General features: G+C 45.4%; 1 pseudogene across 1 annotated transcript; it reads left to right on the forward strand.

Moving 5' to 3' along the window:
• The first annotated feature begins 29,479 nt into the window (after positions 1–29,479).
• LOC308467794 (cathepsin L2-like) lies at positions 29,480–92,134 on the forward strand (annotated as a pseudogene). Its single transcript, XR_013991567.1, has 7 exons — positions 29,480–29,608; positions 57,292–57,402; positions 57,661–57,819; positions 76,762–76,986; positions 82,279–82,446; positions 87,317–87,431; positions 91,990–92,134. The product of XR_013991567.1 is annotated as a cathepsin L2-like (transcript).
• The last annotated feature ends 35,496 nt before the right edge of the window (positions 92,135–127,630 follow it).

Below are 127,630 nucleotides of genomic sequence, written 5' to 3' on the forward strand. Positions count from 1 at the left end.
TCATCCCCCGCAACCACGTTCTAGAAATGGCCCAGGAAGAAGGAGCGGAACCATTGTATAAGAGTGCCCCCAGCTCCCAGCTCCTCTAGACGGCGCAGAAGGATGTTATGGTCGATGGTATCAAAGGCCACTGAGAGATCCAGCAGAACTACGAAACAGCTTTCACTTTTGTCCCTAGCCCGCCGGAGATCATCAACCAACACGACCAAGGCAATTTCAGTCCCATGGTGAGGCCTGAATCCTGATTGGAAGGGATCCAAACGCTCCGCATCCTCCAGGCGTGCTTGGAGTTGTTCAGCAACCACCTGCTCAATCACCTTGCCCAAGAATGGAAGATTTGAGACTGGGCAATAGTTACAAAGTGCTCCTGTTGCTTCCATAGGTCTGGCACCTTGGCAAATGCCCAAACACTTTCCCTTCAGCCAGGCATTTGATAAATGATAATCTTCACACACTTGAACTCAGTAGGTCTGACATCTGAGGAGATGCACAGAGAAACATTCCTGGCTGAGTTTTGCTTTTACTGGTATAATTTTATTTGTTTATTCATTCATTTCATAAAATTTATATACCGTATGATTGTAAGAAATACTCCAAAGGGGTTTAATATGAAGTTTCTGGATGGGGTAACTGTGAGGTGGATTTGTAGATGGCTTACTGAATGAGCCCAAAGAGGGCTTATAAATGGTTCCTCATCATCCTGGAAAAAAGTGACAAGTGGGCTGATGTAGCATTCTCTCCTGGGTCCGTTGTTGTTCAACGTCTTTATAAATGACTTGGATGGAGGAATTGATGGGATGCTCGTCAAATTTGCAGGTGGCACCAAATTGGGAAGGGTAGCAGAAAACAGAATCGGGATTCAATATGACCTTAAGGCAGGCATAGGCAAACTCGGCCCTCCAGATGTTTTGAGACTACAATTCCCATCATCCCTGACAACTGGTCCTGTTAGCTAGGGATGATGGGAGTGGTAGTCCCAAAACAGCTGGAGGGCCGAGTTTGCCTATGCCTGCCTTAAAGGATCAGAGAACTGGGCCCAAATTAGCAAAGTGACTTTCAATAGGGACAAACGTCAGATTCTATGCTTAGGCAGGAATAACCAGCTGCAAAAATATAGCATGGGGACACCAGGCTTGCCGGTAGGACATGTGAAAAGGATCTAGGGGTCTTAGTAGACCACACATTTAACATGAGTCAACAGTGAGATGCAGCAGCATGAAAACCCTAATGCTATTCTAGGCTGCATCCACAGAAGTCTAGTGTTCAGGTCGAGGGAAATAATAGTCTATTCTGCATTGGTGAGACCACACCTGGAGTCCTGTGTCCAGTTCTGGGCACCACAATTTAAGAAGGATGTTGGCAAGCTGAAAGGTGTGCAGAGGAGGGAGACCAAGATGAAGAAGAAGAAGAAGAGTTTGGATTTGATATCCCGCCTTTCACTCCCTTTAAGGAGTCTCAAAGCGGCTAACATTCTCCTTTCCCTTCCTCCTCCACAACAAACACTCTGTGAGGTGAGTGGGGCTGAGAGACTTCAAAGAAGTGTGACTGGCCCAAGGTTACCCAGCAGCTGCATGTGGAGGAGTGGAGACGCGAACTCGGTTCCCCGGATTACGAGACTACCGCTCTTAACCACTACACCACACTGGCTCTCAATGATCAAGGATCTGGAAACCAAGTCTTATGAGGAACGGTTGAAGGAGCTGCATCTGTTTAGCCTGGAAAAGAGGAGACTGAGAGAAGATATGATAGACATATTCCTATAATAAATTAAACTTCTGCAACTCAGGCCCTTAATGAGGTTGTGAGGTGGTTTTTTTTTGGGGGGGGGGGGAGTCAGTCTGGATGATGCCTTGGTCTCTTCCAATTCATTATTATAGATAGTCTATAGATAATTTTTTACGGCCGGAGACCAGCTTGGGGGTACAATCCCAGAAGGAAAGCAAACATTTAAACAATGTACAACAATAAATTTAACATTTATAAATGCAATAAGCGTATAGACACTTAAAACTTTAAGATAAGCTACCACAAAGAGATTTACCCAGAGTCACCCATGGAACCGAGTTTGGGGATTTTCTTAACGAACTAGTTTGGGTTGGGGGATGGTCTGCGCCTACAGATCTGTACACAGAATCTGGCGATCATCCAGGTCGTCTTATGATCTTTGCCTAACAGGAGAAGGTCAAATTTTTGCTTTTCTGGGAGGTCAGCGAGCCTCACCAGCAGGGGATCAATGGTCTCACTATGTGCCTCTTCATAAAAGGGACATCTAAAGAACAGGTGCTCTGGGCTTCCTATCTCCCCCAATGAACAGTCGCAAAGTCTCTGAGCATATGGGACTTTTAAAAAGGATTCTTCCAGGACCGGTGAGGGCAGAGCCGAGCTTCTGGTGATTCATTATTATTTACCACCCTAGATGACCTTCCTGGTCTCTTCCAACTCTGATTCTCTGATTCTGTGAAAGGAGATTCTAAATGGAAGAACTATCTGATGGCAAGAGCTGTTCGAGAGTGGAACAGACTCTCTCAGAAGGTGCTGGACTCTCTGTCCTTGGAGGTTTCTAAGCAGTGGTTGGGTGGCCATCTGCAAAGGATTCCTTAGCGGTGGAGACTTCCGGGTTAGCGCCATCGGTGAATGGCGGAGTTCCTCCAACCGGAGGAACTGGCTCCGTGGAAACTGGGTCTTCCCGCCACGGCGAAGGTGGGGACCTGCCAGAAATCCCAGGTGGAGGAAGCCTGGGAACGTGGGGTTCGACAGGGCACCAGGAGCGCCCCCCTACGCACCGGGAACCCCATTTTGGGGCTCAGGAGTGAAGTGGGGTGAGCGGCGCGGTGCTGCGAACCGACTGCTACTTTCACGGAGTGAAGCCGCACAGCCATTGCCGGAGAGCTCTGACTTTTTCCTGTGGACAATTCGATTTAAAACAAGTACCCGTGAGTAGAAACGGAAAATTGGATCAAGAAATATTTTAATTTGGCACCGAAGCGGGAAGGTTCAAAACAGGAAGTCCGCCTTCCGTTTTTTGTACATAGACTGAAGCAAAAACCCTGTAAGCTAAAGCCTGGAAAGTCGTTAAAAAAGTTTAAATTTCCTTCATTTATAATTACTGAAACCCCCTTGGAAGCAGGAGAAAAGGGGGGGGGGACTTTGTTTAACGCCTGCAGGAGAGGGAGTGAAGAAAGATAAGTTTCCACCGTCTCTAACCTGGGAACGGGGTGTCAGAGACAGAAATTCTTGGAGAGGTTCATTAACTGTGAATGGAATACTTTGACAGATAGCTAAAGAAGAGAAATAAATTGATTCCAATGTTGCCTTCTGCATTCTAAAGAAACAAAATATCCGAAAAACGAAAGTAATTTTCCTTTGTTGGACTTGCCTTAAAAAAATGGATACAAATAGAAATTGTCTCCTCTAGAGGGAGCTTGCTAAATTGTTGCTGCAGTCTACTTGAGGACTCCACAGCTGTCAGATTAAGATCGTGGGACCAGGCCTTTTTGACCTTGACTAAATATGAGCTGGGAGGAAGTTTTGGTGCTTGCTTTATGCAAGACAAGTGCCTTGCTGGAACAGATGCATGAGAAGATGGATTTGATGAATGAGAAAATGGATTTGATGACTGATGTGGCTAATAACTGTGGACAAACAGGGAATATTGATACAGAAACTATTCAGGGACCAACTCAGGAACCTGTACTGATTGGGCAAGTGCAGAAGATAATGGAGGAGGTTGCGGTTGCACCTCAAATAATACAAATGGAGAGATCCGAGGCCCTACAGGAGCATAAGCCGCTGTCTTTGAAGATTGAAGTTGGAGTCGGCCAGGGGGAGTCTGGAGCTGAGGAGATTCTTAACTTTGGAGAGACCTCGAAATATGTTTTAAAATATTTTTTGGACTACATTGATGACTGTGGGGAGTGGGACTGTGGGGAATGGGCTGGTTGGATGAAGTGAGACGAAGATAATTTTGGGTTGGAATCCCCCAGAGACCTACTTCCCAACGAGAAAGGAAAGAAACTAAGAAAGAGACCAACAAAAGACAAGGAAAAGTGCAAGTATAAACAAGAAGAAGAAGATCTGCAGAAGGGACATGGAAGAGACTTAAGGGCCTCGGACATTAGATTACCAGGTTGATGGACTAGATGGAATGGACAGCAAGGACTGACACGACCCGAGACCAGGAAGAAGAGACGTTGGATGAAGATTGGAAGAAAATTTATAAAGAAATTTTTTTCCCCTAGGGAATTAGCCTAAAATTAATGAACATTAGGGAAAATGTTGGAATGAAACTATATGACTCTAGTAGAAAAGATATCAGGAGTTATGTATAATCGAGTATTAAGTGTTAAACTCTAAAGTATTTTTTGGTAAGATAAGGTTAAATAACTTAAGGTAATTTGAATAATAGAATATGGGGAAAGGATGGAAAGGATTTGTTGAGTTAATTAATAGGTAAATTGTTAAGATAAATTATTTAGTAAAAATTGAGAAAGATGGAAAGAATTTGCTGAAATAATCAATTAAACTAGAATACAAAAAGGGAGGTGTGAGGAGGTCAATGAAACAAGCAAATGGAAGTTAAAGATATGTAATATGGGATTTGTGTCCTCCCCCCCCCCTTTTTTTAATCCTTTTGCTGTATTGTTGCATTGGTTTTTATATCTTTTTGTTGTATTGTTGCATTGGTTTTTATGTCTTGCTTTTTTCTTTTGTTTTTTTTCCATGTATTGTAGTGTTGTTGTTAATTTTTTTTCTTTTCTGCAATTTTGAAATTATTAATAAATATTATTATTATTTTAAAAAAAGGATTCCTTAGCTGTGATTCCTACATTGCAGAGGGTTGACCTTCAGGATCGCTTCTACCTCTGTAAGTCTATGATTCCAGGAAGTGGTGCAATTTTTGTAGCTTGGTATAAAGTTTGGTCATTTATCAACAAGTCATGCATCCACAGTTCTAAGCAGGTGTTGTCCACAGACTTCCATTAAGGTGAGAAACTTTTAAGTCTGAATTTCTTAGGAAGCCGCAAAATTGACCTGCAACATGGCCCTTCTAGCAGAGGAAATTTGCAGAAATAAGCTATATTACAGGTCAACATGTGGAATGGACCCCAAGTTTATGATTGTTAACTATTTTTAAAGAAGGGCAATCTGACCTATGTTATAAAGAACTAATTACTTTTCTTTTAGTAGTGACATGCCAACTAGTGACACAGAATTGAAAGATTGGAAAAGGTGTGTATCTCTCGTTGGAAGCAGAATGTATGGTCTGTTGCTGTATCAGAAAAATTAACAAAGATATTGCATACATTTTGCTGAATTATGGCATCCTTTTATAAAATACTTCACTGATAATCTTGAAAACCACAGATTTGACTTCTGCAAACTTAACTAGATTGATCCGTCCTGGAGGGGGAAAGAGTTGGGATTTTGTTTTTGTATTTTTTCTCTTTTTTTGTAATTGTTATATATTGGAAATTAATAACACTATATTAAAAAATGAAAACATGTATTTTTGTTTCCGGCCTGTTCTTCCAGCAACCTAAATTGGATCTGGTTTGCCTATATGGTCAGAGGTGTAGTATGGGGGGGCTGGGGGGCTGTGGCTCTGGGTGCATTTTTTATGGGGTGCTTAGGTTCACAGCATCAACACCCCAAATAGGTCTTGTTTCTCCCATAGCCGCAGCCTTGGACCCCAGCAGAAATCAGCTATGGCTCTCTCTCTCTCTCTCTGCCTTCCCAGCCTGCTGCTTCTGCTTCCAGCTTCTAGTACAAATAACTCTTCCCAAATTCTGGCTTTTGTCCTTCTCACTATTTGCAAGTTTAGTTGCGATTCCTGCATTGCAGGTTAGACTAGGTGACTCTTGGGGTCCCTTCATAGAGTTGGAAGGGACCCCAAGAGTCACCAACTCTATGATCTGCCATATTGCACAGAAGCCTCTTTCCTTTGATCTCTTAATGGCCCACCAGGGAGGTAAAGGTAAAGGTAAAGGTAAAGGTAAAGGTAGCCCTGACTGTTAAGTCCAGTCACGGACAACTCTGGGGTTGCGGCACTCGCTTTACTGGCCGAGGGAGCCGGCATTTGTCCGCAGACAGCTTCCGGGTCATGTGGTCAGCATGACTAAGCCGCTTCTGGCGACCCAGAGCAGCGCACAGAAACGCCGTTTACCTTCCTGCTGGAGCGGTACCTATTTATCTACTTGCACTTTGACGTGCTTTTGAACTGCTAGGTTGGCAGGAGCAGAGACCGAGCAACAGGAGCTCACCCCGTCGTGGGGATTTGAACTGCCGACCTTCCAATCAGCAAGCCCAGAGGCTCAGTGGTTTACACCACAGCACCACCCACGTCCCTATCAGTGATGTTTGTATTTTAACACATGCTGGATCCAGGAATTAAAGAGGTCTGTCACCTACAAACTCATAACAATAGATAGATAGATAGATAGATAGATAGATAGATAGATAGATAGATGACAGACAGACAGACAGACAGATGCATGTCACCCCAATCTCTGAGCAGTGAGATATTTCAGGGGTCCCTGGTGCTTACCCAGTTTTGGTTTCCTTGGAATGAGGGACAGTGGAGAGCCAGATGCTGCATCAGTTTCACAGCAGTGGGACAGTCCCTCTTCATCTAGTCAGCCTCCGCTGTCACTCAGATCATGAAGAGTCTTGCACGTTGCTGAGCAGCAGGCCAGAGAAGCCCAGAGGGGGTTCCCTCCATCTCACCATAGTTTACATCTGCTTGGGAGGAGTCCAGAGGCAGGGGGCTGGGGGGGCAGATGCCAGTCCCAGCAACGTCTTCAACTAGGGCCGTTGAGCCTAGGTGAACTCTGCAGTGTTTTCCCTTTTCTGAATAAAAAGCTGACTTCACATTGAGTCTTGTGTCTTCCTTCTGACCTGTGGAGGAACCAGCCTTCCTGACAGCCCCCTGACACAGCCTTGGAATCTAGCAGAAGTCAAGCTTGGCTCTGTCTCTCTAGCTTCTGCCTGCAGCCTGCTTCCAGTTCAGCTCTCACACAACTGCCCCAGCTTTTGTCCTTCTAAGTACCAGTTTCGGGGAGGGGGGGGCAAGGCCCATCTATTTGCCCAGAGGGCACCATCAAAGTGGTCCTTAGCTGGCAACTATGACCGTTAACAAGAACCTTGCCTGGCTAGTTCAACGATGGAAATCTGTTAGATTTTCACTTTGCTGAGGGGACTCGGGCATCATGCCGACTAAATCCTCTCACCAAATTAATATATATATACAGTGGTACCTCGGTTTACAAACTTACTGTAATCCGTTCCGGAAGTCCGTTCTTAAACCGCAACCGTTCTTAAACTGAGGCGCACTTTCCTTAATGAGGCCTCCCGCTGCCGGTGCCCTTCCACCGTTTGGATTCCGTTCTTAGACAAAGGTAAAATTCTCAAACCGGGACACTATTTCCAGTTTTGCGGAGTTCGTAAACCGAATTGTTCGTAAACAGGACTGTTCTTAAACCGAGGTAACACTGTACACATGACTATTCATGCTGCTGGCATGCAAATCAGCCTGGCAGGTACTGGCTGCAAATTATTGCAAAGATGCTCTGGGGGCCTGACCTGCTCTGCTCCCCTCTCCCCAAGGTCTCTGGTCTGGGCCCTGAAATCCCTGCACCATTGCAGGGCTGGGTGGGGGTACCTCCTGGGCAAGATGGGCTTTCCAAATGCAGATCACCACTCGCCAGTTCTCAATTATTGTCCAGAGGCTTTGGCTTCAAACCTCATCCCTTCAAATACCTGACGATGGGACTTCCGGTCGGATCGCAAAGTGGAAGCAAGCGGGTTTACCCACCGGAGAGGGAGACCAGCTTCTAGGAGGCAAATGGGGGTGCTACAAGGGCGCCGTAGCCCCCCAACAATCCCCTGAAAGGAGATTCAGGGGCCAGGATCCCGGCGCTGCCGACGAGCGGTTCCCCCGGTCGCCAGGTATCCTCTTTTTTAGAGGAGAGAAGAGCGACGGGGTAGAAAGGCTGGCAACGGGACGCCATTGCTAGCCTCCAGAAGCGAAGCCCCGAGCTTGTGCACCGGAGCGATCGGCTCTCCAAAAAAAAGAAATCGAATTGGAAACTTTTAAACGGACTAAAATATTATTAATTTGGACCTAATTCGATATAGATAAGGTGAAAATAGGAGGTCAGCCTTGTTTGGATTCCCAAGACTACACAGGGACTATTCTCAGAACGGAACGGAACAGTGAGTAAAGACAAACGGGGGTTGTTTTGGCTATAGGATTTCTCTCTCTCGTGGATTTTTATTTCTAACTTTGAACAGGCTCCAAGTAAGGAGTAAAACAGACGGAGGGGAGAGATGAGATAAATGTTTTTTGTTTGTGTGGATGGATTAAACGTCAGGAAAGGATCTTTGGATGGTTATTTACTTTCGATTTTAAAAGGAACTACGCAACAAGTAAGACTGATTAAAACTCTTGGAACTGTATTCACCCTCTCCACCTTGTATTACCAGAGAGAAGAAGATATAATTTGTTATTTTTCTTTCCTTTCTTTTGTGTTGGAGTCTAAGTATTTAAGGGACATAGTCAAAGTGCTTTTTAAGCGGATTGGATTTACTGGAGACTGCACCCCCACTCTTTTGTTGGGAATTGCCATTTTGATTTCCGGAATAGATGAAGCGCTGTCTCTCCCCTTTATAAGACTGTGGACTGTGGATTTAACTTTCTCCCCTTTATAAGACTGCAGATTGTGGACTTAATTTTTTTCCTCTCTCAATTGAACTCTGCTCTTCTTATTTGGTGTATACGGATTATATTTTTGTCTTTCTTCTGCTTTCTCTGAGGGATTTGGTTGAAGTTTTTTAAAGGACTTGGCTTTGGAAAGTTTTACATTTATTTTACATCGGTGGCTTTTTGGAATACAATCATAAATATTGGATGTGGCCATTCAAGTGGCATGAAGGAAGTGAAATAATTTTTGGAAATTTTTGGGACTTTTATTGAACTCAATTTTTGATCTTGTGGCCGGGAACTATTGTTTTAATTTGGCTCCCCCTGGTGGATATCTTTATTGGAGTTATTTTGGAACAGCTTATTAGAATGTCTCACACACAGAAGAAAGGGGAAGGAGGGACACCTGCAGAAGGAAAGGGTTCTAGGCAAGAATCTGAAATTAAAGGAGACTTAATAAAGATGTTTACAGAACTTAAATCAGATTTGAAAGCGGAAATAAGGAAAAGTGAGAAAAATATTGGAACAAAATTGGAACAAATGGATAAAAAAATAGATGTTACTGTAAAAAAAAAAGATGAATCAGTTAATGAGATAAAACGACAGATGAAGGAAATGACAAAAAGGACACAAAATTTGGAAGAAGGGATGAAGAAGACTAAATTAGATCTTAGGGAAAGTAAGAAGGAGGAAGAAAAAATTAAAGCAGAGGTGTCATAGGTGAATAGAGCTCAAGAAGAAATGTGGGACGCTATTGCTATGAATGAACTGAGACAAAGAGAAAATAATTTGAGATTTAGATTGGTACCAGAGGTTCAAGGAGAAGAAATAAAGGAGAAACTCATTAAAGAGATTGCCCAATGGTTAGAGATGCAGGAAGAAGATGTTGCAAAGACAATACAAAACGCGTTCAGAATTAAAGTCAGGACAACCAAAGCAAAGAAATTTCCTGGAGATTGCTTAGTTATTTTCAAAGATAGAGAAATAAGAAATATAATCTTGCAAAAGAATAGAGAAAAAAGATTAAATATTGATGGAAATTATATAATTATTTTTAAAGACGTCCCACTTCGCTTATTGAAGAAACACGACCATTACCAACAGCTGGTGCAAATACTGAGGAAAAACAAAATTGAATTCAGGTGGGAATTCCAGAGGGGCTATCATTTACTTCTAAAGGAAAAAGACACAGGTTTACAAGACCAGATGAAATGGATAAATTCCTGAGAAGATATAGAGAGTTAGAAAGAGAAGACGAAAAGCAGAGGCAATGGGAGCAGGGGCGGAAGGTGGAAGGTGGAGGATCACAAGAATCTGAAGAAGATAAAGAAGAGAAAGAAGAGGAAGAGGAGAAATAGAATCAAAATTTATTATTCAAATTAATTCGGAATCATCATGGCGTTGAAATTATGGACTTGGAATGTCAATGGGATGAACGATAGAAAAAAAAAAATAAAATTCAACAATATTTTTTTAAAAAGAATTTGGACATTATTTGTTTACAGGAGACACGTGATGAGAAGACACCGAAAAATTTTAATGAACAAAAAATTAGGAAATGAATTCATTTCATCTGACAAAAGCAAAAAGAGAGGGGTAGTATTATATACTAAAAATAAATTAGAGGCTCAACAGATTTTTAAAGATGAAGAAAGTAGAATAGTGGCAGTACAAGTCAAATGGCAAGGTGAAAAATTAATAATAGTCGGAGTATATGCACCCAATGAAAACAAAATGGACTTTTTCAAAGAATTGGAAGATAAATTATTTGAATATTTGGATCAAAAGATAATAATAATGGGAGATATGAATGCAGTAGTGTCAATGGAAATGGACAGATTAAGAGTAACAGGAAAAACAAAGGAAGGGAAGTTACCAAAAACATTTTTCTCAATGGTAGAGAACTGCAATTTAATTGACATTTGGAGACTAAAGCACCCATTAGAAAAACAATTCACCTTCCATTCAGAGGCAAATAAATCAATGTCCAGAATTGATCAGATATGGTTATCTAATGAATTAACACCAAGAATATCAAAGATTGAAATCCAACCTAAGGTACTTTCGGACCATAATGCGAATAAATGTATATTAAAAGGATTTGAGGAAAAATCTTTCCGGTGGAGAATAAATGAAAATCTTTTTGATGACCAGAAAATGGTAGAAAATGCACAAAAGTGTTTGAAGGATTATTTTATTAACAACATGAACCAAGGAACAAAAATGAGTACAGTCTGGGATGCTGGAAAGGCAGTAATGAGAGGTTTCTTTATCCAACAAAATACAATTAAAAATAAATTTAGAGAAAAAGGGAAAAAAGAAATCTTAAAACAAATAATGGAGAATGAGAAAAAGCTAATTACCAGACCCCAGGATAAGAAATTGAAAGTGAACATCAAAACATTACAATCGCAATTTTCTATGATAATAAGTAAGGAAGTAGAATGGAACATCAAAAAAATGGGGGACTTAAGGAAGAAGTAAATTACTTTAAGAACTTTATGACTGTTACAGTGTCCCCCTAGTGGAATTTGGAACTTGTTACAACTAGTTACAACTGCAGCTGGCCTGAGGAATTTCTCACGCTGTTTTCCTGGAACTTTCCATTTCAAAATAACTTTGAATCTAACCGTGTGACTGACCTTGAGTTTTATCTAGAGGGGTATGGCAGATGGAAAAGAGAAGCTAGACTCGTTACAAGCAACAAGGTCTGGCAGATTATTTCGTACAGACGGTGGATTGCAAAGGAGAGCCTCGACATCTGGCCCCTCTGGGGTTCCAATAACAACCTCATTGGCACAACCTAAAACTAAAGGTATGGCAAGTGACGATGCCTTTGCTCAGGTACTGGCAAAATTAATGAATCTTTGGATAGAATAAGTAAACAAGTTGCAGAGGCATCGGATAAGATTGATCAAAATACAACAAGTATTAATCAAAATACAGTAAGTATTAATAATTTGGGACAGAAAGTAAATACTAATACAGAGACTATTCAGAAACTATTACAGGAATCTGCCTCAACACGTCAGATTGCCGAAGAGGCTAAAGAAATTGCTACAGCTACAGTTGCAGAGGTTCAAGAGAAGATACCACCGCTACATAAACAACTTGAAGACCATAAGTTAACCCTGTCTATGATTGAGTTGAAGGAGAAACAAGTGAACTTAAGGGTCAGAGCCGTACCTGAAGTGGAGAAAGACAATTTAGTTGATTTTCTTACACAGGAATTCTTAGATTTTTGGAATCCAGAATTGGTAAAAGACAGCTTTAAAATAGTGAATGCTTTTAGACTTGGAAAAGGAGGAGGAAAGAAGGTGAGAGATTGTTTGATCACTCTCCAAACAAAAGAAGAGAGGGACAAGATCTTGAGTTTGCATTTCCAGAACACACTGGAAATACAACAGTCAAAAGTGGAGATATTTAAGGACATTCCGAAACACCTTCTGGATCTCAGATCTAACTACAAAGACCTGGTTACCTTGTTGAGAAGTAATAGAATTAACTTTAGGTGGGAATTTCCTCAAGGCCTATCCTTTAGTTACAAAGGAAAGAAGAGGAAAATAAGATCGGAAGACGACAAAGACAAATTCTGGAGAGACCACGGAGAAGACCTACAAAAGAAAGCTACAGGAGATTTAAGAGCAATTGTAAGAGAAACTTTAGACACACCAGGACTATCTCTGGAACTAAAAGACCGCCTGAAAAACGTGATACCACCGACGGAACAGGAACAGGCACTAGGTGCTGTTGGAGGAGAACTAAAATAATTACATCATGGCCCTGCAACTATTAAGCTGGAATTGTAATGGCCTCAATTCCCCTCAGAAAAGGAAATCTGTGTTTCATTTATTAAAAAAGGAACAATTGGACTTGATTTGTCTACAAGAAACACATATAACAAGATTACACAGGAAACTATTGATAAATAAAAGACTTGGTCAGGAGTTTATTTCATCGGACAAAGTTAAAAAAAGAGGGGTTGTGATTTATGCAAAGGACAGACTATCACCAAAATTTATTTTTAAAGATGACCAAGGAAGATTTGTGGCAATTGAAATTCAAACACAAGGAGAAAAATTTTTGATAGTAGGAATTTACGCACCAAATGAAGGGAAATCTGATTTTTTTAAGAAGTTGCATGAGACTTTGATGGATTATTTGGATTACAACATGATTTTGATGGGAGACATGAATGGAGTGGTATCTACACATATGGACAAGGCACAAAGACAGGTAGTCACTAAGGATGGTAGACTACCGAAAACCTTTTTTGAGATGACAGACAACTTGGACTTAGTTGATATCTGGAGAACAAGAAACCCCATGGCTAAAGAGGGAACCTTCTTTTCTGAAGCCAAAATGACATGGACAAGAATTGACCAAATATGGATAACTAGAGGAATGGCACCAAAGACAAGAAAGGTGGAAATCTGCCCGAAAACTTGCTCTGACCATAATGCTGTCAAGATGGAAATGAAACTAACACCAACTGGCTCCTTTAGATGGAGGATGAATGACACCTTATTTAGAGATGAAGAAGTGTTTAAGAAGGCCCCAAAAACCTTGAGAGACTATTTTGAGATAAATTTGAGCACCAATGTGGAAAAAAGAGTAATCTGGGATGCAAGTAAAGCGGTTATGAGAGGGTTCTTGATACAACAGAATGCAGTAAAGAAGAGAATTCAAAATGAGAAGAAGGATAAGATATTGGAGAAAATAAAGGAAAGTGAAAAAAGATTGAGAACAAATCCAAAATCTCAAGAGATTTTGAGAGAATTAAAGTTATATCAAGTACAATATATGAAAATGATGAATCAGGAAATAGAATGGAAAATTAAACAAATGAGACAAAAGACATTTGAGTCGGCTAACAAATGTGGTAAACTGTTGGCTTGGCAAATGAAAAAAAGACAAAAATTAAATACAGTCACGAACTTAGAAGTGGAAGGAAGGAATATACAGAACCCAGCAGAGATTAGAAATTGCTTCCAGAGGTACTTTAAACAACTATATACACAAGGGCCATTGAAAGAAACTGATCTAGATCAATTTTTGAAAACAAATGGATTACAAAAAATCTCTCAAGAAAATAAACTAATGTTGAACTATAAAATAACTGAACAGGAGATAGAAGGTGCCATCCAAAATATGCAATTGTGTAAGTCTCCAGGACCGGATGGATTGACTTCTAGATATTACAGATCCTTGAAAGAATGGTTAATACAACCTTTGAAAGAGGTCTGCAATGAAATAATGGAGGGGAAAAGAGCACCAGAGTCGTGGAAAGAAGCATATATTACACTTGTACCGAAAACAGAGACTGAAAAGACACAGCTTAAGAACTACCGCCCCATATCATTACTCAATGTGGATTACAAAATTTTTGCAGATATCTTGGCTAAGAGATTTAAAAAAGTGTTGATGGAAGAGATTCATAAAGATCAAGCGGGCTTTCTCCCAGGAAGACATTTGTCTGACAATTTGAGGAATATAATTGATATTCTGGAAAAACTAGAAGTGAATATAAATACTAAAGCAGTTTTGATATTTGTGGACGCTGAGAAAGCTTTTGACAATATTTCTTGGAGCTTTATGAAGAAGAATCTTCAGGGTATGGGGGTAGGCCAAGGCTCTGAGAATGGTATAAGTGCAATTTATTCAGAACAAAAGGCTAAATTAATTGTAAATAATGTGGTGACGGAAGAATTTAAAATAGAAAAAGGGACACGACAAGGTTGCCCAATTTCCCCACTACTTTTTATTTTGGTCCTGGAGGTTTTGCTGAATATGATAAGAAGGGACCAGTTGGTTAAAGGTATACAGGTCGGAGCTAAACAGTACAAATTGAGAGCATTTGCAGAAGATTTAGTACTGACGTTACAGGAGCCAGAATCTAGTACTAAAAGGGTTTTAGAACTGATTCAAGAATTTGGTCAAGTTGCAGGATTTAAATTGAACAAGTTAAAAACTAAGGTTTTAGAGAAAAATCTAACACCAATGGAGAGAGAGAGGTTTCAGAATGTGATAGGTTTAACAGTGGTTAAGAAAGTCAAATATCTGGGGATCAACATGACAGCAAAAAATGGGAATTTATTTAAAGATAACTATGAAAAATGTTGGGCTGAAGTGAAAAAAGATTTAGAAATTTGGTCAAATTTGAAGCTTTCACTGCTGGGCCATATTGCTGCGATAAAAATGAATGTATTGCCTAGAATGTTGTTTTTGTTCCAAACTTTGCAAATTGTGGACAAAATGGATTGTTTCAAGAGGTGGCAGAAAGATATTTCTAGATTTGTCTGGCAGGGCAAGAAGCCCAGAATAAAATTTAAAATACTAACGGATGCAAAGGAAAGAGGTGGATTTGCCCTGCCAGACCTCAAACTTTATTATGAATCAGCAGCTTTTTGCTGGTTGAAAGAATGGCTGCTTCTTGAAAACACTGACATTTTGGACCTAGAAGGGTTTAACAATGTATTTGGATGGCATGCATATCTGTGGTATGATAAGGTCAAAGCACATAAAGCATTTAAAAATCACATTGTCAGGAAAGCACTGTTTAATGTTTGGATAAGATATAAGGATTTATTGGAAAACAAAACTCCAAGGTGGCTGTCACCAATGGAAGCGAAAGCCTTGAAAAAGCTCAATATGGAGGTCAAATGGCCGAAATATTGGGAAATTTTGGAACAAGATGGAGATAGACTGAAATTGCAGAGTTTTGAAAAATTAAAAAACAAAGTGCGAGACTGGCTTCATTATTTTCAGATAATGGAGGCATTCAATTTGGACAAGAAAATTGGCTTCCAGGTGGAAAAATCAAAATTAGAAACTGAACTGTTAGAACCCAAAACTAAGAATTTGTCAAGAATGTATAACTTGCTGCTGAAATGGAACACTCTGTGAGGAGAACCTGAGCTTACAGGGTTAAACAGCTCAGAGTGTACGCTCTGCGTACTGTGGAAAGGAGGGGGGGAAATGCTGCGTCATTTCCGAGAGGCTAAAGCCTTTGTTCTTTCTCTCTACTTTCGCTTTTGAGGAGAGAGGGCGTGTTTTTGCGATGCTGTTCGCTGTGATAGATAATGGATAGTCTGCTGTAAATAAAACTGCTTTTAGCTGCTAAGATCCTGTGTGGACTTTATTTAAGCACACTGAAGAATGCACTGGAGTGTTTTGCAGCTTCCTCTTGCCGCTGTTGAAACTCTGCTATGCTCAGATGAGTCGGACTCTTGGAATGCAGAGGCCTGCGATGGGGGAAGCGTGCCGGACCTCACGCTTATCTGAGCAATAAATCAATTTATCTAACAGGTTATGGAGGCAGTAAATGCAATTAGAGGAAGCCTGCTTTGATGTGCTGTGTGCTTAAGAAGGCTGAGAAACTGAGAAGCTGTTGTTTTGCTGCCGGAAGGCAAAAGTCCTGCTTCGCCTGGGAGAAAGCAGGGAAGCTGGCTGCAAGCTGTGTGCTGCAAAGCTGGCTGCAATGCTGTGTGCTGCAAGGAGCCACTGGAGGCCTCTCCGTTGAAGCTGGCTGGTACGCGTGAGTACTTCAAAGCCCCAATGGGAGCACTGGGGGAGGAGATGGCTGAGCTCCAGGACTTTTATGATGTCCCGTTTGAAAAGCTCACAACCCAGTCCTGGGATATCTGGGTTAGAAGAGTCAGGGGGTGGTTTTTGGCCACAGGGTTCTGGGATATAGCCCAGAAGGAGCCGGCCCCACCCATGCCAGTTGCTGCTGAAGAAGGAGGAGCAGAACTGGAGGCTGCATTGCTGGAAGATAGAGAGCTGAGAATGCAAAGGGAGCTCTGCATGTTGAGAGCAAGCGTGGACGCTATGCTGTTGCCCCACCTGGAGGGCATTGAGTCGGCTCAGGCCGCCTGGCAGGTGCTGAGGAGTCTGTGTGAGAACTCAGCAGGAGCCCAGGGCCGGGAGGAAGCCGAGAGCAGGCAGGAAGCTGAGAGCCCAGAGGGGGCTGCTGGCCATGTTCCTGAAGTTACAGCTGGGAGTAGCTGCTTTGTCTCCGAGGGGCCGTGTGATGTTGAGGCCTACAACCAGAGTGCTGGGGAGCGTGCAGGCCCAGGCTGTGCACCCAAAGGTGGGGGTGCTGGGAACAAAGGAATGGCTGAAGAGAGAGCTGTTGCTACGCGTCGCCGCTGTTATCGCTGTGGCTCCCCCTCCCATCTGGTGAGAGAATGTCCAGTGGAGGAACAGCCGAAGGCCGTCTCCCGTAGCAACCAGATAAAGAGCTCTTCTTCAAAGCGTGGGAAAGGCAAGCCGAAGGCAGCTGGCAGAGACACTGAACGTAAACATTTGGCTGCCTCTATGGCTGTAGTCAAGAGTTGTCAACAGGATGCTGTGCTAGCTTTCGTAATAGACAGTGGAGCGTCTCATCATCTCGTGCCATCTGGTGGATTCCTGGAGAACTGCACCTCTGTAAAATCTGGGAAGACTGTCTGTTTAGCAGATGGGACTCGACACCCACTCACGCAGAGTGGCTCACTGTTTTGTTCTTTCTTGCAGGACTCAATCCAGGCTTTTGTTGTTCCAGGACTGTCCTGCGCGTTGCTGTCTGTCAGTGCACTTCTTGCTGAGAACTACAGAGTGTGTTTTGAGAACAATAAGTGTTCTATTTCCAAGAATGGACAGCACCTAGTCAGTGTTGAATGTAAAGACAGGTTGTTTGTGATAAATGCTTCTGTTGCAGGTCCAGATGACACGGATGACACGGAGGAGGCTCAAGCGCAGTGTGCCAATGTTCCAGTTCATGATGCGTGTGCCCATCTCTGGCACCGACGCATGTCACACGTGTCGTGGGGGTCGGTGAAAAGGATCCCAGAGTATACGCAAGGGTGCAAAATGAAATCATGTGCTAAGTTTCTAGATTGCAGAGCGTGCAAGTCCGCAAAGGTGAAAACGTGCACATACCCTAGGTCTGAGAGGGTGACCACCAAGGCTTTTCAATTAATTCATGCAGATTTGTGTGGACCGTTTTCTGTGAGCAGTTTGGGCGGAGCCAAATTTTCGCTGGTTCTGATTGATGACCATACAAGGAATTCTTGGTGTTTCACGATTCGGCGCAAAGATGAAGCTGCACCGCTAATCAAAGACTGGATTGCGGCTGTGGAACTGCAGTTTTCCACACGGGTGCAAAACTTTCAGAGCGATCGCGGTGGGGAGTTCACCGGGTCTGCACTGCAAAGTTTCTTCCGCAAAAAGGGGATTCAACGCAGGTTGACTTCTCCACACAGTCCCCAACAGAATGGGATCGCGGAACGCAGAAACAGGACTCTAGGGGAGATGTCCTCAGCTCTTTTGTTTGATGCCGGGCTCCCACAGCGCTTTTGGGGGGAGGCTTGGCGAACGGCCAACTTTATTCTGAACAAGTCGTTCAATTCAGTGGTAGGTGACACCCCGTATTTCTTGCTTCATGGCAAGAAACCGAAGGTGCACTACTTCCGCGTTTTTGGCTGTGAGGCTTGGGTCCTCATACCAAAGGCCAAACGCAAGAAAGGTGAACCCAGGTCCCAAAAGATGATTTTTTGTGGGTATGAGCCAGGGACCAAGGGGTGGAGATTTGCGTATCCGTCAGGGAATCAGTCCAGGATTCTGCTCAGCAACAGTGCTGAATTCTGTGAGCAGAGTGGCTGGGCAAGGATACATGGGAACCCTGACATCCTGTCAGAGAGTCTGCTAGACTCTGCTGATGAAGGAGAGGAAGAGGTTGAACCTGCTACTGAGGCTCAGAGTCCAGACCCAGTGCAGGCAGAGGGGAGAACTTCTCCCAAGGCTGTGAAGAGTGAGCAACGCAGTGCTCCATCTTCCCCCACAGGTTCGGCTGAGAAGTCCAGAAGGCGCAATAAGTCAGAGGGGGAGCTCTCTGATGCCAAAGACGTTCTGACTGGCCCTAGTGGGTCAGAGGGGGTTCCTGAAGTAGTGCTGCGCCGTTCAACTCGGACAACCAAGGGGAAACCTCCTGAAAGGTTTGCCGTCACTAGTGTGTGGGTCGGAATGGCACAGTGTGAACCCGAGAGTTTTGAGGATGTTCAGAAACTGCCTCAGGAAGAAGCCAGGAAATGGCATGAGGCGATGCAGAAGGAGATGAACTCAGTGGAGTCTCTAGGTGTGTTCTCCCTCACGAAGTTGCCGGTGGGTGAAAAGGCAGTGGGTAGCCGCTGGGTTTACCGTCTTAAGCCCACAGAGGCAGGAGAACCGCAGTATAAGGCCAGATTAGTGGCAAGAGGATTCACGCAGCGCAGGGGGTTGCATTATATGGAGATTTATGCGCCCACGTGTAGGAGTGAGTCTCTCCGCTTGGTCTTGGCCATCGCTGCACAAAGAGGTTTGCTGGTGCATCACTTTGATGTGGATGTTGCTTACTTGAACTCAGACCTCCAGGAGGATCTGTACATGCTTCCTCCTCCAGGGTTTGAGGGCAATGAGCAAGGTACTGTGTGGAAACTTCACAAGTCAATTTACGGCCTGAAGCAGTCGGCCAGGAATTGGAACTTGTGCCTGAACGAAGCTTTGGAGAAGCTAGGTTTCAGGAAGAGTCTTGCTGATAGTTGCTTATTCCTTAGTGGATCAGGAGACTCTCAGGAACTGGTGTTGTTTTACGTTGATGACATCATCCATGTTGGAAAGGCAGACAAACAGGTGCAGAAGTTTGCCAAAGAGCTTGGGAAACGGTTTCAGCTCAAGGACCTGGGTGCAGTAAAGATCTACCTAGGCGTCCAGATAGCGAGAACTGAGGATGGTAGCTTCTTGCTCAGTCAGAAAGGCAAGATTGAGCAGTTGCTTGAGAAGTTCAGAATGTCCGATTGTGCAGGAGTTCGGACACCCATGGAGACGAACTTCGTGAAAGATAGCCAGCAAGCAGAAAGTGCTGAGTTCGAGAATGCTGAGCTCTTTCAGTCAGCTCTAGGTAGTCTGTTGTATCTGTCCCAATGGAGCAGACCAGACATTGCCTTTGCTACCAACCTGCTAAGTAGGGAAGCGTCAAAGCCCAGTGTGAGTGCTTGGCACGGTATCAAGCGGGTACTGCGCTACCTGCAGCATACCAAAGACTTCTGTCTTAAGCTGCCAGCTGAAGGTGAGGCGAAGCTCACATGCTATGCGGACAGTGACTGGGCGAATTCGCAGGACCGCAAGTCTGTGTCTGGGTTGGTGATAAAGTTTGGGAAGTCACTAGTTGGGTGGAAGTCCCAGAAGCAAAGTCTCATTGCGCTGTCTTCTACTGAGGCTGAATTCAGTGCACTGTCAGATTTGTACCGGGAACTAGAGTTCTATAGATGCTTGGTGCAAGAGATCTATGGGGATTGTAGCTTGCCCATCACGGTTTGGGGAGACAATCAGCCTTGTTTGAAATTGGCTGAATCTGCGCAATTTAAGGCGAGAACCAAGCATCTGGACATACGTTTCCAAAATGTGTGTCAGAGTGTTCAGTCAGGTGTGATACGACTGAAGTACTGTGCCAGTCACAGTAACCTGGCCGATGGATTTACCAAACCTTTAAGCTTCCAGCGTCATGGGGAGTTTTGTGGTGGTTTGGAGTTGGGGGTAAGTTCTGTACTTACTTTCCCCACAGTCCCCACAGTAGCGCAGAGCGAGAGGGGGTGTGAGGAGAACCTGAGCTTACAGGGTTAAACAGCTCAGAGTGTACGCTCTGCGTACTGTGGAAAGGAGGGGGGGAAATGCTGCGTCATTTCCGAGAGGCTAAAGCCTTTGTTCTTTCTCTCTACTTTCGCTTTTGAGGAGAGAGGACGTGTTTTCGCGATGCTGTTCGCTGTGATAGATAATGGATAGTCTGCTGTAAATAAAACTGCTTTTAGCTGCTAAGATCCTGTGTGGACTTTATTTAAGCACACTGAAGAATGCACTGGAGTGTTTTGCAGCTTCCTCTTGCCGCTGTTGAAACTCTGCTATGCTCAGATGAGTCGGACTCTTGGAATGCAGAGGCCTGCGATGGGGGAAGCGTGCCGGACCTCACGCTTATCTGAGCAATAAATCAATTTATCTAACACACTCAGGATGATACGGTGAAATCTGCTATGATTAAATGGGCACAAGACGTTGGACACAACATTATGTTCGCTGACTGGGAACAGTTATGGACCACAGGTATGAAATTTACGGCATGTAATGCCTTAAGAGAGAATATTATGAAAATGATATACAGGTGGTACATAACCCCAGTCAAGCTTGCGAAAATTTACCATTTGCCTGATAATAAATGTTGGAAATGTAAGGAAATTGAAGGTACATTTTTTCACCTTTGGTGGACGTGCCCAAAGATTAAGGCTTTCTGGGAAATGATATATAATGAATTAAAAAAGGTATTTAAATATACCTTCTTGAAGAAACCAGAGGCCTTCCTCCTGGGCATAGTCGGCCAATCGGTGTTAAAAAAGGATAGAACTTTCTTTATGTATGCAACAACAGCAGCAAGAATACTTATCGCAAAGTATTGGAAGACACAAGAGCTACCCACTCTGGAGGAATGGCAGATGAAATTGATGGACTATATGGAATTGGCGGAAATGACTGGCAGAATCCGTGACCAGGGAGAAGAGTCGGTGGAAGAAGATTGGAAGAAATTTAAAGATTACCTACAGAAATACTGCAAAATTAAAGAATGTTAGAGTGATGATGGATTGAAATTAAGCAGTTTCTAGCTGTACAGGCTTTAAAGTTATATACAGATTAATATTAATGATTAGGATTAAAAAGGTAAAAAGAAAAGGAATTGCTGGACAAACAAATGAATTGGAATACAAAAGAGGGAGGTATGAGGAGGTCCAGAAAATAAGTAAATTTAAAAGTAGTGATCAAAAGATGGAATTGTTTTTAACTGTTTTTTAACTGTTTCTTTTTTCATTTTTTCCTCTTTGTATTTTGTACTTTGTATTCTTCGTTTTATTTTTAAATTCTTTTTTTATTGATGTCTCTTTTTCTATGTGAAACTTTAATAAATATCATTTAAAAAAAAAATGAAGCAGAGGAACTTTGAGTATGCAAATAAATCAGGAAAACCTCTGGCCTGGCAGATTAAAAAGAGGAAAGAGTAAAATACTATACAAAAAATTATAGTAGAAGATCAAGAGTTTGAAGATCCGAAAGGAATTAGAAAAGGATTTGTGGATTTCTATAGACAACTGTATAAAAGAAAAGAAAAAGTAAATAAGAAAAAAATTGAAGATTTTTTAAAAGAAAAAGGAGTGCAGAAAATTCCGACGGAAAAAAAGAATAAATTAAACGAGATGATTGAGATAGAGGAAATAAATTGTGCAATTAAAGAATTGAAAAGTGGAAAAACACCAGGACCGGATGGCTTTAGCACGAGATTTTATAAAGAAATGTGAAGGGAAGCTTTGCTTCTGCACATGACTGTGGCATGATGGGAAGTTTTGCTTCTAAGCTTTTCTTCTGCACATGCTGCACAAACCGTATGCTGCACAAACCGTACTAATACTAAGACATTCCCTCACCACCCTAGAATGTTCAGTTCATATTGAGTTCATGAAAACATTATACTCTGACCTGTTCTTAATGCATAGTTGACCACATTTACGGAACGCGATTGTTATGTTCTTTCATGTCATGATCAATCATTAGTAATTGTTTAAGTCTTGCTATATCAATCATTATAATTTAATTAGGAGGTTTCATGCCTGTCTAGTTCTGTGCTCCCTTTCCCAACCTTTAATCTATTGGTGATTAATGTAACCTTTGCTTTGTACTTGTGTTAACCAATCAGCAATAAGCACATATGTGGCAAATGCTGTAATATTCAATAAAAGGGACTCTCCGAGACTTGCTCGAGAGATGCCTCCCATATGACACCTTGCCATTTGTCTGTCGTTTATTTCAACCCAACATCTGGTGACCCTCGACGTGCCAGATCCCTTTACGCAGCCTCGATACTTCACTCGACTGGAAAAGTCTCAGCGCGCTACTTCGTGAGTATGAGGGGGGGGAGCTTACAAGGTTCCAAAAAGAGCATGCCAAGGAGCTGCTTCATTTAGTCAGACAGAGAGTGGCAGGTGTGCATATTTCTTTAAAAGAAATTGAACGATTGTTATGTCAGATTGCTTGCAAATGCCCCTGGTACCCGGAAACGGGGTCTTTGGGGATAGAGACTTGGCAAAAGATCGGAAAAACCCTCTTCGCAGAACCGAGGGCTCCGATTCATTGTCTGCTTACTTGGCAGAAATGTGCAGATGCCGTCGCTAAATTAGGACCTCAGATATCTCAGGCATCTCCGTCGGCCCCTGCCCTTCTAGCCGCTGCAGACAATCCCCCACCTTACCCAAAGCTTTTGCCTCCATCGCAACCTTCCCTACCCCCCTACGCCTCAGCCCACATCCACCCCCCATCCCCCCTTCCCTCCCTCCTTCACCTGCCTCAGCCCCTGCGTGCTCTCCTACAGGAGCTGTGCGTGCTGCACTTTTTCAAGCTAGACAGAAAGGAATTCTCTCCTTGGAGGAGGAGGCTGGGTGGGCGGGGGAAATGCCGTCTGCCTTCCCTATCTCCTATACTAACCCTGGCACTGCGGAACAACAAATTATGTATGAGATGCTTCCTTATTCTATTCTGAGAGAATTAAGGAAAGCCATTACTGATTCTGGCCTGAAATCCTCTTATGTGGTAGGGATGCTGGAGGGAATAGCAACTGGTTATACAATGCTACCTCAAGATTGGAAAGATCTGATGCGCATGCTTTTATCCCCGGCTCAGTATGTGGTTTTTGAAAGTGAATTTAAGCATTGCGCAGTAGCCCTGGCTGATCCACAGCATTCAGCCAACCAACTCTTTGGTGCTGGTCCGTATGATAATATACCAGCCCAGGCGCAATTGACACCTTTACATTTTAGTCGCACCGCGACCTGTGTGCAACGCACCTTTCGCAAAGTCCCTGTCTCAGGGCAACTGCTTAGCTCCTTTGTTAATATTAAGCAACAACATTCGGAGCCCTACCATCAATTTATAGATAGATTGAAAGAATCAGTGACTAGGCAGATTGATAACACTACAGCTCAGAATGAATTGATGAAAAAATTGGCTTTTGAAAATGCAAACACTGATTGCAAGAAGGTGTTGCAGTCGATCATACATCGCCCTAAATATGACCTGGCCGATATGATTCAAGCCTGTGCAGATGTTGGCAGCCAGAGTCATGCGATGTCTTTGCTTGCCGGTGCCATCCAGGCTGGCAATAAGCCCACGGGCAATTGCTTCAATTGCAAACACCCAGGTCATTTTGCTAAACAATGCAGAGCCCCTGGCGGGGGTGCAAACAGGAATGGTGAAGCCCATAAGGCTAAGCCTTCCAAGAAATGCCCGAAATGTGGTAAAGGCTATCATTGGGCAAATCAGTGCAGGAGTTCGGGAAACTCCATGGTGGCCCAGCTCTTGGGCCAGGACAAATAGAGAGCCCTCCGCCGTTAGTCTCCACTATTAAAACCTTCTCAAAGGATACACGCTCTGATTTTACCATCGACTTAATCAATCAAGAAACCAAAGACACTGTTTTACCTGGTGAAATTGTGCTTATGCCCACCCAATTGGCGGGCCCACTACCACCTAAAGTCTCAGGTTTAATTATACCCAAATTTTCTGCGGCCAAAGAAGGAATCCAGGTTATTCCAGGAGTCCTGGATCCTGACTATGTGGGCACAATAATGGTTCAACTTTGGAGCCATATGCCCATGCAGTTAAAGAAGGGTGAGTCCTGGGCGCATTTGGTGGTGCTCCCTTCTCACCCTACTGTTTCTATTATGGATAGTAATTTGCACGAGCTCTCTCCTTTTCCCCCACAGCTGTTAGCTGTAATCCAGCGGACTGGTGAACAGAAGCTTCTTCGTAAGTATAAAATCAATGGTACAGTTCTGGAAGGCTTGATTGACACGGGCGCAGACATTTCTGTAATTTCCAGTAGTTGCTAGGACCCCACGTGGCCCCTTGAGTCTGCCTCTGCAGTTTGGGGTGTAGGTGGACCTCAAACCTCTTTCAAAAGCGTACAGTGGCTGCCTGTTTCTCTGCCTGATAGCTCTGAAACCATTGCATATATCCAGCCCTGTGTGCTGAAAATCCACCTCAATCTGTGGGGCAGAGACTTACTACAACAATTACAAGCTACCATTCAATTTAATGAGTAAGCTTGCACTTCCCCTCAATTGGAAGTCAACCACCCCGGTATGGGTAGAACAATGGCCCATGACGGGGGAAAAGCTACTTGCTTTAAAAGAATTGGTGAATCAACAATTATCGGCAGACCATATAGAGTCTTCAGTTAGCCCCTATAATATCCCATCTTCGTCATAAAAAAGAAGAGTGGGAAATGGAGATTTCTCCAGGATTTAAGGAAAATTAATGAAATCCTTGAACCCATGGGGCCTTTGCAGTGTGGTCTGCCTAATCCAAATGTAATCCCACATTCTTATCAATTGGCTATCATAGATTTGCAAGATTGTTTCTTCTCCATCCCCCTACAGGAGAAGGATCGTAAATTCTTTGCTTTCACTGTTCCTGTGTTAAATAACAGCCAGCCCACGGAACGGTATCAATGGAAAGTCCTACCGCAAGGAATGCTGAATTCCCCTACCATGTGCCAACAATACATCAGCCATGGCACACCCTGTTGCTTAAGCCGTTTGTCCATCATATTACCCAAAAAGCATCATCTGTCCCGCTCTCGATATCGCCGCTCTATTGAATTGACTAATGATTGTGATGCTTTTGTCTCTCTTCCCAGTAGGTCTGAATATATTTCTTTAGCTGTTTCTCTCTTAGGAGTCCCTGGATTGGCTGTACGGAATCGTATGAACATTAATTCTTTAGCTTGTTCTGCAGCAAAAGCCCTGAATTTTACCTCTCAAGCTCTTCACCTTTTAAATAAAGAACAGAGTGAACTCCAGCATGGTCTTCTGCAAAACCGCGCTGCTATCGATTATTTATTGATGCTTCATCATTATGGCTGTGAACAAGTGGATGACATGTGTTGTTTCAATATTACTGATAATTCTAAAGCCATTCAAAGCCAAATCTCTCATTTGCAAAATCTTACACACCACATTAAACAGGACGTTGGATTTTCTGGCCTCTGGGATTCATTCACCCAGTGGCTCACCGGTTGGTTGCCAAACCTGAACTGGCTTTGTAATCTCTTTCAATATGCCATTGTCATAATATGTATATTAATTTTGCTATGTTGCTTCCTCCAATGCATTCCTGGACTCATAAGTCTTTTGTCTCGGCTTCTCTCTCCCCCTCAGCCACCCAATAAAATCATTGCTGCCTACTTTGCGAAGTGGCAGCACCAGCAGTAAACATTAGGGGAGATGTGGGCAGACTTATTTCGGGCATGCGCTGGCATACCACGTATCCCGAAGTATTTCTGTCCCGTCAACCCTGGCGAACTTATTTCGGGCATGCGCTGGCATACCACGTATCCCGAAGTATTTTTGTCTTATTCACCCAGAACACCTCGCAAATAAGAAAAGAAAGGGGGAGATGAAGGGAAGCTTTGCTTCTGCACATGACTGTGGCATGATGGGAAGTTTTGCTTCTAAGCTTTTCTTCTGCACATGCTGCACAAACCGTATGCTGCACAAACCATACTAATACTAAGACATTCCCTCACCACCCTAGAATGTTCAGTTCATATTGAGTTCATGAAAACATTATACTCTGACCTGTTCTTAATGCATAGTTGACCACATTTACGGAACGCGATTGTTATGTTCTTTCATGTCATGATCAATCATTAGTAATTGTTTAAGTCTTGCTATATCAATCATTATAATTTAATTAGGAGGTTTCATGCCTGTCTAGTTCTGTGCTCCCTTTCCCAACCTTTAATCTATTGGTGATTAATGTAACCTTTGCTTTGTACTTGTGTTAACCAATCAGCAATAAGCACATATGTGGCAAATGCTGTAATATTCAATAAAAGGGACTCTCCGAGACTTGCTCGAGAGATGCCTCCCATATGACACCTTGCCATTCGTCTGTCGTTTATTTCAACCCAACAGAAATGAAGGACACCCTACTTGCACCATTGAAAGAAGTAATGAACAACATACTAATAAGAAAGGAAATACGTGGAAGGAAGCTTATATAACTTTTATTCCTAAACAAGATTCCGATTTGTCCCAAGTTAAAAATTATAGGCCTATTTCGCTTTTAAACAATGATTATAAATTATTTGCAAGTATACTAGCAAATAGAATGAAAAAGGTTTTACAAGAATTAATACATATGGATCAAGCAGGGTTTCTTCCAGGCAGACAGATGAAAGATAACATAAGAAACATAATCAATATAATTGAATGTCTGACTGCCAGGAGTGATAAACAAGCAATGTTAATATTTGTGGATGCGGAAAAGGCTTTTGATAATATTTCATGGGAATTTATGTTAAAGAATCTAGAAATGATGGACATGGGACAAACGTTTTTAAATGGTATTAAGGCAATATATACGGAGCAAAGAGCAAAATTAATAGTTAACAATGTGACAACTGAAAATATTGCAATAACGAAAGGTACAAGACAGGGGTGTCCTCTTTCACCATTGTTATTCATCGTAGTGCTGGAGGTTTTACTTAAGACGATAAGAAATAATGAACAAATAAAAGGTGTGTCAGTGGGATGTAAGGAATATAAAGTCAAGGCTTTTGCCGATGACTTGGTTATTACTGTGGAGGATACCATAAATTCAGTAATAGAAGTGTTGAAAGAGATACCATATTTTTTGCACCATAACACTCACTTTTTTCCTCCTAGAAAGTAAGGGGAAATGTCTGTGCGTGTTATGGAGGGAATGCCTATGGGTGGCATGCCTACGGATTTTCCTCCTCTAAAAACTACGTGCGTGTTATGGTTGGGTGCGTGTTATAGAGCGAAAAATACGGTAGATCAGTTTGGTCAAGTGGCAGGATTCAAACTGAATAAGAAAAATAATTGTCAAAAATATGGACCAAGAAATAATGGATAAAATGCAGCAACAAGTAGAGATGGAAGTAGTTTAAAAAGTGAAATATTTAGGAGTGTGGTTGACCCCCAAGAGTACTGATTTATTTCAGAATAATTATACGCTAATTTGGAACAAGATTAAAAGAGACGTTGAGGTGTGGGGAAGAATGAAACTGTCATTTTGGGGAAGAATTGCAAAAATTAAGATGAATGTGCTACCGAAATTACTATTTCTGTTTCAAACAATTCCAATAATCAAAGGGGCAGCAATTTTTAAAGAATGGCAAAGAGTAATTTCAAGGTATATCTGGCAGGGTAAGAAGCAGAGAATAAAGTTTAAGTTATTGACAGATGCAAAAGAAAGAGGAGGCTGTGCCCTGCCAGACTTGAAATTATATTATGAAGCGCCATGCCTCTGTTGGTTGAAGGAATGGATGAAATTAGAAAATACAGAATTGTTAGATTTGGAAGGTTTTGATAATAGATTTGGGTGGCATGCATATTTGTGGTATGACAAGAAACGTGTACATAAAGGTTTTGAAAACCATGTAATACAAAGGTCTCTTATAGAAGTCTGGGAGAGGTATAAAAATTTATTGGAGTCAAAAATTCCATATTGGTTATCGCCATTGGAGGCAATGAGTGTAAAGAAAATTAATATGAGGGGGGGGATGGGCAACATATGAGAAGTTAATTGAAAGAGAAGGAAGTAAATGGAAAATAAGACCATATGAAGAGTTTAAAGAATATGTTAATGATTGGCTGCATTATTTTCAAATTAATGAAATGTTTAAGAAAGATATGCTACAAAGAGGTTTTGCTGATAAAGAGTCTAAATTTCAGAAAGAAATATTGAATAATGAATTCAAAAGTTTAGCAAGAATGTATAAATTATTGTTGGAATGGTATACAAAGGATGAAGAGGTGAAATCGGTTATGATTGACTGGGCCAAAGATTTTGGATATAATATACAAATATACAAATAGACGATTGGTTAAAATTGTGGAAAGATGGAATAAGATTTACGGCGTGCACTGCTATAAAAGAAAATGTAATGAAGATGATGTATCGATGGTATATGACACCTGTAAAACCGGTAAAGATGTATAAGATAAGTAATAAATGTTGGAAATGTAGAGAAAAGGAAGGAACGTTTTACCATATGTGGTGGGACTGTAAAAAAGTTAAAAACTTTTGGGAAATGATTTATAATGAATTGAAGAAAGTATTGAAATATACATTTGTAAAGAAACCAGAAGCGTTCTTACTAGGAATAATAGGTAATGAGATAGATAAGAAAGATAGGAAGATATTTTTATATGCAGTGTCAGCAGCAAGAACTTTGATGGCCCAGAAGTGGAAACAAGAAGAGTTACCTACGACTGAAGAATGGAGAATGAAAATGATGGATTATGCGGAACTCGATAGACTAACAGGAAGGATCCAGAACCAACGTGATCAAAGATTTACAGAAGATTGGATGAAATTTACTGAATATATGCAAAAATTAAGTGATAATCAGATAACGTTTGTAAGTTTTAAGGAAGCTCTGTGAAGAGAAAAGGTAGGAATATTGTTAGATTGTAAAAAATTAATTAATAATATGGTGAATTAAATTTAAGAAATGTGGAGAAAGTAAGTACTAGGAAGGTTTTTCAGGCGGGAGGAGGGAAGTCAATAAGGAGGAATTTGGATGTAAAAAAAGATGTTTTGGATGTATAATTTGTTATGGAAAAAGAATAAAAAAATATATTAAAAAAAACACAAATACCTGACGATGGTGCTGTTTGCCCATCTCTTCCAGACAAAGACATGTCTGCAGTTTCAACAGTCCCTCTGTTTTTGCTGGTGCTCCTGGGAACATCTGCCAGTGCACTGGATTGGTCCCTGGAAGGAGAATGAAAAGGATGGAAGGAAGTTCACGCCAAGCAATACCTCAAGGTGCGTTTGCCGTGACAAGATGTCAATTTCCCCAAAGTAATAGCACTGTTGATTATTGCAGAGAGAAATTTCCCTTGGGAAATTCAACTTTTCTTCAAGGGACCTAAAGGCAAAGACACTCTGTGCACATGCAAAGTGCCTGGTTCCTTATAAAAACGTATTTGCTTTGTTGGATTAGACAAAGGTTCCCTCAAATTCAGCATTGCGTTCTAGTGAGGGAAGTTTTCTTGGACATATGGGCCACAGCCATTCTGTGCCCCCAGCAGCTGGTATTCAGAGGTAGACTGTTCCTGGGCATGGAGATTCTTATAATGACCAGCTGGAAAAGGAACATTTCAGAGGCAGGCAGCACCAAATGGGCTCCTTTGGAGGAAGGTGAGAGGTATAAATAAATATAATGGTGGTGGCCTTTTAGTAGAATAAAAATAATAGCATTATTTTTTTCCCCTTGCTTTTTATTTTTGTCCTAAATTTATTTGCCTTCTCACACGAGATAAAGAAGAAAATACAGTTATAAAAGGGGGAACCAGTGAAATTTATAAAATATTAGTAGAAATGGAGGATCAAGAAGATCAATTAAGGAGTTCGTTTTACATAAATGTTTACTAGATAAATGAACTGGAATTCCTCTCAAAATGTAGATCATTCTGGGAATAATGTCCTGAGAGTGCGTTCTATGTTACAAATCAAGCATTGCTAGGAGGTTTTTCTTTTTGTTTTCTAATGTATTTCTTGTCGGGAGCTCCGTTTGAACGAGCCTTTGAAACCGCCTCTGACAAACAATTAATGACCTCAAGCCTTTGATAAGGCTCCAAGCACATTCTTCAATCAGCAGAGTTCCCGGCAGGGAAGGATGAGATCGTATGAACTACATTTTTAAAGAGTTTTATTTCTAAACTACGCAGAACAGAAAAGACATCCTCTCTCTATGAAAGCAGAGAGCAACTGAACAAAGGAACAAAGGAAGCAGGAAACCACTAACGTCACATCCCGTCTCCCTTCCCGTGAGACTGCCAACAGTCTGGAAGCCCTGGAATGTAAACACAGTCCTGTGACTCCAAGCAGCTGCACAGTGAGAAACAGAAACTAACATCCTCCCCCTTTCTGTGAACACCACTGGGCAGCGTGTCAGTACAATCTCAGTACAAACCCAATTTCTGTACATAGGTACAGTGTTGATCCTTCGGAACAACCTTGGACAATAAATCAGCAGGAATTTCATTACCTGGCATGTAGGACACCGTTACGAGTCCTTTCTGCACACATTCTCTAGCATGTTGCAGCTTCAATTGCAAGTGCTTCGTGCTTTGCTTACAACCTTCAGATGTCAGCAAAGCCAAACATGCTTTGTTGTCCTGATAAACCTGGATTGGACATTTGACAGGAATTCTCATGTCTTTGCACAACTGTAACAACCATTCACAATCCACAAGTGAATAGGACAGTGCATTCAGTTCAGCTTCACAAGTACTTAAGCTAACTGTTGTTTGCTTCTTGCACGACCAATCAAATAGACCCTGATTGCACATGTAGCAAACTCCAGACGTGCTTTTCCTGTCTGTAGTGTCACTTCCAAAACTCGCATCAGCAAATATCTCAAGACCTCCAGACTTCTGATTGTTAAATCTCAGTCTGTAATGCATAGTGCCTTTCAAATAGCACGCTATGCATTTCAGAGCTTTCCAATCCTTAACCGTAGGATTTTTTTTTTTTTTTTAAAGCAATTTATTAGGTTTTACAATAGAAATAAACATAATAAGCAGTATAACATTGATCTTAACATATTTTCACATTTTCTTTGGACTTCCTCACATCTCCCGCTCCCACTTTCATCGTTGTAACGTTTTGTCAGCAATTTATCATCTTATTTAAATTCTTATATCCCTTCTATATTTCATAATCTTATACTTCTCAGAAGGAGCTAAATTTCACAGTCTTACTTATTTTCTTAAAAACTTCTAAATTTAGTGGTGCTCAATTATTTTGATCTAGCATCTTATTTAGCATTCACTCAAATTACAATACTTTTGTAAATAGTTCTTGAATTTCTTCCAGTCCTCCTCAATCCTCTCTTCTCCCAGGTCACGGATTCTGCCGGTCATTTCGGCCAGTTCCATGTAGTCTATCAGTTGTATCTGCCATTCTTCCAGTGTGGGTAGATCTTGAGTTTTCCAATGTTTTGCGAGAAGTATCCTTGCTGCTGTTGTTGCATACATAAAAAATGTCTGGTCCTTCTTTGCCACCCCTTGGCCGACAATACCCAAAAGGAAAGCCTCTGGTTTCTTAGTAAAGGTATATTTAAATACCTTTTTCAGTTCATTATAAATCATTTCCCAGAACGCCTTCACTTTAGGGCAAGTCCACCAGAGGTGGAAGAACGTTCCCTCACACTCTTTACATTTCCAACACTTATTATCAGACAGGTGGTAAATTTTGGCAAGTTTGACTGGGGTCATATACCATCTATAAATCATTTTCATTACATTTTCTTTCAGAGCGTTACATGCAGTAAATTTCAATCCATTACTCCACAACCTCTCCCAGTCCTCAAACATGATATTATGCCCAATGTCCTGTGCCCACCTTATCATAGCCGATTTAACCGTTTCGTCTTGTGTATTCCATTTCAACAGCAAGTTATACATCCTTGAAAGTACCTTAATCTTTGGTTCTAACAATTCTGTTTCTAATTTCGATTTCTCCACCTGGAACCCTAGTTTCTTATCATTTTTAAAAACTTCTTTAATCTGAGCGTAATGTAACCAATCTCGCACTTTGTCTTTCATTTTCTCCAAACTCTGCAATTTCCAATTGTCTCCATCCTTTTCTAGTATTTCCCAATATTTTGGCCATTTAGCCTCCATATTGGGTCTTTTTCGGGCCTTGGCTTCCAAAGGTGAAAGCCACCTTGGTGTTTTATTTTCCAGCAAGTCTTTATATTTTGTCCAGACATTAAACAATGATTTTCTGACAATATGGTTCTTAAAGGCCTTGTTTGCTTTAACCTTGTCGTACCATAAATATGCATGCCATCCAAAGGCGTTGTTAAACCCTTCCAAATCTAACACATCAGTGTCTTCAAGAAGTAGCCAGTCTTTTAGCCAGCAGAACGCTGCGGCTTCATAATACAACTTTAAGTCTGGCAGGGCAAAGCCCCCTCTTTGTTTTGCATCGGTTAATATCTTAAACTTAATTCTGGGCTTTTTGCCCTGCCAGACAAACTTAGAAATGTCTCTCTGCCACTTCTGGAAGCACTCCGTTTTGTCCAAAACCTGAAGTGTTTGAAATAAGAACAACATCCTTGGCAATACATTCATCTTGATAGCAGCAATTCGGCCTAACAAAGAAAGTTTCAATTTTGACCAACTATCTAAGTCTCTCTTAATTTCTGTCCAGCATTTTTCATAATTGTCCTTAAATAGACTTAGATTTTTTGCTGTTATGTTTACCCCTAGGTATTTTACTTTTTTAACCACATTTAGTTCCGTCTCATTCTGAAACCGTTCTGACTCTGTATCAGTCAAATTTTTCCCCAAAACCTTAGTTTTCTGTTTATTTAGTTTAAATCCAGCCACCCGACCAAAGTCATTAATCAGTTGTAATACTCTTTTCGTACTGGGCTCTGGCTTCTGCAAGGTCAAAACCAGGTCATCTGCGAAAGCTTTTAATTTATATTGTTTCTGACCGACCTGAATTCCTTCCACCAACCGATCCCCTCTAATCATGTTCAATAGCACTTCCAGAACCGAAATAAATAACAAAGGGGAAATAGGGCAACCTTGTCGTGTCCCTTTTTCAATTTTAAACTCTTCTGTAACCACATTATTAACTATCAGTTTAGCTTTCTGTTCTGAATATATCGCCTCAATCCCATTCTCAAAACCCCGTCCCACTCCCATCTCTTTTAAATTTCCCATCATAAATTTCCAGGAGATATTGTCAAAGGCCTTCTCCGCGTCTATAAAAATTAAAACTGCTTTTGTATTTATGTCTGTTTGCAAAAGTTCCAAAATGTCAATAATGTTCCTTGTATTAGCAAACAGATGTCTTCCTGGGAGAAAGCCGGCCTGGTCCTTATGAATTACTTCATTTAAAACTTTTTTAAATCTATTTGCCAAAATGTCTGCAAATATTTTGTAATCCACATTTAAAAGAGAGATGGGACGGTAGTTCTTAAGTTGTGTCTTTTCAGCTTCCGACTTTGGTATTAATGTGATGAACGCTTCCTTCCACGACTCCGGTGCCCTCTTCCCCTCCATAATTTCATTGCTGACCTCCATCAAAGGTTGTATCAAATAGTCTTTTAATGTCTTGTAGTACTTGGAGGTCAGCCCATCTGGTCCTGGAGATTTGCCAAGTTGCATGTTCTGGATGGCTTGTTCGATCTCCTGTCGTGTTATTTTAGAATTCAGGATTGTCCTATTTTCTTGTGACAATTTAGATAGTCCGTTTTTTGCCAAAAATTGTTTAATCTCAACATCATCTTGCGGCCCTTGGGTGTATAATTTTTTGAAGTATCTCTGGAAACACTTTCTGATGTCCACTGGATTCTGGATGTTTTTTCCATCAACCTCTAAGTTTGTAACAGTATTTAATCTTTGTCTTCTCTTCAACTGCCAAGCTAGCAGTTTTCCACATTTATTCGCCGACTCAAACGTTTTTTGTTTCATTAATTTAACCTTCCATTCAATTTCCTGATTTATCAATTTAGAATATTGTGTTTGATAAAGTTTAATTTCTCTCAGAGTTGGCTGTGACTTCGGATTCACTCTTAATTTCTTCTCTAATTCTTTTATTTTATCCAAGATCTTATCTTTTTTCTCATTTTGTGTTCTTTTCTTTACTGCATTCTGTTGTATCAAGAATCCCCTCATTACAGCTTTGCTTGCGTCCCAGATTGTTCTTTTTTCCACCATATTATTCATGTTTATCTCAAAATAGTCCTTCAAAACTTTTTGGGCCTTCTTGGTAATTTCCTGATCTCTAAACAAATTGTCATTCATCTTCCATCTAAAGGATCCAGTTGGTAATAGTGTCATATCCATCTTTACTGCATTATGGTCGGAGCAGGTCTTTGGGCAGATTTCCACTTTTCTGACCTTAGGTGCCAGGCCTCTAGAAATCCATATTTGGTCGATTCTTGTCCAGGTCAGTTGGGCTTCAGAAAAGAATGTTCCCTCTCTTCCTAGTGGGTTCTTTGTCCTCCAAATGTCAATCAAATCCATATTGTCAGTCATTTCAAAAAAGGTTTTAGGTAGTCTGCTGTCTTTTGTAACATTTTGACTTTGTGACTTGTCCATGTTAGTTGATACGACCCCATTCATATCTCCCATCATTATGATGTTGTTATAGTCTAGATAGTCCAGCATTGTCTCCTGCAACTTCTTGTAAAATTCCGATTTCCCTTCATTAGGTGCATAGATTCCTAATATCAGCAGTTTCTCTCCTTGATATTGTATCTCAATAGCCAAAATTCTTCCATGTTCATCTTTAAATAGGAATTTAGGTGACAGGTTCTCTTTTGCATATATCACCACGCCTCTCTTCTTAACTTTGTCCGACGATACAAATTCCTGGCCCAATCTTTTATTTATTAACACTTTTCTGTGGAGCCTCGTCACATGTGTTTCTTGTAAACAAATAATGTCCAATTGTTCTTTTTTTAATATATGAAATATTTTCTTCCTTTTTTCCGGAATGTTACAACCATTAATATTCCAGCTCAACAGTTGCAGAGACATCCTGAATTATCTGGTTATTTTTCAAGGGGTGGTATCTTGTTCTCAGGATCTTCAGGTTCCACAGGTGCTGATGTTGGTACTGGCGTTGCCTCAGGCCCAGAAGGTAGTTCAATTCCTTTTTGAAGGTCCTCTCCGTATGTAGACAGAAATTTGTCTCTCTCTTCCAGTGTTCTTACTTTAACCTTTCTCCCTCTAAAGGTAAAAGATATTCCTTGGGGAAATTCCCACCTGAATGGAATTGCGTTGCTCCTTAGTAGTTTAACAAGTTCAGAATAGGCGGCTCTAAGATCCAGCAGTAGTCTTGGGATATCTTTATAGATTTCAATTCTTCTATCCAAAACCTCCAGTGATTTTACAAAATGTAGTCCCAAGATCTTATCCCTTTCCTCCTTTGATCTCAATGTTATCAAACAGTCTCTGGGCCTCTCCTTCTTTATGAATCTTCCAAGTCTGAAAGCTGACACGATTTTAAAGTTCTTTTCTTCCAAGTTCCAGAACTTGGAGAATTCTTTGGTCAAAAACTCAGTTAGATGTCCTTCTTCTGCCTCTTGTAGTGATCTAATCCTTAAGTTGTTCTCACGATTTCGCAGTTCTATCATGGAGAGATAAATCTGATGTTCCCCAACTTGTTTAGTGAGTGGTCTTACCTCTTGCTCTAAGTTCTCTAATTTTTGTCTGGTGTCCTCAGCCAATTTCCGATTTTCTGCTGAGGCCTCCGTTAACTGTCCAATTGCTTGTGCATTCTGTACCACTTGTGTAGTTAATTTATTTAGACATTCTGTGTTTTTGTCAATCTTTGCTGATTGCGCATCTACTTTCTTGTCCAAAGCTTCCAATTTTTCAAAAATTTTGTCTAGAACAGAAACAGATGCTCCTGAGGCCATATCTTCCAATTGTAACTGCTCTGCTTCGCCCTCTCCCTCCACTTCTGAGGGCAAAGTAGGTACAGATGATCTACGTGTCTGTGAGGCTGAGGTTAGAGTTGTTAAAGTTGTTTGTTTAGCTCTCCCTCTTTTTCTTGTGCCACTCATTCCAACGTTATCTGTCAGTCAAGGTCACACTGAGTTGTTCCCATGGGAATGGAAAGGTCCAGAGCAAGCAAACAACAAGGGAATCGAAAGTAAAATGTGCATGTAAAGTCACTGTTTTAATCCAATCCTCTAGAGGGAGCTTAAAATGTCTTTCAGAGTCTAATTTAATGTCCAAGAACCTTCAAATACAAATGTTTAGCAGAGTTTATAAATGGTCACTTTGTTACAGACAGTGCTTATTTATCTCCAAAAAGAATGTTTCAAATTTAAAAGGTCTCAATACCCTCAGATTGTTTCAAGTTCCAATATACAGTATCCAAATCTGCAGTACTGACAGCTCCCTTAGTGCTCAGGCAGCTCCTGACTCTGGGTTTCACCTTCTAATTTGTAATCCAATAAAAGGAGGAAAGTCAAGTGCAAGTAAAAATCCCAAATCTTTAGCTTAAAGTCTTTACTTTAAGATGCAAGTTCAATAGATGCTTAGATCTGTAAAACTTAGGATCTCTTTCTTTCAGCCTCCACTCCTCCAGCTGATTGCTTTTTTCAAGTTCAATGGCTGCGGAAGACGGACTTCCTGCTTCCACGTCTCTCCGCTTTCAGCCAAGTTCAAGCCAATTTAAATTTTCCCTTTAAAGTCTCTAAATTCAAGTGACTCAGTCTTTTACTCACAAGTTAGTTGCTTTTCGTCCGAATCCGTAATTTAGCAGGAAAAGGGATCAGCGCTCACCGACAGTAGCAGCGCGGCTTCGCTCCTCAGGCTGTGAAGCAGCTCTCAGCGCCGCAACCCCCCTCCGCGCTCCGGAGCCCCTTACGGGGTTCCTTCTGCGCTTGGAGGGTCGCTCAAGGCGCCCACCGAGCCTCAAGACCCCAGGCTCTTGCCGCCTGGGGTTTTCCAGAATGGGTCTCCGCTTCGCCGTAGCGGACGACCCGTTGCCTGCGGAGCCTCCTCTCCCGTTCAGAAGAGGACCGCCATTGCCGTTCGCGCCGCCCCCGGAAGTCCCCAATCCTTAACCGTAGGATTGTTGACTTGTCTGCTTAGCAAATTACAGCTAACTGCAATGTCAGGTCTTGAACATCTGGCAATGAAGTTTAGTTTGCCTAGCACACTTCTGTACAGTGTAGTGTCAGAAAATGCTCCTTCAGTGTCATCTAGCTGATAACCTGTTGTCATCGGTGTGTCTACAGGGTTAGCATCCATCAGGTTTAGTTTGCTTAACACATCAGCAATTTTCTGTAACTGGTGTACTAGAATATTACCATCTTGGTCTTTCTTTATTTCCAGAGATAGGTAGTTGGTTACCTCACCAAGATCTTTCATGTCAAAGTACTCCTTCAGTTGAGCTAGGGCACTATTGTACATTTTGACATCCTTCCAAAAGAAAAGAATATCATCAACATAAAACAAGCAATACAGCTTATTTTGCCCTTCCTCTTTGACAACTACATAAGGATCAGCTTTACCTTGCTGAAAACCTAGAGAAAATAACACTTCAGTGAGTTTAGACTGCCAGCATCGTGCACTTTGTTTGAGACCATATAGGGACTTCTTCAGAGAACAAACAAATCCCTGTTTTACCTGTATGCCATCAGGTGGAAGCATATAAAGTAATTCACCTAAGGTTCCATACAAAAATGCTGTATTCACATCGTGATGAGAAACGTGTAGATTCTCTTTTGCAGCAAATTTGAACATATGCCTAATGCTCTCATACCTCACGGTGGGTGAGTAGGTCTCGTGATAGTCTTCTGGTACCTGTAAAAAACCTCTGGCTACCAATCTGGCTTTGTGTCTGACTATCTTGCCATTTTGATCTGTCTTTGCTTTGAATACCCATTTGCTGCTAACCAGCCTCATTCCTGGGACTACTGGAACTAGCTCCCGTGTTTTGTTCCTCTCTAAGGAATCAAGCTCAGCCTTCATGGCATTTAACCATGGCTCAGCATCCTTCGAGTCCAAAGCCTGGATCTCTTGGAAACTTGAAGGTTCAAATACCTTCTTGGGGCTATTAACAGCAGTTACAGCTTTTGCTGCTTTAGCAAATTCATTAGCAAATCTCTTTGGAGGTCTGCCTTTTGTGGCTCTTTCAGACCTGCGAATCAGACGTAGGTCTTCAACACTCTCCTCTTCTTTCTTAGGAGAAAAGTGGCCTATAATGAACAGTGGTTCCTCCAATTCTCGATCAGAGCCTTCAGAGGGTCACATAGAGGCCTTGGCACTCTTGAAATCCTCTGAACCATCTGTTTCAATTTCAGATTCAGAATCAGAACCTTCATCAGTGGGTGTGGAGTTTTGCTGCTGTTTATCCTCAGATTCTTCAGGATAACATTGGAAAATTCCCACATTCTCCCCCCACTTGGCATTATACTCAACACTTCTAGTGAGCCTAATTGTCTTAGAGTCAGTCATAATTACTCTGTAATAACCTTTCTGATATCCTAGAAAGATAGCATGCAAACCACGTTTGCCTAACTTGGAGCTTTGTGGTGTGTGAACCCACATGACAGAACCAAAAATTCTCATGTGCTTGATGAATGGTTTCTTGCCAAACATCTTTTCATAGGGGGTACAACCAATCGGTGATGATAATCTGCAATTATAAGTGTAAACAAAACAGCTGAGCGATTCTGCCCAATAACTCTCTGGAAGATTGGCATCATGCAGCAAGGTTTTCAAGCCTTGAAGCAATGTTTGGCTTGCCCTTTCACAAAGTCCATTCTGCCATGGCGAAAGAGGACTAGACAGATCATGTTGAATTTCTTTCCCAGTCAGAAAAGCTTCAAACTGCTGAGAAGTGAATTCTCCCCCTCGATCTGTAAACAAACATTTCACCTGTTTGTCATGCACATTTTTCAACCAAGCACAAAATTTCTTGAACCTAGGAAACACTTCTGATTTCTGCTTGAGATTGAACACATGAATATACCTGGAAAATAAATCAATGAGGACCATGAAGTACCTGGCTCCACCCAAAGAGGGTGTTAGAGGACCAACGAGATCAGCATGCACTACCTGGTATGGTTCTGTAGCTTGTCTACTAGACACCTTACCTTTTGCAGCCATTTTGACCTTGTTTGCTGCGCATGCCTTACACTTCATGTGGTACCTGCAGGGTTCAACTAAAGCAGGCATTTTGGAAACTGCCTCGAAGTTTAAATGACCAAATTTCCTGTGATAATCATGAATACATCCGGCATGCAAAACCTTGTTAGTATCTGCAATACAAGAAGTTTCATCCTGCACAACATCAACAGAATCATCATAATGCAATACAAACAAACGATCAACATAATCAGCATGCAATACAAAGTCATCTTTCTTGGTGATGGTGCACTTCCTCTTCTTGAAGGAAACGTCTATGTCCTGTTCAGTCAGCTGCGAGACACTCAGTAGGTTATGTGCAGCATCTGGAACAAAAAGAACGTTGCGTATCTGTAGAGTTTGGTGATTATAGGGTTAACTTATAGAGTTTGGTGCTTCGTGTCTGAGGGAGGGTTTTTTCTATAAGAAGTCAGCCAGGATGTCACGTCCCAGTTTCTTTGTTCTGTGATTCTAGTTTCGTTTTCAGTCAGAGCTGAGTCGGAGTGTGTTTGAACTATGAGAAGAAAGATGTGTGAAAGCTCGGACGGAACAATTTACTGCTTGTAAATAATAAAGCTTCTAGATTAGAAGATTCTGTCTCTGGACTGTTTCACTCCCTATTCTCCCACAACAGCAACGCCGCTGCATCTCTGCTACTACTTCTGCCTCAGCTGAAGTGTTTTCCCAGAAGATTGCACTGAGAGGGAAAGCAGTGTTTTTTGGCGCAGGGAAGCGTACTGGACAGGCAGAAGTCCAAAAGGTTATGGAAAGTTGACGTTTTGGTTGCTAAGCGATGAGAAGGGAGTGCAGAGAGACGTCTGCCAGCTGGATCTCCTGCCGGGAAGCAAAGACAGTTTCTGAGGTCGCTGGTGAAGAGAGGGGAGCAGAGCCTTCTTCGGAAACCCAGTTGGCAGACTGAGTAAGTACTCAAGTCACAGAAGGCAGGGAAGATATGGCTCAGCCCCAGATGTGTCATGTTCCCTTTGAGAGCCTAAGTGGGACTAATTGGAGTGAGTGGTCTGTTCGCATGAAGTTCTTCTTGCTGGGGGAACAGCTGTGGCAGTGTGTGCACCCCCCAACGCCTGAAGCTGGTGGGAAGGCTGAGGCAAAGATGGCTGCAGCTCAAGAGGAGGAGCAGCGTGTGCTGGGCATTTTCAAAGCAAGTGTTGAGGCTTGTCTTTTGCCACTTGTGGAGCGTGTCAAAGAGCCAAGAGCTGCTTGGGAATCCCTCCGAAAGGCATGTGAGGCCGGAGTGAAAGGCAAGGGCCAAGAGAGGGCTGAAGTGACACCAGAGGGGGCAAACTCGTGCCCTGAGAGTCCAGTGAGTTCAGTGAGCCTAGTGGGGGCTGGAAAGAGCCCACAGAGGGCAGTGAGCCTGGAGAGCCCATTGAGCCCAGTGAGGGCAGAAGGGACTGTGTCTGTGCTTGTTCCTGATGGAAGCTGTGGCAATACTTCAATGCATCTGTGTGATGTACTGGGAGAGAGGCCGAGAGTTGTGAGGAAAGCAGTGGCAGGCTGTTTCTCTGGAAGCCCTGCACTCAGCAGAGAGGGTGCAGGCAGAAGTTCTGCTCCCAGCAGTGGGGGGGGGGGGGGCAGTCAGCAGTGAAAGCTCTGGAAAGCCTTTGTCTCCAAAAGTCTCCGAGAGTTGTTTTTGCAAAGAGTCGAAGGCAGACCGTGGGAAGCCTTGTTCTGCAAAAAGCTCCAAGGTCGCACAGCTGCAGAAAGAGCTGATAAGAGACGGTTCTCAGCAGCAGAGACGTGGGAAAGCTTCAAAAGGCACAGGAGGTGCAGAGAACAAAGACAAGTCATCGTTCTTTCATCTTGCTGCAGCTACGGTAGCTGTGAAGGACATTGGCAGAGCCCCCAGTCGGGGGGAGAGTGTTGCTGTGGCAACCGTGCAGGACACCTGCAAAGGCCCCAGCCAGGGGGACAATTGAGGGGAGAGCGTTGCTATGGCAATTCTTGAGGAAGCTCAGCGATAAGACACTCTCTCCATTGTGATTGACAGTGGAGTGACGCATTGCCTCGTTCCCTTTTCTGGCCTTCTTTGAAACTGCAAGGAAGTAAAAACTGGTCGCTATGTCTCCCTAGCAGATGGGAGTAAACGGCCACTCACACAGACTGGGATGCTTTATTGTTCTTTTCTTGATCATGAAGTTCAGGCCTATGTTGTTCCTGAGATAGCAAATTGCCTGTTAAGTGTATCTGCTTTAGTAGCAGATGGCTTCTGTATATCTTTTGTAAATAACGTGTGTTCTTTTTCCAGGGATGGCAAGGAGCTGTATACTGTGGAATGCAGGGACAGATTATTTACTGTACAGATGCCAGTTGTTACTGATGATGCCACTGAGGAAGCAAGGGTGCAATGTGTGAATGTAGCGCCACATAGTGGTTGTGCTCATCTCTGGCACAGAAGATTTGGGCATCTGGGTTGGAGTTATGTTAAAAAAGCCCCTGAATTAACAGAAGGGTGTAAATTTAAGGCTTGTGATAAATTCCTGGATTGTAGAGCCTGCAAACAATCGAAGGTTGTCACATGCTCTTATCCCAAGTCAGAAAGGAAGACCACTAGTCCTTTTGAATTGGTTCATGCAGATTTGTGTGGTCCAATGTCTGTAGAGTCCCTGGGGGGTTCAAAGTTTGTTCTTCTTCTGGTCGATGACTTCTCGAGATCGGCTTGGGTTTTTTCTTTAAAAAACAAGGGAGAGGCTGCTGGGTTGATCAAAGATTGGATCACAGCAGTAGAGGTAACCTTCTCCACCAAGGTGAAAAGTTTTCAAAGTGACAGGGGGGCGGAGTTCACTGGGTCTGCGTTGCAGAATTTCTTCCGACAGAAGGGAATCAGCCATAGGTTGACCGCGCCCCATAGTCCACACAGAATGGAATTGCGGAAAGGAAAAATAGGACTTTGCAGGAAGCAGTGTCCACCATTATTTTTGATGCAGGGCTACCGCAGCGTTTTTGGGCCAAAGCCTGGCGTTTTTCTGTTTTTACACAGAACAGAGTGTACAATTCAAGTGTAGGGAACACACCCTATTTCCTGCTGCACGGTAGGAAGCCCAAGGTGCATTACCTCCGTGTGTTTGGTTGTGAGGCCTGGGTCCTCATTCCAAAGGCTCTGCACAGGAAGGGTGAGCCTGTTGGTTTCCATTTCCTCACTGAGCAGCAAATGCTTGTCACAAGACAAATGTTTACATTCCACAGTCAGAGTTACTGTTGGGTTCCCACGGGAATAGGAGACTGGATATGACGTACACTGGTTTCCTGTATTTCCGTGTTTCTTTTCTTTTTTTTAAAAAAAAGATATTTATTGAGAATTTAAAATTACAGAAAGAGAAAGGAAAAAACAAGAAAAAAGAAAAGGAAAAAAGGTAGACAAAAAGAAAGATTAAACAATATAAGTCAATAAAAACAAAAGTCAAAAAAACAAAAACAAAACACACAATACATCAGAATCAAAAAACAAAAATAAACAAAAAATTTAAAAGCAAATCCAATATTCCCAAATCTTTATCTTTCATTTGCTTGTTTCATTGACCTCCTCACACCTCCCTTTTTTGTATTCTAGTTATTAATTATCTCAGCAAATCCTTTTCATCTTTCACAATATTCTGTCATTAAATTACCTTAATCTATTTTAACCTTATCTTACCATAAAAAACCCTAAAGCTTAAAACTTAAATCTTATTTATACCTAATTCTTTTTAACAAAACATATTTATACATAATTCTTTTTAACATTTCTACTAAAGCCAAATAGTTTCATTCCAACATTTTTCTAATGCTCATTAATTTTACAATGATTTTCTAGGTGAATATTTAAAATTTTCTTCCAATCTTCATCCGTCGTCTCTTCTTCCTGGTCTCGGGTTTTGTCAGTCCTTTCTGTCCCATCCATCTAGTCCATCAACCTGGTGACCTTCTATCCGAGGCTCTTAAGTCTTTTCCATGTCCCTTCTGCAGGTCTTCTTCCTGTTTATACCTGCACTTTACTTTATCTTCTGCTGATCTTATTCTTAATTTCCTTCCTTTCTCTCGGGGAGACTCCAACTTGACAATATCTTTATCCCTTCTCAACAAGTCAGCCCATTCTCCATAGTCGACACTGGAATCCAAAAGATATTTGAAGGCATGTTTCAAAGTCCCTCCAAGGTTAAGGGCCCCCACAACTCCAAACTCCCCCTGGCCCAAAGCCAGATCCGAAAAGTCAAAACATCCCTGCATAGGGGGATCTATCCAACTTCCCATCTCCAGACCAAACAGTACTCCATCTCTCCAAATCTGACTTTCTCCAGATTCAGTCGTCAAAAACAGCAACTTATGTTCCTGCAAGGCCGCAGCTCTCTCCATTTCTGGTACTTGAGGTTCAGCAACTACCTCCTCCTTTATCTTCTTCACCACTTGCTCTGTCAAAGCACATTCCTGGGTTAATTCCTGAGTGGTTTCTATATAAGTATTCACTGTTTGTCCAAAATTTCCAACTGCAACAGTCATCAAATCCATCTTCTCATGTAGCTGTTCCAGTAAAGCACTTGTCTTGCAAAAAGCAAGCACTAAAGCTTCTTCTGGGCACATTCTTGTTCAAGGTCGGTGTCTAATTCCCACGATCTTTTATCTCTACAGCTGTAGAATTCCCCAGATCGACTCCAGCAACAGTTTCACAAGCTCCCTCTAGAGGAAACAATTTCTATTTGTATCCATCTTTTTAAAAGCAGATCTAGCAACAAAGTTCCTTTCGTTTTCCAGATATTTTGTTTCTTTTAAGTGCAAAAGGGAACATTGGAATCAATATGTTTCTCTTTTTTAACTATCTGTCAAAAACGTTTTATCCACAGTCAATGAACTTCCCCAAAGTGTCTGTCTCTGACACCCCGCTCCCAGGATCAAGACGGTGGAAATTTATCTTTCTTTACTCTCTCTTCTGCAGGTTTAAACAGTCTAAAAAGATTCCCCCCTCTTCTCCTGCTTCCAAGGGGGGTTTAGTGATTTTAGCTGATGGAAATTTAGTCCTTTACAAACGACTTTCCAGACTCTAGCTTGTAATGTCTTTGCTTCAATCTATTTACAAAAGCGGAAGGTGGACTTCCTGTTTAGACCTTCCCGCTTCAGTGCCAAATTAAAAAGTTTCATAATCCAATTTTCCATTCTACTCACGGGCAGTTGTTTAAAATCCAATTGTCCACAGGAAAAAGTCAGCGCTCTCCGGCAACAGCAATGCGGCTTCACTCCGTGAAAAGAGCAGTCGATTCGAAGCACCGCGCCATTCACCCCACGTCGCTCTGGATCCCCGAAACCGGGTTTCCCCGCGAGTAGGGGAGGCGCAAAAGGTGCCAGCCGAATCCCACGTGCACAGGCTTCTCCCGCCTGTGGTTTTTAGTGGGTCTCCGCCTTGCCGCGGCGGTCCAAACCCTGGTTCTCACGAAGCGGATTCCTCCTGGCCAGAGGAAATCCGCCATTGCCAGAGGCGCTAACCCGGAAGTCCCCTGTTTTTCAGTGTTTCTCTCGGCTTTCTTTGTGTCGAGAGGGAGTTGCTTCTCTGCTCTCACAGAGGCAGGATGCATGTTTGTATTCTCTCAGCATAGAGTAGTCCTCTGGACACGTTCCAGTTTGTCAGTGTCCTTCTTGAACTGTGGTGCCCAGAACTGGACACAGTACTCCAGGTGAGGTCTGACCAGAGCAGAATACAGTGGCACTATTACTTCCCTTGATCTAGATGCTATACTCCTATTGATGCAGCCCAGAATTGCATTGGCATTTTTAGCTGCCGCATCACACTGTTGGCTCATGTCAAGTTTGTGGTCAACCAAGACTCCTAGATCCTTTTCACATGTACTGCTCTCAAGCCAGGTGTCCCCCATCTTGTATTTGTGCCTCTCATTTTTTTTGCCCAAGTGCAATACTTTACATTTCTCCCTGTTAAAAATCATCTTGTTTGTTTTGGCCCAGTTCTCTAATCTGTCAAGGTTGTTTTGAAGTGTGATCCTGTCCTCTGGGGTGTTAGCCACCCCTCCCAGTTTGGTGTCATCTGCAAATTTGACCAGGATGCCCTTGAGTCCATCATCCAAGTCGTTGATAAAGATGTTGAATAAGACCGGGCCCAAGACAGAACCCTGTGGCACCCCACTAGTCACTCTTCTCCAGGATGAAGAGGAACCATTGATGAGCACCCTTTGGGTTCGGTCAGTCAGCCAGTTACAAATCCACTGAGTGGTAGCATAGTCAAGACCGCATTTTACCAGCTTCTTTACAAGAATATCATGGGGCACCTTGTCAAATGCCTTGCTGAAATCAAGGTAGGCTACATCCACTGTGTTCCCTTCATCTACCAGGCTTGTAATTCTGTCAAAAAACAAGATCAGGTTAGTCTGACATGACTTATTTTTCAGAAATCCATGCTGACTATTGGTGATCACAGCATTCCTTTCTAGGTGCTCACAGACTGTTTGCTTAATGATCTGCTCCAGAATCTTCCCTGGTATTGATGTCAGACTGACTGGGCGGTAATTATTTGGGTCCTCAAATAAAGACACAATAAAGACACAAAGCCAGATTGGTAGCCAGAGGTTTTTCACAGGTACCAGGTGAAGACTATCACGAGACCTACTCACCCACCGTGAGGTATGAGAGCATTAGGCTTATGCTCAAGCTTGCTGCAGAAGAGAATCTACATGTTAGTCACCACGACGTGAATACAGTGTTTTTGTACGGCTCTCTAGGTGAATCTCTTTATATGCTTCCACCTGATGGCGTACAGGTAAAACAGGGATTTGTTTGTGCTCTGAAGAAGTCCCTTTATGGTCTCAAACAAAGTGCACGGTGCTGGCACACTAAACTTACTGAAGTATTGTTTTCTCTAGGTTTTCAGCAAGGGAAAGCTGATCCATGTGTATTTGTCAAAGGGGAGGGGCAAAAGAAGCTGTATTGCTTGTTTTATGTTAATGATATTTTGTTCTTTTTGGAAGGATGTCACAATGTACAATAACACCCTAGCTCAACTGAAAGAGCACTTTTACATGAAAGATCTTGGTGAGGTAAACAACTACCTATCTCTGGAAATAGAGAGAGATCAAGATGGTAACATTCTAGTACACCAGTCACGGAAAATTGCTGATGTGTTAAGCAAACTAAACCTGATGCATGCTAACCCTGTAGAAACACCGATGACAACAGGTTATCAGGTACATGACACTGAAGAAGCATTTTCTGACACTACACTGTACAGAAGTGTGCTAGGCAAACTGAACTTCATTACCAGATGTTCAAGACCTGACATTGCTGTCAGCTGTAATTTGCTAAGCAGACAAGTCAACAATCCTACTGTTAAGGATTGGAAAGCTCTGAAACACATAGCTCGCTATTTGAAAGGCACTATGCATTACAGACTGAGATTTAACAATCAGAAGTCTCGTGGTCTTGAAATATTTGCAGATGGAAGTTTTGGAAGTGACACTACAGACAGGAAAAGTACGTCTGGAGTTTGCTACATGTACAATCAGGGTCTATTTGATTGGTCATGCAAGAAGCAAACAACAGTTAGCTTAAGTACTTGTGAAGCTGAACTGAATGCACTGTCTTATTCACTTAAGGATTGTGAATGGTTGTTACAATTGTGCAAAGACATGAAAATTCCTGTCAAATGTCCAATCCAGGTTTATCAAGACAACAAAGCATGTTTGGCTTTGCTGAATTCTGAAGGTTGTAAGCAAAACACGAAACACTTACAATTGAAGTTGCAACATGCTAGGGAATGTGTTCAGAAGGGACTCGTAACGGTGTCCTATATGCCAGGTAATGAAATTCCTGCTGATGTATTGTCCAAGGTTGTATCAAGGGATCAACACTGTACCTATGTGCAGAAGTTGGGTTTGTACTGAGATTGTACGAACATGCTGCCCAGTGATGTTCACAGAAAGGGGGAGGATGTTGGTTTCTATTTCCTCACTGAGCAGCAAATGCTTGTCATAAGACAAATGTTTACATTCCACAGTCAGAGTTACTGTTGGGTTCCCACGGGAATGGGAGACTGAATATGACGTACACTGGTTTCCTGTTTTTCAGTGTTTCTCTCAGCTTTCTTTGTGTCGAGAGGAAGTTGCTTCTCTGCTCTCACAGAGGAAGGATGCATGTTTGTATCCTCTCAGCACAGAGTGTAAATAAACTTTAGCAATGTAGCACATTTACCTGCTTATCCTTTTGCTGCTGGACTACTCTGCTTGGGCTCAAGATAAGACGAGCCTGTACCAGTTCCAGATGGGCCGGAGCTGGTCAAACTGACAGAGCCAAGGTCTAAGAAAATGATCTTTGTGGGGTATGAGCTGTCGGTTTGTAAGCCCCCTCCACAGAGGCTGGCCCCTCTCACAGATTTCGGAGCTTGCTTACCGGTAACCTCCTCTGGCTGATATCCAGACAGACCAGGGAGATTTTGATAGGCGACATTTTCCCAAGCGTGGGTAAAATGCACACCCCTCCTCCTGCTTCCGCAGGGGAAAGAAAAGTAGTCAGAAATCTATTTACATGATGTTTATTTCTGACATTACAGCACTACAGAAAAACATGTCCTTTCAGTTCAGTTCTTCCAGCACGTCTGACAAACTTCCTGTACACAAGCAAACGGAAGGTTTCAAATTACACTCTTCACAGAGACTTTTCCAGCCTGTGAACTTCCTGGGAAATTCTTCTTTCCCACAGATAGGCACATCATGTGATGTCAACAATCTGGCTGTTTGCAGCTGCGATGTTTCCATATACTGACATCCTCCCCCATATGAATCATCGTTAGCTGCGGACAAAGCTTGATCCAGAGAAGAAAACAAACAGTTGTTATACATATAACAATCCCCTATTGTTTCAGTTCCACCCTTGGAACTACCCGCCACTGGTTTCACCAATGAAACTCTCTGGTTGTCTGTTTTCCAAGGAATGAGTGCATCTGCATTACGTTAGCTAGGAAATGTAGTGTTACGCTTAGCAACTCCCTGTTGTGTCTTTGTCTCTGACTTAGACATACCCTTAACCGGACCACAGGTATGAAGTTTACGGCATGTAATGCCTTAAGAGAGAATATTATGAAAATGATATACAGGTGGTACATGACACCAGTCAAGCTTGCAAAAATCTATCATTTGCCCGATAACAAATGTTGGAAATGTAAAGAAACTGAAGGTACATTCTTTCACCTTTGGTGGACGTGCCCAAGGATTAAGGCTTTCTGGGAGATGATTTATAATGAATTGAAAAAGGTATTTAAATATACCTTCTTGAAGAAACCAGAGGCCTTCCTTCTGGGCATAGTCGGCCAATTGGTGCCAAAGAAGGACAGAACTTTCTTTATGTATGCCACAACAGCAGCAAGAATACTTATTGCAAAATATTGGAAGACACAAGATTTACCCACTCTGGAAGAATGGCAGATGAAGGTGATGGACTATATGGAATTGGCGGAAATGACTGGCAGAATCCGAGACCAGGGAGAAGAGTCGGTGGAAGAAGATTGGAAGAAATTTAAAGACTATTTACAGAAATACTGCAAAATTAATGAATGTTAGAATGATGTCAGAATGAAGTTAAGTGGTTTTAGCAGCAATGTTATAAAGGTGTATGTAAAAATAGATTGTTAATAGGTGAGAATCCAAAGCTATAATATATTAAGTTAAAGGATTAAGACAAAAACAAAGAGGGAAAGAAATTGCTGAATTAACCAATTGAACTAAAATAAAAAAAAGAGAGGTGAGAGGAGGTCAGGGAAACAAGGAAATGAAATGTAAGGTATGGAAAGATTGATTTGTTTTTAAGTTTTTTTATCTTTTTTCTGTATTTTGTATTTTTTCTTTTTTTCTTTTTTCTTTTGTTTCTTTTCTTTTTATCTATGTAATCTTCTGTTTTTGAAACCTTAATAAATATTATTTCCAAAAAAAAAATAGACATACCCTTAACCTGGCTTGAGTTGTCAAGAATAGCAATACATGCAACAGCTGAACTAGCAAACTCTTGAGAATACCTCTTGGGTGGTACGCCCTTTGTGATTCTCTCAGACCTGCGTATGAGGTGCTGATCCTCCTTGCTGACTGGTTCAGTCTCAGGACTCTTTGGAGAACCAGTTCCAATAGTAAACAGTGGTTCATCCTTCACTTGTGAAGGTCTAGCTTCTGTGTGTGAACCTTTCTCAATGACTGTGTCAACAGAACTCTCTGAGCTTTCTGTGTCACTTTCAGTACCACTATAATCAGAAAAATCAAAATCATCATCTGAATTGTCATCAGTGGGAAATGTGTGAAAAATTACTCTCTCCTGTCCAGGAGCACTTTCTAGAAATTTTGTGAGAATCACCTGACCAGATTCAGTCAAAATTACTCTGTAGAGACCCTTTTCATAACCCACAAAAATGCCTCTGGCATTCGCCACCCCATCTGGAGTTTCAGTTCTGATTTGAGACCCAAAAACCTTAAAATGTGTGACAGAAGGTTTTCTTTGGAACAGCCTCTCAAAAGGAGAACATTCCATACCCTTTGAAACCTTTCTCACCCAAGTGTAACAAAAACAAGGTAAAGACTCAGCCCAAAACTCATGTGGCAAGTGTGAACTCAGCAATTGTGCCTTCATGCCATTCTGCAACTGTTTGTTCACTTTTACACAAACAGTTTTGTTCCCTGCAGCTTCAGAAACAGCAACCTTGTGCTCTATCCCTTGCTTCTCAAGGAAATCCTGAAAATCCTGTGAAAGAAAAATTGGCTTCTCATCTGGGAAAAGAAAATCAATATTAGCATTATGAACACTCTTAACCTTATCACAAAACTCCTTAAACCTTTCTAAGGTTTCTCTGGGATTCTGCAAAATGTATATCCATACATATTGAGAAAAATGATCAACAAATACAAGATAGTATTTTGCATTACCTCTAGATGGTGCTAAAGGACCAATTACATCAGCATACACTCGCTGAAAAACTCTGTTAATCTTTGTTGCCTTTCCTCTCGAGTCTTCTTTCGAGATACCTGCAAGAGAAAGCATTTTAGATTCACATGCTGTGCACATTTTATAATCATTTTTATCAAAAGTTAACAGATACAGTCCATCTTTCTCTCTTGCAGAAAGCTACAGCTCTCCATCTTTGTAGATTTTGCAACTTTCCTCATCATAGGATAGCACCAGTTTCTTCTTAGAGATTTGAGAAACACTCAGCAAATTGTACTTTAAATGAGGAACAAAATAAACATTGTTTATAGTCAAGTTCAGGCTTTCTAGATACACAGTTCCGATCCCGGTTGCTTCCATTTCCTGACCGTTGGCCAGTTTCACAGTGAAGCGTTGCTTCTCAAACGTAGAAAACAGGTCTCGGCGTGATGCCATGTGTTGCGTGCATCCTGTGTCGATAACAAAAGCGTTTTCCACTGATGATGTGGCTTTTAGTGACATCAAAGCCATATCTGGTTTTGCCTGGGACTGGGTATGACCTTTGTTTGACGCCTCAGGCTTTACAGAGCTCCCTCTAGCTCCTTTCTCCTGACATGGTGTCTCCTGACGAACAGCGTTCTGAGCTACAGCTTTCTCCTCTGTAGCAATTGTAGTGGGGGTGCTTGATTTCTGAGCTTCACTCCCCCCATCAGCAACAGCCATTGCAGCAAAAACAGGATCATCAACAGCATCAGTAGCAACAGTCCCTTCTCTTCCCTTTTGTGGCTCAAAGCTCCTCCCAGCTTTCGATGAGCTCTCAAGAATTTGGCTAGCTTCATCTTGGCTCTCCCCCTTTGGTGCAACCAATTCTCGGTCCTTGCTTCCCACCCCAGCTTCACAAGCTTTCCGGAGTGACTCCCAAGCGACCCTTGGTTCTTCTGCACCCTTTAGGACTGGCTCAAGATAAGCGTCCACATTTTCTGCCAAAATTCTGATCACACGCTGCTTCAAATCACTTTGAATTGCCGCCTTCTTCCCCTGTGATTGTACAGCAACAGGCTCTGGGGTCTGGACTAAGTCCCATAATTGCTCTCCCACCAGCAAGAATTCCATTTCAAATGACCATTCTAGCCAGTTTTGGCTATTCAGTTTCTGAGAGAACAGAGCCATCTTTAATCCCAAGCTGCAGCTTCAGCTACAAGAAGAAGAAGAAGAAGAGTTTGGATTTGATATCCCGCCTTTCACTCCCTTTAAGGAGTCTCAAAGCGGCTAACATTCTCCTTTCCCTTCCTCCCCCACAACAAACACTCTGTGAGGTGAGTGGGGCTGAGAGACTTCAAGGAAGTGTGACTGGCCCAAGGTCACCCAGCAGCTGCATGTGGAGGAGCGGAGACGCGAACCCGGTTCCCCAGATTACAAGACTACCGCTCTCAACCACTACACCACACTGGCTGGAAAATCCAAAAGTCTATATCCTGTTTACTAGCTGCTTTGCACCTGGCAGTCAGCCCAGCTGCCTGGAATTTTCCCTTCCAAGAATCTGTAAACAATAAGCCTTCCGCTGCAATCCAACAGCAATCAGCAAGCTGCGCTCTACTTGGAAAGTCCCTTTCCAACAGTTTGTTTACAACAAGCGTCGCTGAAAAACCCAGCCTTGCTTTCGCTTTTGAAGCTTCTTTTCTCTCTTTGCTCTTTAAGGTAACCAGCTCATAAATTTTAGCTCAAAAAGTACTCACGATTCCGTCTCCAAGCAACGGCAGCTCTTATCAGCTCTGGAATGTGAAGTATGTCGCTGCTTCTCCGCTCTGTTTTATCCAAAACAGGAGCCTTTTTCTCAGTGAACCGAAGACTTTTAAATTCGCGTTCACCATCCAGCCATAAATCAGCATTGCAGAGATACGTGGATCGGTGCTTATCAGCAAAAAAAAGTCTCCCACCTGGTGCTTCAGCTTGTTGTGGCAACCATCGGGCTCTGCTACCATTTGTCGGTTTGCAAGCCCCCTCCACAGAGGATGGCCCCTCTCACAGATTTCGGAGCTTGCTTACCGGTAACCTCCTCTGGCTGATATCCAGACAGACCAGGGAGATTTTGATAGGCGACATTTTCCCAAGCGTGGGTAAAATGCACACCCCTCCTCCTGCTTCCGCAGGGGAAAGAAAAGTAGTCAGAAATCTATTTACTTGATGTTTAGTTCTGACATTACAGCACTACAGAAAAACATGTCCTTTCAGTTTAGTTCTTCCAGCACGTCTGACAAACTTCCTGTACACAAGCAAACGGAAGGTTTCAAATTACACTCTTCACAGAGACTTTTCCAGCCTGTGAACTTCCTGGGAAATTCTTCTTTCCCACAGATAGGCGCATCATGTGATGTCAACAATCTGGCTGTTTGCAGCTGCAATGTTTCCATATACTGACATGAGCCTGGCTCAAAGGCTTGGAGGTTTGCATACCCGAGTGGGAACCAGTCCAGACTGGTAATCAGCAACAGTGCTGATGTGATGGCCTGGGAGTCTGATTCAGAAGCTGAACCTGAGGAGTCCCAGCCTGCACAGGAGTCCCTGCCTCCAGGGCCGGCTGAGCCGGGGCAGGGGCTTGAATCTGAAGGGCCTGCACCTGTGCCGGATCCTCAGGAGCAGACACCAGATGTATCCACTCTGGCTCCGGAGGTGATTGAGGGCCCATTGCCTGCAGGTGTGCCTCTCCCAGCCCAGTCAGTGAAGCTGCTCCTGGGTCCAATAACCCTCCAGCCTCTCCTGAGCTGCAGAGGCTCAGGGCAGAGAGGTGGAGGGAACTAAGTTCTCTGAGGAGGAGTGCTCGCCTTAAGGCCAGGAGAGGCGGGTCACCTGTGGGCCGGGACCGCCCCTGGCCTCAGAGGAAATAAAGGCCAATCAGCCCAGTCCCAGGTTGCAGGAGCAACGTCGTTGGAAACCTGTTTCTGCCAGCACCCAGCCCTGTTCTTCCAGAGTTCCCGACCACGCCCGGCTTCACGCTTTGGACCCCGCTTCACCCTTGGTGGACATTCTCCAGATCCTTGACCCAGGACCAAACTCTGACCACGCCACATGGTAACCTCCCCCCGGGACCAGCACAGCTGAGTTCTGTGAACAGGCTGGATGGACACGTCTGCATGCCAATCCAGACGTGCTTTCACAGCAGTTCTTTGACTCAGATGGTGAGGAGGAGGAAGAGGAACTTGCTGTTGAGGACCAAAGTCCAGAGCAGCAGAATCCGCCACAGGGACGGAGTCCACAACAGGGGCAGTTCAGGATCCCTCAGAGGGGGAGTCCCAAGACACCTCCTCAAACCACTGTCAAGTCTGAGCCAAAGAGTGAGCCCTCCTCACCTGCTGGACCGGCTGTCAGGTTCAAAAGGCGCAGCAGGTCAGAGGGGGAAGTCTCTGACACTGAGGATAGTCTTGCTAGCCCTAGTGGGTCAGAGGAGGCACCAGGGTTCATGCTGAGGAGGTCAGCAAGGCCAACCAAGGGCAAGCCACCTGATAGGTTCGAGGTCACAAGTGTGTGGGTAGGTGTGGCTAGATGTGAACCTGAATCCTTCAAGGATGTTCAAAAGTTGCCTCAGGAAGAAGCCAGCAAATGGCATGAGGCAATGCAGAAAGAGATGAGATCAATGGAGTTGCTTGGTGTATTCTCGCTCACAAAATTGCCGGCTGGCAAGCAAGCAGTGAGTTGCAGATGGGTTTATCGCCTTAAACCCACAGAAGCTGGAGAACCACAATACAAAGTGAGACTTGTTGCCAGAGGTTTCACACAGAGAAAAGGGATTCATTTCACGGAAGTGTATTCACCTACTTCTCGGAGTGTAACACAGCACAGAGAGGCTGGGAGGTAAACCACTTTGATGTGGATGTTGCCTACCTGAACTCAGATCTTCAGGAGGAGTTGTACATGCTCCCTCCTCCAGGTTTTGAGATCAATGGGCAAGGTATTGTGTGGCGGTTACACAAACCCATCTATGGGTTGTGTCAATCTGCCAGAAATTGCAATATGTGTCTAAATGAAGCCTTGGAAGAGCTAGGTTTCAGGAGAAGTGTTGCTGATAGTTGTCTTTACCTGAAGGGGTCAGGTGCGACACAGGAGGCTCTGCAGGTCTTTGTTGACGATCTTTTGTATCTAGGACAGACAGGTGCACAGGTAGAGAAGTTTGCTAAGGAGCTTGGCAAAAGGTTCAAGCTCAAGCAGCTTGGTGCTGTTCGGACTTATCTCGGTGCGGATGTTTTTAGAACACAAGATGGAAGTTTTTTGCTCAGCCAGAGAGGTAAAATTGAGCAACTGCTTCAAAAGTTCAGCTTGAGTGATTTTGCAGGTGTCAGGACCCCTATGGAGGCTGGTTACATGAAAGACAGCCAGCAAGTAGAACGCTCTGCGTTCGAAAACGCTGAAATCTTTCAATCAGCTCTAGGAAGTTTGCTTTATTTGTCCCAGTGGAGCAGACCAGATATAGCCTTTACTATTAATCTGCTCAGCAGAGAAGCTTCAAGTCCTAGTGTGCAAGCCTGGAATGGCATCAAGAGGGTGCTACGGTATCTCCAGGATACCAAAGATTTTTGCCTTAAGTTGTCAGCTCAGGGTGAGGTAAAGCTGACCTGTTGGGTAGATTCGGATTGGGCTTACTTGGATGATCGCAAGTCCATGTCCGGCCTGGTGGTGAAGTTTGGGAACTCAGTAGTTGGGTGGAGGTCCAGAATGCAAAGCCTTATAGCGCTTTCATCCACTGAGGCTGAGTTCAGTGCTCTTTCTGAAGCGTGCAGAGAGCGAGAGTTCTGTGCTTGTTTGGTACAAGAGCTCTGTGGAGTGAATAGTTTGCCCGTCACGGTTTTCAAAGACAACCAACCGTGCCTAAAATTGGCCGAGACGGGGCAATTCAAGGCCAGGACCAAACACCTAGACATTTGCTTTCAGAACGTGTGTCAGAGTGTTCACGAGGGATTGGTTGTGCTGAAGTACTGTCCCTCAGCTAAGAACCTCGCTGATGGTTTCACAAAACCACTGACCTTCCAGAGGCATGGAGAGTTCTGCAAAGGTCTGGGTTTGGGTTAACATTGGGTATGTGTTTCCCCTCAGACACAAAGCAAGAGGGGGTGTAGAGTTTGGTGTTTATAGGGTTAACTTATAGAGTTTGGTGCTTCGTGTCTGAGGGAGGTTTTTTTTTTACTGGACAGGCAGAAGTCCAAAAGTATCGATGCATCCAAGCTGTGAAGAACAACCGTTCCGTAGCCTTGACTGGAGATCGTGTGGTCATCCGCTTAGTGAATCGCACCTTCCTGCGGAGTAAAGGACACAAACATTTGTTTGTCTTTGTAGACGTGTCTGGTCGCTCCCGAGTCGACGATGAAGAAAGATCTAGACGTCTTCTGGACCTTTGGAGTGAAGCGTGAGACCATTGCCTTGTGTTGCATTGTCCTAGACTTTGGACCTTTGCCTTTGCCTTTTCCACGCGTTGAGCTTTCGCTGCGCTGCTCTGTTGCCTTGGCCTTGGGATGTTTGCACTCCCTTTTCACGTGGCCTAGACGTCCACACGAGTAGCATTTCACTGCCTTCAAAGCTTTGGCGCCATCTAGTGGTTCCACTGCATTCTGGGATGACGTCTGTGAGGACTCCCCCTTAGTGATGCAGCTAGCACTACGCCGATCCGCTTCATTTAACACCACAGCAGTAACATGCGCTACCGTTAGCTGAGCAGTAGGCAAAACAGCAAGCTGGCTGGCAATCGCTTCCCAACTTGAACCCAAAGAATGTAGAATCATGAAGGAATACACAGCCTCTGGAAAGGTGATTCCATGCTGTTGCAACTCATGCCTGAGATTCTGCATTTCCATGAGGTGAGCACGGACATCTGCTCCTTCAGCAAGTGCCATATCATGCAACTTGGCATAAAAGAACAAAGAAGCTCCTGCCTCCTTTCTTAAATGTGAATCTTTAAGACTGTCCCACATCTGTTTGGCCGAGTCCTTGTCTCACAAAAGACATAGCTCTTCAGGGGACACAATAAGCGTCAGAGTTCCCCTTGCTTTGGAATCCTTAGCCTTCCACTCATCGGTCATTGGAGCTGGGGGGGCTTCTGATATCACATTAAACAGACCCTCTTTTCGTAGCAGAGCCTCTGCATACTGCACCCATTCCAAATAATTATTTTTGACCTTTGGAATTCCAAACACATTCTCAAGAGCCTCTGTTACTCTTGGACTGGCCATCTTGTGTCTTTAAAGCAGGCTGAGTCTCTTTACCAGCTGCATTCCAAAAGCACACTGCATAAGGCTTTTGCTTTCTCGCCGCAGCCTGTTAAAGCTTTGGATAAAACTTCAAAGCCCACCCCTTATTGCCATCAATTAGGAACTGGCAGGCTTCCCGGGGCTTGAGCACATACCTCTCAACCATCTTCTTGACACGCAGAGAAGAGAAGCTGCATTCCGTTCTTCTGCCGTCCGTCTTCTGGGCCCTAAACAAAAAATGTCGGGAGCTCCGTTCGACCGAGCCTTTGAAACCGCCTCTGACAAACAATTAATGACCTCGAGCCTTTGATAAGGCTCCAAGCACATTCTTCAATCAGCAGAGTTCCCGGCAGGGAAAGATGAGATCGTATGAGCTACATTTTTAAAGAATTTTATTTCTAAACTACGCAGAACAAAAAATACATCCTCTCTCTATGAAAGCAGAGAGCAACTGAACAAAGGAACAAAGGAACAAAGGAAACAGGAAACCACTAACGTCACATCCCGTCTCCCTTCCCGTGAGACTGCCAACAGTCTGGAAGCCCTGGAATGTAAACATAGTCCTGTGACTCCAAGCAGCTGCACAGTGAGAAACAGAAACTAACATTTCTTACCAAGAAAAAAGTCGGTGTGGCATGAGAAAATTTTTGTGTGGCCCAGAGAAAAAAGCTTGAGAACCACTGATCCATAATTGAGCTTCCCATTGCAGGAGGAAGAGGCATTTCGTCGGGCTGTCTGGGAGAAGAACCTGCAGAGGACTGAGCAGCATAACCAGGAGGGGAACAGCTTCCAGCTGGCAATGAACCACCTGGGCGATTTGGTAACTGGAACTCTCTTGCATTGCCCTTGTAACTGGTCAGCTTCCATCTGAGCTGGCAATTGTGAGCATTCTCTTTGGGGGAACGCAGGTCTTGGGAATGGTTGCAGTCCAGCTGCTGGGAGTGGAGAGGGAGGATGCTGGTTTTGGCCAGTGACTTAAAGCTTTGCCCTGGGATGCAGCCTCAGGAGTAGCTTGGCAGGGGTGGGCATTCTGAAAATCTGGAAGTAAGAGCACAGCAACTATGGTTTCCTCCCACAGACGGACGAAGAGTTTAACAAGATGCTCAGCAGCTTCCGTTCTGACTCGGCCGACCAACCCGGTAAAAATGTTGCCTTGTTCCAAGAATCAGCCAGCCTGGAGACCCCCAAGGAAGTTGACTGGCGCACCAAAGGTTATGTCACCCCAGTCAAGAACCAGGTGAGTCCAGAACAACCTGAGGAGACTTAATGGCCAAGCTCAGGATTCCTAGAGGGGCCTTTTTTAACATCTCTCTGTTGGAGCAGGCCAATGTCTCAGTCTCAGTCAGTTTTATTGCACATAGCCAAAGGCTGCCACAATGTACACAGAATTATTTGACAATTAAAAGAAAATATACTGAATTGATAAAAAGACTTAAAACATTTATATTATTAAAACATTACGTACTCTAAACAGAGCTATAAAAGTACCCCAATGTGCAAATAAAAACATTAAACAATAAAATTCATAAGCTAAAATCATCACATGGTCACTAATGTTAAAAACAATATCAATTAATACAGTGTGCAATTTATACTCAGAGTTTGGTGACAAAGATAGAGCATAGCCTGAGGTAGATAGATAGGATCAAGTAAATTCATCTCCTTTACAGTTAATGGCTACCTTGGCTATATAATTTGCTCTAATTTTCCTAGCAGCAGTTGCAAAAAGTGCTACACGCCAGGTCACATACTTATCTGTGTCTGTGAGGAGATATAAAATCATGTCAAAGGGGTTCTGGCCAGGGGACCCTGTCATTATAGGTACTAAAAATCTTTTTCTTGCATCATTATATAAAGGACAGTGCAAGATATAATGCATAAGGTCCTCTACTTCAGAACATCCCCTAATGCAAACACGTTCGTTTTTTGGTATGCCTCTGTGTCTCCCATCTCTATAAGCAGAGCTTATTGTATTTAGTCGTAGCTCTGTAAAAGCTTTTCAAAGTTGTGCAAAAGTCAATTCATTAAAATAAGATATGTGTTCATTGGCCTCTCTAAGTTTAAAATACAACGGGGCGCATGTAGATGTGCACATAGAGTTTAGATCGTTTTTAGTTGCCACTGCCCTTATGATCCGTTTAAAGATATTTTTCTGGGAATATAAGGGAAGTTCTTTAATCTCAGGCACTGAGAGGTCATATTTGCCCATCAGTTGGGCAGCATGATGTACCCAGTTTTTAAGGGGTAATCCATTCGAGAGCTCAATCAGGCATTTTTTTGGTAGCCTAGCGTTGTCCATCTCATAGAATCATAGAATCATAGAATCATAGAATCATAGAATCATAGAATCATAGAATCATAGAATCATAGAATTGGAAGAGACCACAAGGGCCATCGAGTCCAGCCCCCTGCCAAGCAGGAAACACCATCAGAGCACTCCTGACATATGGTTGTCAAGCCTCTGCTTAAAGACCTCCAAAGAAGGAGACTCCACCACACTCCTTGGCAGCAAATTCCACTGTCAAACAGCTCTTACTGTCAGGAAGTTCTTCCTAATGTTTAGGTGGAATCTTCTTTCTTGTAGTTTGGATCCATTGCTCCATGTCCGCTTCTCTGGAGCAGCAGAAAACAACCTTTCTCCCTCCTCTATGTGACATCCTTTTATATATTTGAACATGGCTATCATATCACCCCTTAACCTCCTCTTCTCCAGGCTAAACATGCCCAGCTCCCTTAGCCGTTCCTCATAAGGCATCGTTTCCAGGCCTTTGACCATTTTGGTTGCCCGCCTCTGGACACGTTCCAGTTTGTCAGTGTCCTTCTTGAACTGTGGTGCCCAGAACTGGACACAGTACTCCAGATGAGGTCTGACCAGAGCAGAATACAGTGGCACTATTACTTCCTTTGATCTAGATGCTATACTCCTATTGATGCAGCCCAGAATTGCATTGGCTTTTTTAGCTGCCGCGTCACACTGTTGGCTCATGTCAAGTTTGTGGTCAACCAAGACTCCTAGATCCTTTTCACATGTACTGCTCTCAAGCCAGGTGTCCCCCATCTTGTATTTGTGCCTCTCATTTTTTTTGCCCAAGTGCAATACTTTACATTTCTCCCTGTTAAAATTCATCTTGTTTGTTTTGGCCCAGTTCTCTAATCTGTCAAGGTTGTTTTGAAGTGTGATCCTGTCCTCTGGGGTGTTAGCCACCCCTCCCAGTTTGGTGTCATCTGCAAATTTGACCAGGATGCCCTTGAGTCCATCATCCAAGTCGTTGATAAAGATGTTGAATAAGACCGGGCCCAAGACAGAACCCTGTGGCACCCCACTAGTCACTCTTCTCCAGGATGAAGAGGAACCATTGATGAGCACCCTTTGGGTTCGGTCAGTCAGCCAGTTACAAATCCACTGAGTGGTAGCATAGTCAAGACCGCATTTTACCAGCTTCTTTACAAGAATATCATGGGGCACCTTGTCAAATGCCTTGCTGAAATCAAGGTAGGCTACATCCACTGTGTTCCCTTCATCTACCAGGCTTGTAATTCTGTCAAAAAACAAGATCAGGTTAGTCTGACATGACTTATTTTTCAGAAATCCATGCTGACTATTGGTGATCACAGCATTCCTTTCTAGGTGCTCACAGACTGTTTGCTTAATGATCTGCTCCAGAATCTTCCTTGGTATTGATGTCAGACTGACTGGGCGGTAATTATTTGGGTCCTCTCTTTTCCTCTTTTTGAAAATAGGGACAACATTTGCCCTCCTCCAGTCTGCCGGGACTTCGCCTGTTCTCCAGGAATTCTCAAAGATGGTTCTGAGTGGTTCTGAGATCACGTCTGCCAGTTCTTTTAATACTCTTGGATGCAGTTCATCTGGCCCTGGAGACTTGAATACATCTAAACTAGCCAAGTATTCTTGTACTATCTCCTTAGTTATTCTGGGCTGTGTTTCCTTTGCTGAATCATTTGCTCCAAATTCTTCAGGTCGGGCATTGTTTTCTTTATCGGAGAAGACTGAGGCAAAGAAGGCATTGAGGAGTTCAGCCCTTTCTGTGTCCCCTGTTTGCATTTCACCATCTTCTCCTCTGAGTGACCCCACTGTTTCTTTGTTCTTCCTTTTGCTACGAACATACCCATAAAAGCCTTTTTTGTTGCTTTTAACCTCTCTAGCAAGCCTGAGTTCATTCTGTGCTTTAGCTTTTCTGACTTTGTGTCTACACGTGCTGGCTATTTGTTTGAATTCCTCTTTGGTGGTTTCCCCCCTTTTCCATTTTTTGTACACATCCTTTTTTAATCTTAACTCAGTTAAAAGTTCTTTAGATAGCCACCCTGGCTTCTTTAGGCACCTTCCATGTTTCCGTCTCATTGGTATTGCCTGAAGTTGTGCTTTTACTATCTCCCTCTTAACAAACTCCCAGCCATCTGTTGAACTCGAAACCAGTAACAGAGAATTATTTTATCTATTTGGCTCTCTATGCTCAACATGCGAGTTTCCAACCTGACCATGGCAGATTGCACGTCTTTGGGTAAACCTAAAAGAACTCTTAAAAAATAATTCTGTGGGGGTTCCAAACCTCTGCACCATATAGAATCTGGGCCATTGTTTTTGCTTTATACACAGATAGAGCTGGGTTGATCAAATTTCCACCTTTACAGGCAGCGAATTTCAGAATAGCTTTTGCTGATTTAAAGGCTTGCAATTTAATATTGGATAGCTGTGTATTCCAAGATGCCGTTTCTGAATAAATCAATCCCAGATATTTAAACGTATTTACTTGGTTTATGATGTGTTGTTTTTTTAAAGATATTTATTAAGAATTTTAGAATTACAAAAAAACAAAAAAAAGAAAAAGAAAGAGAAAAAAGCAAAAGAAAAACAAACCACAATCCAACAATACAAATTAATAGAAATCAAAATCAAAAAACAACACAACACAATCAAAAGACAAAAATAAGCCACAAACATTTTAAAAACAAATCCAATATTCTCAAATCCTTAACTGTCATTACCTTCTTTCTTTGACCTCCTCACTCCTCCCTTTTTTTGTATCCTAGTTGTTAATTGTCACAGCAAATCCTTTCCATTTTTCATAATATTCTGTCATTACATTACCTTGGTTTATGATGTGTTCATCCAGGTGCCAAACATGCTTTTTAGAATGCTTCCCAAATACAATGACCTGCATCTTATCATAGTTCATGGATAAAGCATTCCTCGTGCAATATGAACTTAATTTTGCAAGCAGCCGTCTCAGGCCCACCTGGGTTCTAGATACAAGTACTAGGTCATCAGCATACATTAAAACTGAGAGTTTTTGGTCGAGAATTATGACAGGGGCAAACTGTAGGCCCTCCAGTTCTTTAACCATGTCATTAAAATAAAAATTAAACAGAAAAGGTGCCAAAATGCATCCCTGTTTGACTCCAGTAATGGTCTTAATTCTAGTGGTGAGATGGCCAGCCAGATCCACCTTTATTTGTATTGATGTGTCAGTATATAATGTTTTGATGAGAAATAATAGACGGAGGTCTATATTTGTCTTTTCCAATTTTTGCCACAATGCATGTCTTGGGACTCTATCAAAAGCTGACTTTAGATCGATAAAAGCAACATATAATTTTTGCTTCAAATTATGGATGTATTTACATAGCAGAAAGTTCATCACAAATCACTGGTCCAATGTGGATTTCCCTCTTTGGAAACCTGCCTGGAGTTCAGATATCACCTTTTTTGTATCTGCCCATTCTTCTAGTCTCCCAAGAAGGAGCCTGGCATATAGTTTGGAGGCTACATCTAACAAACTAATGGGTCTATAATTGGTTTTTCTTATCACCCTTTTTATATATTGGGGCAATTATACTCAACTTCCACCCTTCAGGTATGCGACCTGAGCTGTTAATGTATGAAAACAGTTTTGCAAAAATGGGAGACCAGAAATCAGGTCTTATCTTATAGATCTCCATTGGGATCATGTCTTCTCCTGGAGCTTTATTAGCTAGCTGGCTTGCGATTAGCCTCTTAATCTGATTGGGCGTGACGTCTGGCCATTCTGGCAGTTCTGATAACTGAGTGTAGTAAACTTGTGGGGGTGGGTCAGGACAGGGGCCATATATTCCTGTAAAATATGTCACCCAATCCTTTCCTTGGACAGATGCTTCTAACGAGTAGCCCAGCCCATTTGTGCCTTGGGCAACCAGATGCCAAAATTTTCGTGAATCCTTTTGAAGTGCTGCATCTCCCAATGCTTTCCACTGTTGTTCATAATATATTTGTTTCTTGCTTTTAAGTAATAATTTATAATTGTATCATAATTGGCCTACCTCAGCTTGTAGAGCAAGATTGTGCTTATCCTGTTTTAACTTCAATTTTCTAAGTTCCCTAGCTAGACATTTTTTGCTATTCTGACATTCCTTATCAAACCAAGTCTGTCTCTTAAACTTTTTGTTTTTTATCACACTAGTTGTGGTCATCAATGGGCGCATTCGATTGATTATGTTCTCATAAAGTCCAATTATGTTTCCTGTTTCTAACAACATTTCCCCCTTTAATAAAGCAAATTCATGGGAATCCAGGATCTGAATCATTTTTTCTTGGACCTGTGCATTCCATTTTAACCTTCTATTTCCAAGTATCAGATATTCTGTTTCATCCAATAATTTAGGAAAGGCAGGAGAAACGAATGATGTCAGAGATGACTCATGTGGAAAGTGGTCACTTTCAGCTCTGGGAATTATCCTAAAGGTATCTCGGTTAACTGGCACATTATTAGATGTTAGGATATAATCTATGGTGCTAGTAAATCCTCTGGGGGAGATAAAAGTAAAATAACCCTCTTGATCCCCTTGACCGTGCCCATTGCATAACAAAAGGTTATGCTTAATTATAAGTTCACAAAGATATTTCCCAGCGTGATTAGAGGTGGTGTCCATTGCTGCCCTCTGACAGATTTCGGGTTCGTCCTCCAAGTTTAGTCCAGATAATATTGTATTTTGTGGGGAAACAAGGCCGATCCGGGCATTGAAGTCACCTACCAAGACAAGCCAAGGGTTAGGTGACAGAGAGTCTATACTTTCGAGTAGTTGGTCAAGTTTTTCCCAATATGATCTCAGTTCCCCACAAGACTTTACTGGAGGTATGTACACGCAGATGAAATAAGTATTTCTCAGGAGACTATCAGAAAGGGACAACACTAAATGTCAGGGAACTGACATCGGAGCGGGAGGCGAAGGGGAGGCTCCTAGATGATGCTGGAGAAGGACCCAGCAGCAGGGGGAGAAGCAGCTCAGTGGAGGGGGAAGCATTTAAGCGCAACACCAGGAATAAAGGTGGGCAGATGGGGGAATCGGAGAGAGGGCTCCAGGACTCTTCACTGGAACTCAGTGAGGAGGGGACAGGTCCTCCGCTACCCACACCCTCCCTGCGCAGAAGGCTCCCGCGCAGTGAGAGGAGGAGGAGACTGGGTGTCAAACAACTCTTATGTTGGAAGAGATTCAAGAAACGCCCACTGACGGATTCTGCCAGTGACTGAGCCAGTCACAATTAGAAAGGGCTGTGCAGTCAGAAAGGTTTAACAAGGCAAATTAGCCTAGAGAGGCACCAGTTTACGCACGAGTAACTCATACTCATCTCAGCAATCCGTCAGTCCCTGAAAGTTGCTCGTGCGCAGCAGCAGGCAGGCAGCATCATGAGCAAGCCCGGAGAAGCCAGCACCCAGGGGGGAGCAGCTGGAGGGCAAACGCTGGTGGAGAGGAACCGAGAGTTGGAGCAGCATGTGGCCATTCTGACGGCGCGGCTGGACGAAAGGCGGTCTCAAGATGCACAGGTCAGACCCACCCCCATAGCAAGGAAGGTACCGGGACTGGTGCACAAATTTGGGGGGAAGCCGCAAGAATACAGTGCGTTTCGCACGGAAATAGAGTACGCATTGGAATTGCAGCATGACGATTTTGAAGACGACGCGGCGCGGGTGGCATATATTGTGGGTCACCTGCAGGACGGGGCCAGGGAATGGGTCAGGCCCCTTATGGCGACGCAGAATGCCGCCATGCAGGACCTGAGGAAATTCTTCCAAGCAATGGACGCAATGTTTTCCACTGATGTACAAAAAAGTGTGACAAAGCGGGAACTGATGAACTGTAAACAGGGGAGGCAGTCAGTTAGGGACTACTGGTCGCGCTTTGCCATGATAGTTCACCGCCTCGGGTGGCAACTGGACTCCGAACCCATACAAATGTTATTCGAGGAGGGGTTGTCCCCAACGGTTAAGGATGAACTTTCCCGCGCACCCCGCCCACAGGGGATGGATCAGCTGACCAAGGCTGTGCTTGCGATTGGCGTGCGGCAGGATGCGCGGGCCCAGGAGAGGCGGGAAGGGAGAGAGCAACGTTGCCATGACTACCGCATTCCTGAAATACCAAGGCAGCCTTCCCTGCCAGCAGAGCCAATGGAAATAGATGGGGCACGCGCGCGGGAAGTTTCAAGCACCAGCGAAGGGCGCAAAAAGGAGGGAAAGGATTGGAAAACCTCCAAGAAGTGTTTCCTTTGCCAGCGGCCAGGACATTTTGCCAGAGCCTGCCCTCAAAGAAAGGCCTGGCAAGGAATGGTGGGAGCCGCAGGGGGTGAGGAGGAGGTGGTGGTAAAGGAACAGGAACAGGGAAACGGGAATGCTTGGCTGCCAATCAAGGGGCACAGCAGCCAGGCCAGCCACCAGTAAAAGTGCCCCAACCAGACCCCCCCAAGGCGGCAATAGCCATCGAAGTGGTGCTAGAACTCCCGAACGGGCACCCAGCCAAGGTGAAAGGGATGCTGGATTCAGGCAGCTCGTGTAATTTCTTCAGCAAAGACTTTGCATTAGAGCACCAGCTCCACTTACTGCCTTTGGATTTTCCTTTGCAAGTGACCACCATTGATGGCAGGGAGCTTCTAGGAGGGGAAGTGACACACCAGACCCCACCAATGAGAATGAGGGTGTCCAGGCACTCGGAGACCATCGCCTTTCACGTTGCCTCACTAGCAGGGCCCCCAATAATATTAGGGATGAGCTGGCTAGCACAACATGATCCAGTGGTGGCGTGGCATCAGAGGACAGTCACCTTTGGGTCAGCTTACTGCCTGGAACACTGTCTAGGGGGGGAAGCCCCAAGAATGACCGTGGCCAGGGTGGCTGGGATGGCTGTGGAGCGGAAAGGGGAGGTGCCGCCGCAATACGCAGATCTGCGGGAAGTCTTCAGCGAGAAGGAGGCAGATAGACTGCCACCCCATAGGCCCTTTGACTGCCAGATCAACTTGCTTCCGGGGGCTCAGCTGCCAGTGGGTAAGCTGTATGCCATGTCTGACAGGGAGATGAAGGAGTTGCGAGAATTTATTGACAAGAACCTGAAAAGAGGCTTCATAAGAGAATCAAAGGCGGTGGGGGGCAGTCCGGTGTTCTTTGTGGACAAAAAGGACACAAATAAACCCAGGCTCGTAGTGGACTATAGGGCTGTCAATTTGGTGTCAGAACCCGTGACCTTCCCAATGCCCAGGATTGACGACATTTTAATGCGAGTGAGGAAAGGCAAAATTTTTACCAAGCTGGACCTCAGGGGCGCATACAATTTGATCAGGATGAGGGAGGGGGACGAATGGAAGACCACAATGTTCACACCCCTAGGTGCCTTTGAGTACTTAGTTATGCCTTTTGGATTACAGTCGGGCTCCGCCTGTTTTCAAGCTTTCATGCACCACGTGTTGGGGTCTCTGCTGTACAAGAACTGCGTAGCCTTCTTGGACGACGTCTTAATTTATTCGGACAATGAGGAGCAACATGTTAGAGACGTCAGGGAAGTGTTACAACGACTGCAGAAGCACCAGTTGTGGGTCAAGCTGGAAAAATGTCAGTTTCACGCCAAAGAAGTCGAGTTTCTGGGGTACAAGTTGTCTGACAAAGGCTTAGCGATGGACCCAAGCAAGGTGCAGGCAGTGCTGGAGTGGAAGGCTCCCAAAACACGGAAGGACGTACAGAGGTTCCTAGGGTTCAGCAACTTCTACAGGAAGTTCATCAAGAACTTCGCCCACTTGACAGCGCCCATCACGGATTGTCTCAGTAGCAAAAAGAAGTTTGTGTGGACAGAAGAGGCCCAGCAATCCTTCGAAAAACTGAAGAAGGCGTTCGCATCGGAAGAGCAACTCCTGCACGTAGATCTGGAGAAACCCCTGAGGCTAGAGACCGACGCGTCCGACAGAGCCATCGGGGCGGTCCTTTTGCAGCCAGGGAGGGGCAAGCAGGAATGGAAACCGTGTGCCTTTTTCTCGAGAAAACTGAGCAAATCGGAGCAAAACTATACAGTGTATGACCGCGAACTGCTGGCAATCTATGCGGCCTTTCGTCGTTGGCGTCATCTACTGATAGGGGCACAACAACAGATCCAGGTTTGCACAGATCACAAGAACTTGGAGTACTGGAGAACCACACGAGTACTCAACCAGAGACCGATTCGATGGACACAGGAGTTTTCCAAGTTTTTCTTTGAAATCCGATACGTGCCCGGAGAGGAAAACGTAAGAGCAGACGCTCTCTCGTAAACCGGAGTACCTGGAAGGAGAGGGGCCGCCGGAGAAACGACACGTGATCCCCGAGGACTGATGGGTGTGTGGGGGAACTTTGGTGGGGAAACAAGAACTAGCCGGGCTGACCAGAAACGACGTGTTCACGCAAACTAAAATCCGGGAACTACGAAACGGAAGAGGGACCCAAGAAGGGTTTGAGGAGAAGGAAGGGGTACTGTACTATAGGGGAGCGCTGTACGTACCGGGGGAGACCCTGAGGGGAAAGGTACTCAAACAACTCCACGACAACCCCACAGCAGGGCACTTTGGACAGCACAAAACCATGATGCTCGTGACCAGGCAGTTCTGGTGGCCCAGGGTGAGGGAGGATGTACGGGAATATGTACGGGGGTGCGACCGCTGCCAAAGGGCAAAGGGGGAGTGGGCTGCCCCCACAGGATTACTGGGACCCTTACCCACGCCGGGGAAACCCTGGGAGGTGGTATCCATTGATTTTATGACAGATTTGCCCAAGTCCCGGGGAAAGACAGCAGTCATGGTAGTGGTCGACCTACTGACAAAAATGTGCCATTTTATAGCTTGCTCACATGCTGTAACGGCAGAGGAAACAGCCCGGTTGTTTGTGGAGCACATATTCCGGCTGCATGGCGCCCCCTTGAGGGTTATCTCCGACCACGGAAAACAATTTACTTCCCGGTTCTGGAGGAAGCTCATGAGCTTGCTGCAGGTGGAGGTGGGTTTCTCGACGGCGAGACACCCAGAGACCAACGGGCAAGCAGAAAGAGCGAACAGTATACTCCAGCAATACCTACGCTGCTACGTCAGCGAGAGGCAGAACGATTGGGTAGAAAAACTAGCGCTGGCTGAATTCGCTTACAACAACGCGGAACACGTGTCCACGGGAATGAGCCCATTCATGGCCAACCATGGGTGTCATCCCAGGGCCTTCCCGGGGAGTGGGGAGGAAAGCTGGAGTGTACCCGCTGCAGAGCAGTTTGTGGAAGAAATGGAGGCCCTACACCAGCAACTTAAGATGAACTTGGAGCGGGCCAAGGAAACTTACAAGAGGCAGGCAGACAAGCACCGCAGGGAAGGGGAGACCATACGGGTGGGGGACCGGGTGTGGTTGTCCACCCAAGGGCTACCTTTCAAAGGGGGTTGCAAGAAGTTGCAGCCCAGATGGCTGGGACCTTTTGAGGTAACACAGCAAGTTAATCCCGTGGCATTTAAGCTCAAGTTGCCTGATAGCATGAAAATACACCCGGTTTTCCACAGGTCCCTGCTCTCACCGCATAGGGAAGGGCGGGAATTCCAGGGGCAAGAGGGAGAAGTCACCACACACCCGCAGGTAGAAGAAAGGGAACACCACCACAGGGCCACGGAAATACTGGACTCAAGGTGGCAAGGGCGCCGGGTGGAGTATTTGGTAGCGTGGGAAGGGGAACCCAGGTCCGAAAACACATGGGTCCCCACGGAAGCCTTCGAGGACAGGTATCTGGTGGAGGTATTCCACCGCCGGTTCCCAGACAAACCCAACCCCCTGGAGAGATTCTGGGAGGAGCAATTTGGAACCACAGATGATGAAGAGGTTTTTGAGGGATTTTCTGACTCCGAGGAGGAGGGAGGAGAGGTTTCGGAGGAAGAAGAATCAGACTGGGAGGACCACCCCGTTGGCAGGTGGAAGAGCGGGTGGGAAGCGGGTTTCGAATCCACAGAAGATGGTGACAGTTCCTTCCGGGGGTTCCCCGCCTCGTCGGCCGACGAAGGGAATGAAGTTGATCCCACAGGTCGGTCCAGGGGTGGAGGGGATTCTGGGGGGGAGGTGGATGTCAGGGAACTGACATCAGAGCGGGAGGCGAAGGGGAGGCTCCTAGATGATGCTGGAGAAGGACCCAGCAGCAGGGGGAGAAGCAGCTCAGTGGAGGGGGAAGCATTTAAGCGCAACACCAGGAATAAAGGTGGGCAGATGGGGGAATCGGAGAAAGGGCTCCAGGACTCTTCACTGGAACTCAGTGAGGAGGGGACAGGTCCTCCGCTACCCACGCCCTCCCTGCGCAGAAGGCTCCTGCGCAGTGAGAGGAGGAGGAGACTGGGTGTCAAACAACTCTTATGTTGGAAGAGATTCAAGAAACGCCCACTGACGGATTCTGCCAGTGACTGAGCCAGTCACAATTAGAAAGGGCTGTGCAGTCAGAAAGGTTTAACAAGGCAAATTAGCCTAGAGAGGCACCAGTTTACGCACGAGTAACTCATACTCATCACACTAAAAAATTAGGGGTGGTCAACGAGGGACACTGTTGAATTGATACATTAAGAGAGGTTGACACCAGCACTGCCAGCCCCCCACTAGGCCTTCCATACTTTACAGTTTTAAGAGCTGGTTGAGTGTAAGTTGTAAAACCCTGTAACTCAACCATAGTGCCCTCTTTTGCCCAGGTTTCTTGAAGAAAGATGATATGTGTTTGTAGATAAGAACAGAAATCACTGTCTTGGATCTTGTTCGTCCACCCTGTTACATTCCATGAGAGAAGTTTAATTGTTTTACAGTGATTTACTCTTAGTCAATTGTTGGCCAATGTACTCTCGGAGTTTACCAGTTTTTGAGGCAACAGGGTATTGCTAATGCTACTGGAATAATCCAGATGTTTGATTATTTCAGTCGTCGTACATAAAGTACTCACATTTGTAGTCACTGGGCCTTTTCTTTGCAAATTGCTTGCCAATGGGGATTCCTTGGGTGTATTTCCTGACTCCTCCTCTTCTAAATATCTCATCTTTGTCCAATACTCCGGTGGTTCTATAGTTATCATTCTGTTGTGGCCATTGGGTCTATTATCAGTCTCTGCCTCCGGTTCTTTAATCTCTTTCAATGTCTGGCTCATAAGAGCAAGCCTCTTGATAACTGTTTGTTGCTCTTCCTGAGGGAGATTCCTAAAGGAGCTGAGAAAATCCTCTTCCAAAGGATTTACAGAGTGCTCAGATTCCTGAAGATGATTGTCTAGAGGAATCGGCTGTTCCTTTTGGCTCACCTGGTTATTTTGATGTTGGGCATGATCCTGCGAATTCAACTCAGGCATGTCTGTCTCCTCCCCACCTGTCAAGTTTTTTTGTGATGTCATTACTTCCGTTGGGGATCCAGGCTTTGGTTTTGTGGGCCCCTCTGAAGCACCAGTCCTCATCTTACATAAGGGTGCAACAATAGAATTGCGAAATACCCGGGTTGGAAAAACTCCTCTGCTTGACAATCTGAATTTCAGCTTGTGAATCAGTGAGGGCAGTCTAGTAGAGGAAAAAGTTAACATAATTTTTTGGGTTTGATTTGTGATATTCAAGAGTTCAGTCCTAACGAGGTCGATCTCTGTAAGTCCAATGCCAAGTAAGTCTGATAAATGTCGTTTGGAACGCTGGGCACCTTTCCAGCTAGGAGATTGATTTGGCCTTCCACAAATTGTCATGCAGATCTTTTTTGGTTGGAAAATTAAATAAGAAGAGTTTGTTTTAAAAGCCTCTGCGCGTTCTATGTTGAGCTTAGGGGTCTGCTCTTGTTGTCGCCAATTCCCTTTGGTACTATGGTGTTCTGTTGATGCCTGCTTGTTATTAACTGATAAACTGTGGACCCCTTTGGATAATTGGGTTATTTGAGAGGCAATACCTCTAATTTGTTGGAAGATATGCTCAACCGTTCTTGCCATTAGAGTTAATTGGGTGCTCTCCCTACTTGTTATTCCTTCCTCTCTGAGCGGCACAGGATCAACTTGCCCCATTGCGGAATCCAGTTCCACGCTCTCACCTTGAATACTCTCCCCACACTCACAATCATCTTCAAGAGGAGAAAACCGGTTTTTTGTTGGAACTATAAAAGCAGATTTGTTTAAAAAGTCCTCTATTTTAGATTGTTTGGGAACCGGTGAGAGAGCTACATCCTCTGGGTCCCTGTGGCGTTTACTAGCAGGCATAGCGTCACTGTGGGGAGTAAACAAGGAGAGGTTTCCCCAACCAAAAAAGAGAGAAAAAATAGAAAGTGCTCAGTTTGTTCAATTTAAGAGCTTCTCTGTGTGGAGACTGCCAGGAGTTTCAGGAACAAAGTATAGAAGGGAGTTGGTGGTGAATAGTTAGCAGCTGGCAGCCTGCCCAGGATGCGTCACAGAACTTGCCCAAGATGTTTCTCATAGCATAGACAAGAAGGTGCTGTTAGAATCTCAGTAGGTTGGTAAGTTTAAAAGTAGAGAAGTAAAAAAAAGAAAAAATTACTTCCCTGGGTGGCAGTCAATGCTAATTACAGTCCTGTTATCTGCAGAGCTCCGAAGCCTGCTTGCTAAGCCGTCACCATCTTGGGTAAAACCTCCGAGCAGGCCAATGGCTCGTCTACTCCAGCATCCAGTTCCTGCAGGGCAAGAGCACTCTGCCCACTTGTGATACCTAGCAACTGTTAGAATATTTCCGTTCCACCTTAAAAAAGGAGCAGGTTGTTGTGAGTCACAAAGTCTGTGTACTTCTGGCTCACACGAAGTTTCTGTTTTTGTATATAGCTTTTGTTTCTCTCTGCGCCTAGACATGCAGGCAGGCAGTCATTTTTTTCCTTTGTTCTGACCAGCACTGAATAAAGCTGTAAATATGCTGCTCTCCTGAGTGCATCTTTCGTTGTGCGAACTCTTCGAAAAGGGTGTGCATGAGTCCTGGGATGTGGACAGCTATTTCCAAGGCTCGTGTCGCTAATTGACTGATACTGTATCTATGGGAGATTGATGGATCGTCTTGAGACGACGTGGAGGCATGATGGCCTTTGTCTCCCTGGCACTATCCCAACAACAGGTTATGGGCCCAGATTCACGGCACTTACAGGAGAGTAAGACTGCAAAAGACTGCAAAAGGTATGTGGGGAAAAGCGAGGCTTTTCTGTTGCCGCGGCAGAGTCTTTGAAGTCCGGCAGGCTAATTAGCCTGGGAGACGAGCCAGAGGCCTCATGATTTATGAGTTACCAAGATAAGGAGTCTTTGAAGGAAATAAGACTCACGGCCAAAGGCCAAAGGCAAGTTTGATGGCCAGGAGCAGTGGGCAAGCAGCAGCAGCCCATGCCAGTGGCAAACAAGGTTCTGTTTGCTGGCACTGCTTCTCCAAAAGCCAAAGGAAAGTTTGTTGTCGATTCTGGAGCGACAAGGCATTTATCGAAGGATAAACATCTGTTTATCTCCTTCACGCCTCAAGATGAAGAGATCCACCAGGCTGATGGAAAGACATTGCGAATCGCAGGAGTCAGGACTGTGAAACTGGCAAGTCTGTGTACAACCATCAAAGACGTACTTTATGTTCCAGAGTCTGCAGACAATTTGCTCAGTGTCCCACAGCTGACTGGGCGTGGCTTTGAGATTTCTTTCAAGAAGAGTGTCTGTGTCATCAGGAAAGGCAAAGAGGACATTTTGCATGCAAAGTTTATAGATGGCTTGTTCTGTATAACTTATGATGACAATGGTGTTGCTGTGTCTAATGTTGAATCTTGTTGTGTTGCACAAACTAACAAAGTTCTTCATGCAGGATGTATTCACGAGGCACACCGAAGATTTGGTCACATGTCTTGGCAGGCACTGGCCAAGATGCCTGGGTTGGTTCAGGGTTTGAACATTAAGCCCTGTAAGTTTCACATGAAATGTGTATATTGTGCAGAGAACAAGGTGAAGGTTGCTCCAAAAGGCAAGGAGTCTAGCAGACAGGCTTCCAAACCCTACCAGCTAGTCCACGCAGAACTGGTTGGTCCACTTGTGCCCTGTTTGGGTGGAGCAAGGTACTTCATGGTTCTAATTGATTCTTTTTCCAGGTACATTCATGTCGGAAGCGTTTCCTAGGTTCAAGGCGTTCTGTGCATGGTTGGAGAATGCTCACAGTAAACGTATCGGCTGTCTGTTTACTGATCGAGGCGGTGAATTCATTTCTCAGCAGTTTGAAGCTTTCCTGACTGAGAAGGAAATTTAGCATGACCTCTCAACGCCTAGATCTCCATGGATGAATGGACTTGTTGAGCGAGCAAACGAAACTTTGCTGCAAGGCCTAAAAACTTTGTTGCATGATGCCAATCTCCCTGAGAAGTTTTGGGGGGAGTCTTTGAACACGTTTGTTTATTCCTATAACAGGAGACTGTCATCACCTATTGGTTGTACTCCCTATGAGAAGATGTTTGGTAAGAAACCTTACGTCAAGCACATGAGAATCTTTGGTTCTGACATGTGGGTCCACACCCCACAGAGCAGCAAGCTTGGGAAGCGTGGGGCACATGGTTTGTTCATGGGGTACGAAAAAGGTGCATACAGGGTATGGATGACTGACTCTAAGTCCATTAGGTTCACAAAGAGTGTTGAGTACAATCCTAAGTGGGGGGAAAATGTGGGAATTTTCCAGAGTCACTCAAAGGAGGATGAAGATGATGTGAAAAAAGCAGATGATGTTGAGGATGAAGAGGAAGCTGATGATGATGATCAGAGTTTGGATTCCAGCTCAGTGGGCAGCGCTGCTGCTGGTGTCAGCGACAGTGATGACACAGCAGACTACAAGAGCGCAAAGGCCTCAGTCAGACCATCTGATGCGTCTGACAATGAACTGGAAGAACCACTATTCACCATTGGTCACTTTTCTCCTAAGAAGGAGGAGATGAGTCCAGAAGACTTGCGTCCAGTACGCAGATCTGAAAGGGCCACAAAAGGCAAACCTCCAAAGAGATTTGCTGATGAGTTTGCTAAGACAGCAACTGCTGTTCTTAGTAGCTCAGAGAAGGTGTGGGAACCTTCAAGCTTCAAAGAGGTTCAGGAGTTAACCTCTAAAGATGCTGAGCCTTGGCTAAATGCCATGAAGGCTGAAGTTGATTCCTTGAACAGGAACCAAACTTGGGAGCTGGTACCGGTAGTCCCAGGAATGAGACTGGTTGGCAGCAAATGGGTCTTCAAGGACAAGACAGACCAGAATGGCAAGGTTGTCAGGCACAAAGCCAGATTGGTTGCCAGAGGTTTTTCACAAGTACCAGGACAGGATTACCATGAGTCCTACTCACCCACCGTCAAGTATGAGAGCATTCGGCTAATGCTCAAGATTGCTGCAGAGGAGAAACTGCACGTTTCCCATCACGGCGTTAATACAGCTTTTTTGTATGGGGTTTTGGGGGAGGAGCTGTATATGCTTCCATCTGACGGGATGCAGATACAGAAGGGAATGCTCTGTAAACTTCAGAAGTCCTTATATGGTCTCAAGCAGAGCGCCAGGTGTTGGAACACAAAACTCACTGAGACATTGTTTTCTCTTGGTTTTCACCAAGGCAAAGCTGATCCATGTGTGTTTGTCAAGGAGGAGGGGCAAAACAAACTGTATTGTTTATGTTTTGTTGATGATTTGCTTCTGTTTTGGAAGAATCAGGCTTTGTACCAAAGCACCCTAGCTCAGCTGAAGGAGCACTTTGATATGAAGAATCTTGGTGAGGTATCCAACTATCTTTCTCTGCAGGTGGAGAGAGACCAAGCAGGTAATTTTCTGGTACACCAAACACAGAAAATTGCTGATGTATTAACCAGGTTGAATTTGGTTGATGCAAACTCAGCAGAAACACCAATGGTGACAGGTTACCAGGTAGATAGTACTGCTGAAGCATTTTCTGACACTATGCTGTACAGATGCATTCTAGGCAAGCTGAATTTCATTGCTAGATGCTCAAGACCCGACATAGCTGTAAGCACTAACCTGCTTAGCAGACATGCTAACAATCCTACTGTTCAGGATTGGAAAGCTCTGAAGCGCATAGCCCGCTATTTGAAAGGGACTTTGCACTGCAGGCTGAGGTTCACCAGTCAGAAGACTGGAGGTCTTGAAATATTTGCAGATGCTAGTTTTGGAAGTGACACCATGGATGGTACAAGCACTTCTGGAGTATGCTACATGTACAACCACTGTCTGTTTGACTGGCTATGCAAGAAGCAGACAACAGTAAGCCTAAGTTCCTGTGAAGAAGAACTCAATGCTCTGTCATTTTCACTCATGGATTGTGAATGGTTGATGCAACTGTTTAAGGACATCAGAGTTTCTGTGAAATGTCCTATACAAGTGTATCAAGACAATAGATCCTGTTTGGCTTTGCTGAACTCAGAGAGTTGCAAGCAAAGAACCAAGTACTTGCTGATTAAGTTACATCGTGCAAGAGAGTGTATTCAGAAAGGACTCATTCAGGTGTCCTACATGCCAGGAAATGAAATTCCTGCTGATCTGTTGTCTAAGGTTGTTAACAGAGATCAACTTAAGGTTTATGTACAGAGGTTGCAATTGGGTTGAACCACAGGTACTACAGGTTACACGGAAAGGGTAGGATGTTAGGATATTTCCGTTCCACCTTAAAAAAGGAGCAGGCTGTTGTATGTCACAAAGTCTGCGTACTTCCGGCTCACAGGAAGTTTCTGTTTTTGTGTATAGCTTTTGTTTCTCTCTTTGCCTAGACACGCAGGCAGGCAGGCAGTCATGTTTTTTCCTTTGTTCTGACCACCGCTGAATAAAGCTGTAAATATGCTGCTCTCCTGAGTGCATCTTTCGTTGTGCGAACTCTGCGAAAAGGGCGTGCATGAGTCCTGGGATGTGGACAGCTATTTCCAGGCTTGTGTCGCTAATTGACTGATACTGTATCTACGGGAGATTGATGGATCGTCCTGAGACGACGTGGAGGCATGATGGCCTTTGTCTCCCTGGCAGTATCCCAACAGCAACTGGCTTTCAGAGGTGGACTGCCCCTGGCCATTGAGGTTCTGCACATGAAGAACACTACTGGATCAGACAAAAGGAGGTCCATCTAGCCCAGCATCCTGTTCTCACAGGACTCAACCTAATGCTCCAACAGGAAACCTGCAAGCAGGACCCAAATACAAGAGCATGGCCATCCTGACCTCCTCCTCCACATATCTGAACAACCCTCTTTTAAAGCCATCCAAGTTGGTGGCCCTCACTGCCTCCCTTGGGAGGGAGTTCTGCCCTTTACAATGCCCTTGTGAAGAAGGGCTTTGCTCCCTCCATCCTGAATCTTCCAACATCTGCCTTCATTGTATGTCCACCAGTTCTAGTGTTATGGGAGAGGGAGAAAAACTTTTTGCTTTATCACAGAATTGTAGAATTGGAAGGGACCCTGAGGGTCCAACCCCCTGCAATGCAATCTTAGCTAAAGCTGGTGGGTGGCCATCCAACCTCTGCTTAGAAACCTCCAAGGAAGGAGAGGCCACCACCTTCCTAGGCAGTCCATTTTCCACTCTCGAACAGCTATTTCTGTCAGAAAGTTCTTCCTGGTGTTTGGTTGGAATCTCCTTTTTTGTAACTTGAAGCCATTGGTTTGGGTCCTTCCCTCCAGAGCAGGAGAAAACAAGCTTGTTCCCTCTTCCACGTGGGAACCCTTCAGATGTTGGATGATGGTTCTCATATCTCCTCTCAGTCTCCTCTTCTCTAGGCTAAACATACCCAGCTCCTTCAACCTTTCTTCATAAGGCCTGGTTTCCAGACCCTCCTCTGGACATGTTCCAGCTGGTCACCATCCTTCTTAAATTGTGGCTCTTAGAATGGGACCCAGGTGGGGTCTACCCCCACACCATGAATGTTTGATTTACTCACCACCTCTTACTGTTCCCACAGGGCCACTGCGGGTCCTGCTGGGCATTCAGTGCCACCGGAGCACTTGAAGGGCTGCGCTTCAACAGGACAGGGAAGCTGATCCCGCTAAGTGAACAGAACCTCATTAACTGTTCCTGGAAGCTGGGCAACCAGGGGTGCCATGGAGGGTACATCACCCGGGCCTCCGAGTACATGCAGGAAAACGGAGGCATAAACTCAGAGACCAGCTACCCCTACTTGGAGAAAGTAAGACAGAAGGAGGAATCAGTGCACATGCCTCGCTGATCTGGGCCACAGACATGTGCACAATTGTGTGGTCAAGTACAGACCTTTGCCACCTTCACATTACTTCTAATTTATTCTCAATTCTAATTTATAGTCTGCCCTATTGCATATATTAATATTTTGCAGCTTGAAGCAATAGGATGAATAAAAACTGACTCCTCTTGGAAAAATAATTGTCCAGACCCATATATTGTCCAGACTCAAAAGCTTTCCTCACAGAACTTTCTTCAATTACTCCAAATTTCGTTTTTATAAGAAGCTGAACCTATGCTGGATGTGCACATGATATTATACAACTATCTGGATGTAACACTGATTGTTTGATGTTCTGTTTTGAAGAAAGTTCTGTGAGTTCTTTGTTTGGACCAAAAATCAGAGGTCTGTGTCTCCCCACAGCTTCCATTAGTCCGCAGCTGTTTTCTCTCCAGGAGAGACCTCATTATCACAGCCTTTGTTCTCTGTGGCTTCCAGAGAAACACTCAAAGGCAACTCCCTTCAAAATGGCGGTTTGCAATTGAATAACCCTCTCACATGATCTAAAGTTAAACACAATATGAGAGAGCAGAGAACATCCTAAATTGATTATCAACCCATTTATTTTATTTTTTCTATTTTTGTTTATCATTTCCATTTTTATTTTTTTTTAATGATATTTATTACTTTTTCAAAATTTCCAACACAACACTACAAACAAAAAGAAAAAGAAAAAAAGAGAAGAAAAAAAGATAAACAATACGAATACAATACAAAAACGCTACATGGACTAACAAATCAAGCAAAAACAAACAAAAACAATTTAAAAACACCTCAAACATTTTCAATATCTTATATTTCATTCACTTATTTCCAGCGACTTCCTCACACCTCCCTTTTTGTATTCCACTTCTATTATTTGTTTCAGCAATTCCTTTCCATCTTACTCTGTTTTCTGTTCTATAATTATCTTAACACATTCTTGCCATACTTTTCCTTTAATTTTCTATTAATCTATTTATACTTAATTCCTTATGACATTTCTACTAAAGCCATGTAATTTCATTCCAACATTTTTCTAACATTCCTTAATTTTACAATATTTCTATAAATAGCCTTTAAACTTTTTCCAATCTTCTTCCACCAACTCTTCACCCTGGTCTCGGATCTTGCCAGTCATTTCCGCCAATTCCCTATAGTCCATCAACTTCGTCTGCCATTGTCCAACACTTCAGTGTTTTCAAGAAGCAACCATTCTCTCAACCAGCAAAAGGCAGATGGTTCACAACGAAGTTTAAAGCTCTGGCAGGGCAGGTCCACCTCCTTCTTTAGCATCCATCAATATCTTAAGCTTAACTCGAGGCTTCCTGCCCTGCCAAACAACTCTAGGAGCATCCCTCTGCCACCTCCTGGGACCCTCCATCCCATCCAGAGCTTGCAATGTTTGAAACAAAAGCAACATCCCCAGCAACACAGCAGCCCTCATCCCCACCACAATAACTCGGCCCAACAGTAACAACTTCTGATTTGTCCATATTTCCAAATCCCCCTTCTCTTCAATCCAACATCCTTCACAGTTGTCCTTAAGCAGATTCACACTAACCCCCAAATACCTCTTTTTCTCAACCAATGTTAGTCCTGTCGCCTCCTGAAACTCTGTCAGGCTTTCATTTTCCAATTCAGATAGGGCTCTCGTCCTCAAATTCATCCGTTCTTCTTTAAGTTCAATCATAACGAATGTCAGCTTATGTTCATCAAGTTGTCTTTGTATGGATGGGACTCTCCTCTCCAGTTGTACAGTGGTGCCTCGCAAGACGAAATTAATCCGTTCCGCGAGTGTCTTCGTCTAGCGGTTTTTTCGTCTTCCGAAGCAACCCTATTAGCGGATTAGCGCTATTAGCGGTTTAGCGGCTATTAAAGGCTTATTGGCTTAGCGGCTTAGCTGCTAAAAGGCCATTAGCGGTTTAGCGGCTTAGAAAAAGGGGGGGGGAGCGGAAAACAAATCTCAAGACTCGCAAGACATTTTCGTCTTGCGAAGCAAGCCCATAGGGAAATTCGTCCTGCGAAGCAACTCAAAAACGGAAAACCCTTTCGTCTAGCGGGTTTTCCGTCTTGCGAGGCATTCGTCTTGCGGGGCACCACTGTATTACTTTAGATTCAGCAGCAAGGGTTTTTTCCCTGACTTCATCTGCAGTTTGCCGTATCAGAGTAGATTCCTGTATCAGTTTCTGGGTAGTTTCTGAATTGGTATTCACCCTTTGTCCCAAATTATTTAAACTTTCTACAATTAAATCAGTTTCAATATTTGCAACATCCAATTTCACATTTATCGCATCTGTTTTCTTATGGAGTTGTTCCAGCGAATCGTTTATTTTCAATAATGCAGTCACTAAGGCCTCCTCTGTCGACATCCCGTCTGTTTTTTCCTTTCCGTTTGCCATAACACTTAAGAGATTCAAGGTCAATTCCAAAGTCTCACACTTTTCTTATCTTGCAGCTGGAAATTCCCCTAGCCCAGCTCCTATAAAGTAACCAATTTCAAAAGCTTCCACTAGGGGAAAACAGGTTGTATTTGTATCGGTCAATATGTCCTCTTTTAAACACAGTTTCAATAATCCGAAGTTAGTTTCAATTTTCAGTTACTTTCTTCCTTTTTTAAAAACAACCGGAAACAGTAGAAACAATGTATTTCTCTTATTGAGCTAGCTGTCAATGAACGTTCTAAGCGCTGTCAATGAACATTCCAAAAAAACCAAACAAACATCAGTCTTACTAGCAGCCCGTTTCCAGGGTCAGAGCGGCGGTGTTTTAAGCCTCTTCGCTCTCTCCCGCAGGCATACTCAATCCACAACTTCCCCCTCTCTTCTCCTGCCTCCAAGAGGGGGTTTAATGTTCTTTACTGTTGGAAATTTGATCTTTTACAAAAGACCTTCCAGGACTCCAGCTTGCAACTTCGTTGCCTCAGTCTATTTACAAAAAGGGAAGGCGGACTTCCTGTTTTGAACCTCCCTGTTACGATACCAAATTAAACTTTTAGAGATCCAATTCTTCCGTTTCAGCTCTACTCACGGGTAATTACTTTAAAGTCAAATTGTCCACAGGAAAAGGTCAGCGCTCTCCGGCAACAGCTATGCGGCTTCGCTCCGTGGAAGAAGCAGACGATTTGATGCACCGCGCCACTCACCCCACGTCGCTCCGGAGCCCCAAAAACCGGGGTTCCCCATGAGTGGGGGAGGCGCAAAAGGTGCCCGCTGAATCCCACGTTCACAGGCTTCTCCCGCCTGTGATTTTAATGGGTCTCCGCCTTCGCCGTGGCGGCCAGACCCAGATTTCCACGGAGCAGATTCCTCCCGGTCAGAGGAATTCTGCCATTGCTGGAGGCGCCTGCCCCGGAAGTACTGTTTATCATTTCCATTTTTACACATTTTTACACATGAAACTCCATTTTTACACATGAAACTTTATTTTCCACTACATATTCTAGTTTCCCCCATATCTTATTTTTTCTCAACTTTCTATCTCAATATTTCTTACTGCTTTTACTGTTAACTTTTTGACATGCTTTCAATATGTTTCCAAATAATCTATAAAACATTTCCAGCCATCTTCAAATACTTTTTTTTTATCCTGACCCTTATTCTATTTGTCAATCTTGCCATTTCTATATATTCTATTAACTTTGTCTGCCATTCCTCCTTTGTTGGTATCTTCCCTCCACTTCTGAGCATACACCATGCGCAGACCCATTCATGATGCTCAGAAGGATCTGCTTTGCTTTATTATAGCCCAATGGGATTTTCCAATTTTCAGCAGCACACATACAAGCATATACAGAGTTATTTTCTATTTCAATGTTAATTAAATTAATAATAATAATAATAATAATAATAATAATAATAATACTTAACATGCCCTTCACAGAAGGTGGAAAACACAATTAGTAAATTAGGGAGAGAAGGGAGCCTTTTGCTAGACCTCTGTTTCATCTAACAAGAAATCAATCTTTTAGTGTGGCAGCACTTTGGAACTCCCTGCTGATTGACATCAGGCAGGCGCCTTCAGTGTGCTCCTCTCTGGACGGCTGGCACCCGCCCTCGTGCTGCACATCCAAGGAGTGGCACCTGGGGAAGGACTATGCCAGGAGCCTCAGCTGCTCTCCGCCACCCTCCTCCTCGGCCTGCTGTAGCTGCAGCTCCAGTGCTGCTGGGATAATAATATATAATAATAATAATAATAATAATAATAATAATAATAATAATAATAATTTATTATTTATACCCTGCCCATCTGACTGGGTTTCCCCAGCCACTCTGGGCAGCTTCTAACATAGTATTAAAATACAGTGGTCTGTTAAACATTAAAAGCTTCCCTAAACAGGGCTGCCCTCAGATGTCTTCTAAAAGTCTGGTAGTTGTTCTTCTCTTTGACATCTGGTGGGAGGGCGTTCCACAGGGAGGGCGCCACTACCGAGAAGGCCCTCTGCCTGGTTCCCTGTAACTTGGCTCCTCGCAGGGAGGGAACTGCCAGAAGGCCCTCGGCGCTGGACCTCAGTGTCCGGGTAGAAAGATGGGGGTGGAGATGCTCCTTCAGGTATACTGGACTGAGGCTGTTTAGGGCTTTAAAGGGGTGCTGCCAAGCCTGCCAAGGAGCACCACCGCTGCTCCCACTGGGAGCTCACTGAGCTGAAAGGGCAAGTGTGGTGACCGGCAGGCGACCTTGTGAGGAGTGGTCCCCTCAGGGGTGCAGAGAAGTCCACCTGTTGCCCCCTGCACGACACCCACAAGGAGATTAGGGGGTGCAATCTTTGCCTTGCGCTGGGCACTGTCAAAACAGGTTGCACCACTGGGACTAGTGCAGGAAGGAAATGCATAAGCCCACACCAAATTCTACACCTAGTTTGGAAGCAGCAAACTGCTCAGTAAAGTCCGCTTCTCGTCGATCATTCATAACCTTGCAAAGTCTGCACTACAGCCCTTCCTCTGAGGAGGGCAGATTGAAATGTTTTCCCTTTTTTGTGGAGTTCAGTTTCCAAACTGAGTTTCTGTCATTCATAGAATTGTAGAGTTGGGAGGGTCCACTAGTCCATCCCCTGCAATGCAAGAATCCTGCCCACAGCCCTATGTGGGTTGGCTTGAACCACCAGCCTTCTGATTAACAGCCAGGCGCACTGAGCCCTGGCTCTTTGGAGCTGCAAATGCAGCCCTGGGGAATCTGCCCAAGCCACTTTCCTCACTCGCCCTGCTCTGCAACCGCCTCCAGGTGATTGTCGCTTCTCTGCAGGATGGATCCGTGTGCAGTTACAACTCGCAGGACCGCACGGCCAACTGCACATCCGTTGTGTGGTCCCAGTGGGGAGCGAGGTGGCCCTGGAGCAGGCTGTGGCAACGACTGGGCCGGTTTCGGTGGCCGTGGACAGCAGGAGCTTCTACTTCCATTTCTACAAGTCAGGTGAGGGCCAAACGTTTGGAGAGGGTGGCAGCCTTCAGCGTGATTTTGGTGGCAGCTATATTGCCATTATTAATATTGCGCAGAATGAAGCAATTGGGTGCATAAAAACTGACTCCTTTTGGAAAAAAATTATGCCCAGATCCATAAATATAATTCAAAGCTTTAAACAGGTACAAAACAATCAGCAATACTTCCAGAAAGTTGTAAAATGCATTTGCATCAAGGATAGGCTCTTCTTAAATTATGACCAGAGCAAAAATCCATACTGTGTCTCTGTGCAGCTCCTGGAGGTACATCTTATCACATCCTCCTCTCACTGCGTTTGGGAACAAAAAAACCAAGCCAGCTCCCTCCAAAATGGTGAATTTGCAATTGAATACATTAACTGCATCATCTAAGGTTAAACTCCCCCATGAAGGCTAGCAGAGAATATGAACAGTTAATTATTGACTCAGCTAGATGCTTAGAGAGAGCTCTTTCTCACTTAGTATACAATGGGATTTTCCAATGTTAAAACCTTAGCAACATACTAGATTCAGGTAGGTATCTGTGTTGGTCTGATGCAGTCAAAATAAATTTAAAAAATTGTCCAGTATCACCTGAGAGACCAACTAAGTTTGTTCTGGGTATAAGCTTTTGTGTGCATGCACACTTCTTCAGGTACCTTAGCAGCATACATACAGGCATTCTCCATTTCAGTGTGCAATTATACCTAACAAGCTAAGGGATAACAGGCAACTCCTGGGCACAGATGGCTAATTTGTGGGCCTCATTTCTAAGGTGGGCCGCAGCAGCAGTGCCAGACACTTGTAGCCTGGCCACTGTAGTCCATGCAGTGGTGAGTTTGAGGTTGGACTACTGCAATGTTCAGCACATGGGGCTGCCCTTTGCACCTGGTTTGGAAGCACTGGTGGGTGCAGAATGCAGTGACCAGGCTGCTGATGGGGACATCTGGCTGAGGACAAGAGACACCCTTGTTAAAAATATCTGTACCAGCTGCCCAACCCCTGCTAAGCCATGTTTAGTCCTTGCATTGATTTACAAATCCCTGAACAACTTAGGTCCAGGCTGCCTCAGGGATCACCTGAACCCTTCTTTCCCAGCTCAGTTACTGAGATCACCTGCAGGAGCATTGTAGGGCCGTTCCCCAACTCAGGCTCACCTGACAGCAACAAGAATCAGAACCCTATCCTGTGACCTTATCCTGTGGAACTCTCTGCCACTAGCAAGCCAGCAGGCACCACCTGTGCCGACTTCTAAACACCTGCTGAAAACTTTTCCACTCCAGGTCTAATGCATCTTCCCACAATAGTTAGCTGATTTCTGGATTCGGATGGTCTGCCCCTGCCACTTAATGGATCCAAATGGTTTCCAGAGAGTGGTAGGGGATGCTTTATCCCATGTTGATGGCCTTTCAGCTGATTCCCTGGTGGCCCACTGGAATGTGGAGTTAACCAGGGCTATCGACTGTTTGGCTCCGAAGAGCCCTCTCCGATTTCATGGAGCCCACACAGCCCTGTGGTTTTCCACGGATCTGAGGGCAATGAAACAATCGTTGAGACGGCTAGAGCGCCGGTAGCGGATAACTCATTCTGAAGCTGACCGGACACGGGTTAGAGCTCAATGTCGAGCCTACCAAGTGGCGGTAGTGACAGCGAAGAAGACTTTCTTCACTGCCTCTATTGCATCTGCAGAAAACAGCAGCAGGAGACTTTTTCAGGTGGTTCGCAATTTAGCGGAACCACCTGCTACATCGGGGCCCAGTACGGGCCACATGATGTCCTGCAATGATTTTGCAAAGTTTTTTGCAGATAAAGTCACTCAGATTCGGGAAGAGGTAGACACCACCATGGGAGCAGGGCCGGGACGGGAGAGTGCTAGAGTCCTGTCTAGTCAAGTTGTGTGGGATCAATTCCAATCTGTTACCTCCAAGGATGTGGACAGGCTGCTTGGACGAGTGAAACCAACCACCTGTCTCCTTGATCCTTGCCCATCCTGGCTTATAAAAGCTAGCCGGGAAGGGCTGGGCGATGGGCTTCGTGGGGTGGTGAATGCTTCCCTCCGTGAGGGAGTCTTCCCAGACCCGCTGAAAGAGGCGGTTATTAAACCGCTTCTTAAAAAACCATCTTTAGACGCAGCCACGATGGCCAACTATCGCCCAATCTCAAATCTTCCATTCTTGGGCAAGGTGATTGAGCGAGTGGTTGCTGAACAACTCCAGGCACGCCTGGAAGAAGCGGACCATTTGGATCCCTTCCAGCCGGGATTCAGGCCTCATCATGGGACTGAAACTGCCTTGGTCGCACTGGTTGATGATCTCCGGCAGGCTAGGGACAAAGGTGAGAGCTGTTTCCTAGTTCTGCTGGATCTCTCAGCGGCCTTTGATACCATCGACCATAACATCCTTCTGGACCATCTTGAGGGGCTGGGAGGTGGGGGCACTGTTATACAGTGGTTCCGCTCCTTCCTCCTGGGCCGTGTTCAGAAAGTGGTGGTGGGGGATGAGTGTTCAGACCCCTGGGCTCTCACTTGTGGGGTGCCTCAGGGTTCTGTCCTCTCCCCCATGCTTTTCAACATCTATATGAAGCTGCTGGGAGAGATCATCAGGGGGTTTGGGCTGAGTGTTCATCAGTATGCAGACGATACCCAGCTCTACCTCTCTTTCAAATCATAACTAGTGAAGGCGGTGAAGGTCCTATGTGAGTGTCTGGAGGAGGTTGGAGGATGGATGGCAGCTAACAGATTGAGATTGAATCCTGACAAGACAGAAGTACTGTTTTTGGGGGACAGGAGGCGGGCAGCTGTGGAGGATTCCCTGGTCCTGAATGGGGCAACTGTGCCCCTGAAGGACCAGGTGCGCAGCCATGAAGGACCAGGTGCGCAGCCATCTGTCCATGGAGGCACAGATCAAATCCGTGTCCAGGGCAGCTGTTTACCAGCTCCATCTGGTACGCAGGCTAAGACCCTACCTGCCTGCGGACTGCCTCGCCAGAGTGGTGCATGCTCTGGTTATCTCCCGCTTGGACTACTGCAATGCACTCTACGTGGGGCTACCTTTGAAGGTGACCTGGAAACTACAACTAATCCAGAACGCGGCAGCCAGACTGGTGACGCAGAGCGGCCACCGGGACCACATGACACCGGTCTTGAAAGACCTATATTGGCTCCCAGTACGTTTCCGAGCACAATTCAAAGTGTTGGTGCTGACCTTTAACGCCCTAAACGGCCTTGGTCCAGTATATCTGAAGGAGCGTCTCCACCCCCATCGTTCTGCCCAGACACTGAGGTCCAGCACCTGTTTAGGCAAGCTTTTAGTGTTTGATGTATTGCAGTATTTTAATGTTTTTTTGGAAGCCGCCCAGAGTGGCTGGGGAGGCCCAGCCAGATGGGCGGGGTATAAATAATAAATTATTATTATTATTATTATTATTATTATTATTATTATTATTAAAACTTTTTAATATGGTTTTGCACTATATGATTTTATGTACTAGTACTGTAAAGCGCACACGCACACACACACAAAATATTTTTATGTTGCACTGGATGTGCTTGGCTTAAAGGTGGGTTCTGTGCCTGAAAACGTTGGAATTCTGACCCTCCACATGCGAAAAACCAGGATCTTTATATCAAATCGGATGGTTGGGGAAGTTTGTACAATTATAGAGCTAGCCCATCTATGAGGCAGAGTGAGTGCAGGAGCAGAGGATGCTGCCGTTGCTCCATCTAGCTCAGTATTGTCTACACTGACTGGCAGCAGCTCTGCAGAGTTTCAGGCAGAGGGGTCTCTCTCTCCCAGCCCCACCTGGAGATGCCATCAGGGATTGAGCCGATGTGGTAAATGCTCTGCCACTGAGCTACACTCCTTACCTTGTTTATAAAGTAAGATTCTAGTCCTCATGGGCCTGATTTAAAGAGGAAGCTGTATTATAGGAAGTCAGGCCATTGGTCTATAACATAGGTAGGCAAACTAAGGCCCAGGGGCCGGATCCAGCCCAATCGCCTTATCAATCCAGCCCGTGGATGGCCTGGAAATCAGCGTGTTTTTACATGAGTAGAATATGTCCTTTTATTGAAAAGGCATCTCTGGGTTATTTGTGGGGCCTGCCTGGTGTTTTTACATGAGTAGAATGTGTGCTTTTATTTAAAATGCATCTCTGGGTTATTTGTGGGGCATAGGAATTCATTCTTTTTTTTCCTCCCCCAAAATATAGTCCAGGCCACCACATGGTCTGAGGGACAGTGGACCAGCCCCCTGATGGAAAAGTTTGCTGACCCCTGGTCTGTAATATATACCTCATGATTGTCTACACAAAGAGCTCACCCACACTTCTACCTGTGTGCCACAGAAAGTGTGGTCCAAGTGCTCTCTCCCTTGCCCTGCTCCTTTCCGAGGGAAAACTGGCGCTTTTGGTGATCAATTGGAACAAATGGCAATCCAGGGAAAACCCAAATTGCCTATTGAGCGCTAAAGAGCAGTTTTCCTTGGGATGGCAGGACAAGCCCTGACTTTCTACAGCCCTTCTCCATACCCCTTCCCTCTTTGGAATTTATTTCCTTTTTTAAACCCAAAAAGCTTCCCATTGGAAAGTCATACTTGACACACAAAGTAGATAACTAGATTTCAGAGTGATGGTGGTGTTGGAGTGTTTGTGCAGCTGACTATGGTCTACTCTGAGTAGTCTCAGTTGGTCATTTTTATTTTATTTGTTTATTAAATTTGTATTTATGTTAAATATGTCACCTGCATTCATATTGGAGGATCTGCTGCAAGTAAGGCTCACATTGGATGAAGCCCCCTTGGGTGCGCCTTCCTCTCCGCTTTGCCCCTTTCTGATCCTGCCTCACTCCAGATCTCTTCTCCTGCCACGGGTATTTGACAGCTCCTTGTGTACCCAGCTGGTGAGCCACACCATGCTGGCGGTTGGTTATGGGATGCTCCAGGACGGTGGAAACAACATGGCTTATTGGATCCTAAAGAACAGGTGACCAAAGGGGTATTTGAGCCGGGGCGGGAATGGTCGGGAAAAGCACAGAAGAACATCAGAGAAGCCCTTCTGCGAGGGCTGGCCCACCCATGAGGTGAGGTGACGGAACTGCCTCAGGCTGCAGGATCCACAGGGCAGCAGTTCCAGCCTCTATAGCGGCCCCTTGGCTATGGGAAGCATGTCTCCTCCCACCCTTGGTGGTGGGACACCATTGAGTGGTTGCCTCAGGTGCCCAAATGTCTTGGGCCATCTAGGTCATTGCGCCATCTAGTCCAGCCTCCTGTTCTCACAGTGGCCAACCAGATGCCCCCAAGCCTGGGAGCAGGATTTGGGCACAAGAGCAGCCCTCTTCTCCCCTCATGGTCGCCAGCAAGTGATTGTTATGAGAATTATAAGGTCTAAGATATAAAATAAATGTTCATAAATGTACCAGGCAAGCACATACATAAATCTATAAACCACATGTCTGAAACAGTACAGGAAAATAGTCCTGAATCCATTTTGACTCTCCCAAATTGACCTCAAATATTTCTCTGCAGTGAGGAAGGAAATGAGAAAGCCTCCCCATTGTCTCTTTGCTCACAAATCCTGTCTTAAGGGCATATTTGTGCATGAATAGGGTGAGCCTGTGACCTGGATTCAGGAACTAAAATATTTACCATTACAAAAGAATGGCCAGGCTGCCCAGGCAATGCAATCAATGACCATTAACAGGTATCCTGACAGACAGGATGTCTGCTGTAGACTGCTTCCTGTGATGTATGTCTGCTAGAGACACCTCCTTCCGTGATGTATGTATGATGTTTTGGGGGGTGGTCTTGAGCTACAGGGTGGGCAATTTCAAAAGTCTACATAAGGGCTTGCACACCATTGCTCTGGGTTCCTCCACCCTCCTGCATGTGGGGAGTGGGGACCCTTTTGCAGCAGTTTAATACAGTAGTACCTCGGGTTACAGATGCTTCAGGTTATGCAATTTCAGGTTGCGCACCACGCCGAACACAGAAGTACCAGAATGGGTTACTTCTGGGTTTCGGCGCTCGTGCATACATGCATCATCATAATAATAATAATAATAATAATAAATTTTATTTATACCTTGCCCTCCCCAGCCAAGACCGGGCTCAGGGCGGCTAACAACCAATAATAAAAACAAGTTGATTAAAATACAATTTAAAAAGCAAGATTAAAATACAACATTAAAACATTAAGATGCAGCCTCTTCACAGGAGGAGAAAGGAAAAAGAAAGAGGGGGAGGGAATCAAACTGATTCTAAGCCAAATGCCAGGCAGAACAACTCTGTCTTACAGGCCCTGTGGAAAGAAATCAGATCCCGCAGGGCCCTGGTCTCATGAGACAGAGCGTTCCACCAAGCCGGAGCCAGTGTTGAAAAGGCCCTGGCTCTGGTTGAGGCTAATCTAACTTCCTTAGGGCCCGGGACCTCTAGGGTGTTGCTATTTATGGACCTTAAGGTCCTCCGTGGGGCATACCAGGAGAGGCGGTCCCGTAGGTACGAGGGTCCTAGGCCGTGAAGGGCTTTAAAGGTCAAAACCAGCACCTTAAATCTGACCCTGTCCTCCACCGGGAGCCAGTGCAGCTGGAAAAGCACTGGGTGAATATGCTCCCATGGCAGGGACCCCATGAGGAGCCTCGCTGCAGCATTCTGCACTCGCTGGAGTTTCTGGGACAGCTTCAAGGGCAGCCCTGCGTAGAGCAAATTACAGTAGTCAAACCTGGAGGTGACCGTCGCTTGGATCACTGTGGCCAGATTGGGGCAGGAAAGGTAAGGGACCAACTGCTTGATGCGGCGAAGGTGGAAAAATGTTGCTTTGGCTGTTGCTGTAACCTGCATCTCCATGGAAAGGGAGGCATCAAGGATTACACCCAAACTCTTAACGGAAGGCAATGGCACTAACTGGGCCCCCACAAGAGAAGGGAGTTGGTCCCTCATCCCCATACCATCCCGACCCAGCCAGAGGACCTCTGTCTTCGAAGGATTTAATTTCAATCTGCTCCCACGAAACCATCCAGCCACAGCTTCCAAGCATCTGGTCAGTGTGTCCAGGGCCGAGTCGGTATGGCCATCCATCAGCAGATAGAGCTGAGTGTCATCAGCATATTGGTGACAACCCGGACAATCTGGGCAAGGGGGCGCATAAAGCTGTTAAAAAGCATCGGGGAGAGGATTGCGCCCTGCGGCACTCCACACACCAAGGAGTGGCATAACGACATCTCCCTCCCTAGTGCCATCCTCTGTCCCCGACCAGAGATAAAAGAGCACAGCCATTTATGGGCTATGCCCTGTATCCCAACGTCGGCGAGTGAATGGGATATGAAAGACGAAATGGTTAAATCAAGAATATACACTGGGCTAAAGATCTGGGACATAATATGGAAATAAGTGCATGAGAAAAGCTGTGGAAAGTAGATATGAAATATACTGCTTGGTATGCTTTAAAAGTAAATTACATGAAAATTACATGTATTGCTTAACACCTAACCAATTATCTAAAATGTATAAGAATATTCCTAACAATTGCTGGAAGTGTAAACCCGCAGATGGATCTTTTTTTCATCTGTGGTAGAATTGCAAGAAAGCAAGGGAATTTTGGGAAATGAAACATGATGAAATAAAAAAGATATCCAAAATGCCCAAAGCGTTTCTATTAGGGATTATAGGGGCAGAAATCCCCTAAAATATTAAAGTTGCTTATGTAACAACAGCGGCTAGGATTTTAAATGCGCAGAAATGGAAGGAAGAAGAAGTTCCCACCAAAGAAGAATGGAAAAGTAAGATAATGGACTCTGCAGAACTCTCAAAATTAACAGCAAAATTAAGAGAATCTAATGACGATTGTTTTATGGACAAATAGATGCCTTTTTTGGACTATTTTGTTATGGAAAATCTAGGTGCGAGGCTGCTCAGCCACCTAGCTCTTTGGGCTGAGCCCGCGGGTCCCTGCAGAATAAAAGGAGTACAGCCAGCGACCGAAGCAAATTGAAGAAGATCCACTTTTATTGCGCAACAGGTTCAAGGCAAGATTGAACCCCGAGGATGGGGCGTCAAGGACTTTTAGAACTTCCCACCATCTCCCAAGATACAGTTCGAAAAGCATCATCACCACATTACTACTACATCACCATTACATCAGAAAAGGGGAGGGTTAGACAAGATTAACATATGGGGTATGAGGGGGGAGCATGCAAATGCAGGATATGTATTGGGAGGAACATTCTAAGTACCTACAATCAGAAAACAATATCCGCCCTCCCTTCCTCACAGGTGGGCGGGGTTTGTGGCACCAAGCGAGGCTCACCTGGGCGGGTGCCACCCACCTGCCTGAGCTGGCCTTTGACCCGCCCCCGGCCAGGGAGGACAATGGACAGCCGGCCGGGGGTGGGCCTAAGGCCAAAGGAAAGGAGGCTGACTCCTGGGCTCAAGCCTCTTTTGCTGCTCTTCCTTCTGGGATCAATATCAGGATCAGGAGTGTATCCAGGCGGCCGGACTGAGGTAACTAACCGGCCTTCTTTATTTTTGCTTGCATTTGGGCGGCGGGGGGGGGCATCAGAGAGGGGAAAAGGCACCGTTATTTTGGGGGTTTGGGTTTCGTGTGGTGCTTGGTGCAATACAGTGAAGGGGTCAGGGGATCTCTGCAGGGCCGGGCGCCCTTGAGGTCATCGCCTCAAGCCCCCCCGGAGTCCTCCCTGAAAACAAAACTTCACATATATGCCCCCCCTTCTGTTCCATAACAATTTAAAGAAACATTATAGTATGATGAACTCGCAAGCAGGATTTGAGATATGAGCAACAGAAGTAATTAGATTATAATACTGTGCTTATGATTTAATAGAAGAGAGGGTGTAGCAGAAGGAGAAAAACAACTCCTCCATGGAAAACTGTGGGAAGCAGATAAAAAAATCAAGAAAAGATGAAATTGTGTTTTGATTGTATATTGTCCATTAAACTTTAATTAGTTTAATGTTAAGTAAACGTCCAGTGCGCTTCCAACGCCATAAATCTTATCTCAGCAGAGAATTTCGTGCAGCGGTTGAAGAAAGCAGGAGAGTCAGTACCTTTCAATGAAGAATCCTGGACCAAGCACTTTGGAACTCAGAAAAAACAACAACCTTATTTACAAAAGAAAAACCCTGGCGATAAAGCACACATGCTTTTATCTCCGGCATAAAGAAAACTTTACTCTAAACTTAACTCATATCAGCAAACACGCCCATGGCCACAAACTGAGTCTGCGAGTCAGGTCAAGGGGGGGGGGGAGAGAGAGAAAACACACGGGTGAACTGACTATTTATACAAACTAACTCACATTCCTGGATGCTTAATGACTTCCAGCTGCTCAGTGATTAGAGCGACTTGTTACCTCTTAACCCTTTAGTACCAACATATATGCTAAACATCTGGAAACTTAACAAAATATAATTTAAAAAAAGAGATTTTAGAGGGTTTGGGGGGCTTTTTTTTTTACAATCAAGTGGTATATAAATTGCATGAAATAAAATAATGTACTGATCCCTCCTTTCTCTCTCTTTCTCTGTCAGCTGGTCTGAGAAATGGGGAGAGCAAGGCTACATGCGATTGGTGAAGGGCACTGGCAATCACTGTGGCATAGCCAATCAAGCCATCTACCCCGCCCTGTAAGCGTCTCAAGAGCCAGGATCCCACCTCTCCTGACCTGCCCCACCTGAACCTTCTCAGGTTTGCACAGCTATAAATCCTCAGTTGTTGACTTCCGGGTTAGCGCCACCAGCAATGGCGGGCTTCCTCTGATCTGGAGGAACCCGCTCCGTGAAAATTAGGGTCTGGACCGCCACGGCGAGGCGGAGACCCATCAAAAACCACAGGCGGGAGAAGCCTGTGGACCTGGGATTCGGCTGGCACCTTTAGCGCCTCCCCTACTCGCAGGGAAACCCGGCTACGGGGATCTGGAGCGACGTGGGGTGAGCGGCGCGGTGCTTCGAATCGATTGCTCTTTTCACGGAGTGAAGCCGCATTGCTGTTGTCGGAGAGCGCTGACTTTTTTCCTGTGGACAATTGGACTCTAAACAAGTACCCGTGAGTAGAACGGAAAATTGGATTACTAAACTTCGTAATTTGGCACCAGAGCGGGAAGGTCTAAACAGGAGGTCCGCCTTCCGCTTTTGTAAACAGTTTGAAGCAAAGACATCGTAAGCTAAAGTCTGGATAGTCATCGCTAAAGGACTAAATTTTCATAGGTTTAAACTACAAACCCCCCTTGGAAGCAGGAGAAGAGGGGGAAATCTTAAATTGTTCAAGCCTGCAGGAGAGGGAGTAAAGAAAGATAAATTTCTATCGTCTTGAACCTGGGAACAGGCTGTCAAAGATAGACGTTTGGGGAAAGTTCATTGACTGTAAATAATAACGCATGTTGACAGATAGCTAAATAAGAGAAACATATTGACTCCAATGTTTCCTTTTGCACTAAAAAGGAACAAAGATTTGAAAAACGAAAGCAATTTTGTTGCTGGATCTGCTTGTAAAAGGATGGATAGAAATAGAAATTGTTTCCTCTAGAGGCAGTTTTTGAACTGTTGTTGGAGTGGACCTGGGGAACTTTACAGCTGTAGAAAATTAGAGAGCGTGAGAAACAGGCTCTGACCTTGGATAAGAATGTTGACACAGGAAACCTTAGTGTCTGCTTTGTGCAGGACAAGTGTTTTGTTGGAGCAGCTTCATGTGAAGATGGATTTGATGACTACTGCAATTGATAACTTTGGTCAAACAGTGACCACTGATATAGAACCTGCTCAACAACTGACCCAGGAATCTGCCCTGACAGGGCAAGTTGCGGAGAAGACAAAGGAGGAGGTTGTTGTTGAACCTCAAGTAATACAAGTTGAAAGAGATGTGGCCCTGCAGGAGGATAAGCTGTCGTTTTTGAGGACTGAATCTGGAGTGAGACAGACTTGGAGAGACGGAGTCCTGTTGAGACTGGAGATGGCAAGTTGGTCAGACCCTCCTATGCAGGGATGCTTTAACCTTTGGGATTTGGTTTTGGGCCAGGAGGAGATCGGAGTGGTCGAGGCACTCAACTTTGGAGGGGCATTGAAGTACGTTTTGGAATATTTCTTGGATTTTAGTGCTAACTATGGAGAATGGGCTGACCGGCTGAGAAGGGATAAAGACACTCTTAGGTTGTTCCCCCGAGATCTACTCCTCAGAGACAAAGGAAGGAAATTAAGAACAAGACCAGCAGAAGACAAAGTAAAGTGCAGGTACAATTATGAAGAAGATTTGCAGAAGGGACATGGAAAAGAGTTAAGAGCCTCGGACATAAGATCACCAGGTTGATGGACTAGATGAAACAGATAGAAAGGACTGACAGAACCCGAGACCAGGAAGAAGACACGGTGGATGAAGATTGGCAGAAAGTTTAAAAATTTATTTAGAGAAATATTGCAAAATTAACGACTGTTAGGAAAATCTTGGAATGAAACTATTAGGCTTTAGTAGAAATGTTATAAGGAGTTATGTATAAATAAGCTTTTAAGTTCGAGGGTTTTTTATGGTAAGATAAGGCTAAAATAAATTAAGACAATTAAAGGACAGAATATAGTGAAAGATGGAAAGGATTTGCTGAGATAATTAATAATTAGAATACAAAAAAGGGAGGTGTGAGGAGGTCGAGGAAACAAGTTAATGAAGATAAGGGTATGGGAATATTGGATTTGTTTTTAAATTTATTTTTGTTGTTTTTGTTTTTGATTTTGGTGTATTGTATGTTTGGTATTTTTTATTTTCTTTTTATTGACTTGTACTGCTTAATCTCTTTTTTCTTTGCTTTTCTTTCTTTTCTCTTTTCTGTAACTTTAAATTCCCAATAAATATCATTTTAAAAAAATAAAATAAATCCTCAGTTGTTAAACATGCAATTTCACGGTCACCGAGAAAAGCTGAAATTGCAAAGGAAATCATGTACTATTATTACCTGCTGGGCTACCTGACTCTGCCCTGTTCCTTAGTTGTTGTTTTTAAATGTCTGTGTCCTGCATATAATTCTGATGCACACGTTATCCTTGTACGGCTTTATATTTGGCAGCGACAACCTGCATTTTGTTGCCTTATTAAATAAATGTGGAATTCTGAAATGCCTGTTGTTGCCGGAAACTGTGATGAACTGCTTGGAGAAAGTGGCAAATTAATATTTTAATAACTCAGTCGGTAGAGCATGAGAATCTCAGGGTCATGAATTTGAGCCCCTCATTGGGCAAAAAGATTCCTGCATCGCAGGGGCTTGGACTAGACTCTATTATAAATGAATGCCATCTGATTGATACAGAATTTGACCACACTTGGATTTCCTACACCCACCTACACACCCTGGGGATGTTTGGAAGTTAACACTTAGTTAACAATGCTTTTCTAGCACTTGCTGTATTTCAGTTTGACGTGTGTGTGTGTGTGTGTGTGTGTGTGTGTAAGTGCTTCAAGCAAGGTGAACATAGCATGAAATGTGGTCCAGCTACCACCAGAGCAGCAGAGCCACAGGTTTATAACTGGATTCCTCTACAAACAGTATGGCCTTTCTACATTGAGGACATTGTTCTTGCTGTCTATCCTGACATGTTATGACATAGAATTGTAGAGGGACCCCGAGGGTCATCTAGTCCAACCCCCTGCAATGCAGGAATCTCGACTAAAGCATCCCTGACAGATGGCCATCCAACCTCTGCTTAAAAACCGCCAAGGAAGGAGAGCTCATCACCTCTCGTGGGAGTCTTTCACTGTCAGAAAGTTCTTCCTGATGTTTAGTTGGAATCTCCTTTCTTGTAACTTGAAGTCATGGGTTCGAGTCCTACCTTCCAGAGCAGGACAAAACAAGCTTGCTGCATCTTCCATATGATAGCCCTTTAGATGTTTGGAGATGGCTCTCATATCTCCTCCCAGCCTCCTCTTTCCCAGGCTAAAGATACCCAGCTCCTTCAACCATTCTTCATAAGACTTGGTTTCCTTAACCTTGATCATCTTGGCCTCCCTCCTCTGCACACCTTCCAGTTTGTCAACATCCTACTTAAATTGTGGTGCCCAGAACTTGACGCAGTATTCCAGGTGTGGTCTGACCAAGGCAGAATAGAGCAGGACTGTGACTTCCCTTGATCTGGACACTAGACTTCTGTGGATGCAGCCCAAAATAGCATTAGCTCCCCCGTGCCCCCTGCTGCATCACACTGTTGTTAAGCTTGTGGTCCACTAGGACTCCCCCATCTTATATTTGTGCAGCTCTACACTTGGGCAGGTTTATTTTTTTTACTTTTGTGTATGCAAACCACTTTGAGATCCTTCAGATAAAGTGGTCTTTAAATTGAAATACTACTATATTTTGTTGGCATCCATCTGTCTTGAGAAACATTGGAGTATGCCTCTAGGGGGTGAAGTCAAACTGCGCTAGCAGCACCAAAGTGACCCCCACAGGGAGCAAGTCTGGGCAGTGTTCCTGAAGGTCCTGGGCTGTCCAGATGACAAGACCTCCCTCTCGGCCTCGCAGAGCAAGATGTTGGGTACCAGCTTGGCTCCAAGAGTTTAGGCAACATGATGACCATATACATATGTAATAGACAATCTTTATAGAAATCCTTCAAACAATAACAAATTCAAAATGAAATCTTAGATTCAAAGTCTCTGAAAGTCTTTAAATGTTTGTCTGTTTACCTGTTAGTGTGTTTTTTAATTTTGTGAAAATCAATATTTTTTGGGGGGGGGGAAATTGAAATAAGATGAGTTTATGAAACAATTCTTTATTCTCCCACCACGCTGACAAAGATCTATGAAACAGCAGTCAATATCCGGAATCTCTGTTCAGTGTTGGACATTATAGTTGCTGAATACACAAAGCTTCACAGCTTATCTTTCATCGTAGAAAGTTTGGTACCTCGCTTCATATAAAGACTTTCAGAGACTTTGAGTCTAAGATTTCATTTTGAACTTGTTATTGTTTGAAGGAATTCTATAAAGATTGCCTATTACATATGTATATGGTCTTTGTGTTGCCTAAACATTGTTGACGTTCTCTTTTGCAACACAGGGGTTTGTTTAGATACTTACTGGCTGCAAGAGTTGCCATCCAGCCATCTTTGGGACTCCACTCCAGGTTTGTGTAGTGTTTACTCCGTAGCCTTTTCTTCTCCTGAAGATATCCTGCAAGGCAGTGGAGGTTTAGGCTATGCAGCATTTCTGTATTACAGCGGAAGCTTGGGTTGCGAACGTGATCTGTGCGGGAAGCATGTTCGCAACCCGCAGTATTCACAACCCGCAGCGCCGCATCTGTGCACACACGGGTTGTGATTCGGTGCTTCTGCACACGCACAAAGCGCGATTTAGTGCTTCTGCGCATGTGCAAGCACCGAAACCCAGAAGTAACCAGTTCCAGTACTTCCGGGTTCGGTGCGGTGCGCAACCCGAAATCACGCAACCCGAAGTGTCTGTAACCCGAGGTATGACTGTAATTTTGAAAACTGTTGATTTCACCTGTCTTTTGATAATTTTTTATTGTCCCTGGCTGTTTTATAAGCTTGATTTTATCGGCATTTTCATATATCGTTCTATGTAAACTGCTTAGAGGTGGGTGGTTGTTTCTTTTGATTCAGCAATGTCTCTGAAAAATTTTACACATCACTTGGGAAGACAGGCGAACTAATGCCAGTGTACTGGAAGAAGCAAAAATCACCTGTGTCAAAGCAATGATTCTTCAACATCAACTTCGTTGGACTTGCCATGTTGTGCAGATGCCTGATTATTGTCTTCCAATCTAAATAAAAGGGTAAACTTGTGAGGAGAACCTGAGCTTACAGGGTTAAACAGCTCAGAGTGTGCGTCCTGCCTACTGTGGGGCGGAGAGACTCTGCGTCACTTCCGTCACTTCCGAGAGTCTCAGTCCTTTGTTCTATTCTGCTTTCGTTTTCAAGTGAAGCAAACGTGCCTCACGATGCTGCGTGCTGTGCTAGATAATGGATAGTTCGGCTGTAATAAACTGCTTTTAGTTTCTTAGTAGCTCTGTGTGAGACTCTATTTGTGCACACTGAAGCACAGAAGCTGATGTCTCTGAACGCTGTCGGACTCTGCTTTTGCTCAGAGCTTTGGAATGCAGAGGCCTGGCGCAGCTTTGGAAGCGGGCCGGACGCCAGGCTTATCTGGGCAATAAATCACGCCACAAAACTTGCACACTCTGGCCAGTTTCCATTTTGACTTGAAATGTTTGCTTTGGTACTCACTGCAATGACACCCGCTTGAGACAAGCCAGGGCGCTCTGACTGAAAAAAGCTCCGCCTGACACTCACCACTTGTAATTCTAGCAAACGAAGCTAAAATGAGTAGCAGGGATATTCTATCTGCATGAGCCTTTGCAAACTTACTGCTCTCCAGATATTTCAGGCAGCTCTTCCTATCAGCCCCAGCCAGAACAGTTTTAGACTACAACTCCCATCAGCCCCCAGTCAGCAAATCGGTTGGATACTGCATTCCAAATCATCTGGAAGGCATATGAAGGCTTATAGATAAACTTGGCACAATAAGTTATCAACAGCCTTGCCACTTGTGCTTCTAACAACTGTTTTAAAATGAAAAAAAATACTGAATAACTCACATTCCCAGCTGTTGAGACAAAACCACAGGGATATTCAGCCTCCTGAAGAGAGACCGGTTGTCAGTAACTAGTCCAGACTTGGAAGGCAAAATCTTTGCTACTGGTGAGTCTTCCCCCCACCCATCCCGTAAAAATAAAAATTTAGGACTCCGTTTACTGTTGCCATGACAGCAGCATGCAATGCAGTGCCTTTAACAAATTGTAACATAAAAGGATCTCTGCCCCAATGAGCCTGCAATCTACCTGTTGCTCTCCCAATGTTCCCGGGGGCCACGCCATCTCCTCCCTTAGTACTGAACTTTGGGGCCCTTGCTAGTCATGTAGAGCTGGGCTAACCTGTCAATTTTGGTTTCTCTCATATTCTCGTTTTTTCCAGCCTTGAGTTCAGTCCTAGACATCAGTTTGCAATTAAAACATCTCTCTCTCTCTCTCTCTCTCTCTCTCTCTCTCTCTCTCTCTCTCTGTGTTGTTAATTTTAATTGTCTCGTTTTAATTATGTTTTTAATTACTTGTTTTGACTGTTGATAATTTTAATATTTTGTTTTATATTTTTGTAAATCATTTAGCCAGACATCCTGGAGAGTGAAGTCAAATGGGCCTTAGAAAGCACTGCTAATAACAAGGCCAGTGGAAGTGATGATATTCCAGCTGAACTATTTAAAATTTTAAAAGATGATGCTGTTAAGGTGCTACACTCAATATGCCAGCAAATTTGGAAAACTCAGCTGACGGAAACCAGCCGTCATCAAAATGGTGCGCAACATAGAAAACACACAGAGACACAGCAGTATTTTCTAGATGGAGGGCAGCTCATTCGAACTTCTCTCCTGTCCGGTATTTTTTATTATCCTTTTTCTCCCTGCCTGCATGGCCGTCTGCCAATGTCTCACATTACATCGCCCAATCATGGCTTTACAACACTAATACTATATATGGTATTACTGCCCAGAGGGAACACAACTCCATATACTGCAAAGCACGGACTTGCCGGTCACAGAGGTCAGCGAGGCAGCACGAGGCACTATAAGCCTCTGCCATGGCTTTATGGCTCCCACACTCAGCAGTGGCCAGAGGATTGGAGAAGATCAGTCTACATCCCAATCCCAAAGAAGGGCAGTGCCAAAGAGTGCTCCAACTACCGCACAATTGCACTCATTTCACACGCTAGCAAGGTTATGCTTAAAATTCTACAAGGCAGGCTTAAGCAGTATGTGGACCAAGAACTCCCAGAAGTGCAAGCTGGATTTAGAAGGGGCAGAGGAACCAGAGACCAAATTGCAAACATGCGCTGGATTATGGAGAAAGCTAGAGAGTTCCAGAAAGACATCTACTTCTGCTTCATTGACTATGCAAAAGCCTTTGACTGTGTCGACCACAGCAAACTATGGCAAGTTCTTAAAGAAATGGGAGTGCCTGATCACCTCATCTGTCTCCTGAGAAATCTCTATGTGGGACAAGAAGCTACAGTTAGAACTGGATATGGAACAACTGATTGGTTCAAAATTGGGAAAGGAGTACCGCAAGGCTGTATATTGTCTCCCTGCTTATTTAACTTATATGCAGAATTCATCATGCGAAAGGCTGGGCTGGATGAATCCCTAGCCGGAATTAAGATTGCCGGAAGAAATATCAACAACCTCAGATATGCAGATGACACAACCTTGATGGCAGAAAGTGAGGAGGAGTTAAAGAACCTTTTAATGAGGGTGAAAGAGGAGAGCGCAAAATATGGTCTGAAGCTCAACATCAAAAAAACGAAGATCATGGTCACTGGTCCCATCACCTCCTGGCAAATAGAAGGGGAAGAAATGGAGGCAGTGAGAGATTTTACTTTCTTGGGCTCCATGATCACTGCAGATGGTGACAGCAGTTACAAAATTAAAAGACGCCTGCTCCTTGGGAGAAAGGCAATGGCAAACCTAGACAGCATCCTAAAAAGCAGAGACATCACCTTGCCAACAATGTTCCGTATAGTTAAAGCCATGGTTTTCCCAGTAGTGATGTATGGAAGTGAGAGCTGGACCATAAAGAAGGCTGATCGCTGAGGAATTTATGCTTTTGAATTATGGTGCTGGAGGAGACTCTTGAGAGTCCCATGGACTGCAAGAAGATCAAACCTCTCCATTCTGAAGGAAATCAGCCCTGAGTGCTCACTGGAAGGACAGATCGTGAAGCTGAGGCTCCAATACTTTGGCCACCTCATGAGAAGAGAAGACTCCCTGGAAAAGACCCTGATGCTGGGAAAGATGGAGGGCACAAGGAGAAGGAGACGACAGAGGACGAGATGGTTGGACAGTGTTCTCGAAGCTACAAACATGAGTCTGACCAAACTACGGGAGGCAGTGGAAGACAGGAGTGCCTGGCGTGCTCTGGTCCATGGGGTCACGAAGAGTCGGACACGACTAAACGACTAAACAACAACAAAAATCATTTAGAGGTGTTGTAGTTTTTTATTTTAAGAAAAAATGTAATGGTTTACAAATTTTCTTAAATAAAATAAATGCTAGGTGCCCCCCCTCACTCTGCTTGCCACCCCTGCCTACCCACCAACCCCGCTTCCCCAACTCCTGGCCAACCCCTCCTCCCTTTACACCTCACTCACCTATCCCCTCCCAGCTTGCCCCAAACATTTCCTCTTCCCCTCTCAGCTTGCCCCTCCGCTCCCTGATCACCATGACCCCCCCTGCTTTTAAAGGAAGGGGATGGGCTTCACAGAGCAGTTTGCAAAGCACCTCCCCCCATCAAACAGCTCACCTGGGCAACCTGCCATCATGCTAAAGTTCACCACCTACTGGCAGTCACATGAACTACAGTGTGATGCCAGCCTTGCATTTTTATGTATATAGGAATAAAGACCACTTGTGCCTGTAAAAGCTTTCGGGGTGTCATACTGCTTCACTTGCAATTGGTGCGCACCCTCTAGTTTCCTGCTAAAATCTTGTAATTTTTAATAACACAAATTTTCCTGAGTTGTAGTTTCTTGTCCTACTTTTGTTGCACTATAGTACAAGAGTACCACTCCAGATGGCAATAATGTGGTAACATTGCAGAACTAATAAACCAGAATGACCTGTGGATTGTCCAGTGTAAATCTACCGCTAATGCACTCCTACTGCATCAATAAAATGCTACAGAATATACCCACCAAAAAACCAGCCGTCTGGAGGGGTCCTTCTTAGTTAAGTTGTAAGCTTGGAAAATGCTGCATATTAAGTGTTTTACATAAATTGAGTTTTGATGACTCTTTCAAATAGGATTCTAAGCTGCACAAACACTGTTTCCTGAATTCTGAAGGATAATACTGACAATCACATTTGTCTTGTCACCCGGTTTCCCTTCACAAGAGGACATTGTTTGGTTCAACGGTTCAAAAGGTATGGCAGGAAGAGAGGCAAGGAGGTCAACTTCCCAACTGATGGGAGAGGCTTGGCAGTTTGGCTGCTTTGCTGCTCCAAAGATGCAAACAAATTCTCCAGAGCTCCATGAGGTCCAGCACCTTGCTTCCTGGAGCAACTCTTTTTTTTATTATTATTATTATTATTATTTTTAAGAATATTTATTCCAATTTTAGAAATTACAGAAAAAGAAAAAAGTAGAAAAAGAAAAACAAATCACATACATCTTATACAAAAAACAAACAATACAAAAGAAAAATACAAAAGACAAAAAATCACCATAAAAAAGTAACAAAAAATCAAATTAAACCTTTAAGACCGTATTCCCATTTACTTATTTCCGTGACTTCCTCTCACCTCTCTGCTTTGTATTCTAGTTTAAATCGTATCTCCAGCAAATCCTTCTAACCTTCTTTTCATTTACTTATTTTAACATTCGAAAGTATTTAATTCTCCTCTATCTTTATTTTACACTTCATATTTACTTATTCCATTATACTCTGTCTGCCAATACGGTCTAATATTCTTCTCCAACCTTTTCTAACATTCTTTTATATTACAGTATTTCTGAAGATATATTTTAAATTTTTTCCAATCTTCTTCCATCGACCCTTCTTCCTGATCTCGAATTCTGCCGGTCATCTCAGCCAGTTCCATATAGTCTATCACTTTTCTCTGCCATTCTTCTCGGGTAGGCAATTCTTGTGTCTTCCAGTATTTCCCAATAAGTATTCTTGCCGCTGCTGTCGCATACATAAAGAAATTCCTGTCTTCCCTTCGCACCAATTGGCTGACCATGCCCAAGAGGAAGGCCTCTGGTTTCTTCAAGAAAGTATATTTCAATACCTTTTTTAGTTCATTATATATCATTTCCCAGAAGGCCTTGATCTTTGGGCACGTCCACCAAAGGTGGAAAAAAGTACCTTCATTTTCTTTACATTTCCAACATTTATTATCAGGCGAATGATAAATTTTTGCTAGCTTGACTGGGGTTAAGTACCACCTGTAAATCATTTTCATTATATTTTCTCTTAAGGCGTTACAAGCCGTAAATTTTATACCTGTGGTCCATAACCATTCCCAGTCAGCAAACATGATATTATACCCAACATCTTGCGCCCATTTAATCATAGCAGATTTAACCATTTCATCCTGTGTATTCCATTTCAACAGCAGGTTATACATTCTTGACAGATTTTTAGTTTTAGGTTCTAGCAATTCCGATTCCAGTTTAGATTTTTCCTCCTGGAAGCCAATCTTTTTATCTAAATTAAAAACCTCCCTTATTTGATAATAATGCAGCCAATCTCGAACTTTAGTTTTTAATTTGTCAAAGCTCTGCAATTTTAATTTATCTCCAACTTGTTCTAAAATTTCACAATATTTTGGCCAGTTTGTCTCCATATTTGTTTTTTTCAGAGCCTTAGCCTCCATTGGTGATAGCCACCTTGGTGTTTTACTTTCCAACAAATCCTTATATCTCACCCAAACATTGAATAATGCTTTCCTGACAATATGATGTTGGAATTCTGCCTGGGTCAGAGGAATGTGCCACAGCGTAGGCACCGGCAGATATTCCTGTCGACCTCCCCGCGTCTCCTGACCTCTGCTGATAAGCAGGCGAGGTCCGGCGATTCTTCTCAGATGTATGAGAGGAACACACCCTCCTCCTTCCTCCCTCCCTGCATTCTCCCCAGGGAGGGGAAAGAAGCAGACAGAAAACTATTTACATCATTTATTTCTGCCTCTTACATCAGTACAGAGAATCATGTCTGCACTCAACAACAGCAAGAAGAAACTCCTCCCAAGTACATCCAGTACGGGTCATATGACACACATACACTGAGCTAACATCCGGTGCTCAGTACAGAATGGACTGCCCCTTTGTTCCCATGGCAACAGTCACAAACATCCTGTCTGGCTTTCCAGCCACAAGCAGCTGGCTGAGCTGCTAGAGCCTTTGCTTGCTGCAGCATTGGTGCTTTATGGTAACATACTCCCCCTAAAGTATCAATGTGTGCCGCGAGCAAAGCGTCATCCAGAGAAGAAAACAAACAGTTGTTATATTTATAACATTCCCCTGTTGTTTTAGTTCCACCCTTGGAACTACCCGCCACTGGTTTAACCAATGTACCTCTCTGGTTGTGTGACTTCGCATTACCTTGGCTAACAACTCTCTGTTGTGCCTTTGTCTCTGACTCAGACACAGCTTCAATCTGTCCTTGGTCGTTTACAATAGCAACATATGCAAGGTTAGCAAACTCCTTTGAATACCTCTTGGGTGGTACACCCTTCGTTGCTCTCTCAGACCTACGTAAAAGTTGCTGCTCTTCTCTGCTTTCTGGTTCAGCCTCTGAACTCTCTGGAGAACCAGTACTAAGCTTAATCAATGGTTCATCCTCCTCTTCTGAGGGTCTAGTCATTATGTGAGATTTCCTCTCAATGACTGTGACAACTGAGCTGTCTGAGCTATCGCTGTCATCATCAGTACTACTGAACTCAATAAGATCAAACTCATCATCATCATCATCATCTGAATCGTTTCCTGTGGGAAATGTCTGTACTACCCGCTCTTGCTTTGGAGCACTCTCTAGGAACTTTGTGAGAATCACCTGACCAGATTCAGACAAAATTACTCTGTAGAGACCCTTTTCATAACCCACAAAAATGCCTCTGGCATTCTTTACTCCACCTGGAGCTTCTGTTCTCACATGAGACCCGAAAACCTTAAAATAGGCAACAGAAGGTTTTCTATTGAACAGCTTCTCAAAAGGAGAACATCCCAACTCTGTTGAGACTTTTCTCAACCACACATGAAGATAGGACGCTAGCGATTCGGCCCAATATTCATGTGACAAATGTGAACTCAGCAATTGCGCATGCATCCCCTTTTGCAATTCTTTGTTCACTCTCACACAGACCGCCCTGTTCCACGCTTCTTGCGAAACTGCCACTTTGTGGTCTATCCCTTTTCCATCCAGGAACCTCTGAAACTTCTGTAACAGAAAAATTTGCTTCTCATCTGTGAAAAGACAATCAATGTTAGCATCATGCATACTTTTAACCTTGTCACAAAACTCCTGAAACTTTTCTAAAGTTTCTTGCGGTTTCTCCATCATATAAACCCAAGAATAATTAGTGAAACAATCCACACACAAAAGGTAAAATCGTGCACCGCCTCTAGATGGTTCTAGAGGACCAATCACATCAGCATACACCCGCTGAAATGCTCTGTCGACTTTCTTGGTCTTAGTCACCTTCCTGGTGCTCAGACTGGTCACACCTGCGAGAGAGATTTCGTTAGAAACAGAAGAATTACATTTCATGTAATCACTTTGATCAAAAGTCAACAAATACAGTCCATCTTTCTCTTTGGCAGTAAGAAACAGTTCTCCATCTTTGTAGATCTTGCAGCTTTTAGCATCATAGGACAGTTTCAGTCCTTTCTTTGCAATCTGCGACACGCTCAGCAGATTAAATCTCAGTTCTGGAACCAGGAAAACATCACTTATAGTCAAGTTCAGACTCTCAAGATACACAGTCCCAAATCCAGTCGCTTCCAACTCCTGACCGTTGGCCTGTTTCACAGTGAAGCTTTGCTTCTTCAACGTCGAAAACAGTCCTCTGTGCGGGCACATGTGAACCGTTGCGCCCGTGTCAATTATGAACGAGTTCCCAACATCTGGCGTGGTTCCTTTCGCCATCATAGCCTTTGCAGGTTTCACCTGGCACTTGGAACGGCTTTTGCCTGACGCCTCAGGCTTAGTAGAGCTGCTCTTTGCTCCTCTTAACTGGCGCGGCTTCTTACAGTTTCGCTGTAGATGCCCAGTCTGTCCACAATTGTAGCATCGGACAGCACTCAATGCTACACCATGCTCCCAGTAGCATCATCAGTGGGGGAATTAGAACTCTGTTCTTCCCTCCCCCTGTCTTTTTCTTCCAGTGCAGCAAGTCTGTCGTGTTCATTCAGGACCACAGCACAAACTCTCTCCGCGGTCAGCTGCGCGGCCGGTAGGGAACCAAGCTGACTGGCAACAACCTTGTAGGTGCGGCTAAGGCTGTTTATCATCATGAAGCAAAACACTTCCTCCTGAAGACGGAAATTGCGTTCCACCATCTGTTGACGCAGAAACTTCATTTCTGTCAGGTGCGCTTGAACATCTCCATCAGGCGCAAGTCTCAGATTGGTCAATTTCTCAAAATACAGCAACGCTGAAGAACCAGCATCTCTCTGATGCGTTGTACGCAGCGTGTCCCATACCTCTTTCGCATTTTCTAAATGCTGAACATGCACCAACTGATCATCTGAGACACACAGAATTATAGCAGTCCTGGCCCTTACATTCCGTGACTCCCAACCTCTGGTTGGTGCTGCAGGGATGGGGTTTTCAATTACATCAAAAAGCCTCTGATTCTGCAGCAGGGCCTTCATCTTTACAGACCAAGATGAATAATTGTCATTGGATAAGGGAGGTGGGCAAGGCAAACCTCCCCCTTTCTTGGCATCCATCTTGAAGCCAAGCCTCCAGCTCACTCTGTCAAGCAAACTGTAAAATCCAACAGTTGTTTTTGTCTTTCTCACGCAGGAAACTGCAAACTGTTTACGCTCTTTGCACCTGGCAGCTAAACTCAGGCTGCTATCGAAAAGTCCCTTCCAAGAGCTCGTAAACCTTGTAGCCAAAACATTCTCTGGTTTTGTTTCGCTTTCCCAGGCTTACACGCAGAGTCCAGCCCCTTTGCCAGTAATTTTCCAGGACCGTTGCCTAGCAACAATGCATTTCAATAGGACTTCTTATCTACCACAAAAATTTGTGGAATGCAGGCTTCAGCCTTCAAGCTGCAGGCCTCTTCCTCCGGAGCTTTTGTTTTCTTTGAAACGCAGCTCCGTGAACCAGGGAATTAATCTTCCTGTGTTCACACTTTTAGCCCGAAATGCAGCATACCTTGAACTTTGTTGCTTTGGAAAACACCTCTTCTTTCCACCAGCTGTCTGTGGAGCCTCTGGCTGTTCTCAGACGCTTCTCTTCCTCCTTGGAGCAGAGGAGGACAATCCACCAGCCTCTCATGCAGATGTTCGATGAATCGCAACCATCCGAAGGCTGCCACTGTTGGAATTCTGCCTGGGTCAGAGGAATGTGCCACAGCGTAGGCACCGGCAGATATTCCTGTCGACCTCCCCGCGTCTCCTGACCTCTGCTGATAAGCAGGCGAGGTCCGGCGATTCTTCTCAGATGTATGAGAGGAACACACCCTCCTCCTTCCTCCCTCCCTGCATTCTCCCCAGGGAGGGGAAAGAAGCAGACAGAAAACTATTTACATCATTTATTTCTGCCTCTTACATCAGTACAGAGAATCATGTCTGCACTCAACAACAGCAAGAAGAAACTCCTCCCAAGTACATCCAGTACGGGTCATATGACACACATACACTGAGCTAACATCCGGTGCTCAGTACAGAATGGACTGCCCCTTTGTTCCCATGGCAACAGTCACAAACATCCTGTCTGGCTTTCCAGCCACAAGCAGCTGGCTGAGCTGCTAGAGCCTTTGCTTGCTGCAGCATTGGTGCTTTATGGTAACATATGATTCTTAAAGGCCTTATGCGCTTTGACTTTGTCATACCATAAATATGCATGCCACCCAAACACATTATCAAAACCTTCTAGATCTAAAATGTCCGCATTTTCAAGAAGTAGCCAATCTTTCAGCCAACAAAAAGCGGCTGATTCATAGTATAGTTTAAGATCTGGCAGGGCAAATCCCCCTCTTTCCTTCGCATCTGTTAATATCTTAAATTTTATTCTAGGCTTTTTGCCCTGCCAGATAAATTTGGAAATGTCTCTTTGCCACCTCTTGAAACAGTCCATTTTATCCACAATCTGTAATGTTTGGAACAAAAACAACATTCTAGGCAATACATTCATCTTTATCACTGCAATTCGGCCCAACAATGATAACTTCAATTTTGACCATATTTCTAAATCCTTCTTCACCTCTGACCAACATTTTTCATAGTTATCTTTAAACAAATTCACATTTTTAACAGTCATATTCACCCCTAGATATTTCACTTTATTAACAATTGTTAATCCTGTCTCTTTCTGAAACCTCTCCTTCTCTATCTCTGTAAGATTTTTCTCTAATACCTTAGTTTTCATCTTGTTTAATTTAAAACCTGCTACTTGGCCAAATTCTTGGATTAATTGTAACACTCTTTTTGTACTAGCTTCTGGCTCCTGTAATGTCAAAACTATGTCATCGGCAAAAGCTTTCAATTTGTACTGTTTAGCTCCGAGTTGTATACCTTTGACCAATTGGTCTTTCCTAATCATATTGAGCATGACCTCCAGGACCGATATAAAAAGCAATGGGGAGATTGGGCAACCCTGTCTTGTTCCTTTCTCTATCTTAAATTCTTCTGTAACTACATTATTCACAATAAGCTTAGCTTTTTGTTCCGAATAAATTGCACTTATACCATTTTCAAAACTTTGGCCTACCCCCACCCCCTGCAGATTTTTCTTCATAAAACTCCAAGAAATGTTGTCAAACGCTTTCTCCGCATCTACAAATATTAAAACAGCTTTAGTATTAATATTAACTTGCAATTTTTCCAAAATATTAATAATGTTCCTAGTATTGTCTGAGAGATGTCTCCCAGGGAGAAAGCCCGCCTGGTCTTTATGAATCTCTTTTACCAATACATTTTTTAATCTTTTAGCCATAATTTCGGCAAAAATTTTGTAATCCACATTTAATAGGGATATAGGACGGTAGTTCTTCAACTGTGTCTTCTCCACTTCGGTTTTTGGTATAAGTGTGATTGTGATGGGACGATGAGCTGCTTGTGTGTAAAATCCAAGTCCCTCAGAGTTTGGTCAAGTTTGCAAACCTCTGTCTGTAACGGAGCCCCTTAAACATGGCTCCGTCAGTCGCTGGCAGATTCCGACAGTGGTTGCTTTCGGAATCGCTTCCAACATAAAAGCTCCTTAACGGAAACACGTCTTCTGGACTCTCTGCGTGACAGTTTCCGGCGAGGAGTGGGTGTCCCTACAGGAGGTCCTGAAACCTCCCCACTGTTTTCGCTGGAAGTGTCTCTGAGCCATCCCTCCAGCTCACTTTCCCTCAGCTCACCTCCTCTCCCCCTACTGGTTCCCTCTTCAGCTGCTGAGTCTCTCCCAACCTGTGTGAGCCCTTTCACCTCCCTTCCTTCCGATGGCAGTTCCCTGACATCCACCTCCCCTCCAGGGCCCCCTTCACCCCCTCCCGCCCCCTCCTCTACGGGCGGTGAGGAGGCAAAACCCCGGAATGAACTTCCTTCATCTTCCGATGTCTCGAACACTTCTCTCCACCTGTTGCGGTTCCTGGTCTCGAAGTACTCCTCCTCCTCAGAGTCCATCTCCCCTTCCCCTTCCGAGTCCGGGAATCCTTCCAACTCCTCCTCCTCATCGGTGGTCTGCCTGCCTCTTGTATTCTTCCTTCGCCCTTTCTAAGTTGAGTTGGAGCTGACGATGGATTGCTTCCATTTCTTCTACAAAATGCTCGGCTGCTGGGACGCTCCATCTCTCCCCTTCTCCCCCTGGGAAAGCCCTGGGATGACACCCATAATTAGCCAAGAAGGGGCTCATCCCTGTGGACACATTCTCGGCATTGTTGTAGGCAAATTCCGCCAGCGCCAACTTTTCTACCCAGTCATTCTCTCTGTCATTGACATAACACCTCAGGTATTGCTGGAGGACACCGTTTGCTCTTTCCGCCTGCCCGTTGGTTTCAGGGTGCCGGGCAGTCGAAAAGTTGACCTCCACCTGCAGTAAGCTCATGAGCTTCCTCCAGAACCTGGAAGTAAATTGTTTTCCTCGGTCTGAGACCACCCTCAATGGCACTCCGTGCAACCTAAAAATGTGTTCTACAAATAACTTCGCTGTCTCTTCCGCCGTGACTGCATGCGAGCAGGCTACAAAGTGGCACATCTTTGTTAGTAGGTCTACCACCACCATGATGGCTGTTTTCCCCTTGGACTTCGGCAGATCAGTCATAAAATCTATCAACACTGCCTCCCAAGGTCGTTCTGGGGTTGGTAAGGGTTCTAATAGCCCCGCCGGCGCCCGCCTCTCCCCTTTGGCTCGCTGGCATTGCTCGCACCCTCTTACATACTCCCGTACATCTTCCCTCACCTTAGGCCACCAAAATTCCCTGGTGACCAACCACATGGTTTTGTGTTGTCCAAAATGCCCCGCCGTGGGGCTGTCGTGCAACTGCTTGAGTACCCTCCCCCTTAAGTCTCCTTCAGGGATATACAGTGCCCCTTTGTAATACAAAGCTCCATTTCTTTCCTCGAAACCCCCTGGTTCCTCTCCCTCACCCCTAAGACCTCTGAGCTTATTCTGGGCGTATTCATCATTCTCTGTTTCCTCTACCAGTTCTCTTTGCCCCACCAATGCCGCCCCACACACCCAGCGGTCCTCTGGGATGACATGTCTCTCTTCGGGTGCCCCCTCCCCTTCCAAATATTCAGGTTTGCGTGAGAGAGCGTCCGCCCTAACATTTTCTGGACCTGGCACATAACAAATTTCAAAGTGGAATTTGGAGAACTCCTGGGCCCATCTCACTTGCCGTTGGTTGAGCACTCGTGCCGTTCTCCAATACTCTAAGTTCTTGTGGTCCGTGCACACTTGCACCTTATGTTGTGCCCCAATTAATAAATGCCTCCATCTCCTGAACGCTTCATGAATGGCTAGTAGTTCTCGGTCATACACCGTGTAGTTCCTCTCAGATTTGTTCAGCTTTCGCGAAAAAAAGGCACACGGTCTCCACTCCGACTCCTCCTTGCCAGGCTGCAGAAGCACCGCCCCCACAGCCCGGTCTGATGCGTCCGTTTCCACTCGCATCGGTTTTTGTAAATCCACATGCAGGAGCTGTTCTTCCGAAGCGAACGCCCTTTTCAGCTCCTCAAAAGCTCGCTCCGCCTCCGCCGTCCAAACGAATTTCCTCTTACTGCTGAGACAGTCCGTAATGGGCGCCATCAAGTGGGCAAAATTTCTGATGAACTTCCGATAGAAGTTTCCAAATCCAAGGAATCTTTGCACATCCTTCCTTGTTTTCGGTGTTTTCCATTCCAGTACCGCTTGGACCTTGCCAGGATCCATGGCCAATCCCTTGTCCGACAAGCGGTACCCCAGGAATTCCACCTCCTTGGCATGAAACTGACACTTCTCTAGCTTCACCCACAGCTGATTGGCTTGCAGTCTGCCCAACACTTCCCTGACGTCTTTTACATGCTGCTCCTCATTCTCTGAATATACTAACACGTCATCTAAGAAGGCCACACAATTCTTGTAAAGCAAAGGCCCCAGGACGTGGTTCATAAACGATTGAAAGCACGCGGAGCCTGCTTGTAAGCCGAAGGGCATAACTAAATATTCAAATGCCCCCAAAGGGGTGAACATGGTGGTTTTCCATTCATCCCCCTTCCTTATTCGTATCAGGTTGTACGCCCCCCTCAGGTCCAGTTTAGTAAAAATCTTTCCCTTCCTGACCCTTGTCAAAATGTCATCAATTCTGGGCATCGGGAAAGTCACTGGTTCTGACACTGCATTTAAGGCCCTGAAGTCCACTACAAGTCTAGGTTTGTCCGTGTTTTTTTTATCCACAAAAAACACTGGGCTGCCCCCCACCGCCCTGGACTCTCTGATGAACCCTCTCTTCAGGTTCTTGTCAATGAACTCCCTTAGATCCTGCATCTCTCTGTCTGACATGGCGTACAGCTTGCCTACAGGGAGCTGTGCCCCAGGGAGTAAATTGATTTGACAGTCAAAGGGTCTATGTGGGGGTAGTTTGTCTGCCTCCCTCTCGCTGAAGACGTTGCTCAGGTCGGCGTATTGTTGGGGAACCTTCCCCTTCTCCGTTACTTCCGTCCCTGCTAGAGTGGCTCTGGCCCCTCCTTGAGCCTCCCGCTCTTTGCAGTGTTCTAGACAATGTGCTGACCCAAAGGAGACCACTCTCTGATGCCAGCCCACTAGCGGATCATGTAACGCTAGCCAGCTCATCCCCAAAATAATGGGAGCTCCTCCCAAGGTAGCCACATTAAACGCTATTAGCTCAGTGTGTCTTGCTACCCTCATTATCATTGGGACGGTCTGCTGGCTGACTTCTCCTCCCAGCAGCTCCCTTCCATCGATCGTGGTCACCTGCAAAGGGTTACTTAAAGGGATAGTCTGTATCTGGTGCTCAGCAGCAAACTCCTTACTCATGAAATTGCAGGAGCTGCCTGAGTCCAATAGCGCCTTTATCTTTAGTGGGTGTCCGTTAGGCAGCTCTAGTAACACCTCTATCACTAGGGCGGGTTTAGGAGGTTCCGGCGTGGGCACTTTCACTGCTCTTTGGCCTGGCTGCTGTGCCCTGACGGTGGCAGCCAGGCGTTGGCTTTTACTTGCTCCGGTACCTTTTCCTCCCTCTCCCCAACAGCTCCCGCCATTCCTTGCCATTCCTTTCTTTGGGGGCAGACTCTGGCAAAATGACCTGGCTGTTGGCAGAGATAACATTTCTTGGCGCCCTTCCCCTCCTTCTTCCGCTCTTCGCTGGGCTTTGAAACTGCGCGCGCGCGCGCTGTTCCAATTTCCATCGGCTCTCCCGGCGGGAACGGTGGCTCTGGAATCTCTGGAATGCGAAGCTCCCTCCAACGTTCCCCCTTCCCTTCCCGCCTCTCCAAGGCTCTCGCCTCTTGGCGCGCTCCTATGGTCAGCGCTGATTTGGTCAGCTGGTCCATAGACTCCGCCCTGGGCGCCCGGGAAAGTTCGTCTTTCACAGCCGAAGAAAGCCCTTCTTCAAAGAGCATTTGAATGGGTTCCGCCGATAGATCCCACCCCAATTTATGGATCAACATGGTAAACTCAGTCCAGTACTCACGAACAGATCGGCTCCCCTGTTTGCACGCCATTAACTGTCTGCGTACCACTCCCTGCTCAATATCGCTGGAAAACATCAGATCCATGGCACGAAAAAACTTCCTCGTGTCCTTCAGGATGTCATTATTCGTTGCCATCAGGGGCCTCACCCAGTCTTTCGCCCCCTTTTCGAGATGCCCAATCACAAAAGCCACCCGCGATTCCTCGTCGGGAAAGTCATCAAACTGCAGATTAAGGGCATATTGCATCTCTGTCCTAAAGGCATGATAGTCCTTGGGCTCCCCCCCCCCAAACTTCTGTACCAATCCTGGCAACTTTCTGGCAAGCGGGGTGGTTTTCCCCTTCTCTGCATCTTGAGCCCTCCTCTCCTCGAGCCTCGCCGTCTGCAGCGCTAGCTGGACCTCCAACGCCCGGTACCTTTCTTCCAGGCTTGGACCCGCTCCAGCTCCTGCTTCTCCGGTTCCGGCTGGGTTGCTCATGATGCCTTCTCCTGCACAAGCTGCTCACGGAGACTGTCGGAATGCTGTGATGGGACGATGAGCTGCTTGTGTGTAAAATCCAAGTCCCTCAGAGTTTGGTCAAGTTTGCAAACCTCTGTCTGTAACGGAGCCCCTTAAACATGGCTCCGTCAGTCGCTGGCAGATTCCGACAGTGGTTGCTTTCGGAATCGCTTCCAACATAAAAGCTCCTTAACGGAAACACGTCTTCTGGACTCTCTGTGTGACAGTTTCCGGCGAGGAGTGGGTGTCCCTACAGGAGGTCCTGAAACCTCCCCACTGTTTTCGCTGGAAGTGTCTCTGAGCCATCCCTCCAGCTCACTTTCCCTCAGCTCACCTCCTCTCCCCCTACTGGTTCCCTCTTCAGCTGCTGAGTCTCTCCCAACCTGTGTGAGCCCTTTCACCTCCCTTCCTTCCGATGGCAGTTCCCTGACAGTGATGTATGCTTCTTTCCACGACTCGGGTGCTTTCCCTCCCCGTAGTATTTCATTGCAAAGTTCTTTCAACGGTTGCAGTAACCATTCTTTCAAAGTTTTGTAATACTTTGCAGTTAGTCCATCCGGCCCTGGAGATTTGCCCAATTTCATATTCTGAATGGCTCCTTCCACTTCTTGATCAGATATTGTAGAGTTTAATATTGATTTACTGTCTTGAGATACTTTTTGTAATCCATTATTTTCCAAAAATCGGTCAATGTCTAATTCTTTCTGGGTCTCCTGCGTATATAACTGTTTAAAATAATTCTGAAAGCACTTCCGAATCTCTCCAGGATTCTGTATATTCTTCCCTTCTACAACCAAGTTCGTAATCGTGTTCAGCTTTTGTCTTTTTTTCATTTGCCAGGCCAATAATTTCCCACATTTATTTGCCGATTTGAAAGTCTTTTGTTTCATCTGTTTGATCTTCCATTCTATCTCCTGGTTCACTTCCTGGAGCAACTCTTGCCATAGCTTCCAGAGGACCCCTTTCCAACCTTTTAATACCATATTGGGTTAAAACTGGTGGGATCCACCAGTCCTAAAACTCTTACTTAGCAGCTCCTGTGGTCCCCTTTAATTTGTGCTGCGGTTAATTTGGGGCATCACTGCACATTTCAGTGCATTGTACAGAATTATCAACAGTTGGAACAAATCTTCTACTTGTTGGATTATGCCGGACAAGAGTGTAAACAGAGGCTAAACATGGAGCCTGGCACACTTCCCATTCGCAGCTTGCGCAAACTGTCTGTGCCGATGCAAAGGTCCTCCTTTGCCTCTTTCTCTTGCCGGTAGCAGAGCGAACACAGCGGTGAGAAGCAATTGCAACAGTGTGGGTAATAATTCAGAGCAGATACAAGGCAGTCCTTATCTTCTCTTGCCTTTAATCATGTAGAATAACACCATAAATTCAGACCTGGCGAGAACTGACACATTCTCCCTCTCGCATAGCGTCCCAGAGGCAGACTGAAACACTTAGCGTCAAACCACTCCCTTAAGTGTTTCTAACCACGCCTCAGGAAAGAGACGTCACCAGAACTCTTTAACTCTGTGAGTTCTGAAACCAATAACACCCCCTCTCGTCACGAATCCTGAGGGAAACTGTGAACCCCTATTTACAGACCTCTTTGAGTTCAACTCACCTCCCACTGCCTTTTGCCTCCCACTGGCATCTATCCCAGGCAATTGTTGAATCCCTTCCACACTCCCAGAATCACACTGTGCGAAACCAACCCACGCACTGGTGACCTGAAACCTCTCAGGTGGAACCCCCTTTGTGGTCCGAGTTGACCGCCGGAGCACAACCTCGGGCGCTCCTCCTGACCCACTGGGGTCAGCAAGTGTGTCTCCCAGCACAGAAGACTCCCCCTCTGACTTGCTGCGTCTTCGGGCCTCCTGCACTTGGCTAACAGGAGATGAAGGCTCGCTCTTGGGTTCCCTCTTAACCTGTGGAGAAACCCACCCCTGTGCTTGACCATCATCAGCAACCTGGTCTTCAGCAACAGGCTCCGCCTCTGCCTCTCCTTCCTCCCTTTCTTCCTCCCTTTCCTCCCCCTCAGAATCGGACAAGCATTCTGAGAGAAAATCAGAACCAACCCTAGGCTGTGACCAACCACCCTGCTCAAAGAACTCAGCATGCTTGCTGACCAGCAGCTTGGTCTGATCACCCTCTGGGTATGCAAATTCCACCCATTTGTTGCAGGATCATACCCACAGAAGATCATGTCCTGGTACCTAGGACCACCCTCCTTCCGTTGCGCTGTTGGTATTGGCACTGAAGCCCTGGAACCAAACGAACGGAAGAAATGCACCTGTGGCTTCCTCTTGTGCAACAGAAAAAACGGTGTGTCACCTACATCGTGATTGTAGGACCTGTTAAAAACAAAGCTAGCAAATTTCCAAGCCTCACTCCAAAAGCCCTGAGGCAGCCCAGAGTCACACAGTAAAACCCTGACAGCTTCAGCCAGTGCTTCACTCCTGTGCTCTGCCACGCCTCTCTCTTGAGGAGACTTTGCACCCGTCACCTGGTGACGAATTCCCTTTTCCTTGAAGAACTCCTTCAGAGCAGACCCAGTGAATTGTGACCCACGGTCGCTCCTGAACCCTTGCACCTTGGTGGAGAACCTTAGTTCCACCTCCGCAACCCAATCCTGGATGAGTTGCGCCGCCTCCCTCTGCGACCTGAGAGAGAAAGACCATGAATTCTGAGAAAAATCATCTGCCATTGTCAGCAGATACCTGGCCCCACCCAGACTCTCACACTTCATTGGCCCTGTAAGGTCTGTGTGAACCAACTCAAAAGGTTTTGTGGTTACCCTCTTTACCCCGGGAAACCTGCACCTTTGAACCTTGCTGCATGCCCTGCACACTAGGGATCCCTCACATGGCGTGATTTTACAACCTTTGGTGCAGCCTGGCAACCTCTTAACATCTTCCAAACAAGCATGAGACATTCTCTTGTGCCATATATGAACACATGAATCATGGCTGGGAACACTAGCACACTGCGCCTGTGCTTTCCCTGCATTCCCCCCACCCTCCAGAGGTGTTTCCAGAACAAAGAGATTGTTCTTGCTTTCCACGTTGACAAGTTGTCTCCCCCCTCTGAAAATGGAACAGGTATCATTTTCAAAACAAATTTTGTACCCCTGCTTCGCAAGAGCAGGTATCGATAACAGGCAACACTTCATCCCTGGTACAATGAAGCACTCCAGCTCCGCCTGCAAAACAGAAACATAGACATTTGCAGCTTTAGAAACATTCCTTTTTGTCCCGTCAGCTAATGTAACAGTCATTCCAGCTGAAACAGCCCTGCAATTCCGCAGCTCCCCAGCAGATGGCGTTATCAGGTGATGACTCGCTCCCGAATCAACAATCCACTTTATAGCTGTGTCCCTGCTGGCATTGCTCTGTAGCGTTGCCATGCCAACAAACGTCTGGCTGCACCTGTCCTTGGCAGCGTCCGTAACCGCAACATCCTGCGTTGCTCTGAAGACTGGACTTATCTCAGAGTTCCCAGACAACTCTGCAGCCGTTATCTCCCTCTGCAGCAGATGGCTAGCCTTGAAGCCTTTAGCTCTGTCCTGTTTCCCAGGCTTCGACTCACGATGCAAACAACTCTTGGCAGCCTTTGGAAAAAGAGGCTTCTCTGAGCTTTTACTGCTCACCGCCCCCCCACTGCTCCCAGGGCTCCCAGGACGCTTTCCTGCACCCCCAGTGATGGGTCAAGGGCCCCCAGCAGCTTGCCTCTCTCCAAGCTCCTCACGCAGACATGTTGCATCACCCACGCAGCTTTTAGACTCTGCTAAACCGGCAGCAACAGCAGCAGTGGCAATAGTCCCTTCGCCCCCCTCAGGGGTCCCACAGCCTTTCCCAGCTGTGCACCGGCTTTCACGAAGGTGGACAGTGCTCTCTTGCCTTTCCTGTTCTGATGCAGCCATCTCCCGGCCCTTGCTTCCGCCCCCAGCTTTACACGCTTCCTGGAGAGCTACCCAAGCGACCTCAGGCTTCCTTGCATCCAGAACAATAGGCCTCAAATCAGCACTCACGTTCTCAGCCAAAAACGCCAGAACACGCTCCTCAGCTTCACGTTGGCTTGCAACCGCCCCAGCTGACGTAGACATCGGCGTGACTGTTTCCCAGAGCTTAGCTCCGACTAGGGACAACTCTGCTAAATAACTCCACTCCAACCACGTTTGAATGGTTAACTTCGCACATGGCAGCTTAAGCTCAAAGCCATGTTCCTGGGACTGAGCCATCTCCTCCTCCCCGGGGTAAGCTTACTCACAACTGGCATCAGCTTCCTCCGGCCTCCGGCAGATCGGCTCCTCCTCCCAGCGAGCTCCTTCCAGCCTCAGAGAAACAGCTCCAGAGCTCCAGCTGGCCCCAGCAACTTTTCAGCTAGCTTGCTGGCTTCCCCCACACGTGGGACGTTCCTGCAATGCTTCAAAGCGTTGGCAAGCATCCATAACCTGTTGGATTATGCCGGACAAGAGTGTAAACAGAGGCTAAACATGGAGCCTGGCACACTTCCCATTCGCAGCTTGCGCAAACTGTCTGTGCCGATGCAAAGGTCCTCCTCTGCCTCTTTCTCTTGCCGGTAGCAGAGCGAACACAGCGGTGAGAAGCAATTGCAACAGTGTGGGTAATAATTCAGAGCAGACACAAGGCAGTCCTTATCTTCTCTTGCCTTTAATCATGTAGAATAACACCATAAATTCAGACCTGGCGAGAACTGACACATTCTCCCTCTCGCATAGCGTCCCAGAGGCAGACTGAAACACTTAGCGTCAAACCACTCCCTTAAGTGTTTCTAACCACGCCTCAGGAAAGAGACGTCACCAGAACTCTTTAACTCTGTGAGTTCTGAAACCAATAACACTACTGCCCAAATTCCAGGCTTGGGGTGCCTATCAGTAACAACAACAACAACAACAACAACAACAACAACTGTATTATTAAGTGGGTCTGGGAAGGCTCCCTCGCGGTCCCAGCAAATCATAGCAAGGTCACACTGAAAAATTTTATAGTGGATTAGGCATTGGTGATATTGTCCTGGTTCAAAGGCCATATGAAGGGATATCCTTGATGTTCCCCATGTACACTTAGTACCTGAGCAGCAGACTGAGCAGACACAGTCTATACCACTAGGGCAAGAGGCAGTGAAGGAACTCAGCCCAGCTAACCCAGACCGCTGCGTATAGGGCAGTATATAAATTCTAATAATAATAATAATAATAATAATAATAATAACCTCACAGGGTCATTGTGAGAATAGAAGGCTGAGAGGTGATATGAGAGCCACCTTCAAATATCTGAATAACTTCATATGGAAGAAAAGCAAGCTTGCTTTCTGCTGCTCCAGAGAGGAGGACCTGAATAACTGATTCAAATGACAATAAAGGAGATCCCAACTAAACATTAAGATGAACATTCATACAGTAAAAGCTGTTGGACAGTGAAACGGACTCCCTCGGAAAGTGGTGGCCTCTCCTTCCTTGAAGGTTTGTAAACAGAGGCCAGAGGACCATCTGTCAGGGATTCATTAGCTGTGGTTCCTGCATTGTAAAGGTTTGGACTAGATGATCCTTTGGAGTAACTTCCAAATCTAAAATTCTATGATTGTAAGAAAGTAGGAGTTCTTTCTTGTACAGTGGTGCCCCGCAAGACGAATGCCTCGCAAGACGGAAAACTCGCTAGACGAAAGGGTTTTCCGTTTTTTGAGCTGCTTCGCAAGACGAATTTCTCTATGGGCTTGCTTCGCAAGACGAAAACGTCTTGCAAGTTTGTTTCCTTTTTCGTAAAACCGTTAATACCCAGGGTGCATTGCTTGAAGAGGTGCAGTTGCGACTTGACTTTGAGGAGCAACACATTGCACGTGGTGTGGTAGCCTTTTTTGAGGTTTTTGAGGACTTTGCTGATTTTTGAAGCTTTTCCAAAACTTCTTTTGCAGCCGTTTGGTAAGTTAAACTTTTAAAACTTTTTTGGGGGTTTTTGGATTTTGGGTTGGGGTGTTTGGAATTCAAGGACTTGGTGTTGGGGAGAGGTTTGCAAGAATCTGGGAGCTTGTGTGGGTTTTTCCTGCATTTTTATGATTTTTTGTGACCATTGGGCCACTCTGCTGTTTTTTTTAAAAAAAAATCTGGGTTTGAATTTCTGTGTGGTGGGTGGCTGGGGGAACAATTGAGGAGGGGTTTGCAAAAATCTGGGAGCTTGTGTGGGTTTTTTTTGAATTTTTATGATTTTTTGTGACCATTGGGCCACTCTGCTGTTTTTTTTTTTTTAAAAAAAATCTGGGTTTGAATTTCTGTGTGGTGGGTGGCTGGGGGAACAGTTGGGGAGGGGTTTGCAAGAATCTGGGAGCTTGTGTGGTTTTTTTTTTTAATTTTTATGATTTTCTGTGACCATTGGGCCATGTTGTTTTTTTTCAAAAAAAATTTCTGGGTTTGAATTTCTGTGTGGTGGGTGGCTGGGGGAACAGTTGAGGAGGGGTTTGCAAGAATCTGGGAGCTTGTGTGGTTTTTTTTTTTTTTTTGAATTTTTATGATTTTCTGTGACCATTGGGCCATGTTGTTTTTTTTCAAAAAAAAATTCTGGGTTTGAATTTCTGTGTGGTGGGTGGCTGGGGGAACAGTTGAGGAGGGGTTTGCAAGAACCTGGGAGCTTGTGTGGGTTTTTTTTGAATTGTTATGATTTTCTGTGACCATTGGGCCATGTTGTTGTTTTTTCAAAAAAAAATTCTGAGTTTGAATTTCTGTGTGGTGGGTGGCTGGGGGAACAGTTGGGGAGGGGTTTGCAACAGTTGGGGAGGGGTTTGCAATTTCTGTGTGGTGGGTGGGTGGCTGGGGGAACAGTTGAGGTTTTTGAAGACTTTGGTGATTTTTAAAGCTTTTCCAAAACTTCTTTTGCAGCCATTTGAGGATTTTGAAGACTTTGGTGATTTGCAGCCATTTCGTAAGTTAAACTTTTAAAACTTTTTTTTGGGTTTTTTGGATTTTGGGTTGGGTGTTTGGAATTCAAGGACTTGGTTCTGGGTTTGAATTCCTGTGTGGTGGGTGGCTGGGTGCTTTTGAATTTTTTGGGTGTGAAGCACTGATTTTTTTTCCCCCCCTGAGTTTACGAAGCTAGGAGCTGTGCTGCCATGGGACCCAAGAAGACTGCTGCCGCAGAGGCCGGTGAGAGGAAGAAGGAGAAGGTGATGCTGGAAATGAAGAAGGAGATCATCCGGAAGCACGACGGTGGAATGCGTGTGACAGACCTCGCCAGGGAGTATGGCAGGAACCCATCAACCATTGGCACCATCCTGAAGATGAGGGAGAAGATCCTTGCGACTGATGCAGCCAAGGGAGTCACCAGGATCGCGAAGAACCGCCCAGCTGTTCTGGAGGAGGTCGAGAAGTTGCTGCTCATCTGGTTAGAAGAGAAGCAGCGTGCAGGGGACACAGTGACTGAGGCCGTAATTTGTGAGAAGGCCAAGGCCTTGCACGCAGACCTCATCCGGGAACAGCCAGGAACTTCAGGCGAGCCAGAAGTCTTCAAGGCAAGCAGAGGCTGGTTTGACCGGTTCAAGGCAAGATCTGGAATCCACAGCGTGGTCAGGCATGGAGAGGCTGCCAGTTCTGATGTTCCTGCGGCTGAAGACTTTGCATTGGAGTTCCTGGAGGCTGTGAAGACGGAGGGCTACGTTCCACAGCAGGTCTTCAACTGCGACGAGACCGGGCTGTTTTGGAAGAGGATGCCCAAAAGGACTTTCATCACACAGGAGGAGGCCAAGTTGCCTGGCCACAAGCCCATGAAGGACCGTCTGACCCTGCTCTTCTGTGCCAACGCAAGCGGCGACCTGAAGATCAAGCCCCTGCTGGTGTACCACTCGGAGAACCCACGGGCCTCCAAGAAACACAAGGTCGACAAGGAGCAGCTGAGTGTCATGTGGCGATCCAACAGTAAGGCTTGGGTCACACGTGTGCTGTTTGTGGACTGGGTCAATCTTGCTTTTGGCCCTGCTGTCAAACAGTACTTGCTGGACAACGACCTGCCGCTGAAGGCTTTGCTTCTGATGGACAATGCTCCTGCTCATCCTAAAGGCCTTGAGGAGGACTTGTTGGAGGAGTTCAGCTTCATCAACATCATGTTCCTGCCGCCTAACACCACGCCACTGCTCCAGCCGATGGATCAGCAGGTCATCGCCAATTTCAAAAAACTGTACACCAAGGAGCTTTTCAGGCGTTGCTTCGAGGTGACTGATTGCACCACCACCACCCTGCGGGAATTCTGGAAGGACCACTTCGACATCGTCACCTGCTTGAAGATGATCACCACAGCCTGGAAAGGGATCAGCCAGAGAAATTTGAATTACGCTTGGCGCAGCCTGTGGCCGGACTGTGTGGCACCAAGTGACTCTGATGCACCAGAGTCAACAGTGGTGCAGGACATTGTTGCCTTGGGGAGGACCATGGGCCTGGAGGTCACAGAGGAGGACGTCTGCGAGCTGGTGGAGGAGCACGACCACGAGCTGACCACCCAGGAGCTGGTCGAACTGCAGGCAGAGGCTGCACAGCAGCAGGCCTCCCTGGAAGAGGAGGAAGCAACGGAGGAACGGCTGTCCTCCAAAGAACTGAGGGACATTTGCATGAAGTGGAAGGATGTGCAGGCTTTTGCAGAGCGGCACCACCCTAACAAGCACGTGGCACATGACCTTGCGAACACTTTTGATACGACGGTCATATCGCCTTTCAGGGAGGTGCTGAAAAGGCGGATGAAGCAGCAGACCATGGTCAGGTTCTTCAGCAAGAAGCAAAGAGTGGAAGACGAACCTTCTTCGAGTGGTCCCCCAGAGTCGTAGAAAATGTAATGTACACTTTGTTGATTTTTAAATGTTTTTCCTGTCATGTTTAGAAACTTAATTTATTGTTCCTTCAATTTTTGAAATGCTCTTTACAGTATGTGTGACTTTAAAGAGCACTTAATAAACTCTTGTTGTACCAAATTTGGCTTTGTTTGGACTTTTTTTGTCCATAGGAACACATTAATTGGATTTCAATGCATTCCTATGGGATTTCGTGCTTCGCAAGACGAAAAATTCGCTAGACGAAAAAACTCGCAGAACGATTTAATTTCGTCTTGTGAGGCACCACTGTAGCTTTGTCTATGTGATGGCCTGGGAGTCTGATTCAGTGGCTGAACCAGAGGAATCCCAGCCTGCACAGGAGTCTCTGCCTCCAGGGCCGGCTGAGCTGGGGCAGGGCCTTGAATCTGAAGCGCCTGCACCTGTGCCGGATCCTCAGGAGCAGACACCAGATGAATCCACTCTGGCTCCGGAGGTGATTGAGGACCCATTGCCTACAGGTGCGCCTCTCCCAGCCGTGTCAGGGGAAGGTGAGCCTCGCCCTGGGTCCAGTAACCCTCCAGCCTCTCCTGAGCTGCAGAGGCTCAGAGCAGAGAGGTGGAGGGAACTGGGTTCTCTCAGGTGGAGTGCTCGCCTTAAAGCCAGGAGAGGCGGGTCACCTGTGGGCCGGGACCGCCCCTGGCCTCAGAGAAGATAAAGGCCAGTCAGCCCGGTCCCAGGTTGCGGGAGCAACGTCGTTGGAAACCTGTTTCTGCCAGCACCCAGACCTGTTCTTCCGGAGTTCCTGACCACGCCCGGCTTCCTGCTTTGGACCCCGCTTCGCCCTTGGTGGACAGTCTCCAGACCCTCGACCCAGGACCGGACTCTGACCACGCCTCTCGGTAACCCCCCCCTCGGGTCCAGCACAGTTTGCTCCCGCCACACCCGCACTCCCCCTTCGTTGGGGTGCGTTCGGGAAGAGCCAGAAGCCATGGCCAACCAGGCAGCTGCGTTGGTGGCATTGGCCCAGGAGAACCAGGCCTTGACTCACATCGTTTAGCAGCTCAGCAATGTGGTTATGGCGCTTCAGCAGCGGTTGGACACCTTACCAGCTCCTGGGGCCGACGCCCCAGTTTCTGGCAAGTACCCAGTGGCCCTGCCAGAGAAATTTGATGGGTCCCTGGCCAGCTTTCCCATGTTCCTCGCCCAGGCCAAGCTGTATATTCAGGGGCGAGCCCGGAATTTTCCTGACGATCGCACCAAGGTGCACTTCTTGATCAGCTTGCTCAAGGACCAGGCAGCCAAGTGGGCTTTGCCACTGCTCCGGCAAGACTCTCCTTTGCTGACAGACTATGTGGGGTTTTGTAACCACTTGGAGACTGCGTTTGGCAACCCTCTGAAGGGGAGCCAAGCCAATCGAGCGATTCGTCAGTTGAGACAGGACAAGTCCACAGCCGCCTCCTACGCCACAGAATTTTGGCTGTTGGCGCAGGACTTGTCCTGGAATGACTCTACACTGCGGGACCAGTATCTTGAGGGGTTTTCGGATGAGATACTGGACCAGCTGGCCATGATGGATCGTCCCACCACGCTGGACTCCCTCATTCAACAGAGCCTGCAGATAGACAATCGGTTGGAGGACCGTCGCCAGGCCCGGGACTGCCAGCACTCCCGGCTTCTGGCTCCAGTCCTTACCAGCAGGTCCACGGCCACAGCCGAGTTGCCGGACGAGCCAACGCAGCTCGGGGCAGCACGACCTCGCCTCTCCCCCTCGGAGAAGACGTGGCGTCGGGAGGGGAACCTGTGTCTTTACTGCGGTGGGAGTGGACATTACGCCCGATCCTGTCCCGAGAAGATGCCAGCCGCAGGAAAACCGCCAACCCCGGTAGCGGAAGGCCCTGGCAACCTGGGGTCCCAAACAATGCAAGAGGGGCCCTCACCAGTGGAATTGTGACACCTCATGGTCCTGGTGCGTCTATACCCTCCAGGTGGGCCCTGGATTCTCACCCACACTCTGGTAGATTTGGGGGCAACCCGCTCCTATATGGACGCTGCCTTTGCCGCCCATCATCAGGTGCCACTTCAGGACAAGCCAGAACCAGTACAGGTGGAGGCAATTGACGGACACCTCCTGCGTTTGGGTGCCGTTACCCGGGAGCCCCAGCCCTTGGTCCTGTGTCTCCAGCAGCACCAGGAGGTGCGAACTTTGGACATTGCCTCCATGTCCCGGTTCCCCCTGCTGCTCGGGATGGACTGGCTGGAGTCACACAATGTTCAGATCGACTGGGTCAAACAATCTGTGTGCTTCCCAGACCCATGTCCCCATGCTCGGTCCGAGATGCTAGCGGCTGCGCCCCCACGGGGGAGGCTGCGTCAACGCTCCCCGCTGCTTACCAGGACTACCAAGACGTGTTTGAGGAACGGGGGGCAGACCAGCTGCTGCCGCATCGGTCTTTCGACTGCGGTATAGACCTCCAGCCCGGAGCGCCCCTGCCAGTGAGTCGCTTATACTCTCTTATAGAGCCAGAGCGCGAAGCTTTGCAGGACTTCCTGCGCAAGAACCTGGAGCGTGGTTTCATTCGGCCTTCTACATCGCCCACCGCTGCACCAGTGCTCTTCGTTAAGAAGAAGTGTGGGGAGCTTCGTCCTTGCCATGAACAAGATTACCATCCCCTTGCCCCTTATCTCGGAGTTGCTGGAGCGGGTGCAAGGGGCGCAGGTGTTCACGAAGCTAGACCTCCGGGGGGCCTACAATTTAATTCGGATCCGAGCCGGGGATGAGTGGAAGACAGCATTCGGGACCCGGTATGGGCAGTTCGAATACCTGGTTATGCCCTTCGGATTGTGCAACGCACCCGCTGTGTTCCAACGGTACATCAACCACGTGTTCCAGGACTTGCTAGACAAGTACGTGGTGGTGTACTTAGATGACATTCTGATTTTCTCCCGTGACCCGGCTCACCACGAGGGTCATGTCCGGACCATGCTGCAGCGCTTGCGGGAGCACCGCCTGTATGCGAAGCTCAGCAAGTGCGAGTTCCATCAGCGGTCAGTGGACTTCCTTGGTCACCGACTCTCTCCAGATGGGGTGCAGATGGATCCTGGGAAGGTGGCAGCGGTTCGGGAGTGGGCGGCACCTCGGAACCGCAAGGATCTACAGCGGTTCCTGGGGTTCGCCAACTATTACCAGACTTTCATTGAAGACTATGCTCTTCGCACCACCCCGTTGACCCAACTGCTGCGCCCCAAGACGCCATTTTCCTGGGACAAGGAGGCAGAGGAGGCGTTTCAGGGGTTGAAAGCCTGTTTTCAGAGCGCGCCGATTTTGCAGCATCCTGATCCCTCTCGGCCCTTCGTGGTGGAGACCGACGCCTCCAGCACGGCTCTCGGTGCCGTCTTGTCCCAGCAGCACGGACCTGATGCGCCACTGTTACCCTGCACCTTCTATTCCCGCCAGCTCCTTCCGGCGGAGCGTAACTATACTGTATGGGAGCGGGAATTACTGGCCATCAAGGTGGCCTTTGAGGTCTGGCGCCACCATCTTGAGGGGGCATGACACCTGGTGGAGGTGAGAACCGACCACCGGAACCTGGAGTACTTTCAGACCACCCGCAAGCTGAACCAAAGGCAGATCCGGTGGGCATTGTTCTCCCGATTCCAGTTCCGGATCCGCTACATCCCTAGCTCCCAAAACCAGAAGGTGGGTGCCCTGTCCCGGAAACCCGAAGACATCACAGACACGGTACAGCAAGCAGTACCAACCACGATCCTACCACCGCCTGCGTTCCTGGCCACTCAGGAGGCTGAGCCACTGCAAGCTCGGGTGCGGGAACAGCAGCGGGTCAACGCTTGGGCTCAAGAACGACTCTGGGAACTGGCCGAAGGGTCATGCCCTCAGTATCCGGGGCTGGTATTGCACCAGGGCCTACTGCTGCACCACGGTCCCCTGTACATCCCGCCAGGGCCACTGCGGGCTGAGGTCCTCTGGATGACCCACGATGCCCCAGCGGCAGGACACTTCGGGCGGTATCGGACGACCCATCTGGTAAGCCGTGAGTTTTGGTGGCCCTGCCCGAAGGCTGACGTGGCTCGCTACGTCGCTGGTTGTGATGTCTGCCGGCGGGCCAAGGGTCCTGCCGGGTGACCCCCCGGCCTACTTCAGCCATTGCCAGTCCCACCAGGTCCTTAGCACACGGTTTCGCTGGACTTTGTGGTGGACATACCCCCGTCCCGTGGCTGTACCTGCCTCCTGGTTTTCTCCGACCATTTCACTAAGATGGTGCCCTGTGCCCTGTGCCCCCTGCCCATCCGTACCCACAGCTAAGGAAACCGCTCAGCTATACCTTCAGCATGTCTTCCGCCTGCATGGCCTACCTGAGCGTGTGGTGTCCGACCGGGGCGTTCAGTTCACATCCCGTTTCTGGCGAGCGTTGCATCAGACCCTCGGGACAGAGGTCTGTCTATCGTCAGCCTACCACCCCCTCAAGATGGTGGCGCCAGACCTCAAAGGCCACCTTGATGGCCAGTAATTCCCGCTCCCATACAGTATAGTTACGCTCCGCCGGAAGGAGCTGGCGGGAATAGAAGGTGCAGGGTAACAGTGGCGCATCAGGTCCGTGCTGCTGGGACAAGACGGCACCAAGAGCCGTGCTGGAGGCGTCGGCCTCCACCACGAAGGGCCGAGAGGGATCAGGATGCTGCAAAATCGGCGCGCTCTGAAAACAGGCTTTCAACCCCTGAAACGCCTCCTCTGCCTCCTTGTCCCAGGAAAATGGCGTCTTGGGGCGCAGCAGTTGGGTCAACGGGGTGGTGCGAAGAGCATAGTCTTCAATGAAAGTCTGGTAATAGTTGGCGAACCCCAGGAACCGCTGTAGATCCTTGCGGTTCCGAGGTGCCGCCCACTCCCGAACCGCTGCCACCTTCCCAGGATCCATCTGCACCCCATCTGGAGAGAGTCGGTGACCAAGGAAGTCCACTGACCGCTGATGGAACTCGCACTTGCTGAGCTTCGCATACAGGCGGTGCTCCCGCAAGCGCTGCAGCATGGTCCGGACATGACCCTCGTGGTGAGCCGGGTCACGGGAGAAAATCAGAATGTCATCTAAGTACACCACCACGTACTTGTCTAGCAAGTCCTGGAACACGTGGTTGATGTACCGTTGGAACACAGCAGGCGCGTTGCACAATCCGAAGGGCATAACCAGGTATTCGAACTGCCCATACCGGGTCCCGAATGCTGTCTTCCACTCATCCCCGGCTCGGATCCGAATTAAATTGTAGGCCCCCCGGAGGTCTAGCTTCGTGAACACCTGCGCCCCTTGCACCCGCTCCAGCAACTCCGAGATAAGGGGCAAGGGGATGGTAATCTTGTTCATGGCAAGGACGAAGCTCCCCACACTTCTTCTTAACGAAGAGCACTGGTGCAGCGGTGGGCGATGTAGAAGGCCGAATGAAACCACGCTCCAGGTTCTTGCGCAGGAAGTCCTGCAAAGCTTCGCGCTCTGGCTCTATAAGAGAGTATAAGCGACTCACTGGCAGGGGCGCTCCGGGCTGGAGGTCTATACCGCAGTCGAAAGACCGATGCGGCGGCAGCTGGTCTGCCCCCCGTTCCTCAAACACGTCTTGGTAGTCCTGGTAAGCAGCGGGGAGCGTTGACGCAGCCTCCCCCGTGGGGGCGCAGCCGCTAGCATCTCGGACCGAGCATGGGGACATGGGTCTGGGAAGCACACAGATTGTTTGACCCAGTCGATCTGAACATTTTGTGACTCCAGCCAGTCCATCCCGAGCAGCAGGGGGAACCGGGACATGGAGGCAATGTCCAAAGTTCGCACCTCCTGGTGTTGCTGGAGACACAGGACCAAGGGCTGGGGCTCCCGGGTAACGGCACCCGAACGCAGGAGGCGTCCGTCAATTGCCTCCACCTGTACTGGTTCTGGCTTGTCCTGAAGTGGCACCTGATGATGGGCGGCAAAGGCAGCGTCCATATA

Source organism: Podarcis pityusensis (assembly GCF_964106645.2).
Source record: "Podarcis pityusensis genome assembly, chromosome: W".
Lineage (NCBI taxonomy): Eukaryota > Metazoa > Chordata > Lepidosauria > Squamata > Lacertidae > Podarcis > Podarcis pityusensis.